The sequence below is a fragment of the Scomber japonicus genome, chromosome 12 (assembly GCF_027409825.1).
Source record: "Scomber japonicus isolate fScoJap1 chromosome 12, fScoJap1.pri, whole genome shotgun sequence".
NCBI classification, from domain to species: Eukaryota; Metazoa; Chordata; class Actinopteri; order Scombriformes; family Scombridae; genus Scomber; species Scomber japonicus.
Genome location: NC_070589.1, coordinates 27,280,256 through 27,424,434, shown reverse-complemented (window position 1 = coordinate 27,424,434; position 144,179 = coordinate 27,280,256). Strand labels below are relative to the sequence as shown.

At 39.7% G+C, this 144,179-nt stretch overlaps 1 protein-coding gene across 1 annotated transcript; it reads right to left on the bottom strand.

Annotated features, from left to right (window-relative positions):
• Nucleotides 1-29,868: 29,868 nt before the first annotated feature.
• Nucleotides 29,869-105,735, bottom strand: LOC128369102 (zinc finger E-box-binding homeobox 1-like). The gene is made up of 8 exons (XM_053330068.1): nucleotides 105,669-105,735; nucleotides 53,138-53,317; nucleotides 40,394-40,585; nucleotides 39,757-39,959; nucleotides 38,930-39,041; nucleotides 34,751-36,567; nucleotides 33,321-33,492; nucleotides 29,869-31,636 (listed from the first exon to the last, which is right to left on the bottom strand). Exons 1-8 carry the CDS (start codon nucleotides 105,724-105,726, stop codon nucleotides 30,531-30,533), a joined length of 3,840 nt encoding a protein of 1,279 aa, XP_053186043.1. The 5' UTR covers nucleotides 105,727-105,735; the 3' UTR covers nucleotides 29,869-30,530.
• Nucleotides 105,736-144,179: the final 38,444 nt, after the last annotated feature.

Here is a 144,179-nt window from a genome sequence, read left to right as displayed (position 1 = left end):
TTTTTGTTTTTTTTACATTCTTTGCCTTCTTCTTCTTGTCTTTGACTCCCTTTTACTATCTCTCCCTTTTTTCCCTCCTTTCCCACAGCAGTCTGCAGCCGGCTGATAGCGAGCCTTCAGCCAGAGAGAACAGAGCTGTGATGTTTCTATCGGCAGACAAACGAATGAATGAACTTCCAACTCTGTCTTCCAAGCCTCTGAAGCCACATCAGCCTTCCTCCTCCTCCTCTTCACCACAGTGCCCTCTCACCTTCTCATCCCTTCCTCTGTCACCTCTTCCCTTTGTCTGGTTTTGTCTTCTCATCTCGCTGTGTGACTCCTTCCTGCTCTTATATAAACGGCTGTCAGTCACAGAGCGTTTCTTTCCGTTTACAGCGCTGTGAAACATTTCCATGTGAGAACAGCAGCGTCGCATCAGTCATGTCAGAGTCGATCGTCCTGTTCTGGTATCAGTTTTTAAACTCTGGTGATGTTTGGGTGGTTGGTTTCTGCTCTGTGAGAGTCCATCCAGAGCTCCTGCTGTTCAACAGCCTGAAGCAGTTTGTCTGATCATTAGTTTTACTGCACATACATAACACTGCCAGACAAGAAGCTTTTTTTTTTTAGCATTTTGGCTCAATCTCAAGCAACATGTAACCCAATATAAGAGAATTTAATGGTATAAGTTAGCAGTATCTGTGACTTAGGGTTAAATTTGAATCTGATAGCTACTCAATAAACAAGCCCCTTATTATTTGTAATGAGCGACTTGGTGTTCTCATCACAGGATGCTCAGCAGTCATCAGAGGTGAAAAGGGTGAACTATTATGAAATAGAGGTGTTTAAAAGTGTCTGAAAGAGAAATTGAGGTATTTTCATCTCTGTGGCTTAAACTATTGCAAAGAATCTGAAAAAACATGTCAAAGAATATCTGGTAGAGTCCTCTACAGCAAACTAACTATTATTATTAACCCTCCTGTTGTCCTCAGGTCAAAGAAGGGATGAAAGAGGGAAGGAAGAAAGGAAGCAAGGAAGGAAGGAAAGGAGTAAGGAGAGAAGGAAGGGAGGAAGGAAGGAAAGGAGTAAGGAGGGAGGGAGGAAGGAAGGAAGGAGGGAGGGAGGAAAGGATGAAGGAAGGTAGGGAGTAAGGAAGGAAGGGAGGAAGGAAGGAAAGGAGTAAGGATGGAGGGAGGAAGGAAGGAAGGAAGGAAGGAACTAAGGAAAGAAGGAAAGGAGTAAGGAAGAGAGGAAAGGAGTAAGGAGGGAGGAAGGGAGGACAGAAGGAAAGGAGTAAGGAAGAGAGGAAAGGAGTAAGGAGGGAGGGAGGGAGGAAGGAAGTAAGGATGGAAGGAAGTGAGGAAAGAAGTATAGAAGGAGGGGAAGAACGAAGGAATAATTAAAGAAAGAGGGAGGAAAGAAGGAACAGTCAAAAGAGAGGTGGGGTCAATTTGACCCGGGAGGATGACAGGAGGGTTAAGAAAGGCTCCATTTCGTTAGTGTATAGATCATCTGGAGGAAGACTAACTGGAAACTTTATTAGTACTTCAGACTGTATGATATCAGTTTGAGGCATGTCATATTATAAAGTAAGAACACTTTTATCCTTTTTTCTACAAATAGTTTTTGCTCTGCTTCAGTTCTTTTAGTTTAATCTTAAACAGCTGTCATGACTGGTATTCATTTATTTTACATTACAGGATTTTGCACTCTTAAGGGAATAATCACTGCTCACTTGTCTCTGTTAGCCCTGGCAGGGAAGCTAAGTGGACCGTGTAGAGGAGAGAGGGGCCGCGGGGCAAGGACACGAGAAGAAGAAAAGAAAACACAAAGAAAGTGTTTGATGCAAGTGCAGAAGATGAGTGGACTTAGGGATTCGGATGAAGGAAAGAAAGGAACTAATGATGAGAAAGCCAGTGAAAGGCACTCAAGGTGAAATAATCTTAACTCATACTTTGTCTTCCTGAAGTATCTCTGCATCCATCTCATCTTCACTTCCCCACACTTTTGATTTTTTCTGCAATTTGTGCAACTTTTGTTTTATGCCCAAGGACTTAAAAGTTTGTAAGTGCACTTATCCTTTTTTGTCCTCTATAATAACATCACACTTTGCATCTTTCTTTTTCTTCTGGCTATTCCTCTTCTCTTTTTTTCCATTTCACTCACTTGATGTAGAACCTAATCAAAGCTCCCACTCTGTATCCGCTTCAGACTGACAAAAACTCCATTTGTTTGTGTAGGTGTTGAAACTTATAGTAAGTGGGTATCACATTATGAATACTCTGACACTGACAGAGATTTCATTTAATTACTGCATCTTGAAACAATTCGAGGGGTGTTGACAAAATAATTCAAAGCAAAAACAATGCTGTCATAATTACTTATTGGAGATTAAATACATTGTCACATTGCTTTGCTAGAAGAAACATTTCCATAAACTCTTCCAATGCCAAATGGAATCAAAAGTGGAAATGTGTGTTTTTCATAATGCCACAGAGCTGAATGTCTCATCAGAGAACAATGAAACCCATTTCATATGCAAATAAAACAGACACATGCTGCTAAAGCAAATTAGCAGTTTCAAAAGGGTCATTTGTGTCTGGTCTCATCTCAATTTAGGATGCTCACATAAACTCTGCTGGTAATTTTTGCTGTGATTGTTACATCCTCTCTGGGTTTTTCTTCAGTGTGAAAAGTAAGTCTGAATATGCAAAAATTACTCTCAGGGTGAAGATGAATCACATGAGAGACTCCAAACAGCCCCTCTGGAAACACAAACAAGGACGATCACGATCTGATTTGGGCAGTCGGAGGACAAATGAACCACAGCAACACTGAGGTATCCTGCAGCGTCTCCTCCCTGCCTGACCTGAGCTGACACGGGTCAATGGACGAGATTGTTTTGTGGTCACGGGGAGAAGAAAATAAAAAAACAGAGTTTGAAAACTCGAACGGGAGCTCTGCAGCCGACTGTCGGAGACACTAATTGGTTTTGCAGCCTGAGGTGAAAAACAGAGGGACCGGTCTGCTGGATCCACAAACTGCAGCGGCAGGTGATTGACAGTTTAGGGGTAAAGAGACGGAGCTCAGACTGAAGGAGAAGGCCGGGCAGAAGGTGAGGACCAGGGAGGAGGTTTGTTTGGTGACCGGGAAAGCTTAGGGGTCTGAGGCCAGGGATCAGGCATGAAAGTCAGCCAGAGTATTGGATCTGGAGACAGGAAGGCCAGGATGAGGTTTTGGGTGGAGGCTTCACTCTCTCAATGAACTCAAAATCTCTCAGAAGTCTGATTCACTGATGAGTTTTTATCTCAGCTCTGATTTGGCTCTGGACAGTTAACTAAATTTACTTTTTTTCAGATTAATCTCATTTGATCTGATTTAGAGTAGCTGAAAATGATCAAAGTCCCTCTGCTATTAAACTATGAAATATTACTTCCACACAATATCTCTTTCTAAATAGCAGCTTATTGGAGTAGCTGATACTATGTGCTTATTCAAGTTATTGCTACGATAAGAAGATGGATCATATCTGTCTGTTAAATATGAAATTATAGCGAGCAGCTGGTTAGCTCAGCTTAAAGACTGGAAACAGAGGAAAGCAGCTCTTTTTTTAATAGATTAAACAAACTAGATATAAGATAAGATATTTCTTCCTTTATTAGTCCCACAATGAGGAAATTTGCATTATTACAGCAGCTAAGTGGACAGTAAAAATAAAAGAGCGTCAATACAAAGAAAAAGAACAATAAATAATTAGTACAAAAGCAATAAAAAACCATAGTAGTAAAAAAATACAAAATAATAAAAGCATATACAACACATAAGATTTTAATTGGTGAGCTTTAGCAGATTTTGTTGGACAGAGCCAGAGTGAATGTTTCCCTGCTTCCACTCTTTATTATCTTTTTTTTAGCTAAGATAACCTTTGCTGCTGTAGCTTCCTGTTTAAATGGTCTCAATCTTCTCATCTTCTCACCTTTGCAAGAAAGTGTATTTCCCAAAAAAGTAGAACTGAACACAAAGTATTTTTTTTCAACTTTACTTTTTTCTCTCGTAGAGCCACACGGAGGAGAACGGCACATTTTCTTTCGGTGTTCCTTGACAGTCCAACTTTCTCCTCGGAGCTGATTCTCTATTACCGCGGCTACTTTTTGTTACCTCGACTGTGTGCGGAAACGTTTTCATCACCGCTTCAGGCTGCATATGTTTTCTGACCAAACTCTGGCCCATTTTTCACACCTAGATTGCAAAGTCTGGAAATATTACGTCCGTCACGGGTTCTCATAAATCATACACAACAGCCAACTGGAGGCAGAAGGAACATATTGGGAGTGCACAACATTAACAAAAAAAATGTGTAAAGGATCAAATGCCAATTATGTACTTTAATTATAAGAGGAATTTTATCTCCAAGGTCATTTTCACTCCACAGCCTCTTTAATTTGTAACTCTTGGAGTGCGGCTCGTAATCAGTCATGTTTGGCATGATGACGTTGGGGAATAGATGGGAACACTGACACTGATGAGTGAAGGGGGAATGGACAGAGGTTGTAGCCTGGAGCTGGCTGTAAAGGTCAGAAGACAAATGTAGCCCCAGGCCAAGAATGGTTTGATGAAATCTAAAGAAAAAGACAGAAAATAACTTTTAATTCACTGCACATTCTCAACTTTTAGAATGACCTTTAGCTTTTGTTTGGGGACTTTCGCTTTCCCTTTTTGTTTGAACTGCTGAAGGACTTTCTGTCAGGTTCCTGTTTAAGCTGTAGAGAAGTCTAAACTAGTGAAGTGCTGCAAGCTCTGCCTGCTTTTCTTCAAGCTTCAACAGCTCTGCACATTTGCTATCTTTCCACTGGAAGGGATCGAAGAATGGCAGCTGCTGTGAACTGAAACATGTTGGCGGTATAATAAACAGGGTCTCCCTGGGTGAAGAACAGGGGTCAGATTCGCTGAGAGGGGAGAGCTACAAACCAATTCTGGACCCACCATGATGCTTTTACACAGAGACTGACTTATTCTTATTTTTTAGACTCAGACTGAGGATGAAGCATAGACTGTATAAAAGAAATGGACGTAACATCTGTGATGTCTCCCATTGGTTTGTGGACTGCTGCTCGGAAGCCAATAGTTTCAAATGTAGGCAGCGCCATCTTGAAAATTTCAGGTGCATGCTGGGAAAAATAAAAACACAGATTCTACTTATATGGGCATGAGGCGGGAAGAGTTCACCACCAGGTGGCCACAAAAACGGTCGCCCCCTGGTGGCCTTTTGATAAAATGCAGTTCTAAGTTACTTCTGCGTTGGCCTCATTTCAGAGGACCAGAACTCCCCGCCTACGATGAAGCCTACACTTGATAATCTTCTGACACGTTATATAGCATCACAATGAAATGTAATTTCATTTTTAAATGGATTATCAGCAAAATAATGATTTATCTAACAGTTTGGTTTCATCTATAGTGTTGCTGTAGACTCTCAGTCTTTTTTACTATTTAATAAAGCAGACACACAAACACATTCTATCTTATCTACAAAGGAAAAAGATGAACAAGTTAGTCACATAATCAATCAATCAAACTTTATTTATGTAGCACCTTTCATAAAGGCTAGTGCAGTTCAAAGTGCTTTACACTTAGCTGATTGACAAGCTGGTAATAAGACAGAACAAGTGACAACATAAAGACAAGTAATTAAAAAAAACAAAAAACGAATTAAAAGACCAATGCACGCAAGATAAAATAAGAAGTACAAAATAAGTAAATAAATAAAATAATTAAATAAATAATAAGTAAAATAAGAGAGAAAAGATAAAATAGATTAAAAAGACAAAATAAAAGATTAAGTTAAATAAAAGATGGACATAAGATTTGTTAAACTTATTAAAAGAACATCAAAGCCCAACTTATTTCATTATTAAATTATTCAGCAACACATCAGGGAGGTTTAACTTGTAATAATCTATTTCTTTCATTTAAACCATCATTGTCAACGTCAGCTTTAAATCTGTCTCAGGCTCTCAGCCAACTTTCCGTCTTTTCTTTAAAGGCAGGATACAACACTTCTAGTTTTCCAACAACCAAAAATAACCTTCAGTTATATACAGATACATAAATCACCCTCCACCGAAACATGAGAAGAAACAGAGTTTAAAGTGAGGCATTGGCATTTATATTCTTTTCCTCTCCTGACCCTCACTCCATTTACGTGACAGATTGAGACAGCAAACACTTATTTAACTCCTCTTCTACAATAAAAAAAATGAACTCTTCTCCTGGTTATAAGACAAACTGTGACAGCAAACACTTCGAGCAGAGATTAGACTGTGACACCCAACTGCTTCACAGGACTGACTTACTGCCTGAAGACTGCAGGATGTGGAAGAAAAAAGAGAGAGAAAGACAGAGAGAGAGAGAGAGAGAGAGAGAGAGAGAGAGAAATGGAGCAGAGCCAACTCATCATCATTCTGTAGGAGAAAATACAAGTCTCCCATCACAGAGGAAAGGATGAAGGAAGGAAGGAAGCAATGAAGAGAGGAGATGATAGAGGGTTAAATGTCCGTCTGATGAAGAATGGTTATAGAGGGAAGTAGTTGAGGAATAAAAAGAGGTTTGAAAGGATGGAGAGCGTCGTGGAGGAGAGAAGAAGAGGCTAATGAGCTTCAGCGTCACAACATCTCCTTCTCCTCACTCTGCTAATGACTTCTACTAAAGAATGACATGGTAAGTTTCTAAAAAAGATGCAACTTTCACTAAAGGTCTTCATTATTGACTCCTGCCAGAGACTCGCGGACATTTAACTAATGACTTCTGTGAGGACTTTCACTGACTGTACCTAATTACTTTTTAATGATGTTTACTGAACAGAATCTATAAAGTAAGTCCGAAAACACTGTAGTTCAACTACTTAATACAGTCGTGAACAGCTGCCTCAGAGTCGTGTGAAAACTATGAAGGGTTAAAAATATTTTCCTTCAAATAACTAATGTGAGACTACTAAAGACTTGTGAAAAAAGTCTAGCATTTACAAAATAAAAAAAAAACAACACAATTTAAAACTTACATAATGTATCAATCAAACAAAATTACCAGTAAAAGCTCTCCTATAATAAAATCTTAATTTTTACCGTTTTTTATGTATAACCTAATGTCATATTTATCTGGGTCCCATATTTATGTTATCAATACCAGTGCTTGTTCGGCCTCTGAAAAATGTCTGGCTACTGGGTGTTTTATGTCTTAGCAATAATTGTTTATTAACTTAACCCTTAGATACTGTTCATATACTGACTCATAATTAGTCTCCACACTAATTAACATTCATATAGTCCCCAATTCCCCACCAGTCATTAAGTAATGTTCGACTAATCTTGTGGAATCAATCAAAATTTTATGGTCCAGGAGAAAATGTAATCTAATATGATGAATACAACATGTTTAATGATTTTTTTTTAATAAACACATGTTAACCATGTACATTAGCATTTATAACAATGTCTATCAGCTGCACAAAAATAAAAAATGATGCATATTTTTGTAAACTGTGGGTCATATTTGAAAAAGTCCAGTTAAAATAAATGTATATATGGTGTTTTTACAGCTCTCAAATAAAACAAATGGGTCAAATTTGACTCTGAACAGTACGTACTGGTTATTCATTGGAAAGGGCAGACATATCTGGATCAGCAAGTGTTAAGAAGCAGCTCATCAAAAATCATGCTTACATGTGTTTCCTGTCATACCTGAATTGAAGCGGGTTGACATGTTCGGTGCCATTTCTCAGTGTCTGGGGGTTTTAAACCTGTCAGTGTGACATTTACAGCTAGAACAGGTATCATTACTACAGTATGTCTTGTCAAATCTCATATCTCTGTTCTCTTAAAGGGCACATATCAGGTGCAGTTCCTGATCTGTATTTTCATTCTGGGGCTCTACTGGTAAATCTTTATATGACTTACAGTTCAGGCTCTTAATGCAGCTCAGTTCAGCCTCTGTCTGAAACAAGTCGTTTTAGCTCCTGTCTCTTTAAGCCCCCGTCCCATAGACTGTGTAAAAGAAATGGACGTAACATCCATGACATCACTGCTGCTCGGAAGCCAATAGTTTCGAATCTGGGCAGCGCCTTCATGAAAATTTCAGGTGCATGCTGGGAAAAATATATTGTCAAATATAAAATCAGGGAGGGCAAAATTTCATACTATCATACTACATTGAAGAGGGCTTTAAACTAGCGATTGAGACCATAAACATATTTTGAAAACGTTTACTGAGGTTAGAAATCAAGTGAGAAGTTGGTGAATTCTCCATTGACTTGTATGGAGACATCAAAACGGTCGCCCCCTGGTGGCCTTTTGCTAGAATGCAGTTCTAAGTTACTTCCGCGTTGGCCTCATTTCAGAGGACCGGAACTCCCCGCCTGCCCGTCCCCCCTGCCCTGTGACAGAGTTCAACAGGCTACATAAACATACAGTAGGAGTAAGATTTCACTTCTTTTTCTAATTCTTGCCAGCTTCTCAAATACATGCATACATGTTTAAGCTAAAATCCAATTTGAAGTATGCAAGTAGACAATGCAAACAACCCCTGAAACAACCTTAGCAACAAAACCTATAGAAGAGACATTCATACAGATTTTCATATGTGCAAATGAAAAGTTTAACCTGTGTTTATTAAACAAATTTAAAATCAGCATTCAAACATGTTTTATTCATCATATTCTATAAAATATTCTCCTGAATCATAAAATAGTGATTGTGAATGTCCTTTTTTCCCATAAGATTACTTGAACATTTATTAATGACTGATGGAGAATTTATGAATGTGAATTGGTGTAGAGACTAAATATGAGTCAGAATATGAACCAAAATAACTTCTATCTGTGTGTCCACCACAAAACAAAATGAACATTAAATCCTCACTTATACTGACGAAAATTAAGTTATCACAACTAGATTAGCAAATTAGGCCTTTCCTCTCTGGGGAAATAAAGTTCAAAGTATCCCTGCACCATGTCTAATAACACAAGCTGTTAAACTGCTCTCTTTCTTTGTTTCAGCGGGCCACTAGACCAAAGCCCAATGTGAAGAATGTGTTCTCTTTAATTAGATTTCTCTACTTGACTCTCTGGGGTGTTGGAATATTTCAGTGTGTCTGCATAATGTATCATGAACACACAAGGCTGTGCTCATCCACCTGACTTGTAGATGAACATTGATTCTGCCTGATTTGTTAAGGCTGCAGGTACTCTCTTTTTCTCTTTTATTTTCTCTTTGACACTATTTTCAGGATTTGATTCTTCATCAGTCTATATGTCTGTTTCTCTCTGACAGGAGTGAAGCCATCGAGCCTCACAGGATCAATGATGCTATTCTAATCTCTGACAATCTTGAAAAAAATGTGTCATTATTAGATAATGTGTTTGTTACCTTATATTGCTTTTGGTACTATAAGCATTTTTACTTTCGAAGGATCACAAATACTCAGAAAACAGCAATAAATATCAACCAAAACCTGGTCCAACCTCCCCAAATGTAATGATCTTTTGTATCCCTCCTTGTCTTCTTTCCCTGCTTCTTACACCCAAACATTCTAGCTTGCTTATAGTTTCCTGCTACCTCAGCTAATCGTTCCTCTTGTTTATATTACCCTCAAATGATCTTAAAGCATGAAACTTTCTGAATCCTCATCCTTTGAGCTGATAGATGGCTCAAATATGTTTTACACACCTCATCAATGTAACCAAAAGTAAGCAAACCTGCAACTTTTATTTGGCCAAACAAATTCTTTTCTGCAAATATTGACTCTCTCAAGAAATGTTGCAATAAAATACAATTTTTGTTCATGAGACAAACACATCTTTTATTTTATATTATTTTGTATAGATATCTACCTCATTTGGGAGAAGGATCATCGTATTGTCCCCTTTAGAACACGTCAATACCATATTTTGTGTCCAAGTTATAATTCACCAGGCCTATCCACAGAAGCGAGTTACACACAGAAGTGCTTTAAAAATGTATTATTGATTTTATTCTACTTTATTTTATTTATTCATTTGGCCTCATGGGTCCACAGGAACAAACTGAAAAACACAACACGTCTGACATAGATCACATTCATAAAGTTGTTCTTGCCCATGTGTTAGCAAACAACAATTTTATAAGTTTTCATTTGGAGTTGTGTTTCTACAAAACAAATTTCCATGCTCCTCATTTGCTGTTTTTGGCTTCCACCAACCTCTGTGAAAAATATCTTTAACTCCTAAATGCCTAGCAGCTACCTTTATCTGTGTCTTTGATTACTAGATTATTGATTGTAGATTGATTGTTAGAGCTTCAAGAGTCATAAGAATCAGCAGTAAAAGACAAATGCACAAAGAGACAGTTACATAAGCTTCATACTAGAGTAGACAGGGTTCCCAGATCTCATCTGTAAAAATGACCAAAATGACCAATTCATTGGAAATATACGGGAGATTAGTTGCACCACATTTGTACCTCATAGCTGCAGCTCTGGGATTATCCAGAGAGATGGGTAGTAAGAAACAGGTTTAATATAGTCTGCCCTGGAAGACAATCATCCATATATACTGTAAATGAAATCTCAGGAGAGCTGGGAGGTTCTGATAAAGACTCATAACACACATATATACTCATTCACTCTGATACTCACATCATGCACACCAATATGCACCCTATCACAGACTGTGGGCAGACCAGAGTCTTTCTGTTTAAATAATGACTCAGCTGGGCACCATGTTGATACAGTATATATTGGTAGAGCAGCATTAGAAACAGTGTTTGTAGACTTAACACAACACATCACAACACAATGCAAAAGGTGTATTTGTATTTTCAGTGTAGACATACCAATATTGAACACTATGTACTGTAATAATAATGAAAATACAAAGCAATATCATTGGTCGAGTTGACAAGAGCTAATTCTGCGTGTAGCAGCCGATAACGTAATAACGACCAATAATGTAATGATGGTCAAGAACATAATACATTTGCCCATTTCTTAATGTAATAAGCCAATGGCATAATAGCTTATTATGTTATTGGTTCAGGACTTTTAAAAAATTGGTAAATTTATTACGTTACTGGTCATTATTACGTTATCGGCTGCTACACTGCATTTCAATGACCTTGGATGTTGGGAGTCATAGCTGAGAATGACGTCACACCTGACTTTGTTGTCTGTTGATGTGCGGGGCAGTCTTCATGGATTTTGAGGTCGAGGTTGGTGAGGTTCTGCCTGAAGTTGGAAATCTGACTTCAGGGGGCATTTGAGTTGAAATTCCCAACTAGGAACTCAGAAATATAGACTTCCAAGTACAAATTTAATGCACCATGATGGCAGATAAACTTTCATAATTAAACTGTTTTCTATGGGATAACAAGCTGGAGGGACATTTTATTGACTCATTGTACATTCAGTTACGCTTTAATTGTATGCAATTTTAACTGATGGACTATGCTGCAGGACGCTGTGCAAACAGACACTTAAAGGAGAAATCTTTGCCAAGATTCTTGGGTAACATCTAAGCTAATTAGTCTAAACATAAAACTGTAGGATGGATGAATTTTGCATATATTAGCTTTAAGTTTTTATTATTAGGGATCTACATGATAATTACTTAACACACACTTCTGCACACACGTACCAGCAATAAGTGTAAGAGCCTAAATTTCTCAGTAGACTGGTTTCGTTAATTAATTTTAAAAATCCTTTTTAAAGAAGCGTTTACTCTCTTTGCCCTGTGTGTCCCTTCATCTTGCAAAATCCATCCATTCAGCCCCCCCCCATTTCAGCACTCTGTAGATACTCCCGAGACTTTACAGAATGCATAAACATTAGATCACCACATGCTGTCCAAGTCTGATTAAGGATTAAGGTAGCAGCCTTGTAAATACTAAAACTTGTTTCCTTTTTTATAAACTGCACATTTGGATACATCCAGTATGTCTCAGCTGTTCCTCTCAACCTGAAAGATCTGTGGTCACACTATTCATGTGGGAGGTTATAAAATAATTTATGGAATGTATAAACAATGTCTACATTTATATTATACTCATAATGTTGCTGAGAAATACATTTTATTTGTAGAGATAATAAGCTATAAAGCCTGTTTCCGAGCCCTTGTGCTTGTCCTTGTTCTGTTTTTGGTCTCTGTGCCCTATTGGTTGTTTGCTTGTTACTTGGAGATTTATTTAAGGTCTTTGTTTTACTGTTCCACTTGAGTGAGTTGCTTTGCATAAGAGCATCGATTAGATGCCTAGATTTAAATGTAGAGATAGTGCATGCAGTATAGGGAGAGATTCAGCTATATATAGACGGAGGCAGAGAGAGAACAAGTCAGGAGGGTGGGGTGGGGGGTGGGCTGAACTCAGCGCAGCCACAGAGGGGTTTGTAAGAGACACACTTCAAGTATCTACAAACAAGTCCAGTTGCCCTCGATTCAACCCGCCTTGGATAAGAGACACACTGTTTCTTCCTGCTTGACTGCTTTAATGACAGGCAGCAAACTCATCCAGCAGGACAAACAAATCACTGGGACAAACCTCAGCAAGCATCTGCCATCACACACACACATGAACACTGCTCCCTGCTGGAAAATCTATAACTCTGCCGGGATCTTCAAATGGGGTAAAAACCTACATACGGATACAAACTGAAGGGTTCATCTGTGCAGAGACAGAAAATCAACTTCTATGAGTTGTGGATGCTCATAATGAAGGGAAGAGGTAGGACACAAACACACTCATAGAGAATATATAAGCTAACTTTCTATCTTGTTTTTCCCCCTCTTGATGACTTTTCAGGTATCTCACTCAGGGATGAAATTCTGCTTTTATGGTTTATTGGACTGAATGAGTTTTTCACCAGCAAATCAAATGAAGCCACACAGCAGCAACAATAAAAGCAGTCAGCCCTACTAACATGTGGTCTGTACAAATTGACTTTTATATGTTCTGCCTTTCGTAATAAATATAGATGCTATTTTATTGGCAGACCCGTCAGACCTCAGCAATTCCACATGAATCATTTGTCCCTTTAAATTAATTCCAGCAGGTGACAATCTCACCCTTCCTCAAATTAATTAACTATTCTGATAGCTCAGCCTTACTGGCTAAGCTATCAGGGTTTAAAGAAGTTGGATAACAGAGAGGTTGTTGGTTATAAATAATAAATAAACACTGCCCTTCATACTCTCCCTGCCTGCTACACACCTTTAAATATCAACCCAACTGAGATGGAGCATGTAGTGGGGGCTTTCTAACACTATGGAGAGGAGGCACCACCTTAAAATCTTCAGTATACTAGCATCCAACAGGTGAGGGTGTTTAATTTTGGAAAACCTTTATTGCTAACTGTTATTATGACCTGCTAAAACATTTTTGTGAGTTTAATATTTTCTGGATGGTTGAATGTATAACATGTGTCTTGGAATGGCAGCTCAAGAATGAACCTAAACTTTTGATCCAACGTTGAAGAGAAGTCCTTAAAGCGCGCAGACAAAAATGGAAATTGGACCAACTCCATGAAGATCTTGTTATGTGATTGAAAGCTCCAGAACAGCTACTTAAGGAACTCAAGGTAACCGTCACAGAAATAAAAAAGAAATGGTTTGACATGAAGTTGGATGGACCTCTCACTAGGCTATTCATCAGCCAGGGACCCAAACCATAACCTCAATCACCTACATTTCAATGAAATTAATAAAAGTAATTAATAAATAGTCAGTTTGCATTGGGAAAATTTACAGTGGACATGTCGCTTTGTAGTTTCAGCCGTTAATATTGATATTGTAGGTCGACAAAGTAATACTTCTTCAAACAGGGTAACGTCACCCATGATTATGGATTCTGAAGTGAAATGTATTACAACTCAAAATGTCTTCAAAGTAATGAATGGGACACAATCCATTAGTCAACAACAAAGTTATTAGAAATTAAGTATTTTTAAACAATTATCATTTAATAATGTAAACTACATGACCACTACTGCTGTGTAAATATCAAACGGGGAGTTCCGGTCCTCTGAAATGAGGCCAACGCAGAAGTAACTTAGAACTGCATTCTATCAAAAGGCCACCAGGGGGTGACCGTTCTGAAATTTTCAAGATGGCGCTGCCTAGATCCGAAACTATTGACTTCCGAGCAGCAGTCCACAAACCAATGGGTGACGTCATGGATGTTACGTCCATTTCTTCTATACAGTCTATGGTAAATATAGTTAATGAATGCTGGCCCATTACTAACACTTCACATTTGGTGGTGAAGATATTTATTGCTACCAAAGTCCTCAGTAAATGTCCCTGACCTATCAAACACTGTGCTATCAGTTTGTGTTTCCCATAAAGTTGCCAACATCTACTGTATTTTTTGTGTAAATTCCGAGTTTAGTTCCATTCTTCATGATCTGTGGATCTCTTCTTGACGGATGAGGACACACTGAGTTTGACACATGAAGAGCTTTCATTCACCTCCGATGGATCTGACACCATCTGTCTGTCTGATGTCAGCCAGTCGTCACTGCCGTCACCTCCAGAGACTGAGACAACATTTACATCCATCACCATGACTGATTTTAGACATTTAAAGCAGTTCATTTCATCATTACGCAGGATGATCAGTCACATTTCACCATGTGTCCTTCTGTGAGACATGAGATATGTTTTGCAGATCAATATCAAGTTTGACATTAGAAAAAGTGTTCTCTTTGAAATTTAATTGGGAGAAAATTCAGCTTCAAAAAGTTCAAAAGTGGCTTCTTTAAAAAAAAATCCTACAACATTCATTACTATATCCTAAACCTAATAAATCTATTATATCATATTTGTAAGTGACCATTGTGATTTATGATACTCATTGATGCAATACTAACTCCTTGAATTTTGTATACTGAGATGAAGATATGAAATGACTTTAAACATAATTTGTTTAACAGCAATCAGTACTTTCCATTTTGTTGTGAATGTGGTAATTTTTAAAAATAATTTCAAACCAGCCTGCATGTGGAAACTGTCTAATTACCATTTTATTTGTTTTTAATGTTTTACAGCTGGATGGAAACATGACTGCATCACATTAGTTTAAAGGGGCATGTCCTGGTCTCAACCCCGACTCCGTAGACTTCAGTGCTTTGCCGAAGGACATTTTAACACATTAAATTTGCATAACAGACTCAGAGACTCTCTAGTGTTAAACAGTCTATACTTCTTTCCCTGCTGCCCCAACACTAAAGCAATGAGTGCACAACAACCTCATAAATCATTGCAGTCCTTCTAACTCAGTGGTTTCATGCAACGTGAAGCCCGCTGTTGATCAGGCTGCTCAAGAGACAGGAGCAGTGGATGAAACATTAAAGCAAGTCAGGTTGTGAATAGAAGCTTTAAATATTTCTGTTCAATAGGAAAACCTAACAAAGGAATGCATAAATACATTTCTCCTCTCCAACAACACCTGCCATTGATCTGCGTCTGAGCATGGCGGTTAACCTCCAACTGCAGCTGTTTCACTGTTCAGCTTTCAGAGGAGCTCCACATATTGCCACAAACCCCAGCGCATCCTTACTTCTCACAGAGCATTTTTTCATATTTTATTTAGTCTGTTTAACTATTCAAATGTACTTCTTCAGAATTTTAGTTCTCACAGGTAACAAGTACAACAAAACCTCTTGCACGCCAGAAAGTCTTATGGGCAAGTGTGCAGTCGTGGCCACGACGAGTCAAACCATGCTGTGTTGTTTTGCATTTCTGTTACCGTTTTAAAACATTTTTAAACGAGTTTAAAACGACGTAGCCACGCCCTAATGCATACCCTGCTTTATCGTCAAATATAAAATCACAAATGAACATCAAAGTGGTGGCGTCATGTCTGTAATTAGTGCAGGAGACATTGGTTTGAATCTTTGCAGCAGCAGTTATATATTGATAATGTTTTCAGCGGAAAAACTCTGTTGCATTTTCATAATTTTGTTAAGTAAATGCATACAACCCGAAAGTTTGTTATATGATGGAAATCAAATCTTGAAATGGATACCAAATACATTTCAGACTTCTCATGTCTCAGTCATTGCCGGTGAGACACATGCATTTCAAGCTGCTCTCACACTCACACCTGACACTTTTTCACACCGGGAAGTGATGGGTGCAAATAGAACACTTTGCTATATATACCAGGGTACAAATAGTATCCACTTCTTAATTGTACTGGGGTGCAAATAGCATTAACTGCAAATAGCCTTTGCCAATTAAAAATGCATACCAAACAAAAGCTTGGGTCTCAGCAGGTTTGTTATTGCCACATTTGCCAGTTATGTTATTGCCAGTTTGTCACATTTCTAAAATAACAAATGGATCTGTGGGAGAAAATCAGTCCATCAAATCAAACTGAAATCTAACTAGTGAGAGAAAAACAGCTGCAGTTATGTGTGTGTGCTGAGGCGTTTGTGTGTCAGGTTAGCAAATCCATCACAGATGTGTTACATTAACTCCAGCCTTCAGAGCCTGATAGCTTTGAAGGGCTTCATCGTTCAGATCATCGAACAGGTGGACGTTTGGAGTTTGGTGCCAGAGGCTTAACTTATCAGGTAGAGCACCGCACACACACACACACACACACACACACACACAGAGAACTGAAATAACAGCACTAACAGCAGAAGTTCTCTCTCTCATTTTTTCTTCACCCTCTGCAGAGGATTCATGAACATTGTGACTCTCCACCGCTCTATGGACGTTGACAGTAAACAACAGGTGCTCTACGTATTGAAGTGCAACATTTCAATGCAAAATCCTGAGTTTGAAGACTACAATCAGAAAGTGAGTCAGCTGCTTTGTTTCTGTTGTGTCACCATTATGACCATCCTGGATCAGTTCAGGAATATAGCTTCACTGTTGCAACAGGAGGCTGCCCTGGTGGGGGAAATATACAGAGGTCCCATTAAAGAAAACTTTGTCTTCCCAATACAGCACACCAGGAACTGCAAGGGATAAAAGCACACAAAGAAATACATGACACACAATCACACAGCTCAGCACACTTTGAGACTCTTCATACAGTCTTTTTTACGTATATATGCCACGTCAAATCACATATCTTTAATGAAATATAAATACAAAAACATTGCCAAAGGTTTCCACATTAAGAATTAATGTGAGATTTTTAATTTAAAGCACTGCTAAGTCTTTACAACAGAACAGAATGTGCAGATGTGGAGCCAAGTCTTCCAGAGAAGAGGACTTTACTAACCTCTCGCTTAACCTGGTATCTGGAGCATCAGTCCAGAAGATGCTGCGGGATTACCTGATGGTAAGATGCACCTGTCCTGCTTCAGTGACATCATTATTGTTGTTTTATTGTGCAGTACATCTGTTGTTTAGGAGGAGTTGGAATTCAGATGTGACTGCAGCGCTAAAACATCTGGCCAGCGGTCCACTTTTACGACACTGCCACATTGAGTGATATCATATCCAGCTGTGGTCCACTGAGCTTAAAGGGCCTGCTGAACTACACACACACACTTCTTCTCTTCTTCTTGTGTTTACTTCCTGTCTACTGGGTTCCGGTATGCTCAATACATGCAGCTGGAAAAGCTACGGTATTCAGTCCAACACTATTCAGAGAGCTGATGGTGACCTCTAGCCAGGTAACACAAACTCACCTGATTTGACTCACTGACCTCGATGACTCCATGGACAGATGGCTGTATTACAACGATGCACAGGTAACAGAGCTACCGGGGGACTCTGTGTGTTAGCGCCGTCAATATAGCGCCTACATTCTTATTTATGAAAGGCGGGAAAGAGAACAAAACTGTCTCCTCCTTAAGTCTAACTGACTCTGATGTTTGATTTGAACTGTTTCTCTAGATAGACACACACCCATGACTCTATACTGACTGCAAGTGTTTTTTCTCTCTTCTCAGATGTAGGAAGGGTGGAAGGTGGGACTGTGAGGACGACACCTGCAGGTAAGTGGTTTGTTTCCCTCCCTGGTGTCATTCTGCAGGCGGTGAAGGGAAGATGGAGATTCAGGGACAGACCCACAGGAGGAGGAGCTGTCACTATCCAAAAGCTCTGTTTTAGTAATTTTCATACTGTTTTTCAGACTAATTGTTTGTGAAAAGCTCCCAGTAAACGTTAACTAACTGTTGCTGCTTCTGATGTACGGAAACGTATTTCTGTCACGCCAGAAAAAGAAGAACGATTAGAGCTGACGATCTAATCACGTTATAACGTGAAAGTCATAGTTTGTCTAAGAGGTGGACTCTGTGATGTACTACTACACATTGGTATCCCACAGCAACAGTAAGCTAACGTTACTTGCAGGTGGGAGCTTCTTGCAGGATTTTGAAGTATTGTGTGTTATTTTTAAGATTATTATAAAAATTAAAAGTGCTGGGAAAAAATACTAAGTGGTTGGTCAGTAACAGCATGTCTCCCAATCCACTGAGGCACTCCCGTGAAGGCAGTAAGGGTGTGACGATACACTTAACTCACGAGACTACACGATATTGGGTTCATGAGATCAAGACGAGATTTTAACTATATTTTTAAGACAATTTCAATGTTCTTTTATTTGAAAGTCACAAAATGGAAATTGAATTTAAATGTTTTAACTTATCAGCTTGTAATGAATCACTTCAATTCTTTCTAAATATACAGTTATCATATGCAGTATGCAGCACTGTAAAAGGTTTCCCTCTATAGATATTTCATAGATGGAATTTTGGTATTTATGGAAATAACAACCATAAATACAAAAGTTAAATACAATCACAAATACTAAAAAGTAAATTATAAAGAGTAGAAACAATTCTAATATATAAATATAAATTAAATAAAGAATCCAATTATCACAAATTATATCATATTGCTAATAGAAAAAACATAGAAATAAAAGTAAATTGCACAAATCCTGTATCACATAAATACAACATATAAATTGTGTTATAATTTGGTAGTGTGACTCATTTTACTTTTTGCATCCCCTGCTCCTCCTACAGTACCTCTCAGTGTAGAGACCTGAGGTCAACTTACTGCTGCTCTCCTCATCTCATACTTCTGACTGAGATCTTCTCAGCAGGTAGAAGCTGTAACAAGGTTAATGATCCACACATGACATCATAAAAAGAAGACATGACGTGTGAATGAGCGATAGAAAACCGATCGTCTTTTTTCTCTTTTTTTTTGTGCGCCCCTTAATTATAGCTTCGCAAGCCAAAATTCACTTCGACGAGAAATATCGTTGCGTTCTCCGTCTCACTCTGTGGAGTAGCAAAGAACTCCGTTCCCATTGTTCGTGTTAATGAGCCGGTCAATAGATCACAACTCTAGCAGACGTACATTCATCTAGCCAGTACAGGAAAGAGGAAAGATAATGTGAACTGCAGAGATTTATATAGTGGTGATAATCGGTATTGTGTAAACTCGTTTGGCAAAGGACTTAAATGTTATTTATTATCATTGATATGTAAAAATCCCGCACTGCAGTGTGAAGAGCTGGCAAGGCATAAAGTCACATTGATCGTGTGCAGTTGTGGCCCTAAACAACCGCATAGACTGTTTTATGCCAGGGGCCGGCCCTGCTTATGACATCAGTTAACATCGTCAGCGTTCATGCTCTGTTAAAAGTGCAGAGACTAAAGTCAGCTACTCTCCAAATCACGAAACAACAACAAACCAAAAGTTCAAATATGCTTCCTCTGCAAAGGCTCATTACCCTGAACTCATTTCAACCGCTCAGCCTTCGTCAGCATCAATGTTGCCGATCAGCACTGTCATAAAGTTTGTGTGATGATTGACAGGTGCGATGTGCTTCTCAGCATCCCAACTAATTTTGACAAATAGCTCCGTGTGTGTAGCATCACAAACCGCAGCGGCGTGAAATGAGCTTTAATTACCCGCAGTTATTACAGCTCTGACGTTGTTTGTGCTTTGTTTCGCTCCAGCGGACACACGACTCGTTTGGTTTGTAGATGAGCCGAATATGTTGTTGTTGTCATCATTGAAGGTGAGCAGCTCCAAACATCTGTGTAGGAATAGATGCATCACTTACTATAAAATAAATGCTTAGTGGCATATTTGACCATCTGTGCTCTGTATTACTTCATCTATAGATTATAATGTTGACTAATCTACAGATGGAAGACACCAGACTGATTCGTCATTATCAGATTCAGACATGTCTGTTGTGTGAATTCAGAGGCTTTCATTGGACATGTTCATTGTGAAGTACTTCTCTGTGATGGTTTATTAGTTGCTAATTGAAACTCTTAGACACTTCAAGGGAATAAAAGTCCTAGAGCTTGAAGGACAATCATCAAACAAACTTTTTAGTTTAGAAAGAGGGGGCAAAAACACCAAAATTGCAGTGATGTGGAGGTAGTGATGATAAACACCACCTTTCTTGGCTCACAAATGAAAGAAAAATCTATACAGCGTTTTTGTAATATGATGTTGCACCAACTGCTTCAATGTGCCTTAGTTTAGATTCTGCAAGTTGCTTCAAAGTTATGTTCTGTGGTATGATGATGATGATGGTGAAGCATGCTGTCGAACATGTCAATCGAAAATATCCCAGAGGTTTTCATTTGAGTTAAGATTTGATGACTGTGAAGGTCATTGTGTATGATTGACACCATTTTCATACTAATCAAATCATTCAGTGACCCACCGTGTCCTTTATGGGATCATCTGCATTTGTCACTTGGCTTTGCATGGTTCATATAAACTCAGAGACTAAGCTTTATTGTAGACAGAAGGATTTCTAAAGGAATCTAAATGCAGACTTGAGATGGACCACCATGACTGTCTGTTTCTCTCACTGTGTTTATGAATTTGATAAAAAAATTAAGACTGCTGTATTTTGTCCTTGTACAGCATAATGCATCTAATGTAATGCATTAAACGTATGTAATATTTAGTTAATCAGATTCTAACAGATTTATTTTAGCCCTTGAGACTTCATCAATGTCCAAATCTGACATGAGATTAAACATTAACACGGACTCAGGCTCATGAGATTAGTGTGTGTGTTAGTAAGAAAAAAATCAATATGGATTGTCATGAGCAAACAGTATTTGGTCTTCAATACTTTAATACCTTTATGAACCTTGGTAGTGTTGGAAATTTATTTTTACTTTAGGAAATACTCCTTCGGACAGGACATAACATGCACATTTCCCGGTCTATATATATATTTTTTGGAATATGATTTTGAGTTAAAAACTCCATATTTATCTTTACTGGCCCTTTTTGCAGCCCCTCAGTTCAGCGTCAGTCTGAAATTAACCATTTTAGCTCCTGTCTCTTTAAGGGCGCACGCACACTAGGCAATCGTACCGTGCCCAAGCATGTTTGCCCCCTCGTCCGGATTATTTGGCTAGTGTGAGTGCAAGTGTACCGTGCTTGAGTACGGTACACTTCCCTGGCCCAGTACACTTGGTCACGCATGCGCACTAGGGATTCGTATTTTTCCCGAAAATAAGACGTTTTAAATCCCGGGAAAAGAAGCCAATTTTCCAGGGAATTCCGGGAAATCTACGATTTTTAAAAGGCAACACTAGCTGAGCCCTGGTCATTTCAAGCAACACTAAATGTAACACGGAGACATTATATATATATGTTTCCCAATCTGACCATTTTTTGTGTATTTTACTAGTCTTTTTTACACGTATCTGTTGTACTGCAGACTACACAGCTTGCCCTTTTTAAGTATAGTGCGTTGTGTTAGTTGATCGGCTGTGTTGTGTTTTACTGGTACACAGCACACAAACACAACACCTGTGCATGTTTTATGAGAGTAAACTGTCTATATGTTTTTACACAACGTATGTGTCAGAGGCAACCGTGCTTGAGTACACCTGGGTTTGAGGTAATGTGAGTGCGGGCCAGCGGGGGACAGGGGAGGGGGGATATTCATGATTCAGCACCACGGTACAGAACAACTGGACCTAGTGTGAGTGCACCCTAAGTCCCACTGCACTCCCATCTCAATGATACCACTCTGTTCTGATTGGACAGCTCCCAGAAGATTCCCAATCTTTTCACAAAATGGGAACGTCTTAGATGCATTTGTAAATGTTAAAGCCCAAATCTGATCCAAAATATGCAAGTGGACAATATGAACAACCTTAGCAACTAAGATTACAAAACAGAATGCAGCAATGTAACGCCAGCTCGATGGAGAAGTAATGAGAGCAGGTTGAATCCCTGGCTCTAACTTGGAGGTGGCATTTTTACAAATGTTCAACTCATGTTTCAGAACTCTAGTTGTGTTAAACATAGACATCCATCATTTATAATAGTACATGAATGATAGTTTTTTAAAAAGCATGTTGTGTCCCCTTTAACATCGACCATTTTAATATAACAGCTTCACTCTGAACCCTCACCATCAACCTTCAAGAGACTAGGAAATGAATGCTATTATTATTATGTACATTTCAAAGCCAATATTTCATGTTTTAACTAAAGCATCACTGCTGACTGAGGGACATTCACTGCTTGTGCAGGAATATTACTTAAATTTTAAATATCTGAGCACTTCTTCCAGACCACATAAAACATGCAGCCAACAAAGCTATAATCAAAGTCAAGCACACAGATCAGACCTCCACTGCCACCCACTGGATGTATTCACAGCAATTCAATTCAATCAACACTGAAACTGTCAGGCATAAGATGTCACAGCAGGTGTTTTTTTTTTACCTTCCATAGTGAATACAAAACCCCTTATTTGACATCATGATTGGGAAAGTGGCCAGAAATTAATTTTTGAAGCTTTCACATGGTAAGTGCAGCAGCAGTTCTCTGCATGTTTTTAGGTAGTTCAGAGATATGAAAGGTGTTATATAAACCCATAATGGTTGGACTGACTCCATCACACACTTGACAGTAATATGCAAACATTTTATAAATAACCTCACAGACAAAGCAACAGAGGTAATAAAATTAGATAAAGGTCCACATTGAGAAGGTCATTGTTCAGTGCTTTGACCAAAACAACACACAGGCTACTGAAGGCATCAGACCTGCAGGCTCTGTTCAGACTCTTCAACATAAACACGGCAATTCTGTATCCACAGTTAGTGGTTTTATGTCTTTACTTTGCACACACAGCAGTTGGCCCACAGCAAACAAAACATCAGCATCAGGTGCATCAAAAGTCAATTTACACTGAAACCACTCACACTACACATTTGTATTTTTTATTGTGCTGCAGTTTGCTTTGAGTAGAAGTGCATTACAAGCATACATTTTCATTACCTTGAGTTTTCTCCCATAAAAAAAACATTTATGTTTTTTCTTATCACCTCAGGGAATACTCAAACAAATGAAAATGTAACTTTTGTATTCTCTTGGACCTCAAAAATGCTTTTAAAAATCACTACTGGTTGTTTTGTCTGTCACCCATCTCGCTGTCATGGCATTGACATTTCCTGTAATTGCACATTGAGAAATTAATTTTGAAATTAATAATTATGGCTCATAATTAAATTACTTCTGAATGATTACCACTGATTTCTGCTCTCAGGGATGAATATGGCCTGCAAGCTGTATTTCTTACTAGAATTGTAAAGCTGTGTTTGATGGTCTTTTAGCACCATCTAGTGATATCTTTATTTTATTTAAAAATAAATAAATAAAAAGGTACAATATGAACTTCACTTTTATTTTTCTCCAGTGTGAAGTTTTCTATTTATCAAAACAAACCTGATTCAAGTTCCTATATCTCTTCATCAATGACCACAAAGTAATAGATTGGTTTGCATTCTTGACCAGTGTTGACTAATGAAAAATGTAGCCTGATTAAAAATTGAATTTCTTTTTTTAAGTAACTTACTTAAAAAAAGAAATTCCCCTGTGGGGAAAAAACAGATCCCACTACTGTTGATATATCTCTGAGGTCTCTTACTTTTATCCTGTGTAATGGTTGAGATTAAAATAATAAAAATCTGAATCAATATGGAAAGACGGTATAGTATGATGTACATCGAAAAGTCCTCTGAGAAAAAAATCTGTGATTAGTGAATATAAATGAAGTTTAGCGAATGTTCAGGAAAGACAATCTTCATGCTATTCAGTTTTCGGGATCAATATGGCATGAGAGGAAAGCGTATAGGAAGGTTTTTGGAGCATTAAACTGTAATCTAGTTCAGAGTCAGAGTTACAGGGTTGAGAGTAAACTGTATGGTCCTTGGCTTTGATCTTACAGGTCTGTTTTATAGCATCAACCTGCTCAAGTGTGTTGAGTCTCTGACAAGGTCTCAACTCCACCCATCAATGTCCTGGAAGAAAGGGAATAAAACCAAAAAAAAGGACAAGACAACCCAACCCTGGGTTCCCTCACACTTCCCCCATAAAACAGGGTCCCTACTCTGGGTTTTAATATAACAACTTTAACCCTTACATACTGTTTGTTTGAAAGCAATTAAAAACAACCTAAACTAAATTCTTGAAGCCTGAAATTGTATGACCTTTACTAAAGTGGCTCAGAAGGTTCAAAAATGGAAATATTTTTAAATGTATTTTTGTGCAGCTGGTATACATTCTTGTAGAGGGTGTTAAAGGCTATTGTTAAACCTGTAATTCAAATGTTGTTGCATCGTTCACTTTCCGTAAATGAAATAATTATGGCTGTTATATTCTCATTTTAGATAACATAAGATCATGATATAGTGTGATTGTGGGTGTATTTTCACTATAATAGTGTCAAATCTAAAGAAAACATGAATGCAAAGTACATCTGTGGTTCAAAATGTGGTATATGAAGGAATATGAACAGTGTAAGGGTTAACTTTACAGTGTTTAAAGCAAAATGTCAAACACTTTTACACAACTTGCAGGCATTAACCTGTGGACATGAAAATCCAGGCTCAGTGAATCAGACAGGTAGGGAGATCACACAAGACTTATAGTATTTTAAATCATATTTTATGCAGAATTAAGGCAAAAGTAACTTTAAAAATCAATCTGTAAGTCGATGGAGTATGTGATGCTGGGCAGGAAAAACAAAGAAAGCAAAAGGGTAGGTGATGGTGAGGAGGAGAGGCAGAATGGAGAGAGCCAACCTAAACAATGAAGGCTCAGTACTGCCCAGGTGAACAACATCAGATTAAATTGCTCCACCCATCTCAGCTTGCAGGCAAGAAGCAAAAGGGGGAAAAACAGGATATGAATAGGAGCATGGAAAGTGACGGGGGCTGTACCTCCAGAACAGAGCACTCCTGATGTTAGTATCAGCTTCTCCCCTCAGAAACCTGGATCAACTCCTAGGAGCACTTCAAGAGCAGGAAAGATACAGAACAAATAGCATGAACAGGGCACATCAGAGAGTGACATAACTGATGGAGGGAAACCAATGATAAACATGAAACCAATTGATAAAAGCTATAAAATATTGTCAAATACAAGCAATGAGACCACACCTCCACAAAACATACGTGTCATTATGTTTTAATAATCAGGGTTTCTTTCTCAATGAGTGGACAGTTGGTACAAGTTGAACCTCTTAAAGAAATGGCTGACTTTACATTTTCAAAAGTTTGAGCAGAATTTGGAGACAAACTAAATTCAGCTAAAGTCTTAAAGAAAAGAAAGCAGCACTTTGGAGTTTTCTTGACAAACTTCAAAAATGGCATTCCCAAGTGCTCAATTCGTCCTCCCTCGCACAGTGCAGCTTCAAACTTGCATCTGAGAGGTCAGGAGATCTTCAGGAAGTCACTCTGGAACAACTACAAGTTCCTGCAAGACAGCGTCAGCTTTGTTACGGCCTTTGGCATCAACCAGGACCTGGTCCACATCCAGGTCATCGCCTGAGATTATGTCCACTCCATTCACAGGTAGTTGAGGGTAAACTCTCATACAGCCCTGCTGAGGCAAAACAAGGACTTTGGAGGAGAGTATATGGACAAAACACTTGGTCCTAAGCATTTTAAAAACAAAACCTTTATTGAAATCATTGTAATGTGAGTTTTGTGTCCTATTTGGCTCCATCTAGTGGTAGCTTCAAATAGCAGCATTCAGGAGGAAATCACAATAAATACATTCAGAAAGAGAGCATCACAGTGCAGCTTTCTGTTTAATCTTGTGCTTTAAAGTCCATAAAATTCTGTTTTCAGTGATATTAACACCTTTATATGTCTAGTGTTGGGTTTAGGTTCAATATTTTTGATAATTAGTTTATTGTGGAGTGTATGTGTTAGAGGTCATACTTTTTAATTGTTTACATTTGTTTTTCTATTATCCTTATTTCACTTATTTATTACTGCTGCTATTTACTGATGAGGACTCATTGTTTTGTATTTGTGCTTTTTCACAGTTTTACAATATTTTCTTCTGCCAAACACAACCTGCCTGTTACTTAGAGGATGAATTGAAGAGATATATTTGTGTTAAGTTAGCTGTAGAACTACAAACCACGTTGCCTGCAACCACTTTTAGTGAAGACAGCATAAAACCAAATGTCTTAGAGGAATTGCTTCCAACATGAGGATCAGGAAACCCTTCAATGGTCACAAGATGTATCTGAAGGGTCATGAGACGATCAGCAAGATGGGAAAGAGGAAAAATGAAATCTTTCTGCAACACTGTCTGGCTTTTTATGATGAATTGCTGATTTATTGAGAAATAAAGTTTTACTTGTAAGGAGGCATCCAGAGTTTTAAAATAAGTTGATATGAGACTCACAGACAGACAGAAAGGGTGATTTATTCTGACCAGCAGAGCTTACATTGTTGTAAACTTACTAGCCAACTTGGCTAGTGATGAATCAAGCTTTAAATATTATTATCTGTTTGAAGCAGGCTGCAGAGAAAGTAAGAGATTTCCCATGAACACTAGTGGGGGCTACACACGTGGATACCTTTTTACTGAGCTGTCGGCAGCCTGACAGGAAAATTAAATGAAAACTTTGATTATTTAGTTTTCCTTTTTTGTCCATAAATGTCCATGAGTCCCTCCACTGAGTTCATCTCCACATCTCATCAATGTTTTCTTTCTTTGTTTCTGTTGAGACAGTATTACAGACTGAAATGCAATTGAAAATGTAATAACCCACCTTTTATGTCTATCTTACTTCATTACTTTTACTCTTTTACTCCTAACATCTCTGGTCTGGTTTTACTCACTTTATTTCGAGATTTTGAGAGAGCACCTGTGGTGACTTTATTTTATTCTTTCCTTTTATATATTTTTAATATTTTATTAATATTTTATTAGCTTTATTTAATTAATTAATTATATTATGAGTTCCTTTTTTTTAATGATTTATTTTTTTGTTTGTTTGTTCTGACTATGTACAGCACTTTGTGTTACTTCGCAATGTATGAAATGTGCTATACAAATAAAGTAAATCTAACAATATCTACACTAGATGGTCTAACTGTTAAACCAACTAGCTAATAGATAATCTTACATTTATCTACTGTACGACATCCAAATAGAGTTTTAATCACTTGAATGATGCAGCATGAAATTAAAAAGTAAAAGTCATCACTCAGAAATGCTTTCTTATATTTTATTGTGATGGGGAGTCATAAAAATGGATCAAAACTAAAATAAAAACAATACAAAAAAAAAGACAGTGGATTTACAAAGGGTGTGTAGAGGACAAACAATATGCAGCCTTCGACAGTACAATGGAACAAGTTGGCACAGAACAGAAAGAACAGGGTTTGCGAGACAACGACCTAAATTTGGCTTTTTCGAAATAAGGGAGGAGTAACGACTTCATAACAGGATCCTTCATTAAAACGGCGACGACTCATGCTTTTAAAATCACAGAGTTTTAGAATTCAGTAGCTTCATAACGACGCAAAGAGCGGATGCACATGTAACAGTTTCTATTTCTCACTTCATTCTTTTTTTTCTTTTAGCTTAAAACAGAAGTCATGTTTACAGAATACATGTTTTATAATTTTTTTTAATGTTTTTTTTCTTTTTATTTTATTTTATTGATTTTTTTTGTTAAAACAAACGTCAGCTCCCAGAACCACATTTTGGGATTTTTTTTTTTCGTGTTTGTCTCAAGATTATTTTTCATACTAAAATATATTATTGTATCAATTCAAACTACAGTAATGTACACTACAATGTGTAATAAATAACCATAAAAGAAAATATAAAAATAAGACACATAAATATAAAAAAGTTTTCTAAAAACTAACAGGTACATTTTTTTTTTTAAATCTGTGAACAGGGTTCTAATACTGCCATTGTTGAAAAAACATACAGAGGACACACACACGAACAAAAAGAATTAAAACAGACTAATAAAATAAAAACACTGTTTGGTAAAAACCAACTGAAAACACTTCAACCGAGACCACATTCACTAACGTTTGTTTCCTGAAGTGCGGGACAGCTCGCCACTTTTATCCTTTTTTTTAATTTAAGCATATTTTCACAATCTGAAACAAGAAGTGCACAAGTCTGACAAAATGTATCAAGTTAGTGTAAAGTCCTCTATTTGATTTTTAACTATATTTTTTTGGCTTCTTCCTGAACTAAACTGGTGGAGAAAGTTGGAGAGACAACATTCCCTGTGTGTGTGTAATCACATTTTCTGTTTTTAAGCACTTGTGTAAACATTTCTTTTAAAACTTTGACTTATGGCGTTAAGTCCCTATCATAAAATCCCTATTCATGATTCATTTTCACACATTTCAAACATCTCGAGTGAAAACTGATCATTTTAAGGTCACAAGGCATTTTTATATCCACAGGTAAGGTCAGTGTGCAATGTCATTCTGATTGGTTGTAACGCATTAATAAGCGTCAGATGTTATTATTTCTGAGTGGGTTTTAGATGTTGTTGGACTATTAATAAGTCTATAACTGATAATTATTGTTCTACAGTAAATATACTAAAATATAACATGAGTGTAAAGACCCAAAAGCCTCATTTTATACAGATGAACTGTAAAAGGCTGAATTTATTAGTTGATCAACAGCAAAATCGGTCTGCAATAATTATATTATGTCAAGTTATCATTTCAGTATTTAAGGAAAAATGAAAAAAATTACAATTCTCTGGTTTTAAGCTTCTTCTGTTTTATATGATTGTACATAAATTATCTTTATATTTTGGACAGCTGGTTGTGTAAAAACAGAAATGCCACCTTGAGCTCTGGAAAATCATCATGGGGCCTTTTTCACCACTTTCTGATATTTTATAGACAAAACTATTAGTTGAACAATTGAGAAAGTTTAAGATTAATTAAGAATACTTATAACAGATTAATTGATCATTAAGATAATTGTTTCCCAACTTTTTCACGTGCGGTTCAAAGGCCTCAAAAATATTCTAATTAATTTCTCATGAGGTAAAAATTGTGGCATAACGCTGCTGTTCTGAGCAAGTCAACAAACATTAGTCAATATGGGTCTTTGTGTAAGTAACAGAGGAACATAATACTGGCTACATGTGTGAAAAAATAAAATGATAACACTGTTCAATGGCACTTTTAACAGCACACAGGTCTTGCATAAGGCTGGAGGCATTGGGGTGGAGCAGGGTAACAGCCCTGTTCCTTCATGTATGACTTCATATGTAAGCTGACAACACTGAAACACTGACTGAGAACTAAAAATCAAACCCAAAAAAGAAACAAAAAAAAGGAGAAGCTTGGTAAGAATGGACACGTGTGTTTTGGAGCCACAGCGGAGCCGGAGGGGGCGGAGCTTTCCACCTGTAGGCTTCACCGGGTTGCAAAACACCAGCGCCCCGATGCTGGCTTTGAGGTTGTGACTTTACTTCCCTGATAGGACAAATTTGGTTATGGCGTAACAGAAGCCACGTTCATATCCCGGACTCCCCCCATCCCGCCCACAACCCCCCTTTCCCTCCCTCCCTCCCCCAAGAATACTTTGTTTTCCTTAAGGCTAACAGTCAAACTGAAAACAAACGTAATGCTAGCTAGCAAAAGACTTAACATAACACTAACACAGACAACATCTTGCTAGCTAGTGTATGTATATAACACTGAAGGGCATACGATGCATGAGGCATGTATCCATAGGTAAACCAGGAATACTGTAGTGCAGAGGTTTTTGTTCGTAGAACTCAATAAAATACTGATTTAGGAAACTTCATTGGCAATAAAAAGGTATAGAAATCTTTCTCATCTTTACAGGTTAAAATGTTTTCAAACAAGAACAAGATTAGTAACACTGATCAAATGAAAACAGACGAACAAACAAAACAATCAATCAATAAAACAACCTGGGATGTCTCAGTAACAAGTTCTAACAAGTTGGTGGGAGAGTTCGGCTTTAAAATCTGTACTTCTATAAACAATTTTTAACACTGATATTTCCACAAGAAAGAAAAGAAAAAAAAAGTCACTGTTTTCTTGTTTTTTTTTTCTTTTTTCAAGTTCAGGCACACCTGGGTTTTTGTACACAGTAGTGGACCGTTAAGATCAGGCAACCGCCGCCATGACTTCCTTCTGATGGCAAGATGCGGTTTTGTCTTCATTTAACTCGACGCGGATGATCGACACTTTTTCGAACTGTCCCGAAGAAATGTTCTTTTCCTCTTTTTTTATTTGGCGTCTGTCACCGCTTCCTCTGTGGGGTCGCCGCCGCCGCTGTCCGCGTCCTCCCTGATGCTTTTGTCCGTATCTGCTTCACAGTCTGCCGTCTCCTCTGTCTCTTCACTTGCTGTGTCCTCCTTTTCTTCGGTAATTTCCTCCTTTTCTTCTGTTATTTCCTCCATTTCTTCGGTTATTTCCTCCATTTCTTCGGTTATTTCCTCCTTTTCTTCGGTTATTTCCTCCTTCTCTTCAGTTATTTCCTCCTTCTCTTCAGTTATTTCCTCCTTTTCTTCAGTTATTTCCTCCTTCTCTTCAGTTATTTCGTCCTTCTCTTCAGTTATTTCCTCTTTTTCGTCAGTTATTTCCTCCTTCTCTTCGGTTATTTCCTCCATGTCTTCGGTGATTTCCTCCATCTCTTCGGTTATTTCCTCCATCTCTTCGGTTATTTCCTCCATCTCTTCGGTTATTTCCTCCATCTCTTCGGTTATTTCCTCCATCTCTTCAGTTATTTCCTCCATCTCTTCCTCATCCTCTCGCTGGTCGTCCACCAGTTTGACTTTCACCACCTCAGAAACGACCTCTTCCTCTTCCTCTTCCTCATCCGCCTTCTCTCCCTCTGCTGCCTCTTCTTCTTCTTCTTCTCCTTCTCCTGTTGGCTCATTCTCTACCACCACCTCTTCCTCGCCAGCGAATTCCTCAAAATTACCCTCGTAGATCTCGCACTCGCCGTCGTCCACCTGCACCACCCGGATGTCGTCCATGCACATGGCCTCGTCGTCGTCGTCCTCTTCCTCCTCGCTCTCCCTCTCGTCTGAGTCCAGTTGGGAGGGCGGGGTCGTGGTCCGGCTGTCCGACTGCGGTCCAGCTCCGGGGCTGCTGAGCTCCGACTGGAAAAGGCCAGGACCCGAGCCGGAGCCCGCGCTCATCCCGTCCTTCTTGCAGTAGGAGTAACGGTGGTTCATGTGCTGGGAGTAAGAGCCGGAGTGAGAGAAACGCTTCCCGCACTTGTCGCACTGGTACGGTTTTTCACCCGAGTGCAGCCTCGAGTGTTCGATCAGGTGATGCTTGTGTTTGAAGGCCTTCTTGCAGATGTTGCACTCGTGGGGGCGTTTTCCTGCAGATTATATAAAAAAAACAAGTCAGAGAGGAACATAATACTGAGAGTAATGTAGTACAGGGAGATATTAATGATAACTGATCATTTTAGCAAAGAAAAGGTATTAAATAAACTCCTCTTAATCCTCTTAATAACTGTTCTTTGATTGTATCACAATATCACATTACCAATATCAAGATCATGTGATATGATTGAAAGCTCCTACTCAATAGATCTAAGTAATGATTGTTAAAAGCAGCTGTTTCCAATTTTGAGGGTCTGATTCGGCCCACCGAGTCACAAAAAACAAAACATTATTAGAACAGCAACAATTAATTGATCAACAGAAAATTAATAATCAACAATTTTGATGATCGATAAGTCGTTTTGCAAGAATTTGAAATTAAAAACACCCAACTGGTTAAAAAAATGTGACGAGGAGGTACTGCTTTGGTTTTAACACATCATAAGCAATAAGCCACTGCTGTAAGATAACATGGTCATAGTTTTATATAATGTGAAAAGATGCAATTCTCTTTTATAGCACAGATCTCCAGATTTACTGTCAAAAAATGGATGAGAAGTTGTTCACAGTGGAGATAAAGAAGCGAGTTCTGGCATTTAGAAATCTATTCACCTGCCCGAGTCATTGCTGACCAATCAATATTAAAATCAGCAGCCTTGAAATCCACAGAAATGGTAATGTGTGTGTGTGTGTGTGTGTAGGTGGATGATGTCATGGCTGAACAGTAGTGCAGTGCACATATTGCAAACAGACTTTACGGGCCATCTTCCAATCTGGAGGGTAGCTGGAGCTTCGGGGGAAAATATTCACTTAATTCATCTCAAGAGCCTCATCTATAAATACTGATGTAGAATCCCTTGGAGTGGATACATTTACAGTCCAGGTGTCCTATAAATGTTACAATCAAGTCAAGTGTAACACGTTTAACAAGATATGATGTAATATGTAAAGTCAGAGCTTTGAAAACTAGAAACCTGCTTCAGGCTACACAAAGAAAAAACACAAAGGCTGCTGAATAGAATAAACCTGACAAACAAATTAACGTATTAGTGTTGTGCACAGACGGGGAGTTCTGGTCCCCTGAAATGAGGCCAACGCGGAGGTAACTTAAAACTGCATTCTATCAAAAGGCCACCAGGGGGCGACCGTTTTGGTGTCAAAAGGACTTCCGTCTCTATACAAGTCAATGGAGAAATCACCAACTTCTCACTTGATTTCTAACCTCAGTAAACGTTTTCAAAATGTGTTTATGGTCTCAATCGCTAGTTTAAAGCCTCCTTCAATGCAGTATGATGTTCATTTGTGAAGTTTTGGCCTCCCTGATTTTATATTTGACGATAAAGCAGGGTATACATTAGGGCGTGGCTACGTCATGATTGACAGGTTGATTACCCAATGTCCTCGAGATCCAGCCCTCACAACCTATCGCAACCTTCCCACTCCGCCCACGGCCCCGCCTCATGCCCATATAAGTAGAATCCATGTTTTTATTTTTCCCAGCATGCACCTGAAATTTTCAAGATGGCGCTGCCTAGATTCGAAACTATTGGCTTCCGAGCAACAGTGCACAAACCAATGGGTGATGTCACGGATGTTATGTCCATTTCTTTTATACAGTCTATGGTTGTGCATGAGGTCATGTTTTTTAAAATGTTTCCATGTTCATCCTTATCGTACCTGTGTGTTCATATTTGTGCCTGAGCAGGGAGCTGCCCTTCTGGAAGACCTTAGAGCAAAGATCACAGGGGTACACGCCGTTTTCCAGCCGCCGCTTCTTGATAATAGCCAACTCGTGCTGCTCCTCCACCGTGGAATTGCCATCAGAGCTGCTGTCCGGTCTCTTCTCCGGCTGTAAATGGAAGGAAATTTAATGCCACATTGTGAAGTGGAGGCAATAACTAAAAAGGTGAAGAAAATGAGCTTCTAATGAAATGAGGCATGGTTTTAATGCCTAGATGGTGATTGTTAATGTTTAAAGCTCTTTCCGTCAGCTTCTGCAGTCAAAAACTAGAAATGCTTTCAAGTGTAAAGATATGAAACTCAATGAGGATAAAGCAGAGTGTTCTTAAAAATAAGATTTCATTCCCTGCAGAAAAGTAGTTGCTTTGGATTTGTGGTTTTTAATTTTGAAACGTTTAATGTAGCAATCCAAAGAAACCAGAATGTGAAAAATGTGCTGAACACTGATTTGTTATCTGAGAAAACACAATCAGGTGAAGGAGGATTGCCAAAGGTTTCAGACACTTATGATGAGATTCACTCAGAGAGGTTTAAAGTTTGTCTGTATCACTCTCTGATATTTGGAAGACTCTCATCTACTGATGTAATATGTGTCGCAGTTTTGTCAGCCTCACCCGCATCTTCCCAGAGAAAGTCACTGCAAGCATGTCAACATTCATTATTCAAGGTACGTGGGTACAGGGTCTTTTATACAGTAGAAGACGGCAGAAGGCACTATGAATGCAAGTTTATCTAACCACATGCTGAATGAAAAGATGACTCCCACTCCCCTGGCTGGCAGGAGAGGACTTCATGATCCCAAACACATTACAAAAATCACATAGGAGTTTTTAAAAGAAGAAGAGGAAGGAGGAGAAGTAAAAACCATAACCGGTTCTTAATCCAACACAGCACCTTTATAATATTCTAAGAATGAAGTAGAGCAACTCAACCTCTTCCAGCAAAGAGTTGTTGAAAATAACAATCTCTACACATGTATCTGTTTGATGGCATTGCTACTTTGATCACATACTGTTGTAATTGTCCTTCCTTGTTAAAAATCAATTTTAATGGAATATAAAACTGCTTGTTTATGGTACTGAAGGCCCTGAAACATATAATCAGTTTGCAGGTGAATATTTAGATGAATGGAGTTAAAATACATAACTTGGATATAAAATGTTTTTTCCTTCCTATTACAAGAGTGCATGCATTCAATAGAAGTGCACAACTTTCACAATTTCTAGACAGTCTACTGCATATTTTTGAGTAGTTTTGGATTAACCCGACTAGCCAGGAAAACCGGCCTCATACTTAAAATCAATCAAAATGTCTAAAACCCACAGAGGAAATAGTGTTTGGATAACATCATTTTCCAGACTACCAACCTTATGTCCGTTAAGTACGACAGTCTTTGCTTCAGTGGTGCTGCCGGCCGTAGTAGCGTAGGTGTAAGTGAGCTGGGGGATGAGGATGGTTCGCTTCGTTGTGGTGTTGATGGCGCTGAGACAGCCCACCGTGCCCTGACCAGCGATGGCCACCAGGGTGGGCAGCTGTGCGGCGGTGACGATGTTGACAGGTCTTCCGGTCTGAGGTGTGTTCACAAAGATGGTTTGACCCTCGAGCTGCTCCTTCCTCAGGCAGGTCAGGTTCAGAGGGTGTTCCTGTTGTTTGAGGGGGGGTGTTGTCCTCGTAGTTGCCAATGCTGCAAGGTGTTTAGGAAGGGAGAGGTCTAGGGGCTCTGCCTGGGAGTCCAGAGCCTCTGGGTCTTCTGGTTCGCTTTTAACGATGACGAGGTCACCGGTGTTGAGGCTTAGTGGCGATGAAGGGGAAGCACTTCCAGATTCTGTTGAGACTTTGGCAGATTCCTCTAGTTTGGTGTCCTGCATCGTCTCTCCATTCTGATTTGAAGCATCCTCTGAATTGGAATTTGTGATTTCAGTCTTTTTGGAAAGCGCTGCTTCTTTGCGATATTTTCTCGCATTTTTCCCAGAGTTCATCTTAACAAACCACTTTCTGACCACCTCCACGGGAATACTGACAGACTCTGAGATCTTCCTCAGCTCCTCCTGGCTGGGGTTGGCGTTGGAGGCGAAATACGTCTTGAGGAGTGAGACGAGGTCTTCCACAGGCGGTTCTTCCAGCGTCACCCCCGCTTCGCTTAGCAGAGCGGCGAATGAGGGGTCGAGGGCGGCGGAGTCGACAGCCTCCCCGTTGGCTGCTTTGCGATGCTGGAGCAGGTGCAATGCCTCCAGGTTGTCAGGACAGTCATCACATAGTAAACACGTACTGGAGCTGTTGGGTTTTGGCATCTGAGCTTTTTCAGTGTGTGAAGTCTTTGAAGTCTTAACAGTTCCTTTTCCTGTCTGTGTGGATGCCTCCGACTCCGTCACCGTGACAGGTTCTGGCTCTGGCTCTGCCTTGACAATGGTGAGGTCAGCCACCTCAGGGGTTTGGGGTCTATCTGTTTTGGTGGGGGTGGGGGCTGCAGCGCTGGTAACCGTAGGAGGGGGAAGAGGATTGTTTTTAACGATAAAAGGTGCAGGGTGGGTAGTGGCAGTGGTGGCAGCTGCAGGGCTGATGCTGTAGTTGATGATGATCTTTGTGGTGCCATCGTGATCCACAAAGGCCGGCAGGCTGATGATCTGCTGCTGGGGCTGCTGGACTACGATTCCCTGCTTCCCCTGCGTCACCACCCTGTTGGCTGTACCCATCACCTGCCTGAGCACATTCCCATCCATGGCCACCTTCAACACATTCTGCAAGTCATTCAGATTGATACTGATGGGTGACATCAGGCCGACTGTGGGTACGACCATAGCCACGCCCTGAGGCAGCGTTGCAGCCTGAACCGCAGCAGGCGTCGCCGTCCCTCCGTTTACCACTCCGTTGGCACCAGTTGACGTTGCCGGTGCTGCCGTCGCTGGCTTGCACTCGTATTCCACAGGTTCAGATTTGATCTGGGTGACGGGGAGCTGCTCTTGAAGGGGTTTGCTTTCAGTCTTCTCTTTCAATATCACGCGAGCTGGAGCGATCATCACAGGTGTGGTCGCCGTGGTGGGAGGGGACTTGATCTTGATCGATGTCCGGGTGACGCCGTTCGTGGGTGCCGCACTCACACACTTCTTACTACTGATGTGAGAGCTGTAGGAGCCTGAGTGGGAGAATCGCTTCTTGCAGTTTGAGCATTCGTATGGTTTCTCACCTAAAAAGGGGGGCACAGAGAAAATACACAAGAGTGTTAAAAAGAGAAGCTCGCTGTTCTTTTTTAGTTTTCGTCTACCACACCACTTTTTTTTTAGTTCATCTGTCTGCAATATTTTGAAAAGTCATCCAGTGTCCGATTAATCCATAATCTTGATAACTTTTTATATGATCAAATTTAGCTATAACTATTTTATTAAACTGTAGAGATCATGCATCATTTAAAAAGAGCATTTAGATTAAATGTGGTAATCAGAAATAATTATTATTGATCAGATCTAATTAAAAGCATTTAACTTACATTAAATCAGAGCTCTACCCTGAAAGACAGGTCAAACTGATTATACTATACTTCTCATAAATCTGCAACTCTAATGAACTACAATCAAAATGACCGTTTAGCCAGTGCAGGTTGAAGGATTTTTGGAGTTCTTTGCAGAGGTTGGCAGTTTTCACTTTTATATAACATTAAACAGACAGCTGTGTTAATTGGGACAAAGGAAAACTACAAAAATGGCTGACAAAAAACAACACCAGAGCCACATGGCATGAGGAGGGCTTATCAGAAATCTTGCAGACTTACACAACACACCCAATTTACTACATGACACCTTTAGCCCCACCCACCCCCGAATGCTGTCACCTTAATGGCATCTTATGTGACCACCCCATCTCCGCCCCACCTCTCACTGCCTCACTGCTCATGCAAGTGGGTGTGTCTTGTAAACACTGAGTGTGCAGATAGACCTGTGTGCACGGCATGAGAGGGGACAAAAGAATATAGATCTTCTTCTTCGCTCTGCCGGTTAGAGCACAAACAAAAAGTTTGCATGCAAGTCTAAGTACCTCCAGTGCTGCAGATATGTAACATCAGCTTAATGCAATAACCTGATTAAGAACAGACATCATAACAATAGAGCTCAATTAACAACTATAAACTAAATCAGTCTTGCTTAGCCCTGTGCTGTTATGCTATACTATGCTTAATACATTACCAAATTCGTGAGGAGAGAGGTTTTCGGCTGGTCAGTCAGGCTGAGAAGAGCTGTGTCTCCGAGACTGAACAGTACAAGCTTTACTGTGCAGTCAGTGATCCAGTCTGGGGGCCCAGATGGCTCTTTTGTTCTGCCCTTGCAGAAATAGAATCAAGCTAAATCTGCTTCAGGGCTCCTGTGCTTATAAAACTCAGCTGTGTCCTAGCCACTGGTGCTAGATCATTTTTGTTTACTGAATGTTGGCTAATCAGAAACAGGCTCTGGTGTCTTGCTGTTAAGGACAGGGTTAAGTGTGTCCTCTCTGTAGAGGAGAGACTCTAGTTGACCTGCATGCTGCATTCCAGGAGCAGAGATCAGTTTTCTGCAGCAATGCTAAGGAGGAAAAGGAGGAGCAGAGGAGGGAGTTCTGGTTTTGTTTACCTGGTGACATCATGAGTCACACTGACCAATGTTGAATGGGGGAGGGTCCATAGGGTGGAGTTTAGGTCAGGTGTGAAAACCTGAATACTCTGGGAAATTGAGTTTGTTCATGGGCAGACTTCAGTTGAACTCATTTCACTTGTGGACTTCTCATTCAAAACTAGTTTATGTGAGGAGGCAAAGTTTCCCTACAACTGTTAGTTCTGGTTGTTTTAACTTGGTGACATCATGAGTCTTACTGACCAACGGTGACTGGGGGAGGGTCAGTGGGGGGATTTAGGTCTAGGTGTGAAAACCTGAGGACTCAAGGAAATTGAGTTCATTCATAGGCAAAGTTCAGTTGAAATCCCACAAAAGAATAAATTATTCTGTAGAGTTCCAGCCGTGCCTACAGAACAGTTTTATTTAGGCCAAAGTTTTAGTTTTCACACAATATGTATCATGAGATCTTTGCTTTCTTTTGCTAAATAAAAAAAAGGATTTGGTAGAAAAGCATGGTATAAAAAATGCCCTTTTGGTATCAGAACTAAAGCTCAGCTACTATTGGGACTAGTATTGACTTGGCTGTCTGTGTCACTTTTTACAGTCACTTATTTTATATTTTAAAGTGTAACTCCCAACTTTATGTCTCTTTTTCTTAAGGCCGATATTTTTATATTTGTATGAACAATTTTTTTTAAAGTCCAGAAATCACCTAAAACACCTGAACATAGACTGAATAATAATTAAAATCCTCATATCTACATTAACAGAGTAACCATAACTGGAGATGAGCGTATAGGTTAATTAATAATCAACTTCTACTAAACCAGACATTGAGTGGCCTGAAGGTGTGAACGGCAGCTTCTGATAGTGCTGCACTGTGGACTGTGAGTGTGTGTGTGTCTGTTTTGTCTTTTTTTGACGTGAAAGACAGACAGTGACGGTTGCCGGAGCAACAGCTCTCACCGCTGTGAATGCGCAGGTGCTCCTTCAGGTGATGCTTGTATTTGAAGGCCTTGGAACATTCAGTACACTTGAATTTTCGGGTTCCACCTGTTCCTCCTGTCGTCTGGGAAACCTGATGATTAGACCCCCCCCCAAAAAAAAGCAGAAGAAGAGGAAGGTGATGAGAAGCTGATGTAAGAGATGTGTCCAGATGATAGAAATAAGTGGTTTGAGTTGATTAGCATTCATAGGGATAAAAAATAAATAAATGAGTGGAATTAAATCAATAGATATAACACTGAGGAAAAGCTTTTAACCAGCACACTAAAGATTTACATTTACTGCAGTTTAACATTTAGTCAAAGGTTTTTAAACAGGAACATTGATTTTCTATGCAGAGGTTGTTTTTTTCCCCCCCATGTTTGCCTGGACCTGCAGACTGTGAAGGTGCATGTTAATTTTGAAGACAGGAATAATAAATCACGGCGCATGAAAGGAGAGCCAAAGGTCAATGAATTCACTTCACAAAACCAAAAGACCTGCAAGCACTTAAAAAAAAAAAGAAGAAGAAGAAAGCAACGATAAAAAGCTGCCAAAAAGTAGCCAGTCACAGCTTTAAAAAGAAGAAAATTAACTGTTGCTTGCTTTTATATATATGTTTTAATGAATCACTAGTAATAATAGTCTGAAGTAAGCTAAGCCATGATAGAAGAGTTAAATTAAATAAATAATTGAGACATATTTAAGTTAATCAACAAAAATAGTTGTCAGCACAGTTTCAGGATTTAATTTGACCTCTTATAGTAAATCAGTCTCCATCTTTAAAGGCCTTCAGGCTGTGACGTTACCTGCTCCCTGGTGCCCCTGTGGTGGCTCATGTGCCTCTCCAGCTGCGAGCGGTACGTGAAGGTGTAGCTGCAGTGCGAGCAGCTGTAGTTGTCCTCGCTGGTCTCGTGGCGATACTTGATGTGCTCCTTCAGCGAGGCGTTGCGCTTGTAGCCCCGGGAGCAGTAGGGGCAAGTGTGCAACTGGGAGAAGGAATCTGGGGTGCCTGGAAGAGGTACAATGTTGGATTTACTTTCATGTGAGCTATACAGTGACCATTTGAATTTCATTAGGAATTATATTTATTCAGAGCTGCTTTTAATGTTCAGCTTTCGTCTCTTTCTTATCCATAAGAATGTTCCATTCAGCCTCAAGGGGAGTTTATCACACTGTTTTTCAACAGTCTCGATGCAGCCAAAGTGAACAGCAAGATAAACTCTTTCCATAATTTAATTAATGGCTTTTAGGAATTAAATTCAAGCTCTTCTCTCAAAGCTTTACTTTGTACATTTACTGACAAATAATCCAATTTGTGTTAACATGGCAGAGCTACAACATTTAAATTAAAGGTGATTTCTTCATAATTAATCATATTTTTATTTTTACATTAAAGACTTATTACAGCTTGAAGGAGTGTGCGGCGGTGAGTTCGTGTGTTACCGTTTTCATCAGCGCCTCCCGTCTCCGCTGGACTCTGCTCGTCCTCGGGAGCTTCGGGATAGATGACGGCTGTGTCTCCCTGCTGGAGAATCTCCTCTACTAGGGCATCCTTCACCACCTCCTCCTCTTCTCCTTCTTCTTCTCCCTCTACTCCTTCTCCTTCTTCTTCTTCTGACACGCACTCCTCCTTCACTGAAACACAACAGACATACAAATAAAGTTAAGGATCATGTTAGCAGGTGGAGAGAGGTGGACATTTTATCCCTCCGAAGACTTAAAAAACTCGACTATCCTCTGATGACTGAATAATCAGCTGTGTGTGATGTTATTCTGCAGCACCACCACTAGAGAGCGCCAGAGGGCTTCTTAATAATTCCCTATGTAAGGAGTATGTCATATCTGTGGAGGACAGATTTACAATATAATTAAAGACATTTAGATTTTTTTTTAAATTAACCAAATGGCTTATAACTCCAAACTCTCTGCTTGTGCTTTGAAAGTTCAGAGCAAAAAAGCCTTACTATCTTGCATGTTTGTTGATATTTGCAAACTGTATATTTATGTGTAATCACCTGTCAGTGTTAGTAATCTTCTGTACTGCTTTGGTAATACACATTTTCTCCATACACCTTCATGAGAGGCTGAAATCTTTCTAAAAGGTACAAACAGCCACTAAACCAGCATCAACTGACAGCGCTCAAATATCCTTTATAGCTTTCAAAATGTGACTCCTCGACTTTTCCGAGGCCCCCGTTGCTATACAAACCGAAGTGTTACCATTTTCAAAAAAACACACATAAATACATCCTTTTAAAATCGCAGCTTGTTCGACTGACCTTTATAAAGTACAAAATGACTTAGCAGGAAGGTTAAAAGAAAAAAAACAACCCCACCAACATTCATGCAGTTTCGTGCAACAGCTGAAAACCTTCCTTCCAAACCTCTCAAGGCAAAGAGCCAGCGCTGAGATATATACTCACATTACAATGTCACATTTTAGGAATAAAAACATGTTTAATTTATAACTGATCTGATAGCGCTGCAGCAGCTGAACTGTCCCGATTACATCTGTCAGCGAAGTTTGAGTTCGTGTGGAACAACTGGCTTTTCTGTGAAAGAGAAAGAATGTATGTCCCTGTAATCACACTGAGCTCTACGAGGAACAATTCAACTGATGAGCTTAATACTAATGTGGCACTTCAGGGGGAAAATGACAGATGGTATGACAATGCCGCTGCACGTTATCCATCCAACACTTCATCGATTTGTATAAATTGAGTAATCGTTTATGTGCATTTCCAAACATTCTCTAGAATAACAAACATACTATACATGTGGTTAAAGGAGGAGGAGGAGGAACAGGAGGAGAAGGAGGCCGTGGTTATGTGATGTACTATTCCTTATCTGGGAGCAGTTACATCCCAGAGTCACGGCCGGCTGCAAGGAAGTAGCTGAGTTTGATAGAATCAGATTGGCTAACTCTCAGAAAACACATTTTTCAGAAGTCAGGCTAGAGCCCATGCATCATACATAATCACATCGGCTGCAATTACATGGATGGACCCTAATGTTACACTAATAAGCAGAGTAATAACCCAATCAGAATAAAAATGCCTCATATGTAACCACCTCAATTGGAAGAGACTGGCTCCATCTAACCTCAATCGGAGATAACCCATTCAATACTAACCATGTAAAGCCTCGATCCTATCACTTCTTTATTGTTGGATATACTCTTTCTGCAAGTTTGGGGGGGGAGAGGGTAACAGGTGATGTGACAGTTGAGAGCATGTGTGTGTGTGTGTGTGTGTGTTTGTGTGTGTGTAACAGAGTATGAAGCTAGCAGCTGTCAATGAAGCAGCGCAGTGTGTGTGTGTGTGTGTGTGTGTGTGTGTGTGTGTTCAGTTTAAACTATTTGTCAGTGAATAAATGCTACGACTCCTCGAGACCTGAGCCAAGTTCCTGCGTTCCAAGCTGATTAAAGTGAAGCACCGAAGTTAGCGACACTGAGTTAGCGACACTGAGTTAGCCTCAATAGCACATAAACTGCACTTATATAGCACTTTTCTAGTCTTTTTGACCACTCAAAGCGCTTTTACACTGCATTCACACACATTCATACACTGACTGGAGGAGGACTGACTTAAGATGAATCAGACATTGTCATTCTAGTGACAATAAAACCTGGTTTTCCTGTGTACAGCTCTTTGTAACATTGTTTTGAAACACTCATTTCCGTTTCTTCTCATTAGTCACACTATTTGTCACTCATAGGATTTCAAACAATGATCGAGGAACTGGGGGTGGGTGGGGGGGCAAAGAAGTTGCTTCATTTTCTGTCTATAAAAAGATTACTAAGAACAAGCAGTAAAGTGAAACTGTTACCCACGTTGCCATGGAGATCAAGCATTTTTCTAGATGGAGGCAGGACCGGTGCCAAAGAAGGCCACGCCTCTTCCTGCTGGGCCTTGTCAGGGACAGGTGCAGCTGTGTGTGTGTGTGTGTGTGTGTGTGCGTGTGTGCGTGTGTGAGTGTGTGTCTGTGTGTGTGTGTGTGTGTTTCTTCATAAAGGAGAGGCGGACCCAGGCCGAGCCCCGTTAAGCCTCCTTTTAAACACACAGATCTCTGCTTCCCATGATCTCACCCAAAAGCTTTCCAAATCTCTCTTCCCCCCACTGAGAAACCCTCCTCCTTCCTTTCTACCTTGCCTGTTTCTTTCTGCATCTTTCCCTTCACTCATCCCTTTCTCTTTTTCTTTTTCTCACCTTCTTTTGCACCCTTTACGACTTTTCCCCACTGTCGTCACTAACATCTTTCTCTCCGGCTCTCTCCTGTCTGACTCTCCTGTCATCCCCCCTCTCTCCCTTTCTCTACTTCTCAACAACTTTAAAACGTTAAAAAAGCATCTTTATTTTCCCTCTCCGTTTTGGCCCCTGTCGTCCACCCCTGACAGCATCTTTGACATGTGAAAACAGAGCTTTTCAACAGTGGATTAATCTAGAAATTGAGCTCTTGAAAAACAATGAAGCTCGGTTGCTAGTTGTGTGGCAGTGAAGTTAATGTGCTAGACTGTAACCCTCTCTGTAATCACTCCTTTTAAATGTCAGTATAGCTGATGATCACACACACACACATACACACACACACACACACACACACGCGCACACACTTACAGGTGTTGTCGTTAGCCTGGGTTTCGTCAGACAACTTGGCGATCATAAAGCTGACAGATTGAGGTGAAGCAGCGCAGGAGCTCTCTGGTTAAAAAAGTTGAATTCATGAGCTGCGATCAAACCGGCTTTATGCTTGTTGGGTTTTTCTGACAACAGACACACGAGCTGGTAAATCAGGAGTTTGGCTGTATTTAACAACGGTGCAGGTGATGATGGAGAGCAGCAGGGGGAATGAACGTAGGTTTAACCAGCTGAGTCTGTCTCAGCAGAGTAACCAGACAGTCTGTCACACTCTGTACCAGATGTTGGCTTCGAGGCACACTTTTTTTTTTTCAAACTTGGATGAAGAGGTTTTTGCTGTTTTACGACTGCGCAGGCATTTTTCGATTGCGGATGGAGATTGTTACGGAAAGAAACTGCAAACGCAATTGATTTCATGAGTAAACAATGTTTTATAAATAGCCGTCCTCTCAATCTCTGTCACTTCTTTCTACATCCATCCTCCCAGTCCTGCTCGAGTTTAACCTCAACAAGTGCTTGCTTTTAGGGGGAATGTTGGTTTTCTGTAAATCAAAGAGTCTAGACCTGCTCTCTGTGAAAAGTCCCTATAAGATCATTTCTGTTATGATAAATAATAAGGACTCAACTATCTAACTTCTTACTCTTTGTGTTTCTCCCTCTCTCTCTCTCTGTCACTTGCTTGCTTCACTTCCCTCCATCACTCCTTCGCCTGACCCTCCTCCCTCCCTCCCCCTCCCTCAACTGATACACCTCTCTGCATATTTTCCCACCACACTCTACAATTACACTTAATGCTTTACAAAAAAGGCCACGTTGTAATGACGACCAGAACCTTGCAACACACAGATGTGGAATATCAGAAAGGAATGAAAACAGGAAATCATGTGGTGCACACGCACAGACACACACACACACACACACAGATACTTGCACGCACACACACACACACACACACACACATGGACCAGTAGCACTGCACTCATATACCTTGCCAGAACCTGTCACTCTGTGTCCATGGTAAATTTATAAGGCAGGATGGATTGGCGCTGCAGTGCGGCCCAGACTGCAGGGGGAGTAGCAGACACTAATCTCTCACCAGAGGACCAATTCAACACCAGCTGCTCTCCCTGCCTTCTCTTCTCACCTCAGACGGGGAGTAAAGGCAGGAGTGAAAGGCAGACAATTCCAAAAATATCACACGAAGCCTTTGAAGGGTTCCCACTGTGGCTCTGCAACGCTGCAACAATTCGTAAGTTTTCCATGACTTTCCTCCAACACAGCCGGAGAGCTTCCACACACACACACACACATACATACACACACACGCACACACACTGAAAAACGTTACTCCTTCCTGGTTTGTTAATGTTTTTCTAAAGGAGAGAGCAGGCTGCTTTCTGCTACAGGTGCAGGAGAAAAACAACAGGTAAGGCCATGAACCCGTGACTCAAGTCAAAAACATTAGTTACCCTCCTTTACTCAGAACTAATCACATTTCCTGACATTGCCTTGTCCAAACAACACTTATCTTCAGTATTAATCCAGAAGCATGTGTCAGTGTCAACATTGGTAGCACTTACATTTGCATGTTAGGCACTTTAGGTTCATGATCCCACATTACGACAACGGAAATCAGCTGATAGTACAGGTCAAGGGTTGAAAACAATGCTCAGATTTCTCTCTCAGCTCAACAGAGCACACTCCTCTCAAACTCTTCTCATTATGAATGTTAGAAGTTATAAGAAATAAGCCATAATCTTGACACTAAGACACCTTTTCTACACTGGAAATAAAGTCTATGTGACTGATGAGTGACAATCATGGACACATCTCTGGCAGGTTTAACAGGAGTATTTCATAGCATTGCATTTTCACTAAGCAGAGCCGAGATCCAAAGTAAACCTATGATGTAATATGTGACAATGCACTAACCCAATTCAGAAAACACATTGCAGTACTGGTGAGTCAGCAGCCTTTTCTTTTATATGTTATCATATTTACTGAATGAAAAATCTTACCGCACTTTAAAGAAGTCTCACATTTTTATCAGCAGTGTTTGACTTCCTGTCATTCAAGATGTTGTGCTGGTGGATGATGGTAATTCACAACAAATTTTAACAGTATAATACATTAAAATATAGTATGCACAGCACTTAGACTTATCTAAAGAATTCAAAAAAGTGCTTTAAAGAAAGAATATCAAATATTGATTTTGATAAAGATCCATTGAGCTTTGTTATTAAAGAATTGTGACCAAGATATGTACTAAGTGAGTGAGGTGTTATCATTTCTTTACTGTAGTTTCTTGGTATTTGGCAGCCCATAAATATGCCTTTATTAATATATCTGATCTGAAAGTGAAACTGGATGATAATAGGAGCTATGTGAATGTATTCTGGGACACTAGAATGGGCTTTTTTCTCTCCACAAAGTTAATCAAGGAGGTCTAAATTGTTTGAGAAGTGAGCTCGTCCAAAAGGAGCCTATTATACGATGCTACTGTGGAAGTTTACCGCATAACAAGGAGCTCAATAAGCTTTCCGTGGATAATTAATGGCTAATAATATCCAAAGAGGGAGCACCACCACCTATCATTTCAAACGCTGAGGAGAAGCTTTCATGTAATATCTGTGCGCTTGGATTCTTAGCAAGAAGAAGGAGACATTGAGAAGGTGAAAGTAAAAAGGGAGGAAACAAATGCAAAGTAGACAAGAGGCAAGCCTGGCAAAAAGAATACAAAGAGATGAAAAGGGATCACTGACTGTAGGAAAATAAAAAGGTATACAGATGAAACAGGAGAGAGCTCAGAGAGGGAGGGGAAGAGAGGGGGGGGAAACAAAGTGAAAGAGAGTGAGCAGGCAGAGCACTGCTCACACCATGTAAGGCTTTATTCAGCAACAATGAAACAAGCCTTGAGAGCAATATCTCTGAGTGTCACATTCTCGCCGTCTCCATGGTTTTAGTATTTCCTGCTTGGCTGTAACTTACTGCTGTTGAGATGAAGGCAGATGCTTGCGTAGGCTGAGCTGTTTGCAGGGAATCAGGGATTAAAAGGACATTGAGAAGCGGTGTAAACACAAGCCAATCAACCCCTGCTGTTGAATGCAGACTCGGTTCTGCCTCTGCTTATTAAATCTTTGCGGTACTTCTTGCTGTTTTGTTTGCACGCTCGAGTGTGTCACCTTTTTTTTTTTTTTTTTTACGAATAACATCTGCTCGTATGGGTGAGCGCTGATCCTGCAAACTCACTTGAGGAGGGTATCTAGAGGGGTTTAAATTTAAAAGAGTTTTCGAGCTGTCAAGAAGTGAAATGAAAACCAATTTAAAAAACAGAAAAAAAGACACGAAGCTGACAAAAGGCCTTTGTTATGTTTGCGCTCGCTGCAGCTGGTAAAACTTTTGAAACTGAAAATGGGCAGAATAAGAGCAAGGACAGCAGAAAATTGATTGATAAGCAGCATGAAGGTCAATAAAAAATAATAGGGTTGTCACTTTTTCACAAAATCAAGTTCAAACTAAATCGAAGTGAGCCGCAATTCGTTCAAATTTATAAGGATGTGCACAGACAGTCAAACAAGGTTGTAGATTGAGCGCTGCTAAGCTAGCAGGTCAGTCTGCAGATGTCAACAAACAGCCTTATCATTATTTGTGACTTTTCAATGGTGTGGAAACCAAAAATACTTTGACACCTGGCTTCTCAGATGTTTTAGTGTTGTGACTGTTAGCTTAGGATGGCTCAGCTTGTTATTGTCCTCTATTTTAACAAAAGCAACACTACATTAACGTTAGCTTAACTTACTGATGTACGCACCCTCTGCTGGATCACAAGAACTGGATACTTCAAAGCCGACACATATCGAACAGGTGTTTACAATCCAAATATGGACTTTTCACCCCATGTTTGAAAATGTTAAAATTTCAAATTAAAAGTGACAGCCCTAATAAATACATGTTCTGTGTCCTTCACACCACAAAAAAATGTGTTATTAGTAGCCAAATTTGAAAGATTAAAAAAAAGTTGCCATCCATCCTGCTTCATCTGCCGAGTTGCATCATCAGGCAAGTAATGTAACCAGACATCCTTCTCCCCAGCAACGCTCCTCAGTTCCTCCTGGGGGATCCCGAGGCGTTCCCAGGCCAGAAGAGATATAAAACCCCCCCAGCGTGTCCTGGGTCTATCCCTGGGTCTCCTCCCAGTTGAATGTGCCTGGAACATCTCTAAAGGGAGGTGTCCAGGAGGCATCCTGACCAGGCACCTAGACCACCTCAACTGGCTCCTTTCAATGCAGAGGAGCAGCATCTCTACTCCGAGCCTCCCCCTGGTGTCCAAGCTCCTGACCCTGTCTCTAAGGCTGAGTTTCAGCTGCTTGTATCCACAATCTCATTCTTTTGGTCATTAACCAAAGCTCGTGACCATAGGTGAGGGTTGGAACGTAGACTGGCCGGTAAATCAAGAGCTTCAACTTCAGGCTCAGCTCCTTCTTCACCAGGACAGTCCGGTACAACACTGCTGACGCTGCAGTGATTCGCCTGTCGATCTCTCGCTCCTTGTAAACAAGAACCCAAGATACTTAAACTCCTCCACTTGGGCCAGCAACTCCCTCCCAACACTGAGGGGGCAACCCACCTTTTTCTGGCAGAGCACCATGGCCTTCGATTTGGAGATGCTGACTCGCAAAAAAAATTGCCAAGTATATAAAATTAGGTTTCAAAATCATGGAAAAATATGCAGTATTGTGAGCTCTGAAATGCTGGGTGCATGTCTGCTGAAGGCAATGAAACTGCACCAGCGGGACATGGATATATCCTTTGGGGTGGAGCGGAGCTTTAACACAACTCTACCCGTCAACGGAGGCTTCAGCTGGGGTTGAAATAACACCTTGAGCACCACTGTTCACCCATTCACCATTAACAGCTAATACCAATACCAAGCCTTCTAACAGCACAGTTCAGTACTACATAGTTCACAGTATTTTCTCTCATTTTCCTTTACATGGATTAAAAAAAAAATAGATATGAGGCACCTGGCATGACTAAACCTGCTCTGTATTTATCTACAAGTAGACATGAAGTGCGAAGAAAACCTGCCTGCACAGAAAATCAAGAAGCGGTTTGGCTGACTCAAATCCCTGAAGTCACACACAGGCCCAGCAGTGCTAATGAGGGAGCCCATTAAAACAGAACTCCACTAATATCTCAGTCAACTGTCTTGTCTTTGTGTGGTATAATAAATTAATAAAAAACTCACTCAAACGTAGAGTTGAACTATCTTGACAATTGATCAATATCAAAGTCCTTTTCTCTTGTTCCAGCTTCTCAATTGTGAAGAATTGATGATTTTTTTTATTTTGTGTGATAGAGAACTGAATATTTTGGGGGTTTCGGATAAATCAAGACACCTGAAGTCTTCATCTTTAGGTTTTAGAAAACTTAGATGGGTATTTTTCACTATTTACAATTTCTCAATTTCAATTTCTAGAGCAAATAATGAATTGATTAATTAATTAAGAAAATACCAGGCAGATTAAACAACTGTGACATAATTGTTAGTTGCAGCCCTGCTAAATGAATAAGATATACAGATGCAAGTATATGTTGTATGTATATGTTGTATGTATATCACTGATGTGTAAATTTATGCAGCAAACAACTTCAAAATCTAGACTGCCTACAATGTAGCACCTTTAAAAAACAGCTTTTAGGATATCATCATGAGTTAATGTCAGATTTAGCACCCTGAGAGTTTGTCAGCCGGAGAACCGAGCCATTCATTTTGAAGCAGAGAAGCAGTTTGACACCAAACTGAGGACAAACATGACAAGGAATGATGATGTAGCTCGACACTAAGTTTGATCAGGCGACTGAACAGAGGGAGGCTCGGATCATTAGGCAGGAGAGAATGCAGAAATGTGTGTGTTCTGCACGCAGGTTAGCCTTTAGGATGTGGTGTTATACAGGCAGGGAGAGATGAGGCGAGAGAGTGAGAGAGAGAGTGAGAGAGAGAGAGAGAGAGAGAGAGGGAGAGAGAGAGAGAGAGAGAGAGAGAGAGAGAGAGAGAGAGAGAGAGAGAGAGCAAGAAAGCAAAACATCTGGCCTCGCAGGTGAGCGGATGTTCCCTAAGGCTGAGAGCAGGATGGAAGAAGTAATCTGATCAAAGAGAGCAGGTAGATGTACACAGAAACACTCTTACACTCACATGCCGGGCTCTAATTCATCAACAGCAATGCCAACTGCATCTAAGAAAAGCTTGGCTGCAAGCTGTGTCACACTGCATAATCTCAATTTTAAGGCATGTCAGATTGTGTGATAAATACCTACAGTACATGAATACCTAACTCAGGCACCAAGATGTACACAGAAGAAAAACACAAGTAGGTCTACACTGCAGCTCCATCACACAGTCTATCCTGCATCTTTACATACTGATGATTGGTTGTTTGGGTATACTTCTGTCCTTCCTCCCTCCGTCCTTCTCTCTTTCTTTCCTTCCATCCTTCTTTCCTTCCTCCATCCCCCTTTCTTCCTTCCTTCTGCCCTTCTTTCCTCCCCCCTACCCTCCTCCCTTCTTCCCCCCTACCCTCCTCCCTTCCTCCTACCTTCTTTCCTCCCTCCTCCTACCTTTCTCCCTTCCTTCTTTCCTTTCCTTTCCTTCCTTCCCTCCCTTCCTTCCCTCCTTCCTGCCTTCTTTCCTCTGTCCTTCTTTCCTTCCTTCCTCTTCCTTCTTTCCTTTCCTCCTTTCCTTTTTCCCTTCCTTGACTCGAGGACAACAGGAGGGTTAAAAAAGAAAGATTTCAGTGTACAGGAGCCTTTAATCTGATGCAAGTGTGTTTCGAGAGGTTAAAAGAAGATAAAAATATAACAATGTTGACCTGTAGAGGTTGCAGGTTGTGCAAAATATGATGACTTAACATAAATATGTCCATCATAACATTACATCAATAATATAACATAACAACTGTCTATTCTTATTCAGGCACTACAGACATTACTTTTATTTTGTTTTTTACATCTGACCTGTAAATATACACTAACCCCAACCGGTCAGGGCAGATGGCCGCCCACTTACAGCTCGGTTCTGCTTGAGGTTTCTTCCCGTTAGAAGGGAGTTTTTTTTTCCTTGCCGCTGTTGCCAAGTGCTTGCTCATGTGGGAATGTTGAGTCTCTTTAAATTAAATTAAAAGAGTACAGTCTAGACCTGCTCTCTGTGCAAAGTGCCTCGAGATGACTTTTGTTGTGATTTGGCGCTATATAAATAAAGACTGATTAATTGATTGACTGTAGCTCAGTAATCTCTGTGCTGCATGCTGTGAAAAAAAAAATCTTTAAATTGTTTTTTGGTGCATTATTTTCTGTCCTGAGAGTAAAAACTGAACCATACAGAGCTTGTGTTTACACAGCTCTTCATATCTACTGATAACACAATGAATGATTTCTGATTTTAAGCAAAAAAAAAAAAAGCCAGATTAAATTACTAGTGAGGAAATACACGTGTCATATCAGTGTTGTGAATGGTGCTGTCAGGGATATGAAGTATGAAAAGCCTGTAGAGAAATGACCCAGGGGGGAGGGAAGGAGGGGGGAGGGCAGGGTACTGTATTATTAAAAGGCATGTTAGCCTGTTAGGAAGCGTATGGGATTTATTCAAGTTTGTTGGATCAGAGAGCTTGAGATGATACAGGAAAACCTCTTCATGACTGCCGGCGAGATTATACATTATTTAAGACGTGCTTACTTTCCCCCCTCGCCTCTGTCTCTCTTTGGGTTTCTCCAGCTGCCTACCTCACATTTTCCATCTTCTCTCGTTCCTCAAATTCTCTTTTTATTTTTTTTCCTGTTGATCTGTGTGACAAATGTTTTACCCCGTTACTTGTCATTTGTGTCTTTAGCCAGTATGTGTAGCATTGCTTTCACACATATTATCCCAGGTTTAGCACACATTATTACACCTGCATTTACAGTTTAATCAAGATAGACGAGTATTTAAGTCCATTAATAGTTTTATATTAAAGTTCTAAGTGTCTTAATTATAGAGTATATTGTGTTTGTTTCTTACTCACCATGCTTTCAAGGTTAGATCAAGTATGGGGGATTTCTTTTAATTGGTTAAATGTTTGGTTTAGTACCCATATTAATTGTACTTATTTTGAGGATTATGCTGCGGATGATGTGTTTTATTGTAAATGTTGTTGACTGATACAAGCACAGCATTGTTATTAGTTAATATAATAAGAAAGGAAAAGGACACCAAGTAAATTGGAGGGCCTATTTATGGGAAGAGATTTGGGTTTAATGAAAGCAGACACAGAGAGAGAGAGAGAGAGAGAGAGAGAGAGAGAGAGAGAGAGAGAGAGAGAGAGAGAGGGACAGAGGGAGAGAGAGAGAGAGAGAGAGAGAGAGAGAGAGAGAGAGAGAGAGAGAGAGGGGGACAGAGGGAGAGAGGGAGAAAGAGAGAGAGAGGGAGAGGGAGAAAGAGACAGGGTGACATCATGCCTTAGTTTGACTTACCCTGAGTTAAGCCACTTACATTTGATTGATTTCTCTTTTTTTGAGACATTTGTTTTGTTACACTGGGCATAATTAATCTCCCTTTTTTTTTTTTTTTTTACTCATTCAACAAGTCTGAGTCTGCTTCCCACCACCCTTCTAGCCACTCTGGTCAGACGTCCTCACAATTTAAAAATACCTGAGCTGTGACTGTGTTCAGCTGACTCATGGCTCCCAGATTCTCTTGCACACCAACACTGGCAGCAGAACTCTTAATTTATTAATGCACCTTTTGTGTACTGCATGTGTACAATGCTTTTTTTTTTCTTCCTATCTTGGAGTCACCTTGACATCACTTTATACAATTAAGTAGTTTGGATTTGTTTTTAATGCACAGTGCTCTAGCCGGTGTGTTACACAGAATAATGAACAAGTGAACATGAGCTTGCTTCTGTTCTGATCTGCTTCGGCTTGATAACGGCTGCATGGATAATCTCACCATTTATTCTAACGTACCTACTGTAACACATGACCATATAAAGAGAAGAGTACAACTACACACTGAGCTGACTTTCTCCAATATTAACACAACTCTAAAGGTTTATTTAGGGGACTGAAACATGTAAGCTTCGTGGACATTTTGTGCAAATGAGTGATTATCGTTGTGCAGACAGGCTGGAAAATGATATGCAACAGACGTGAATAACAATCCAACCTCCCTGAACTACGACTACTAAGGTGTAGCTGAGAAAAAGTAACACTGGTCTCATATCCGCCGCTACAGAGTCATGTGGAGACAGCTTGTGTAAACCTGTGGGTGTACTGGGCAGCTCCCAGTTGAGGATCTGTATTACTGTGTGAGTCTGAAAGAGGGAACTGCTGACAGAGAGCAAACATGCTCAGCAAACTTAACAGATATTATGAGGATCAATCTTAAAAGTCCAGTTTAAAGCAGGAAATAACTTTACTGTAATGAAAGTCTACATAGTGACAGCTCTCCAATCTCATCTTTTTCTCCCCACTGTGATAAACACATAATCTTCACGTTTCCATGGCGGCATCTCACCTCCGTTCCAGGAGCCGTTGAAGGGTAATACTGTTTTGGCGTCGTCATGGCTGTCCTTCGGTGTGGTCCCATCAGCGGCGGCGACCTCGGGCTCCTGCAGACTGTCCTCCTCCACGATGTGTAGCTTGTCCTCGTCATCAGAGTCTGAGCTGGCCTCCAAGCCATTGTTGAATTCTGTCACTGCGGAAGAAGAGAAAAGAAAAGATGCGAGATGACCTAATGTTTAGCACTCTTTTCTTCTTTTTTTAAGGATTGAGCACCCTGCTGCTGTAATCAGTGTTTGGTTTACATCTGGGACGCAGAATAAAGGCAATTATCTGCAATTACTGATTGCCAGAAATTACATCAGTGTGATCAGCATCTAAACTAAGGGAGGAAAAATCACTGAAAAGTGCTTTGATAGGCGATTGCCCCCCTTACAAGCATCTCCTTCATATATTTCCAGCACAAATAGCACCTCTGGAATCCTAAAAATGTTTTGTCTAAACCTTTGACGCTCCATAACAACAATGGAAATGGTGCAAAAGTACCGAACACTGGCTAAACTGAAGTCTTTACTGTACAAACATGTTAGATATGGCAGCCATAATGATGTATTTATCATTAAGGTAGTTTCTTCATGTGCTCCTAGGGTTGCAAAATGCTGGGAATTTTGGATTAGCCTATAACAGGAAACTTAAATGTAGTTAGAAAAAATATATATTGCAGAATGATATTAGCTAAAACAACCATATTTAAGGTAAATACAGTTGAATATCTCCCCTATTCCTCAATCACATGCACATAGCTCATTACCTACTGCAGGGCCTCAACTCCTACATGCACTGTGCATTCCTCCATCACATGCACACATGATTTATACAACCCTGGACTACTGAAGACACACTTTTGAACCCAAGGAAGGACTACAGTACATAAAGCCAAGTAGGTTCTGATGATATCAGTGGGGTAAATATTTTTGAGCTATGTAAATTTAACTTGTAAATATTAAATTAAAATGTGTTTGTACAGTAGCTAGCTAGCTGGTAAATCAGATATGCTAAATGTAAGCTAGCTAAAACCATTTCATTGACCATTTAGGAGGCTAGCTTAACACGGTACAGTTGATACAGTTTGTATAAATTACGCTACATTTTCAGTTCATTCCCATATATTCCCATGTATTCCCCAACTTGGAATATTTCCAGCTTAACTTCCCATGGAAAGTTTCTGTAAATTTAACAGAAATTTATCGGAAACTGTTCGCCCCATTGCAACCCTATGTGCTCCAGTGTATATGTAGCCCTGCTAACCTAAAGACAGAAAAACGTTGTTACATGAAAAGCAGCACAGCTAACCTTCACTGAGGTGGACTGCAGGCCACCAAAGCCTGTAAAATACATTACATCACAGTAATTGAACCTTGTGTGTTTTCATAGTAAAAACAAATGAAGTCAACTGAAGTAAGAGAGGGTAAAGAAACTGTAGCCTTGCATAGTCACACAGAAATACAGAGAATTAATATACCAGTCAGATATGTTCCCAAGCATTGACTTTGTTTCATATTTCTAGATACAAAACAAATAACCAATCACTCTTGTTCAGCATACAAAGGCAGGATATGCTCATGATGACTTGTGGACAGTCAAAAAAGAACAAAAAACAACAAAAATGTTCCTTCAGTGTAATATTTTGACATTTAATTCACATTTTCTCTAACCTTAACATCATAAACTCAATAAACTACAGTAAACTAAACCTACTTCAAAGCATTGCTATCTACACCAGTCTGAACATTGTACACCAGCTTCACATCCACTTCCTTCGTTTACTCCAATCATCACATCAATCAATACGGACTCAGAGGTACACACACACACACACACATTTTTTCCTCTCCTCATATACACAGAGAAGACATAAAATGGGACAAACGGCAGCTGGGGGCTAAAATAATCACTTGTTTATCAGCCTGAAAAAAAGCAAATCTATTTTACAGAGTGCTGCAGTCAGTGAGTTTGTCTGTGGGGTACTGCTTCTTAATGGAGGCTCAGGGTGAAAAATACATCAACTGGACTGGTCTGAATGAGTTTAGAGGTGTGTGTGTGTGTGTGTGTGAGACCCCTAAGCTCAAAAATCATACATGGTGGAGACACAGGGGTATAAGTGATGATAAGTACTGTGCTGTAAGTGTTTAATTGCTTTTTCACTGTCAGCATGTGTGCACTCATGACTATGTGAACATAAATGAGTCGTACACTGTATGTGAATGTGTGTGTGAATGTGTGTGTGTGTGTGTGTGTGTGTGTGTGCTCTCTCTGCAGGGTAAGCTGTACATCCTGGTGGAGGTGCTGAAGACGCTTAATGAGGAGGAAAGCTCTGGCTGTTTGTTCACAGGTGACAGGTGCACACACACATATATAAACACACACACACAAACACAGGTCCCAAACCACAGAAGAAGCTATATGAGTGTGTGCAGTAGTTCTGCCGCTCTACATGAAATACGAAGCTTGTTCAGGTGGTGCCGCTAACCGCTCACACGCCATTGCATGCGCACACCTAACACATTTATATTTGAACACACACACACACACACACACACACACACACACTACATAGGCAGGGTTACTGCGTCTTCACCTCTGCAGGGGTGATGCTGCTTTCCGGAGATGATTCTGTCACTGCTTCAAACAGACGAGTGGAGTTGAGAATGCAAAGGAGTGTGTGTGTGAGTGTGTGTGTGTGTGTGTGTGTGTGTGTGTGTGTTGGGCTGAGATCGATGCACGTCTGGATCAATACGAAGACTCTGGGCGAGTCATGGAGTGGAGCATTAAGAGAGGAGCATGTGTACGTATGCAGGAGCTCTGGTTGGTGATGTTATATAAGCTGAATGATGAATGACAGAAATATAACATGAGTGCCATTGTGAGCCATTTCACATCATTGGACGTGACAAGACAACACCACGGCTGCCTGCTCACTACAGACATTTTTGTTTGTAATGCCACATAGACAGTGATACTATCCTACATATTTCTACTGTGACAGAACTGCAGTCACTGACAATAAGGTCCAACTGATACTGGATGTTTGGGGCCAAATAGACTATATGTACAGAATATATACATAAAAACACATTATGTTGCAATGATCCCTCAAATGTGATTGTCAAATACTTGTGATAAAGATGGAGGCTTTAATATTTTACAGTTCAAGAATAAACAACATTATATAAAATGACATCAGTGCACTGAAACTGGGAATTTAATAATTATAAATAACTATAAATCAAAACCAACAATATAAAGTATATATTGAACTTGGATTAAGAAAAAGGATTAAATCTACATAAAATGCTGCCTATATATTGGTGCATACCAGACAACACATATGCTGATACCGATATATCTGTAATAGGCCAATATCAGCTGATAATATCAGATGATCGATACATCAGTCAGGCTCTAAATTAAGGCTGGGCCATATAGATGAAGATATATATAATACAAGTATCACAATATTTTTGACCAAATACCTTAATATCGCAACAACATTGTAGGGATGACTATCGGTGCTTTCACAAAATATCTACATGATGAGGTTTTTGATAAATAATCATCAGTAATGTGGATTTAATGACTAAGTTGGTAAAAGGCAAATAATAGAACAGCTAGATTAGTCTAAGTTCAGAAAATTACATTATTGTACTGTAATGCAGCCTTTAAAAGCAGGAAAAGACATTTACGCCACATCACGATATCCAAATTCTAAGATGATATATTGTCCTAATCTCATCTCATAATATAATACGGACATACTGCTCAGCCCTACTCTAAATCACACTCAATTAAAATGTAAACTTTGTCCAGACAAGTCAAACACATGCTCACACACATTTTGCTCTGCACCACAAGCTCAATTAGTTTTTCAAATGTTCAGCTACTCCCATTATCATACAGATTAAAATTACAAAAAGTGCCGATATTACAGCCATCACTAACATGAGCGTATTATTGAATGTATTGAAGCCAGCCACGACTCTTTTGAATAACAGATCCTAACCCTGGAATCCATCCTAGATAAATACAGGCAAAAAATACTATTAGATGACACAATGGACATGTTGAAGAGGATTTTGAAGAGTCACTTGACTATTTTCTGCTGCGTTAGCGTGACCCTGAGCCAGACTTTGACTGAGTTAAACACTTGAAGGTACGATGAGCATCAGCATTTGACTCTCCCGGAGCACCACCGTCGTGTGAACACAAAACCTAACGGGTAACTTGAATGAAGCGCTGTGGTTGAGGCAGATGCAGATCATCACAGCCAGCCAAAACACACCCCTACTGCGAGGCGGCTAAGAGTTCCTAAAAGTCAACAAACTGTGTCTGTCTTCATTCAGACAAAAACACACATTATTAACCAGACAGGCTTGTGGCGATTCCAATAATAGAAAGGTCTATACTTTCAGATAAACAGCCTGTGTCTGTCGTACACACCAGAGGCTGCCTGTTGCAAACTACTGAGTTATTTTAACAGTTGCTGTCTGCAGGGAACAGCAACCAGCTGAGCTCTAGATAACCCAGAATACTGAAGGAAGGCAAAAAATAAAAGCTTAGGCATCATCCACAACTGCTCCGAGCAAGATTTTAAAGTACACACACACAACCCGTCAGCCTAAATCACACACAGCAGATGTGAGATACAACAGATGTGAGTATCTTTATATTCTGTAAATTAAAGACTGAAATCAGCAGCACTAGATCTATTTCCTCTCTTGTTACTATGTGTTTGATTACAGGCCGTCTAATAGTTGTCATGCTTTATTATGGAGTCACATATTAAGTCTAGTTAATGCACATACTGGTAACACAAACACGATGACAGCAGCACATCCTAATTCCTGCTAACTCTGTGCTTCCTTCTGCTCTCACAGCGAGACTGTGGTTACCATAACAACAGACAGGTGGAAGCACTGAGCAAAGTATTGTGAAAGTGTGTGAGTGAGAGAGAAAGGAAGAGAAACCTGTCCACATCATCATAACAATGTGTCAAGTGAACTGTTAATTCTCCATCTGGAGGTCTGCTAACAAAAAAAAAAAAAAAAAAAAAAAGAAGAGGGGGGAGGAAAGCTACGAGAGGAAGAGGGAAGTCTAGACGATCGTGTTCCTCCCTTCCTGCCATCCATCTCTACGATTAAGATTCTGGATGATTTTCATTATGCTTCCTCACGTCTTCTCTCCTCCGTCACCCGGTCGTGACCCGGAAACCGATCTCGGGGATCTTCCAGTCTCTTAAGTGTACTTCAGAGGAGACGAGGAGAGAGGAGTGAGGAGTTTAGAGTGAGGAACAACAGGTGTATGTACGGGGACGAACGGTGGAAGAGGAATGAGAACAGCAAAAATAAAATAAAACGACTGAATCATGAGTCAATCATACAAAACACTCGTATGTTTCAGCTCCTTCGGGAACATAGTCTTCAGGCTGCAGCTGTTTTCATTTCTCCCGTGTTCTTTCTCTAATTAACAGATTGAAATCGTCTAGTTGTATCTTACTCTGTGACAGATCCTGCTACAGATAATCAAATAATGAAAAATTGGGAGTAGTTATCAGGTGTTTTCCTTCCAGTTATCAATCTGTAGGAATTATTAAGTGACAGTGTGAAGTGTTCATTAAGTATATGAATAGTTTAGCTGCATATTAATGGCTGAATTCTTCATATTTGGCAGGTGAGGTGCTGTGTGTCATGAGTAGTGATAGTGCCGTCTCCTCAAAAATGATGCTGGATTGAGTGAGGTCGTCCTCTCGTCTCTCTCCCATCCTCGCTGGATGGATGGAGGAGCAGAGACGTGAGCGAGGGAAGCGAAGGAACAAATGAAAAGCAGCCTCTATTTCATTACAGCCTCCTTCATTATGACTCCCAACTAATGTTTATTCTTTTTTTTTCTTTTTTCCCCCGCTCGTTGGAAGTTTGAAACATGTCCAATATCATCTCCTGTTTGTTGAGTGAAACCATGTTTCATGGTTGGCCCTGCATCTCATATGATTGAAAAAACATAAAACATAAATAAACTCTATTTATATTACACTTCTAAAACCAGAAGCTACAAAAGAGGCAATAAAACAGCAAAGGATTGAGTCAGAACTTCTAAAACTCCTTATATGCACTTCATTTCAGGGTGAATACTAATCTTAATCTTAATATTTAGTATAAAAAAAAGGGTTGGTAACATAAAACATACACCACCAAATAATAAAACTCTGATTCAACTGCAAGGTGCACTGCCAAAAGCACTTTGCCAGAAGGGTGAAATTCCCTTCTAACTTATCTCTTAATTAAAACAAGGGGAACATTACAGGGAGGGTGTAGAGCAATAAGTCTGAGGATGGAATTCATAATATCCTGTTTGTCTAATCCTGCTTTGTTTGAGCTAACCGTCCTTTAATCAGGTAGTCCCACTGAAATTTAAACACACAGCAATGAGACCTGAACAAAAAAGCAGACAGCCCAAATCACCCAAGTAAACACTTTTGACAATAAAATAAAAATATCACTACTGTGAATGAGCGCTACCCCTCTGTGCTTCCTCTATTCTCCACTGATTACAACTCTATCTACTAATTTGTTGCTTCTCCATGTCTTTATTTTACCTTTCAGAGGCTGAGAAAGGAAACAAATAACTAATTTCTCCAGATACTCCCTCTGGGGAATACAGACAGAATAAAACAGCGGCTGTTCACTGAGCGGGCGGCAGCAGCAGCAGCAGCGTCTGACTCCCTCAGTGTTTGGCATCAGTCAGTCAGCCGGACCCACATGGAGACACGTGACCTTGGAGGGGAAATCATGTGCGTCTGACACACCATAACACAACCCTGACTGGACCACATGGCCTGCTATTTGGGTCAAAGGTCAGCAGCCTGAGCAGTGAGGTGTGGGAATGGAAGAGAATGGGAATGTGTGTGTGACTGTGTGTGTCTGTGTGTGTGTGTGTGTGTGTGTGTGTGGGTGGGGGCAGTCTACCATCAGACGGCCTTGTGCTGGCCTTAATAACAAGGCTAAGAGTATGCAGTTAATGCTAGCAGCTCTGTGTGGCTGTATTATATCATGCTTAGCAATGTTAACCATAAACACCACCTTAGTTTAGCATGTTAGCATACTTGGACGTAGCACAGCTGAGGATAAGCTTAGACTTGCTGGTATTTGATCATAAAACAAAGTATTGGACGAATTAACAACAACAGTTAAAGCATCAGCAAAGTTATTACAAATGAATGTCTGTACAATCCATCCGATAGTTGTGGGGACATTTCACCCAACACCTCAGGGCGCTACTAGAGGAAAAAGTCACAAGATCACCAAAAAGAAATCACACATGTAGCTCATTAGCTTATAGAAATGTTAAAGACATTGGGCTCAAGTTTTTGAGTGCAGGTGTAAACAGTAAATAAAGGCTGAAAAAAATATTTATAGAAAATAAGTTGTAAAAAATATGCCTTAGTCTTGCTCCATCAGGATTCATTGTCAAGGAACTTCAAATGTTTGTGCCAAATTTCCAATCCAATCCATCCAACAGTAGTTGTAATATTTCAGTCTGAGCCAACTATCTACTAGCACGGCTAAAAACACGTTAGCTTACATGTTTTTTAGGTGTAACTGTACAACATAACTAATTAACAGTGACTAAGTAAAGACGTGATGATAATCGGCCCACAGCTGAGCAAACACTCATCAAATCTGTGTGTTATACTATACGTGACATTTCTTTATGCTGCGTTATTTGAAAAGTCCTGATCAAACAAAGACGTTTGAATAGTGTACAACAGTGATGAACTACCACCTGCGGGTCGGCCCGGGTTTGGCTGAGCTTACTATAGCAGGATGTAAACTATACCATGGCTTTCAGTGTAATGCGAGTAATTTCTCTTTTGGAAATATTTGACATATCTGTACGCTGATTACAAAACAGAGAAATGAGTAATGGTAGTTTAGATAAATGCGGATTGTGGTGCAGAGTGAGTGAATGAGACTGAAGCCTCACGTATGAATCATATATCAACAATAGCCCAATTTCATGCAAGATGACGATACAGAGGAATAGAAAAGCATGGCAAAAGTAGCGTATTGTCAAAATTTTAGAAACCGCCCTAAAGTTTCATAAATCATGTTTTCAGAGGAGTTCATGCTGTATTAAGAGGAGCTCCCTGCTTATTAGGAAATATGTTAGTAATATATTAGGTAAGATGGGTCAAAAAGGGACAAATGCAAAAGGCTAAGCTGTGAATAACTTCCACCTTCATTTCCTCTCCCCCTCTCTCTCTCAAAAACCCACACACACACATACACACACACACACATACACACACACACACACACAGCTCTATCATCAATTAGCAATTGTGGTTTTGTTCATGTGTTTTACAGTGTTGACTTTTGTTTTCCTGAAGTGGTATCAGTATCCTTTGATAACACCTCCAAAACTCAGAGAGAAGAAGCTACCGCCCACGACGGGGGGGGGGGGGGGGGGGGGGGACTCAATGTGAGAAAATGAAGAGACGGGCGGTTGGTTTGTGGTGGGTTTACGGCTCGGGTCGTCTTCGGGGTGGTTGATGAATGCATATTTCTGCTGGTAGGCTCTTCTTTGGCTCTCATGACAGGTCGGGTGGGTGCGGGTATTAAAAAACCCCTGACAGCTAATTTGTGTGTTGCTGTGTGTGTGTTTGTGTGTGTGTGTGCGCATGTGTGTACTGTATGTGTGTGTGTGTGTATTGACCCAGTGCAGCTGTGCAGCACGGGACGTCTGCCAAGCCCCTAACAGACAATTACCCTACTGTGTGTGTGTGTGTGTGTGTGTGTGTGTGTGTGTGTGTGTGTGTGTGTGTGTGTGTGTGTGTGACAGCCAAACAGAAGAGTGCACATCACTAACGCTGTGTGTCTGCTACTAGATGTGACCAGACTTTAACATGGTGAGCAGCTGCAGAGAGTTGGCCAACTTAAAGGGACAGTCACACATTTTCTAGTCGAATATAGTCAATCTCATTTTAAATAGACAATTGACATAAACTTAATTACAAACTCTTCTAAAATGTGAATATTTTCTGGTACTGTCTTCTATGACAGTAAACTGACTTTTGGACTGATGGTCGGGACAAAACTAGAAATTTTAGGTTGCATCTTGCGCTTTGGAAAGCAGCGATATACTTTTTTTTCATTATTTTCTGACATTTCTGATAGATGAACTGATAATGATAGTAAATGTTAGTTGCAGTCCTAGTTGCAACCAAAGAATATTTAAATTTTTCACCTTTTTAAAAAATATTTCTTTGATTAATCAACATTTTTAATCTGTAAAATTTCACGAAAATACTGGAAATTAACATCTTGAAATTGCTTTTTCTGTCCGATATTACATTTGCAATGATATAAAACAGGAAATCTTCACATCTGGGAATCGAGCACCTAGAATATATTTGGCATGAATCCTTTATAACCTTAGTAAATATTTAACTACACCTCCACAGCAAATAAACAAGATCACAATTGAGAAAAATGGTTTAAAGCCGGCGTTTGCTATCTCTTTTAATTTCCCATAAATCACAATACTTCCTGCTAGAAAAGGAAATGTTATTTGCTCTATTTCCTGAAGAGGATGACCAAGTTTAAAGGGATATTTCAAGCAGATTTTTGAAAGTTTTAGCTTATAGTAACAGTGAAAGAAGAGCATCCTAATCAACCATCAAACTGACCAAATGTAAAACGCAGCACAGACACCAGAAAGCAACTCTTCTCTGCACTGGTATTGTTTGTTTAGAGTGTGATGTAAAAAAACCGGCCACATCAGAGGAAGAGCAGCCCCCTCGTCGCAAGACTGAAAGTTAACCATGAAGCACTGAGTCATATTCCTGAGGTGTCTTGCTGAAAGCAGACATCATGAGGTAAGACTGAGGCTGCGTCATGCACACAGACAGGAGAGAAAGAGAGGAGGAGGAGGAGGAAGAGGAGGAGGAGGAGAGGTGTGGTCGCTTATTTCTTTGGCACACCACACCGGGTTTCCATGCCCACCTTGCTTTTAAACAACCTCTGACAACCTCTGGACGAGCACACACACACACACACACACACACACACACACACTGCAGAGCTATAAATGCACTAGCTCCACTCACACACTCACACACACACACACACACAGGAAAGCCCCTCTATTTGCAGCCAGTAATGTAAGGCAGAGGCCAGGGACTCCCCCTCTTCCTCCTCCTCCTCCTCCTCCTACAGAGATACAGCATCTGCCATATGTATGTTCATATATATATGTGTGTGTGTGTGTGTGTGTGTTACAATGAGACAATCTTTATGTGCACGTGTGTGATTAATAAGTGTAGAGTGAATCTTTATAATTCACACTGGGAACTCACTGAAGCCTAACATGTTTCAGGAATTATGTGTGTGTCTTTGTGTGCATGTGTGTGTGTATGTGTGTGTGTGTGTGTGTGCGTGCGTCTACAGAGTAATCAGGACTCTCCAGCTGCTTCCTGCTCAGCCCAGGTGCTCAATCAGACCTCATCAGACCTTTCTATTTCTCTCTGTTTGCTGGGACTAGCGCAACGTCAGAATGAGTCGATAGCTTGGCCTCCGGTGCTGCTGCTGCTGCTGAACACTGTCCATCTTTTCTCGTTTAGGGTATGAAGAGGACTGTATTTATAATAAAATGCATCCTGAAATAATGTGGATTGATCATACGGTGTTCTTAGATTGTTTATTTTTAGTGGCTTCATTTCGGATCATTTCCGTGGGTATATTTGCTCAAACTACTTGTGCTTATATGAGACGTACTGCTTCTGAACAGCTCGTGGGAAGTAGCCTATAATAGTCCGTCCATTCTTGATTAAAATCTTTGTTTTTTCTGTGTCTACTTTTCTCTTTTTTTGGGAGTGCGCCATGTGAAAGAAGTTTTTTTCTGACTCACTATACAGCTCTGATCGCCAGCTGTGTTCATGCTTATGGTTTTATTATGATGGAGTACAAAAACAAAAAATCCACAAAGTAAATATTTTTTCGGTGAAAACAACTCACGCAAGCACTCGAGGGTTTAATGGACACTGACACTCAATATTTTAAATCCTTTTTTTTATGTTATTTGACTTATCACACACGTCATTCAGCCATTTCCAGTTAGGACTTCTGGGATATCCTGAGAAAGATTATCCAATCACATTAATCCAAATTCACCTCTAGATTCAAGGAAATGCTTCCGTCCAGCAGCGAGGGACGGTCACAACTTCAACACTGCGTTCTTTTTACTCCTGGACAACATCTAACCCTCCACGCTCAGACACAGAGCTGAGCAGCTCGCTGTTTGCTTGTATATTCAAAGTTTATTAATACTGAACGTGTCATATGTCCAAGTACACCATGTGAAAGTAACAATTTCTACATAGTGACCAAAATATACTGACATGCAGCTACAGTACAAAGCCCTGAAGCCCTGCCCTGCTGCTGCTCAGCGTGATGTTCCCGTGTTTATTAAATGTATTCATATTTAACGTGCCTCATGACCAAATTGCACTAAATTCCACACTGCATGTCTTTGAGTCCACAGCAATAATAACCCCAAGTGTGACGTAGATCGGATGAACGGTTCTCGAAGTATGCGAAGGACATACATACAGACAGTCAGAGAGTCCTTGCTTTACAGCTACATGGCCCGTTAGCAGAGAATAGTTGCAGCTATACAAAATCATTCTGCATCAGGACAATCTGAGATAAATGACTTTATTTTGGGGTGTGGGATGGACTAGATTTTAGAGGATTTGTCATGCAGCTTAAACAGTTAAATGAGAAGATTGGCATCTCTATCATGTCTAAATATGAAGCTGGAGCCAGCCGGCAATTAGCTTAGCATATTAGCTTTTACCTTGCGCCTTTCCCCATGCTTCTAGCCTGTATGCTATGCTAAGCTAATCATGGCCTGGCTCTAGTGGAAGATATAGAGTGTATCTTTCTTTTCTTTTGTAACACCATATTGCTAAAATAAAGTACATAACTACATGGCCCCTTAGCAGAGGATAGTTGGAACTATACAAAATCCTTCTGCATCAGGACAATCTGAGATAAAAAAACTTTATTTTGGGGTGTGGGATGGACTAGATTTTAGAGGATTTGTCATGCAGCTTAAACAGTTTTTGTAAGAGTTAAATGAGAAGATTGGCACCTCTATCACGTCTAAATATGAAGCTGGAGCCAGCAGGCAATTAGTTTAGCAGATTAGCTTTGCTCCTTTCCCCATGCTTCTAGTCTGTATGCTATGCTAAGCTAATCATGGCCTGGCTCTGGTGGAAGACATAGAGTGAATCTTTCTTTTCTTTTGTTACACCATATTGCTAAAATAAAGTACACAATTTACATGATCATATAAAAAATATGAAAGCAATGAAATATACCCTAAAATAACCCTAACCCTAACCATAATTGGCCAGTCTATACAGAGCAATGTGAGCAACAGCTACTAAACCAGAAAAATTTAAAGGTTAAAATCAACAAATTAATAAACATACTATTTCTTCTTTATCTTTATCCTAAATATTTTACACAATATCTGATCATTTAAGACAAGCAGCTGGATGGATGCATGAAAAAAACAAAAACAAACAAACAGGGCTATATTCTTGGCATTTCATCTATTATTTACCCATTCCAGCTTGGCAGGTTACCACAGGGGTTAATTTGAGAGGCCGACTACCTGCTTCTCCCCACTTCAAGTGACTCTTTGAGAGAATAACGGTGAATCTAGGTTAGTCCCTCTGAGATCAAGGATCCTCTTCTACAGGGTAAACCTTTTAGCACGCTGCCATGAGTGTGAAGTGTGAGTGATTGAGTCTAAAAGTTTCTTTTGCTTTTGGAGGGAAAAAAGAAAAAAAAGAGATACCTGATATTCACATTTCAATGTCAGCACAGAGGTCTGTTTAGGTTTCTTTCTTTTTTTTTAAATTTAAATACACGTTTATGACGATGCCCGTGGTTGTGGATTGAATAATAAAGTGAATTGAGGGTGGTAGTTTCAATCACATACTAATAACGTGCTTTTGTTAATATTTTAGTAAGAGGAGCCAGTCAGACCATCTCTCGTCTTGTTTAACGCTATCGGCAGCACAAATCATTCTTACAAGTAAAAATCGTCAAGCTAATAAAAAATAAATGAAAAAAAAAGATGCTCCCTCAAGATCAGTAAGCTTTCTTTCATTAGCCTCTCCTCAAAATTAATTACACTGAAGTAAGAATACAGCTCAGTATTTTACAGAGGAAGCACTGCGTCCAAGGCTTTTATTGTCCGTCTATTGATGACACTGCACATTGAGCCACGGCTCTGTTTATTTAGACTGTTTCCCTTTTACACTGTTTAGACCTTACTGTTGCACCTCTGAATAATGTCCTATATTCTGTCCTTTTACTGCATAGTCGCAAACTTTATTTCACTGTATTAATACAATGACAATACAGATATCTAATCTAATGCCTCTTTTATACAGAGATCCTGCTTTATATCTGTAAAGAAGATCCATCATCAACCCCTTTACGTCAATCCTGCCCTGTGACTACCTCCATGGAGCAACTCTACCCCCCTAACTCCAAGGCCGTGCCCTTTTATTAAGAACAACGAGGATGGAATAACGTCGCAGCATTGCCACCTTGAACATATTGTGTAAAAGCAGCTTCATATATTGATATAACAGAAGTGAAAACCAGGACTGATTTGTTATCAGATGAATGCACCAGCTACTTATGTAATATTTGAAAAAGCAATAACCTTAAAGCCAACCACTCGAACCAAATCTAATTTTAATGCCTACATTAAACATACAAGCGGCGGAGAGGAATACATTGCAATATAACACGGTCTCTTTAAAATGATTTCTAACTTTATTAGTCACCATAAACATGTTTTGTTTTTTTTTTCTTTCCGTGCCCGCACTCATTTTCTCAGAGCATATTTTTTAAGTATCTAAATGGAGGGTTATCACATTTGGAAATGACAAGCTGCTCTTAAAAGCAACGTGCACAGAAAGGCAAGTTTATTTATACAGCAGCACATTTCAGCAACAAAGGCAATTCAGAGTGCTTTACATAAAACATTAAAAGCATTGAGACAAAGTGCAAAAAAGCTCGCCATAAAAATGACACTTAAATACATTAAAAAAACTGCCATTAAAGAGCTATGAGAATAATAAACAACAATAAGCAAAAACAGAATAAGGCCGGTGTAAAATACAAAATTGGGATTTAAAGCGCGGTGTGAGTCATTAATATTTATTTCATTAAATAAAAGGAAGCAGCAAACAGTAACCTTTTTCAGTCTCCAATTAAAAGAACTGAGAGTTGCAGCAGTTTTCTGGGGAGCTTGTTCCACATTAAAACCCAACGCTGCTTCTCCCATGTTTGGTCGTCAGGGGAAACGTCTGCTTTTTTTCCCCCAGAGTCAAAACTAGGGAGGTTTGGATGCTTCATATAATGTAGCAGCGGATCAAAAAAATATACCTTTGAAGAGCTTTAAAAACCAACAGTGGTATTTTTTTTTTTAATCAATTATCTAACAAACAGGAAGCCGTGGGGGGGGGGGGGGGTAAAAGAAGAACTGAGAACTGGAGTGATAATATCTACTTTCTTGGTTTCAGTAAGGGACGAAAGGGCCTGTAATGACTCTTATATCATTTCTAAAGTTTCCAGACGTTATTAACGAACTCACAGGTGATAGGTCAGTGCGACACCGTGGCTGATGTCATTTACCCAAAGCTCCCATTTACTAGAAGTTTAGCTGACTGTGCGATGACTCACCAGGCAACACTTACACCTGGCAAACCGCTAACATCACTGCTAAAGCCTGTGTGTGTGTGTGTGTGGGTAAATGTGTTAAAAGAGACATTTCAATAGAAGTGTGGTGTTTAAAATGTATTGGGAAAGGCTTTAACATTTAGTACTTTAATAACACATTGTATTCATCTCTATACTGCAATTGGTAGGATGCAATCTATTTATTAGGGTTTGATCTTTAACTAAAGTAGCAGCTATGTCCAAATCATGCAGTGATTTTCTAACTAAATAAATATTTGACTCAAGTTTTCTGAGTAAGATGTGTAAGAAAGTCCATTTTTTAACGCATCAAGTTAATAATATACACACTGGTACATGCTATGTTTGTGTATATGTGTGTGTGTGTGTGTGTGTGTGTGTGTGTGTGTGTGTGTGTGTGTGTGAGTGTACTGTATGTGTAATGAGTCACTCAGTACAGGGGGTGGCAGTACGCTGGGGCATTACATAACATTCTCCGCTCTGATCTCAGTCCTGTTACAGCTGCCGGGGGGGGGGGGGGGGGGGGGGGGGGGGCAAACACTGATTTTGAGACTGCACCTCTGAGCTACATCACAATCTGTCCAATCAACTGGAGTTCATCATCAGTGAGTTATGGAAACACTGATAGGTGAGGATGGAAGGTACGGTTTGAAGCCGCCCCCCGAGCAGGATTTTCATAATTTAAAAAAAAAAAACTCCACCGGTCTCATTAGTCTCCTTAAAAGTGGAGTTTCAACATGAAGAGGTGACGGCTACGAAAACCCTTCATGAAACATTAAGAAAGAAATGAATAGTGCTTTCTAAACAGCAGCGAGCGCTCTGAGAAGGACGGACTCGCCAGCTTGGAATCATTTCCTCTCATATCCTTTTTTAATAGAAAGCTTCACAGACCGGCCAGAGAGGGGGATACATCATTAACACCACTGATGTGAGAAGACTCATGACTTTGATTGACATGTATTCAGCCTCACATGAACTACAGTAGATTACAATGAGGAAACATAAATGAAGATTAGGGGTGTAAATCACAAGTTTCTTCTCAATATGATATTATATCGACTCGATGTTGATGATATCACAAAGTCTGCCACGATACGATATCGATACGATATCGTTTCGATGCGATTCAGGAGCCAGCCGTCCATATGAAACGATCACATGTTGATTTAACACTTTTAAAAATATCTACACTGTCTGCTTAAATGATGTTTTCATTTTGCTCATTAAAGCTGCAGTTGGTAACTTTGAGGAGAGAGAGGACTTAGCATCAAATTTGAAGAAGTACAACTTTCAGATCCCTCCCCCTCCCTCTCCGCTGCACTCCTGCCCTGCCTCCAAAGTCCCTCCCCCAGAGGAGGCTGACGTGCGCGCGACGGCACGCGATCACATGCACGCGATCGGTAATACATGAACTACACTCCACACAGCTAGATATAAAACGCTTTACAGTGACTTTCACATGGCTATACCTTACTTAGAAACTCAGAGATATGAGCTTGACCGAGATGAGGAGGAAGGGGGAGGGGCCTGTGTCAGTGATTGACAGCTGTCAGACACTCCATCAGACACAATCCAGGCTCTGATTGGTTCTTTTTGTCCGGTCGCGGTGGATTCTGGCAATTTGCAGTAGGAGCAGTAGGCGGGGTTAAATGAACCTATTTTTTTTTTTTTTTTTTTTTTTTTACAGATTACTAGTTAGTCTTAGCAAATATGACAAAAAGTTACTTTTATAAGACTTACCAACTGCAGCCTACCAACAATCCTAAACAAGATATTACGTAACTGCACTGCTTCACTCTGATAAACACATAAAAAGCTAAAGAACTTGCCTCTATAGTGTCGACTAAAGTGGGAAACGTAGTCTCAGTTGAACCAATACACAAACTACCAGCTGTTTCCATTCAAATCCTTCTCAGTATGCCAGATGGAGATCAATACTCAGGTATACATATAAAGAAAGGCAAATACTGAAAATGATCTTTTATCAGATGGCTGAACAAAGAAAAAAAAACCCCATGTGACTTACAAATATAAAGCCTACAGGTAAAGAAATGGAGTTTCTGCTCACCTGAGCTTCTCAGTTTCTTTTCAGCGTAACGGTGAGTCAAAGTGAAACCAGCTTATATTTTCTAGATAACACATTTCCAGAAAGCTGCTATTTCTCAGATGCAAACACCCCTCCCTCCCTCCTCCTCCTCCCCCCCCCCCCTTAAGAGACGTGACAATGAGCAAAGTTTTTTCACCACGGAGTTTCTACTCATTTCACAGATTTTAAAGCGGCTGTTCCTGTTTGAACGCACACACACATGCAGCTATGAGCTTAACACACACACTTAAGAAAGAAGAGGAGGTATACTGGACTTTATGATACTCTCATGTGTTAACGTTGGGGTGAAATGATTCATCGATCGAGTTAAATCCAAAGAAAAATAATCAGCAACTATTTTGAGAATCGATTAATTAGGTCCAGATTTTAAAAAAAAAATTAAAAAATTGTCTTGTTCCAGCTTCTCAAATGTGATATTATTCACTTTTTCTCTGTTTTATACAATTTTAAACTTAAAAAACTGACCAAAAAAAGATAGTTGAAGATGTCGACTTGGGCTCTGGAAAAGTATTGGCAGCTTTTCACTACTCTTTGGTATTTGATAGGCTAAACAATTAATAGATTTGCATTAATAATTGGGAGATGAATCAGTAATGAAAGTTTATCATGAGTTGCAGGTTTATATTAAAGTGAGTGAGCAGCTTTATACGCCTGTTTAAAGCCATCATCTGTGCTATAAATGTAAACAAAAAGGTTGCTGAGTTGCAACTAAAAGATTGAATCCTGCTGCTGTTTCCGCCTCCAGTCACAGTACATCACTCTACATGTGATCCTGCACTCTGACCTTTGACCTCCATGGAGAGAGACAAGACAAAAGAAACTGTGCTTTTGTAAAACGGGGGCTCTATAGTGAGAAGCTGTGTTATTCTGCAGTTTGTCCAAGTCCCACTGATCTATTGTCAGTAAAATAGCGATCTGCCGACTAGATGCATCTTCCGCCACACTGACTTACTGCTGTCTACCTGAACAAAACACACACACACATACACACACACACACATACGCTTCACTGTGTGTGACAAATGTAGGATCAGCAGGATTTAACTCTCTCTGACAGCAACTGGGTCAGACATGCACACACACACTGAGTGCTGTTAAGAATTTACCTTCACACGTATATATATACAGACATAAAGTACACATAGCTTTGACCTACATATCAACATATCACAGGCAAACCTTGTCATGTATAATAAAACATGGCATGTCTCTCTCTCTCTTCGCTGACACACACACACACACACACACACACACACACACACACACACACACACGCACGCACGCACGCACGCACGCACGCACGCACGCACGCACGCACACACGCACACACACCTAGGGTTCAGTAAGGTGATAAACACAACCTGAACTTCTTTCAGTAAGCACACTTCCACATACAGGAAGTGACATATAGGGAAGTGAGGGGTTTAAAGCGGTAAGTGGTCACTTCCTGTTTACCTTAGCACCTTCCCTCCACCCCTCCACCCCTCCTCCCCTCTTAACCCTTTAGCCCTTTTAGTCTCCGCTCTACTGCAGCTTAAAAAAAGAAGCCAACTTCAGATAAAAGAGCAGCGTGACGGAAGTTAAACGAGCAGGTTTCCATGGTTATATTTAGCTGATATTCTGACATTATGATGCTGTGATCTGCAGTAAAGATTGCACTAAAAAATAAGGTTTGGCATTATGATTGTACACACTGTCAGATATCATTTCTGACTCTTAACAGCGTGAAAATTCAAATCAAATTGACTGAAATGGCTTTGAATATATCATCAACATAGCTGTCAACATCACACAGTTGATGCCAATTAAAGGAAAATGACACTAAAGAGATGCATTTTATAATATTACAGTTACATTGTATTGCAGGCAGCTGGAAAACACAGCAAACGTATGAACAACAGTTGTAAAACATGCATCATCTACCAGTGATTTTAAAGGGTTTTTTAGGGGGTGGAGGGGGTGGAAGGGGCATTTCTGATTTTATTTTGACACTTTATTGGATTGAAGAGGCCGACAGGAAACAAGGGGAGAGAGAGGGATAGGTATGATATGTAACAAAGGTCGAATCAAACCAGTAAATGCTGTGATTATGTGTCATGTTCAGTACATACTAGAGCCCCAACCATATAACAGTCAGCCTATATGATCGGCTGTTATTGACCTATCACATATATATCGGTATCTGCGAATATGTTGTCCAATATATGCCGATACTCTTAATTTTAACATTTCTTTATTCAAGTTTAATATATGCATGGATTCTTTATTTTGTTTTTTATTCATAGCACATTTATAATGATTAAATTCCCAGTGATGTTACAATAAAGTTTATTGTTAAACTGTAAAATATCACAGCCTCCATTACATATCTTATAACAAGTGTTTGATAACCAGATTTCGAGAGATCATTGTAAAAAAAAAAGGGTTTATGTATATATTATGTACGTAAAACATAGCGGGACAATATATCAATATATGTATTCTTTTTTTCCCCTAACATCACTATCGGCCCCAAAAATCCAGTATATTAAAGAGTTTTATTTAAAAGTTTAGTATCATCTATACAAAAATGACTCATAAATGAATCTATAATCAAAATAGAATTGATAGTATGGAAGTAAATCTGTGCCATCTGTTTTGAATTTGAATTTTTAGCACTGAATTTTTTTGCATCGAATTTCAAACACTGAATTTTTTTTTTCATTGAAATCAGACTTTGAATTTTAAAAGCCGTTGAATTTCAAGAACTGATTTTTTTTTTCCTCTGAATTTTTTCTAATGTTTAAAAAAATTCAGTGTAAAAAAATTCAATGCCTTCAAAAATTCAGTTGATTGATTTCAAGAAATTAATCAATTAGAAATTTTGTTTGGGTTTGTAGTGCAGTAGCTTTTATTTTGAAACTGAAACTCAGCATAACTATTGAAAGATTACAGGTAATAACCAGCTACACTACAATGTCAATAAGAGAATACTAAAAGTCATAGTTGTAGCTCCACATATGAACCTGCCAGGTATTACAGAGAGAGAGAAAGTAGCGGTAGGTCTGCAAAACTGCTTTCTGGACTAATGCACTGATTCCTTTCTCGCTCATCACCTCGCTCACTTCAGATTCCCGTCCGCAGTAGGAAATGAAAAAAAAAGAACATGGCTAATAGTACCGAGGGCAGCTGGTGGAAACTCCCCGCTGCCAGCCCAGTTCTTTTAAATGCACGAGAGGAGAAACAGAAGTACTCACTTCAAAACAATGAGTACCTAACAGCCCGCAGCCTGAGAGTATGTATGTGTGTGTGTGTGTGTGTGTGTGAGTGAAAGAGAGAGAGAGGTGAGTGTGTGAGAGGTGTGTGAGGGATGAGGCGAGCAAGCAGTTGATCACATAACCTGCACTGTCATACTCACTCATATACTCCCTCCCACTCACATGCGCATATAGTCTCTCTCTCTTTCTCTCTCTCTCTCTGTATCTCTGTGTCTCTCTCTCTCTCTCTCTACCTCTCTCTCTCTCGCACATAGTCTCTCTCTCACTACCTCTCTCTCTTTCTCTCTCTCTCTGTGTCTCTCCCTCTCTCTCTCTCTCTCTCCCTCTCTCTCTCTCTCTCAAACACACACTTGTCCTCACCCAAACAACCACTCTGGCAGGGCGTTTCCCATCTTCCCTCACCGCTCACCGTTGTGGCTGCAGAGGACAGCACAGCACATACTGTGACTTCAATCTAATTTAATACTACAGAACAAACATTAATCTGCTGCATCAGGAGGCATAAACGCACTAATCTCCTCTGCCAAAAGGCCATCCATACCAGCTCTACACCTGGATTAAAAGGGTTTTATATGATAATCTATCATGGATGATATATTGTGTATGGCTACTGTTTGTACTGTAGAGTCCAGGGCTCCTCCTATGTGTCAATTAAAGCAGTGATCAGAGCGGAGCTGCATATAAAGGCTGACAAGGTCACGCTTAATGAGGTAGCTGCAGACAGCATCACATATAGATAAATATATATATAGAGAAAGATATATTAAAGAAAGCATCAGTCTGCTACTAATCTATTAGGTTATTTTCCCAAGTAATCAACTAACTGTTTAGTAGAAAATGCCCCAGGAGGAAACCAGCACTGCAAAATATCCAAAATATATTCACTTTACTAAATGAAGTAGATATGAAATACAGAAAAAAAACTGTTGCTGTTATGTAATGACTCTCTGCTTAATTTATCATGGTTACAGCAAAGAGAATATCTTACAGGTTACACCGACTGACAGCAGCATAAAAACAAGAGCTGGACGGAAATAAAAACAACAGCAAAGGCAAAATGTTGAGATTTTATATCATAGAGGCAAAAAAGGGGGGGAGGGGATCACTTTTTTTATAATATATCTTTCATGAAATATACTACTAGCTGCAAAAAGGTACTACTTTTATTATCAATGATTCTACGGATTATTTTCTCAGTTAATCAGTTAATTATTTTATCTGTAAAATGTCAGAAAAAAGTGACAAAATGCCTTAAATAGATACTCAGTTTACTGTCAAGCACAACAATAAGAGCTTTAAATTCAAGAAGGTACAACCAGCAAATATTTGGCATTTTTGCTTGAAGTCCCCCCACCCCCCAACCCTCCAAAAAACAATTAATAGCCCAATTATTGCAGCTACAATACCATACATGATACCATATACAGTATGTACATGTATGTATGTGTATGTGTTTCTAATCTATATAAACAGTACTATGCAAATGTTTTAGCCACTGAAAGTAAAATGAGGAGTTAGTTAGTTTTTATTTATCAATTAACTTCTAATAAAGTCAGTATTTGCTGTCAGGTCTCCTCACACACCTACACACAGTCTTTCAGCTATAGGTTGGATGTTCGTGTCGCCACAGTTCTTCTTCTGTGGATTTCGTCTCAGCTGTGTCTGTCTCTTCATATAATCCCAGACTGACTCAAATGATGTTGAGGTGTGTTCTCTGTGGAGGCCGAACCATCTCCTGCAGGACTCCTGCTTCTATAGTTTTTATAACTATATATACTCTGACTGTATGTTTGGGGTTATTGTCAATCTGCAGAATAAATGTGGGCCTTATTAAACACCTCCCTGATGGTATTACATTATAGATAATCCAACAGCTGTATCTCATCACCTAGAGAGGGAACAGGGAGGTACCATGTCTTCTGTCTTTCTGTCTTTATCTGTCTCTATCTCTTGTTTTTCTTGTTAAAAATAATCCAAATTTCATGAAGACAAATGAACAGAAACACTATATTTGAGAGGATAGAACCAATGAGTGTGTGCCCTACTTTCTCCTTCATTTAGTGATTCCCTACATCAAAATGATTCTATAATGAGCCAAAGAAGATGTATGAACATAATATATGTGATACTGGGATGTCTATGACTTAGCTGCTGCAGACCCCTGCTTGTCTCAATGAGTCCATCTCATCAGTTCATCATTAATGGTGCATAAAAAAAATGCTCTTTCTGCCTCTACCAGGATGGATGTCTCCCTTGTTTAATAGGCTTTCTTCACAGGAGACATTTTGACTTGTCATAGTAAGAAAAGCACAGGTATTACCATTCACAACAGCTCAGTGCTATTCCAGTACGCCGTGACAGTGTGACGGTGAAGCAGGAAGCACAAAACTAATCTGAACTCTCATTAATTTCCTTATTTACACCTGTGCTTTTCCTGTCTGTGACATGTCAGAATGTGCTCTGTGAAAAAAGGCTTTTAGTGAAACCACCGGTGAAAAATGACATATGGAGAAAGAAGAATTTACACTTTGATTCAGAAAGAAACACTGACATTAAAATCATGTTTGTAGTTAGCGGAGGTATTTTGTCCTAGCTTAACTTGACTGTATAACACTGCTTCATCTGCATATAGCCAAATACACACAGCAGAGAGAAAGAAAAAAAAGGTCCAGGATACTATTTTAACCTTTATGTCATCCTCCCGGGTCAAATTGACCCGTCTGTCCTTCCTTCCTTCCTTCCTTCCTTCCTTCCTCCCCCTTCTTTCCCTCTTTCCTTCCTTCATCCCTCCTTCTCTCTTTCTTTCTGTCCACCCTCCCTCCTTTCCTTCCCTCCTTCTTTCCTCCCTTGTTCTTTTCCTTTCTCCCTCCCTCCCTCCTACCTTCCTTCCTTCTTCTTTCGTCCTCCCTTCCATCCTTCTTCCTCCCTTCTGCTTTCTTCCTCCCTCCCTTCCTTCCTTCCTTCCTTCTCCCTTCCTTCCTTGGCTCGAGGACAACAGGAGTGTTAACTGTTTTAGGTGAGACATTATATTTTAAAAGAATCCTGATTCAACAGAAAAACACACATTTAGGGCTTTAACTACTGTAATGCTTATTTCTATTATCTTATCAATTAATCAATTATTCATTTATATTGTGTAATATGAGCAGATTTTAGAGTCCATCCACACTCTTCAAAATGTCTTTTTTTTAGTCCAAAACTCAAAGATAATCAGTTTATTATCGTTCATTAGCATAAAAACTGAAACTATTCACATTTGGGAAGGTGGAACTCGTCAATTTCTGCCATTCCTGCTCAAATAAATCATCATAATCACTGCCAATTCATTTCCTGTCAGTCAATTAATCTAGACACATTCATTTTATGTTGTTAAATCGCATCAGCACCAATAACAACGCACTTCAGATCCCATCAACTTCTACACACTGCACCTTTAAAAAACACTCAGAGTCTGGGTGAGAGCAGGTGCATTATTATTATAGTCCTCTCCCATTCACTGATGCTGTACTTAAGTCCCAGGATACCTTTAAAACACTATTTAGGACAAACGGTGTAGCTGATGGGGCTCTTTGCTAGTGTAACGTCAGTCACCCGTGAGTAAGAGGCGAGCGGCCTAATCACAGTGATGCAGTCTGCCTGTCTGTCTGACCCGCCTCCCCGCCGTTTGACAAACAGCCCGGGGAACAAGAGGCTGGGATTTTGGTGAAATATCTCTTTAATAGCCTTCTGAGTCTGAAGGCTTAGATGGAGGACAGGTTTGAGGGCAAGACCTGAAGTCAGGCAGAAAATAGCTCAAGGAGATATGTGTGTGTGTCTGTGTGTGTGTGTCTCTGTGTGTGTGTGTGTGTGTGTGTGTGTGTGTTGTGTCAATGCTCTCCTCGCCAGGAATAAGCGATTAAGAGGAGCAGGACTGACCCCGTTTTTCTACTAGTCTCAGAAGCAGCCCCGTGGGGATAAAAGACTACAGAGGTTACATAAGCTCTACTCCCACAAGGCGCTCGCATATACAGTGTAACGTCCGCTGTCATCGTCACGCGGAGACGAGACTGACAAGACTGCACAGAGACTACACTACACGCACTGCTGCTGACAGGATTCATGCATAAGCCAAGTGAGATAAATCAAAGGAGGGGAGGACGTGTGTGTGTGTGGGGGGGTTAGCTCTGGTGGGTCCAAGCAAGCAAGCAAGCAAGCAGGCAGACAGCAAGCCAGTAACCTGCCTCCCCAGGGCTCTCGACTCAGCTGGCTCCAGTCGACTAGTCAAGATCGTCCCCGAAACGCCGAGAAGAACGAGAGAGAGAGAGAGGAAGAGAGAGAGAGAGGCCGACTGCACGAGAGGGAAAATCAATGTGATGGTTTGAGTTTCTGTGCCAGGGGCCACACAAGAGTCCGACCGGGGAGCGACTGATTCAATTTACCTAAGAAGCTCGGCTATTACTCTGAGGGGAAAGAGAGAGAGAGACAGAGAGTGTGCGTATGTGTGTGTGTTTGTGTGAGTGTGAGTTTGTGTGTATGTGTGTGTGCTCACGTCAAGTAAAACTGCTATCCAAGCACTTTCCTTTCTACTTTCTTTCTTTTTGCAATTCCATTTTTATGCAGGTCTCCACTTTGGCAAGACGTGAGATCTGAGAGTAAGACATTAAATCTTGTTGGCTAGCTAAATGACTGCTGGTGTGTGTGTGTGTGTGTGTGTGTGTGTGTGTGTATGTGTGTGTGTGTATGTGCTTAGTCTTTCAGTGTTCAGGGTCTTGACAGGCTGTATACTATCCATACATCACCTGCATGTGACTCTTTGATTTGATTATGTGCACAAATAGGCTGCAGTGCACAGGCAGCATGACCTGCAGTAAACAGGTTGCTTTTACAAAAGCTACTCAACACTCATTTCCCTGTTCCTGCTTCTTGCTATAATATCAGTATTATAGCTCGCTTGCATGTAGGTCACAATTTGCAGCAGTTGAGGTCTAGTGTGATGTAGTTCAGCTTAGAAAAATCTTTTTTTAGACACAACATGCCCACTACAAGTTATTACACAGCTCATAACTTCTTGAACTTGTCAATAAAGAATGTCCCAATACAAATATTCATACATTTTGGAGCCACTTTCATCTTTTATACAACTTATTTTAGTGTAGTAGTAATAAATGATGAATGCATTAACCGTTACATATTAATCAAGATCAAATTTGACCCATTTTTACATATGAAAGCTGTAAAAACACCATATACACATTTCTTTTAGTCGGTCTTTTCAAAATAAAATGCATCTTTTTATTTAATTTTTTGCAGCTGATACACATTTTTATAGATGCAAATGTACAAGTTTGACCTGCGTATATAAAAAAAATAAAAAAATAAAAATCAGCATTCAAACATGCTATAAAATGTTCTCGTGGATCATAAAACAGTGATTATGAATGTCTTTTTTCTCCATAAGATTAATCAAACAGAAGGATTAAGCAAACCAATATGAGGAATTTATGAATGTGAACTGGTAAAGAGACTAGTTATGAGTCAGAATATGAACAGTAGTTCATAGAAGTTTGGAGCCACTTTCAACCTTTCATACAACTTATTTTATATAACAGCTTTCTGTGCTAGAGGGCTTCAGCAAAAACAGCAAATAGATGATGAATGCATTCAATCATATGACAAATGTGTTGTTTTTATTTTGCTTATCTATCAATGCAAAAATGCCACTCTGTTTACCTCATATTGTTTTACTTCTTATCTGCTATCACAAAAAAAAGGTTATTAAAAATGTCTTTGTCTGAATTCAAATTTGACTCTAGCTTCCAAAATAAAAAGGATTCAGTTTTTTTTTTTTTCAGAATAAAAGCAGGAAACTGGTCATATTAAAACCTGTGCTCGGAAAAAATGTGACAATATTTACATTTTTATTCTAATTTCTACCACACACTCTTTCACTTTCTGCTCCCTAGAGAGCAGCTGTGAGTCTAACCTCGGTGCCCTTTTACTCGCGATAGTTTCACTACACAGCTCGACTTACTGGAAAACCTGACTCACCCAGACGTCGAAGTGTGCATCTCTGAAAAATACACAAGCAAACAGGCAGAGAGAGAGAGGATGCACACTCAGCCACAGTCATACAGATAATACAGCACGGGGGACGGCCTGATCAGATATACATGTTAACAGTCTGCAACGTTCACCTGCTTTTACTGTTCAGTTTAACTGCTCTCTGGACTAGGACGTCCCCTTTTCACACATTTACTGAAACTACTGTTTCAGGAGCTCAGGCTAATTATGCTTCAGAGCAGATGAGAGCTGGTATCTATAGAGCAGACGCAGGGTCAGGGAATACAGAGTCCAACATCTGTTTTATGCTGCTAAAACAACTGAAATGGTGCAGAGAAAAAGCCTCTGATCACAAAACATTAGTGAGGTAGGATTCAAGTTTCATTGGAGTGAATCAGCAATTTAAATCCACTTCAGGTTCTGGTGTTTTTATGGTAACAGTAGTAACATCAGATCAATACATGTGATTAATGAGATTCTATCTTCTGTTTTTTTCTATTCGGCTCAATGTGCTCTCAAGTTTGAAGGTAATTAGGTCAATTCTTTCCAAAAAAAACTTCAGTTTCCAAGGAAGTTTGTCTGTAGCAGAGAAGAATTTATGAGTGTACATTTCCATTAAGATCTTACAGCATGTATAAGTCTGGATTTCTATAGTTAGAACAAACACAGAGACTACTTCCAGTGTTTTGATGCATTTTTCAGGCAGTTTCAAAATCGTGCTGCTTGTCCCTCGGCAAGTTTTGTTAATAATATTCATGATATACTATCCACATTGTTTGTGGTTGGTAGTTTTAAAGCCTTCAGACTCAGAATCAGGTGTATTGTATTGAAAATAGGAAGCACAGCAGTCTTTAATTATGCTCCAAAATGATGGAATAGTCTACCCAACGCTATAAGAGATGTGAGCTCTGTGAACATTTGGCTTTTAATTAATGTCATTTTAACTTATCTTTACTATATGTCTTATTTAATTGTCTAAATGTACTATTTTTTCTAATTCTGTTGTATTGACTGTTGTTTTATTGTATTTTTTTTTATCTGCAAAGCACTTTGAGCTACATGCCTTTTATGAAAGATGCTCTATAAATCAAGATTAAAGCAAGTTTGCCTGGTGCTGAGACATACAACAATCAAAATATACAAAGTAAGAGAAAATACCAAGAGTCAAGTAAAACTTTCCAAAGGCAAAATATATTCCAAACTAAGTAGTTCAGCTTAACTTTAGTTAATTAGCAGTTCAATCTGAGAATGTCCTACTGTACATCAAACGCCACATTTATTATTCAAAACCAAAGTTTCCAAATTGCTAGATAACTTCTCAACTTGTGGTAATTACCTACTATAACTCTGTGGCTTGAAGCTGAGTGCTATTCATGCACATCTAAGCGGACTGAGTTCACAGTGCTGATGGTTACCAACAGCCTCCGTCAACCCCCGATAAGCAGCCATGTCTCAGTGTAAGACCAGCGGCCAGAGAGGAGAGAATGGAGAAAGAGCAGCCGGGAGCCGAGATGAACCGAGCGGCGCTAAGGAGGTCAGAAAGGTCGCTAACCAGCCACTGGCGCCCACTGACTGGGAACGAGCAACGACAAGCATGGAGAGGCCACTGCATGAGGGGAGGAGGGGGAGGAAGAGGAGGAGGAGGAGGAGAGGTCACTGAGAGGAGGGGGAGGAGGAGAAACTCTGACCACATGACAAAGTGGAAGAGAGAAGAAAAAGCAGAGCAGCTAGCTTGTGGAAGTCGGAGCTGCTCCTGAATACATTCATTTGAATATAAATCAGTTCATCTATCAACAGATGCAGAGGAGTCTTCCCTGGTGGCTTCAGCACAGAGAAATTAACACGGCAACATTACATCAGATTTTATATTACAGCATGAGAAGCAAAGCTGCAGATCAAAAATGTGATTGCAATGATGGCACAAATCCCAAAACACTGTGTCAAAAAGTTTTTAAGGAGGAAATGAAATGAAACTTTTTGAGTATTTAGCAGCGAGCAGGTTGTTTCTCCACATGTTTGACACCGACTATAACAGGCATTTAGTTCCTGGCTGCCTCTTGTATACTAGTACAACATTACCCGTGTTGCTTAAATCAACTGTGGTTTCTTGAAGGGATGATGTCACTGGTTTACTTCTCCCACCACACTCACCAACATCCATACCAACAACCACCTCATGAGTCAGCGAGCACAAGTGCCTCAAAAACAAAACACAAATCAGGCCTCATCACAGCCTTTAATGGAAAATCAACCAATTTTACACAGTACAACAAAATAACATGTACGCTGTAAAGCATCAAGAGTAGCTGCATCTCACTTTACCATAGACTGTATAAAAGAAATGGACGTAACATCTGTGACGTCACCCATTGGTTTGTGGATTGCTGCTCGGAAGCCAATAGTTTAAAATCTGGGCAGTGCCATCTTGAAAATTTCAGGTGCATGCTGGGAAAAATAGAAACATAGATTCTACTTATATAGGCATGAGGCGGGGCCATGGGCGGAGCGATAGGTTGCGAGGGCTGGATCTCGAGGACATTGTGCAATCAACCTGTCAATCACGACGTAGCCACGCCCTAATGCATACCCTGCTTCATCGTCAAATATAAAATCAGGGAGGCCAAAATTTCACAACTGAACATCATACTGCATTGAAGAAGGATTTAAACTAGCGATTGAGACCATAAACACATTTTGAAAACGTTTACTGAGGTTAGAAATCAAGTGAGAAGTTGGTGAATTCTCCATTGACTTGTATAGAGACGGAAGTCCTTTTGACACCAAAAAGGTCACCCCCTGGTGGCCTTTTGCTAGAATGCAGCTCTAAGTTACTTCCGCATTGGCTTCATTTCAGAGGACCGGAACTCCCCGCCTGCACTTTAAATGCTGCTGTGTGACTTTATTAAACTATGTGCAGAGACGCCGTTTCTCTAACCGTCTTCATGTTCCAGCTGGAGTCATACTAATATGTCCGGCTTGTATTTCAAAACCAGCTATAAGCTTCATTTCTATGCATAATTAACTCTGTATTAATGGGATCGCTCTATGACATTCTGGTTGGACTTCCTAATTGAACGGTCTTGTTTAATTTAGTTACCTCATCGATAATTTAGCGAGCATGTCAGTGAGTGAGTGTTTTTACAGGTGCTGAGGAGTATTACTGCATATGCTGCACAAAGTCTGATGAGTTGGTGTAAGCGATGTGCTGAGTCAGCGTTATTTGGAGCCAAAGACGGCGAGTTAGAGGATGAAAAGTATCTGGTGAGTAGGGCTGGGCGATATGGGCAGAATCAAATATCACAATATGTTTTACGGAATATCTTGATATCGATATTTTGACAATATTATAGGGATGACTATTGGTGCTTTGTATTTTGATAAATAATCATCAGTAATGTGGATATAATGACTAAATGGATAAAGGCAGATAATATAAGCCTGTTAAGCTCAGAAATGTACTTTTTTACTGTAATGCAGCCTTTCAAAACAGGAAATATCACTATATTACGATATCTGTTAAATATCACAATACCAATATATCGATTTATTGCCCAGCCTTATTTTTAGTATGAAATAAATCATAATTTTTGTAACCCTCTCTGCCAGTACTACCCGAAGAAAAAACAGATTTTGCAGTAAAATGATCAGATGTAATAATATTGATTATCAGCTATTTGGATTGAAACATATCTGTATCATTGCCGTGCCACAAATACAGTTTTTCAGTCAATCCCTCTAAAAATAGACAAATAACACAATAATCTGTATCTGTGGACAACAAACTGCTTTTGTCTCCCATAAGAGAAAAATCCATGTAGGTTTGTTCTACTTTCAAAAAGGCTGCTTTTCTATATTTGTTGATTCATGAATACTGATTTATTCTCTTCTTTTAACTTAACCCAAATCAATCAGGATGGGAACATTAGCTAAATGTTTAACATGCCAACATAAACACACACACACACACACACACACACACACACACACACACACACACACGGAGCTCTTGAGTCTCTGTTGTCTGTCAGACCTGCTGCACATCTGGAGCAGGAAGTCCTCTAACCAAGCTTATTATCCCGGTCCCTGATTCCTGTCAAATGTGCCTACTCGACAGTTTCCCCGTCACACGCAGACACCCTCCGCGCCCGTGTGCCTTACCATCAACAAAATAAACAACAAACAGGCAGACATGCGGTGGATGACACTTTCATAAAGCGCAGCAGGTTCTGTGGGATTGGTTATTTATTTTGCAGGCCCTCTCAGGATCCTCTGTCGTTGTTCTGCTGGGGTGACAAGCGATCGGAGGGTGCAAATCTAGGTCATCGCTGTGTTTTTTGGATGCTCAGCATTAGTATTTGACCCAGTAGTGTCACAGCACGCTGTTTTTTTTCCCCCAAAATTTCTGTGGGATCTGAGAGTCTCACTCCAGCGTTCACATTCCCAATGACAGATTCTACAAAGTCCTCTCTCATGTCGAGCTTGTCGGAGGGGAACTTTAAAGTCGCTGGCTGTCAACAGGTGTAATCACATTTCACTGCTTTATTATTTCTATAAGCAGAGAGATTTTATATCAGACATCCAAAAGAAGAGTCAAAGACTAGCTCAATATTGAAGTGGAAGGCAAGTTTTCGAATCTGATTATAATAAATCACATGCATGACAGAAAAAATGCAGGATTCTGCTGTTTTATATGGCTGTGGACCACTGACCAGATGACACCGTTTTGAAATAGTATATATGATATACTGCTTTCTACATCACTGCCAAGCTTCCAAAAAAAAAAAAAATCCTCAAGTTGTCCATTGAGTGGAAAAAGCTGTGATTATATTGGGCGGCGTCCAGGTTTGAATGTGTCCATATGTATGTCGGATGTGAAGAGCGACTGAGCTTTACATGCTGAGAAAAAAACCTTCCTGAGATTAAAAGAAATGTGACAAAATACCTAGTGGATGTATAACGATGAGGAAAAAAATCAAAGCCCCCTGGTGGCCTTTCGCTAGAATGCAAGTCCGAGAACGATCGTGTAATTTAGACGGCGAATAATAAGTGTTGTTTGAGCAGAATCTCAAGGGGGGGGGGGCAAGCCCAGCTCCAGGGTAAAACCAAACGCACTGATTTCTACTATAATCACTGCTGCATTTTTTTTTTAATTACAGATATTTCCTATTCACTTGAGACTGTTTTTTTTTTGTGCTGAGCCTGTTTGCATGCAGTGTGTCAGCTGTGCATACACTTCAAGTGTCTCTCAGACTAATTAGCTTCCAACTCATTGTTCTTAGTGATTCAAGGGATTGTGATTCTGATGATACTGCGGCTGAAAATGTGACAGATGTGCTCGCAGACGCTATTAAACATTAAAAAAACAACCCAGAGAAAGACAAGATGACAGCACATTAATTATCTTTTACATGTTAACTTGATTAATTGAAGACGATTGAGAGTCAGTCTCTCTGCCCCCTTAAATATGAGAATTTGCTGGGTTTTTTTGCTTCTATAACAGCTACCTGAATATATTTGTGTTTAGGACTGCTAGCCAAACAAAAATAGACAATTTAAATATGTCAGCATGGGTTTAATATTTTCTGGCATCTTATGGATCAAGTGATAAGCTTAATATCTTCTCAGTGAAGCCTGAACACTGTGAGTAGATCCTCTGAAAGAAGCTAGCTGGGAAAAAAAAAAAAAGGTTACCATGACCTGATCTGCTGGTTGGTGCTCTGCGTGTTAATAACGTTTCCTCTGCTGAAGTGTCATTCACCCATTAAGTCTTTAATCACACCTAACACTCCGTCCACTCCCTGAGCTTCACCCCTGCTAGCCACAACCTTCAAAAACCATTTACAATATAATGATTATTATAAAATATACAAATGGGGAGAGACGGGAGCTCTGACGCATCTCGCGTTTCTCCATCCGCGCCCCGATTTTTTCCAGACTCGCGAGATGATGATGATGTGTTTTCAACTTGTATGAAGACTTCATGTAATATCCTTGCAGTCTCCTTCCTCCCTGATGCCAAACAAATAACGTCCTATAAGCGATCAGGTAATGTAGAAGCATTCAGCTAAATCCTATCATCCGATCAGTAAACTACAGTCAGTGAATTTGGCACCTTTTCTGTCTCTGTGGATGTTATTTAATGCCAGAATGTTTAAGCATTGGTTTCTAAAATGTTTCCCCGCTTTTGGAAGAAGATTTCCCAGATGTTCATTCCTTACATATACATATGTATTCTTTGGTTTGGCAGTTTTTTTAGGCAGTTGAATAAGTTTCACATTTTGGCATGAAACCCCTCGTCTTGGTCACGAGGCTTGACAACATGAGTTTCAACACCTCCATCTTATCAATAATCATCCCTGTGAGTCTGATTTATATCCCAGCATGCACTGCTTTGGTCATGATCTTATACTCAACTCACTACCAGCTACTCCTAAAATCTCCTCTTATTCTTACCTGCTCAGTATTCAGCTCACACCTCTCTCTCTCTCTCCCTCTCTCTCTCTCCCTCTCTCTCTCTCTCTCTCTCTCTCTCTCTCTCTCTCTCTCTCTCCCTCTGGCAGAAAACTCCTTGGGAAATAGGTCGAATAACTGTAGACTTCCACCGGGTTACAAAGAGCTGCTTGGCATTAGTAAACTCTGAACGTTTGGATGTGTGCGAAAACATGACGTCTGTGTGTGTGTGTGTGTGTGTGTTTACTTGTGTCTTCTGCAACACGAGCTATCCCTGTGGGCTGAAGTGTGTATCGCTCGGAGCATTTCATGTATCTGTGCTATGTGCTTCTCTAGGCTACGCTAAACTAAACTAAGCACTTACCTTACCACCCAGCCAGGCAAACCCTCATGTGTGTCTGCCCTTAGCCTTTGAACATGCCAGAACGCACACACATACACACACAAACACACACAAGCTGCTGCTGCTGCTCTCCCGTTAGAAATGCTGTTGGATAACACTCAGCTGTCTGGGCACACTGAGGTCAACTGTAATGTAACATCAATCTAAACACATGCCTTACTGTTAAAAGTGCAGAAATCACAGCCAGCAAACAAACATGATGCCAAATTAGCTGCTGAAATACTCTACAGGTTCATCTGAGGCTTGAGCATAGTGTCAAATAGCACATGTATCTTTAAGTTCTTATTATGTCACCTTTCTCACATCATATGGGGTTCTTTCCCATGATAACACACTGTACTTCATTAGATTGTAGGTGGGAGCTGGGACAGTTTGATCACTTAAAAGTCACATGATAACTTTTCCTATCTCAATCTCAGGATTACACGACGCCCCAGTCACATTACAGAAGATAAAGATGCTCTCACTGACAGTTCACACCATCTTTAAAAGTACCAGCAGCAGAATGAGACTTCCAATACACACACATGGGATTGAATTTAACTTTCAAATCTTCTACTTTCACTTAAAAAAAGTCTGAATAAAACTAAGTCCAAATACATTAATCCACCTGCATAACTGCAAATCCCAACTTCTTCACTTCATATTGACGTTGACTAATTACGTCTTGCCCCCTGATTAACACATAAATAAAGTCATGTTTGCTCACCACAGATTAAGCCTTTATGAATGGGTCTGTGTATCCAGTCATCTGCCTCACTTCACAATCCGAACACAGATGGAGAGCGGACAGCGCTGCGGCTCCCCCCTGCCCCCCCTCCCTCCCCTCCTTCCCTCCCCCTCCTTCCCCCACCAACGACATCTCCATCTCCATCTCCAAATCCAGCAGGCTGCTTCACACCATCTCACCATCTTACATCATATTACTTAATCAGACCACTGTACTTTTGGCACAGAAAAAAAAAAAAAAAACCCACCCATCTACTGTATGTCAGAGAGTTGGCAGCAGCCTCTCTGAGCTCTGCAGGCAAGATCTCTGGCACCGAGCCTCGTCTGGCACGGCGGTAACTGTGTCCCCGCTTAAATGAAGACCCCATCCGTCGCCGTCTGGACGCAGGACGGCTAGCTAACTCGCGCTTTTGAACGGCTGTCGGCGAGGGGTGGGGGGGGGGGCGTCAAGCTGTGGGGATGAGACTCTGTTGCGGGGCATCAGAGGAGAGCTGGCGATGAGGTTGTGGCACTGAATCAGGAACAGGAACAGAGGGGAAGAGGACGATCTCCATATGCTTTGCAGCCGTTGGATTAAAAGTTGAACCGAACCTCTGGGTGGGGGGGGGGTGGGGTTTGTCGGAGCAGAGCGATGGGCATGTTGGGTAAATTTAAAGGTTCGCCGGCCCAAGTATTATCTGGGAATGTTTCCGACAAAGTCTATTAACCTTTCATTTTCTAAGTGAATGGATCAAACAGTCCTGTTTTGGTGCATTAAAACGCTTATTCCAGCTTTTTTTTTTATGTCTCTGCAAAGGCAAAGGAAAGATAACGCAGGCACGTGTACAGACTGTAAAAACACCGGCCTGTTTAGAGAGGATACTGAAACACTAGCCTACTTTTCCTTTACAGGTGTATTTAAGGGAAACATTAAAAAAAAAAAGAAAGAAACAATTCAAGGCCTTTCTGTGCTTGGTAGGCTCTAAAAGACAAAAGGCATAATCCTAAGCCTGCAGGCGTACAAAGCAAACTCCCCAGATGTATAGGCAGCGTGTGTGTGTGTGTGTGTGTGTGTGTGTGTGTGTGAGTGCCTGTTTACCCAGTCACACAATACAGGGAGGAGGGGAAGGGAAACACAGGGATAGGCAGGACCCTTCCGAACGCAGTTTAGCAAAATGTCAAGCACGTTCGGATCGCCGGTCGAGTGAAATGTCATCCAGGAGAGGCGGCGAAGGGACTAAACTGCAAAACACTGCCGAGAGGTCCATCTGTACAAAGTGAATGTCAGACAAATATTTATAATTAGAACGCAAATGGGCCCAATTTGGCGTAACACTTAAAAAGGATACAGCAGGGTTAGACTACTTTCTGCACTAGTTTTGTCCCATTAAGCACCATTAAATTTGATGTACACTTTAATGCTTCCGAAAACGGGTGTGTGCTTGGAGCGACCGTGTGTGTGTTTTGGCCGAGGTTACACTTTCAAATGAACATGTGTGGCAATTATAAATTATAGCAGCGAAAGAAGGATCCACTTTATTAAAAAAAACATGTAAAAAACGGAGCAGTAGCCAGCTACAGTAGGATGGAGTCAGATGAATTCAGGAGGAGCTTTTAAGAAAACAGACTTGATACAAAGTGCTTTGAATATAGAAGTAAAAACAGCTCAGATTTATAGTCTGGAGACGCAGCGTGAGAGTAGAAAGTATGTGTGCTGGGTCTGTCTGTACAGGAGGTACCGGGGCAGGGGTATAGCTTTCCTCCCCCTGAAGTGTAGTATAATATGATTTTGCTGAAGGGCTGCATGCTCACGCCACGGGAGGAGAGTTTTTATATCGAAGCCTGCCTGCTGTAACGGTGTCAGGTGGTATTTATGAGACTTGTAATGGGGCTGAAGCCTAGACACACCTGCTACACTATGAAGGGTACACACACACACACACACACCACCAACCCATCCACACATACTAACACTTGGCAGCAAATTCCAGACTGTGCTTCTTTCTGCTTGTCTTCAGTCGTTTTTAAGTGTGTTTAAGTGCTGATGAGGGTACAACATAAATAAACTGGACTTTCCCAGACGTGAACCGAGTGGGAGCAATAGAGGGGGGGGGGGGGGGGTCGACAGGAGCTCGACAACGACCTTAAATTTAAGGACCAAAAACGGAAGAAAATTCCAGGTCACGTCCAATAAACATATTTTCATGTACTTATCATTGCCCCTTATTTATTTATATTTTAGCCCATATATTAAAGTTTTATGGGTATGTGTATGAATGTGTATGTGGTCATGGGTATGGGTGAGATGTGCCTGTGCGTTAGTATCTTATTTTAGTGTTTTATGCTGCATTGGACTGCCCAATAAAGAAAAGAGCTTAATCCTCTTCTACTTCGGAAGGAACTTAGAACTGCATTCTATCAAAAGGCCACCAGGGGGCGACCGTTTCGGTGTCAAAAGGACTTCCGTCTCAATACAAGTCAATGGAGAATTCACCAACTTCTCACTTGATTTCTAACCTCAGTAAACGTTTTCAAAATGTGTTTATGGTCTCAATCGCTAGTTTAATCCGTGAATCCGTGTTTTAATTTTTCCCAGCATGCACCTGAAATTTTCAAGATGGTGCTGCCCAGATTTGAAACTATTGGCTTCCGAGCAGCAGTCCACAAACCAATGGGTGACGTCACGGATGTTACGTCCATTTCTTTTATACAGTCTATGGTTTCAACAAGTAAAATAGAGTAGAGATTACTTTTGTTGTTCTATTCTATTCTATTTGGATTAACATGTTTCATATATGCACAGTTTTCCGATTCCAAATTGGCATGAGTTCATTTCATGTCAAGAACACACTGATTGAAGACAAAAGTGTGCAGGAGTTAGGTTTGGTGACACTGGTGCAGAAATAGTTAACAAGTAAAGATAGTGCACACACCTATAAATAAAAATTGAGGATCTTTAGCTGTGCCACACTCAAACACACCGTTGACTGGCAACTATGGAGCCTCTGCGGTCTGGAGCAGTGTGAGCTGGTGAGATTAACTGCGAGCATCTCTGAGCTCACATTAACATTAACATGCCTGCTGCATGAGACCAGAGGGGGAAAACAAACAGCCGTGATGAAACCCAGTTGAGCTGCACCTGTGCCAATTCTCTTATAACCGATAACCCAAAAAGGGAAAAAACTGCAGCTTAGTCAGACTTCTGCTTAGGTTACTTTACTTTGATGAAGGCAGGAAATCAAAAACTTTTTTCTTTTTTTTTTTGGAGGTCTCGCTAGTTGACTGTATCCAAAAGTCGACGGCTAATTTCGAAAGTAAGAGGTGGTTAGAAACATTTTTAAGATTGAGGTCACTGTCTAAATCATGTCTCATTTTAAAGCCAAGAGTAGAGTCAGTGTGTTGTTGTTGTTGTTGTTGTGGATGGTGTCACTTTTCTACGCTGTCAATAAACTGTGAAGATCAACTGTAACTTCTCCAAGCTGACTGTGTGGTTTGACATCTGATGTTTACACTTCACAGCACACAAGCACAGAGATGACAGTTTACCTAGGCAGGTGTACAGATAACACAGAGATTCCCCCTACGTTCGCTCCGCAGCAGCCAGCAGCACCAGCTCTGATAAAACCTGCTGCAAGGGTTAACGTGAAAATTATGAAATCCATATTGTCGGCTGGTGAGTACACACACTGAGCAAACTGTAAGGTCGCCACGAGGCCAGACGATGACCCTGGCCGACACTGCTGCAGCACTATTAGAGAGGAAACTCTGTCAGGACGTACAGTGAGCTGCGTCCCTCACATCCTGCCATAACAAGCTACACAATCACACACACACACACACACACACACATACATAGAGGACAAGGGGCTCTGATCTTTGGTAGAGGGAGCCAAAATCTCACCGAGGTAAGCGTCACGAACACACGAGCAAAACAATGAAGAAGCCGGCTGTGTTGTTTCTACGCGTCGCTCGTAGACTGAACAGCTGACACCTCGGAGATCGACAAAAACTGCTTTGATCGACAAAAACTTGCAAAAGTGGGTTCATGAGCACGTTGGCTACAGAGAAGAGAAGAGAAGAGAAAGGTGTGTGTGGTGGTGATGGAGGGGAAGCAACAAAAAAAAGAAGGGAGGAATATGGTGCAGATTTGAAGATTGTAGGAAGCTAGTGGAGTGGAGTCTGACTTTCAGGGCCCCTGCCAAGAACCACAGTGGGGTGAAGGTGAAGGTTGATGGCGGTGGATGATGGGAGGGGTTGGAGTGATGTAGTTATTGTCACATCTCTGGCCCGAACGTGTTTCTTCTTGCCTACAGCTCATCAAAAAACTGAGTACTCCCTCTCACTCAGCGGGGCCGCTTCAATTACAGCAGCATCACAACCCCCCCTCTCTCCTCCCAGCCCCCTCCTGGCTCAATCGTCCCTCCATCTATCCGGGGGCTTGGGTGTGTAATTCATCAGGGCTGGGTGGCCTCCATTAGCGCTCCTCCGCAGGGACAGGACGGCCTCTAAAGCACAGCACTCAGGGAGCACGCTGGGGGCCCCCGCACTTTACCCTAACAGCTTCATCAAGCCTGCATCCCCAGAGCCAGACACACACACACACACACACACACACACACACATACACACACACACACAATCTCTGGAGGGCCCAATTAGCAGCCATCACCTGTAATTCAATAACAACACTGCCTTTCTTTCAGCCTCTCCAGCTCTCTCTCTTTCATTCGAGCGTAAATTTGCTTCCATGATTTTAAAAAGGACGACTCTTAATGTTCTCCTCTGTCAACAAACACATTTAAATCTACGCTGACAGTTTATTACAGGATTTGAATAGACCTGCATATTTTTGTTTGCATGCAAGAAGAGATGTGTGTTTCACCTCCTCTCTCTCTCTGTCTCTGTCTCTCTATCTCTCTCTGTCTCTCTTCTTTCTTCCTCCACTTTTACGGCGTCATATATCATCCCACTTGCTCCATGCACTGCAAATCAAGCCCACAGGACACAGGATGGAGGAGAGACACAAAGAGAGAATCCACATTGCGCATCTCTACTCAGCTTCTAATCAAATCCTCTGTTCCATCCCATTGTGTTCACTCAATATCCATCCGTCATGATGGGAGAGGAGAAGCAGAGAGAGAGAGAGAGAGAGAGAGAGAGAGAGAGAGAGAGAGAGAGAGAGAGAGAGAGAGAGAGAGAGAGAGAGAGAGAGAGAGAGAGACACCTGCTCTGACTCCATCCAAGTAAGAAATACATTTATGCAGTGAAAATCATCACTATTGCAAGAAAAAATTAATTTAGGTGAAAATAGTGAAAGATATCCATTGCTATTTCCCAGAGCTGAAGTTTACATCTTCAGAAACACAAAGATGAAATGATTAAACAAGAGAAAAATGCAACTCATCACACCTGAGAACCAGGAAGCAGAGACTGTGAAGCATTGTTTTTTAATAAATGATAATGAATTGATTAAAAGAATAGTTCTCCATTCATTTCTCACCAGTTGACAGATATTAACCAGGGCTTCATTTAATCTGCAGAATATTGTCTGAATCAATCATTTATAATCATTACATTCATTCATTCCTTCCTTCCTTCTGTCCTTCTTTCCTTCCTTCCTTCCTTCCATCCCTCCCTCCTTCTCTCTTTCCTTCCTTCCTTCCTTCTCTTTCCTTCCTTCCTTCCCTACCTCGTTCCTCCTTCCTTTTTTCCTCCCTCCCTCCTACCTTCCTTCCTCCCTTCTTTCCTTCCTTCCCTCTGTCCCTCCTTCCCTTTTTCCTCCCTCCCTCCTACCTTCCTTCCTTCCTTCCTTCTTCCTTCCTCCTACCTTCCTTCTTCCTTTCTCCCTTCCTTCCTTCTTCCTCATTCCCTCCTACCTTCCTTTCTCCCTCCCTTCCTCCCTTCCTTCCTTGACTCGAGGACAACAGGAGGGTTAAAGAATGACTAAAACAATGAATCACATATCAAAATATTTCTCTGACAATCAAATAATCTCTACTCTGCATCACACCCAGAGAGCACAGCTGTGTTAGCATGATGCTTACAAACATATTAAAAGCAGGCCAGTTCATAAAATACATAAAAAGATGTTCAAATACTAATAATTATCAGGTTTTTTTTGCAATAAGACTTGAATGAACTACTGGGACGTGAATGAGAAAAAAAACGAAGTGTGGAAATGAACTTCCTCTGAGAAAATAATTGCCCAATCAGAATTGAGCATGTATTTTACCTCGTTAGGAGGCAAGAAGGAGCCTGCAACTTTTCGTCGGAGCGGTACGTGTGAACAGGAGGTTAATGAGCACAGACATTTCCCAAAATGTCTTGGAACAACGCCTCAGAGAGGGGGCATTAACACGCCTGATTTTACTTGCCAATTATTATTTTTTTGCATAGTGAGGTGTGTGATCGCTGTTACGCCGTTTGACTTACTCTACGCTCCAGTTTTCTGCATCAATTTTTTGCCGTTTCTTTCTCTTCTGCTCTGCTCAATCACGAAAGACTTGAATGGAAAGCTGAACTACAGCGTGGAGGAGAAGAAATAAATCACTCTACTGTGCTCCTAATCTAATTCTCTATCCCACTCCCACCTATCCTGCTGCTGCTGTACCCTTTGAGGTCTCCAGGGGGTCTTTAGCGAGCTCAGACCCCTCCTAACCCACCTGTCCACCGCTTATGATTTATATCTCCTGAGACCAGTGAGGCTTGCTGGTAGGTCGACTGCCCCGCTCTGAGCTTTTTTTTTAACTTTTTTTCTTCTTTCTGAAGCTTTATTTAATCTGCTACTTTGAAATAAGTTGAAATAACTCATTGGTTTTTGGGGGTAGTGGTTTTTTATAAAGCTTTGGTTTGTTAGAGTCATAAAAATGTGGAATCAGAATAAATAACCCGCTGTGGTTCTTACAGTGAAATCTTCCTCATCTGGTTCCTATGAGAAAGCATCTGAGCATGGCAAAACCTTAAAAAACGGATATGCCATGGTACATTCCTTAAAAAAAGAAAAAAAAATGTTTTCCATGACTATATAGTGTTTAACTTTAGTAAGCGTGCTGTGCTATTTGAGGTTAAAAAAATTGTGGCCTGGTCAAGAAATCATTGAGTATTAAATCCTTCTTTTTCCCTTAAAACTTTTCCTCCTATGATTTGCACTAAAAAAAAATCACCAAACATGGCTTTTCTTCAATAAAGTGTCAGTCATTTCAACTTGTGGCAGATTTATTCCACATCCCTTTAAAAAGAAAATCACCTGCATTAGAAATAAGTTAAAGGTAAATTTCACCTGTTTTAAGCTAATTAGAATATAAGGGTCTCATATTATTATCTCATATTAACATGGGCTTTAACTTTGTGCTGTTTTATATTCATTTACTCATTTCATTGCTCTCTTCTTGTGTTTTTTCACCTCAGTTTTCCTCAGGTTACCTTTGAGATGCGTCCCAATTTAAATGGAAGCGAATCAAAGCGAGTGGCCTGTCACAGACGAGCGATATTCCACTTCAATACTTCAATGACCAACACGTACAGGATTACAGCTCCACTCCGTCCCCTACTGTAACGCCACCCTCGTACCCTCGCCCGCGGCTCGCTGTTGTGCCTGGAGGCAAGCACACAGACAGGGCAGGCAGGCAGGCAGGCAGGCAGCAGCTTTGGGTTGGGTTCTCACTGATTTCCCTCTGAGCTCCGGGGAGCCGACAGCCTCTGTTCTGCTTCTCAGGCGGCAGGAGAGTAAAAAAAAGAAAGAAAGAAAGAAGGGAGAATAGAGGATGGCGAGATATGCAAATGTTCACCACCACCACCACCAAAAAGAGAGGGAGAGGAGTTTCCCACCGGGTGAGTGTGAAAGGCTTGCTATCCCCCCCTCTCTTCTCCCTCCACACACACACACACACACCCACAAGCAACACTTTGAATGGGACTCTTTCTTTTGACACACACTGGTCTGCATGCACACTTTAGCCCAGAATATACTCCAAAGCAAGCGGACGAGTACACACAGGCAGCTGCGGATGTGTAGCAGTTCAGTTTAAAACACTTTCTTGAGTGCACTTAAAAGGACTTGTTCCACTAACGGGAGGTAAATTAGTGTCCATTGGTCGTACCGTAGTGATCACAGCGAACTGGAGCTGGTGGGTGAACGTGCACAGAGCCTACATGTATACCCTCTGATGACCAAATTAACACCACAGAGACTTTAGCGGACTCTTTCGTACTCAAGACAAGGAGAGTACAACACCGACTTTAATCTACACGACCACACAAACTCACAAAACTCAAAAATACACATATAGACTAATTTAACTCTCATCCAACTGCACACACTAAGGCTGCTCAATTAATCAAAATATGATCGTGATTACGATTTAGGGACCAAACGATGTCAAAACTAATAAAATCGGGGGGGAAACGATTTTTAATAATAATGAGATAACAAAAGGTTTTATTTTGAAAAGCTTAGACAGGAAGCTGCCGCAGAAGAAGCTGAAACACATGGCGAAATGTTTTAACTGTAAATAAAAGTGCAGAGTTTCCAGCCTGCGTCAGACGATGCTGAGTTTACTGACTAATTATTAAAAACCAGGAAGTGTTATGTGAACTATCGTCATGGTAACCAGCTCAGCTCTAATATCTCTGCACATTTTCTGCTGTGTGTTGCGTTAAGCGGCAGATAAAAGGCTGCTGCTGGGAGAGAAAATTAATTAAGCCGAATGGACAATAAATGCAGCATGTTTCTAAAGTTTAAAAAATCATTTTAATAATCGTGATTTCAATTTTGACCCAAATAATCGTGATTATGATTTCTTCCATAATCGAGCAGCCCTAGGTAGGATACTGTTCAGCAGCAGCAGAAGAAGAAGAAGATGATGATGAAGAAGAAGAAACTGTGTCCCTTCCCTGTCCCTCTACAGGCAGTCCTTCACAGTTAGCAGCAAAGCACAGATTAAAGTTGAGCCCCTTAAACACATGAATATTCAAAGCGGTTGAATGGGGGGGGGGGGGGGGGGGGGATGGCGAAAGGCATGGGTAAAGCGGGTTAGACGTGGAAATGAGTTGGGCCACCTTGAAGAGAAAGTGCTAAGATGAGTTTGGCATTTCCGCTGTGATTTTATGCACCGGTGGCGCTTAAGGTACAAAATTTCACTTCTGGTTCCACATTTGGGTTTTTTTTGTTTTTTGAAGCGTAGGAGGCACATCCATTTTTTTTTTTTTTTTAAATGGCACTGTAAGTTTATAGGAGGACATGGATATGGACTATAATCATATTTGAATTTAACAAGCCGAATAAAATCCCCTTTTAAACCTTAGCACATCACTTCCTGTCATGTTTGAGTGTCTTTCATGACATTACAGCCATATAAAAGGACATATCTTGGGTGGTTTTCTTCTTGATCCCTCTTAATTTTAGACATATGAGATAACCTGACTTCTTCCTCACAGTCCAGCTGTCCTGCAGGTCGAGTCTTGCACAGCTGATATAATTACAAGTGCAGTTTATCCCTAAAATTGAGTCAGATGAGCATGACCTGGTACAAGAAAGAGCCAAATATTATATATAGAAGTTAGCGTCATTATTCAATATATTCAATGTTTTGTGTCTATGGTTATGATTTCATTGTGCGTCAATACTGAAACATAGTGAGCATCCTTACTTTGGTTTTATTATCATCACACGATCATGGCCTACTGATGATTTTCACTCCTAACACCTTTCCACTACAGTAAGATCGTTTTGAGTCAGCAACTAGTTCCTAAATATTTCACTTAATAGGCACAACGCATCCAGATCTGGACTGAGACTCCATCCTATCCAGACTCGGACTTATACCTGATTAACTATTGAGTATTATTAAATTTTGATGGAGCGTTTCGTTTCTTTTCTAGTCTTTACAGCTCTGGTCTAGCAGTCCAGGAAACGCAGAGCACAGACCAATTGCATGCCTTCTTAATCATATCACGTGATGCTGCTCGGCCAATCAAAAGAGGCTCAAGTCCAATGCGTGAGACACACACACACACACACACACTCTCACGATGAACAGACAGCAGTCAGAACAGAAATAAATGAGTCAGAGAAAAGTAATTTCACATGACGGTCTCTAAAAAGAGAAAAGTCGAGTTTTTAATCAGGAGTGGACAAACTCATAGGTTCATTCTTCCCTCGGGCAGTTCAAACACAGTGTGTCTCATATGCCCCTCCACACACACTCACACACACACACACCACCGCCACCCACCCCCCATGTGTCCTGTGATGTAACACAGCTCTGTGTGGCGGCTAGATTTGACCTCTGACCTCTCTGAGGAGGATCGGGAGGGTTAGGGTGAGTGGCTGCATCTGTGAGTGTGTGTGAATGAGGAAGGGGTGTGGAAGGGGTGGGGAAGAAGGGGGGGGGGGGCTTTCTCTTCTTAAGATCTGTGTTGTCAACAGTGGAGAAAGAGACAAGTTAGAAGACTCCAGTTTCAAATGCCACACAATTAAGTTTGCTCTCAGTTTCGTGTTCGATCGGAGAGAGGGCCAGAGCACCGTTTCCCTTTCACGAGACTAAAAATAGGTTTCGTGTTGAGTGTTACACCTGCATGGCAACAGGCACGACATTACTCATTCGTCATGTGACCGAGGCCGCTTTCACAATGTGTCGTTTAAGCATTTTAGGGGGGTTCGGAAAAACACCGGAGTAGCACGGACGCTCGATATCCTGAACACGAGCTGTGGATATCACCATCGCCGCTGCTGCTGCTGCTGCTGTGTGACAAACTTATTTCTATGGTAACAAACTCTGCCACCTTTGGCTTATGATGCCGTTAGAAACCCATCAGATAAACCGCAAAAGGTCATAGTTGATATTTTGAAAGGTTTGAGCCTCTCACTGGATGGAAATGAGGTGTTAAGTGACTGTTTATATATCTGTGTTGTAGCGTCTCCACGAGTATCACATTCATGTCTGTTTAATGCTTTAGCTAACGTTAAAGACTCTGACTCCGTTATCTGATTTAATGCTGAAAGTCAGATGCGGGGGAGTGTGCTATTTAGCCTTGTTTAAAAACCATGTGTGTGTGTGTGTGTGTGTGTGCGTGTGTGTATTTCTTGAGTCATCTGCCTCTGACTTCACCATGCCTGATCTGTCAAGGTGCCTTTATCGGCCGTCGCCATCTAATTGAAACGCAACAGCATCAGCAGGAACGCCGGCTTCTCTCTCTCTCTCACACACACACAGACGCTGTGCTAATGCATGTAAATCCAAACAAGCAGGCCCTGTGTTGTTATGCAAAGCCTGGAGGAAAAGTAGCTGTTTCCCACCTTGATGCTAACACACACACACACACACACAAACACACTCTCACTCCCTGCATACATGCTAACACACACAATTAGTCACAGCAGCAGCAGCACCACCAGCAGCATCAGTAACCCTAATGCACCTCCCCCTCTGGACCGTAAAAGGCGATGGGAGGGGTTAATGCTGACTTGCTAAAGACATCCTGTAGTGCTTTGTCATTTCACAGGCCCATTTGTGCAGGGGAAGACAGCGCACACACACACACACACACACACACACACACACACACACACACACAGAGAGAAAGCTCCAGGCTCTTTAGCACAAGGAGAGAGTAACACGACTGACCGACGATCATGGATCAATTAACAGCTGTCCACCACACCGCTCCTATCACCATATCACCACTCAGGACCACTTCCCAAACACACCGCAGGGATGAAGTGTGTGTAAATATTCACATTACATCCAGGTTAACATAAATGAATGCTAAAACTTCACAATAAAAGAACACGCCGCCTCCTTTTAAAATGAGTTTGGCTGTATAGCAGATTAAAGCCACAAGTTGGATTTTTGTCTAATTGCATTGATTGAATGTAATTGCGCGACATTATAACGTCCATTATTTGATATCACGCTAATCTAATGAGAATGCCCGGATAAAGGCGGTTGATGACGCGGCATATTAGCTGTAAACAAATGGTCGGTATGAGCTCAGCAGCAGCAGCAGCAGCAGCACGCTCACATGACTCCTCTCTGCTCTGTAGGACAGCTGGAACTGGAGCACCTCAGGATGACTGAGAGAAAAACGCCTCATTCATACATAAAGACAAAAGAAGCCCTATAAACATGATGCAACCCTTTTTTTTATATTTAACCCTTTTTGCTTGAGGTGAGTGTGACTGAGCTTGTGAGTCACGGTGTGTTACAGTCTAAAAACACTTATGAACTGAGTATAGTCCTGCTCAGTTTAAGCCTTTGTAGGTGTGCTCAGGTCATTGTGTGTCATGATATCTGATCAAAAACTAAATCTATTTAACCCATTTAACTTTTTGGGCAATCTTTACCACTTCTATGAGGTATGTAATGCACAAAAAGACCACCAGATTGCGTTATGGTTGCTATAGATACAGGTTGTGCTAGTGTTAAACGAAGAATAACACAAATCACTGCTGACATAAGAGATCCTGCTGGAGACATTTTTGAAGTGAACGAACAGGATGAGTCTCTAATTTTTTAACAAATGAGGTCTGAATGAGGTCTGTAAAACATAAGATGTAGGTTCAATGAGAAAAAAATCCATGTTTTATGTTGTCATGGCCTCAAAGAGGTAAGAAAAGCAAAGAAAATATTTTTTTTGGTGTGACCAACAAAGGGTTAAAGGTCATGACCCTTGACAATGATGCACATCTGGCTTGTAAGACATGCAAGGCATTACAGCTTTCAGCATCTACAGAAGAGAGCCGAGTAAATACTAGACATTCAAAAAATGTTGCAGGGCGGAAAATGTTACTCATCTACACATCAAACGATAACAAGCTGATCCAATCACCAAAAACACAGACTATCCCTTTACAAGAGTAATTCAAAGCACTTCTATAATCAACAAACATCTACTGAATTTCCTGACCTGATACAGCTGAACAGCCAGTGAACAGAGATATTGAAAGCTTTAATAAACATGTAAATAAATAAAAGTTTAAACCCTAAACTTTGTACCTTTACTCCACAAAACTTCCAGAGGTCAGGCGAGACAGACGCTGGTGAAGGCCGGAGCTGACTGGAGCTCTGGCTGGAGCTCTGGCTGGAGCTCTGGCCGGAGTTCTGGCCTTAGCTCTGGCCGGAGCTCTGACCGGAGCTCTGGCCGGAGCTCTGACCGGAGCTCAGACTGGAGCTCTGACTGGAGCTTAATACGTATGAAACGTCCAAGCCTTGGGAGTAGGCTGCTGTGTTTATCCTTTCAAGGTATGTTAACACCAGGCCGCATTCCTGTAGTGTCTAAATTGCAGTGTGTTAGATTACAGTCCAGCTGAGAGAGCGCACTCGTACACACACATACACATATACACACACAAACACGCAGAGGTTGAAAGCGAGCGGACTAGAGACGCAGTAGTTGCATGACGAACCCGTGACCAAAGCGGCAGCATGGCGGACACCTGCCATCTACAGTAGGAGCTCAGCATGTGGCCCAGCTAAAAAAACAAGTGTGTGAAGGCTGCCGTTAAGTTAAGGTAAATAAATACTCTGCATTTATTTGTGTACGAGGATGCAACTTCCAGCGTGTAATGTAATGTGTGTTTAATTTAAAGACGTGTACGGAGGGGGAAAGTCTCCAGTTAGATTCCACTCATTACTCGCTGTGCTTTTATAACGCTGTGTTTACAGCAGCTGCAGAGTGGGAAGTCACTTATGTAGAGGAGAAGAAGAAGAGCAAGGCCAACAGTTCCAACTACCTTAACAACATGCAGATCTGGAGTATTTACTCTTTAAGTTCAGCTCTCTGTAGAAGGAAACTAAAGTATAGATGAGAATAATATAATCTTGGATGACACATTGTAAAAACAGCACTGGTGCATTAAAATGAGTATTATCCCTTTATTTTAAAACAAACTGTTTTTAAAGGGCTCCTGAAAAGGGTCATATAGTGGAGAGATGCAAGTTTTCAGACATTGTGGATAAATACAAGACAGTGCTTTTTTTATTATCTAGTATCTTTTGCTATTATTATTGCTCTTTATTTATTTATTATTTTATTATTTGCTAACTAATTATCTCCTGCCTTAGTATTTACTTTATTTAGTTGTTGTACTGATCTTGTCTGGAGTCATTTTCTGTGTCTATTTTCTACTTATTTATTTATTTTGTATTTATTTATTAATTTTTTTTAATCATTATTTGATGTTTTGGCTATATCGATGCAGTTATGGTAGCTGTAATAGCTGTACATGAATGAAGAGAAAGAAAGGGATCAGTGTGGATGGTGATGACTGGGGAGGGGTTTGACTGTTGGGTGTGGGGTGTTATTGTTTCATTGTTATAGTGAATAATGAAAATAAAAAATATTAATCACAAAAAAAAGAGAAACTGGGTGGCTTACTATGACTAAGACTATAAATACACACTTATCTCATTATATTAAGGTTTAAAAGTGAAGAGATGAAGGTTAAAAGCTGACACAGCAATTTTGCTTTTGCATTAAAAAAAATGAATCAAGGACAAATCAAAGTCTAAACTGTTGCTCACTTCTTTAAAAAAGTTCAGTTTAAGTTAGAAGGACTGGAATCAGATTTGACTCTCATCTCTGACCAGTCCTTAATAAACAATACAAACTTAATAAACAATCACATATCACTGATTAACAAGTTGCTGCTCACTCATAGTTCAGCTTGGCGATGTGGAAGTAAAACCACAAACAACAAAACAACAAATACACCCTGCTAATATCTGCACTGTAGGTGTGAAATCAGCCTTAACACATATTTTAAGATGCAAAGTTATTGTTAACCATGTGCACCACACTCATAACCAGTCATAACCACCCTGTGTCTAACATGATGCCATTTGTCTTATAATGTCCTCAGGCTGTATCCCATAATGGTTCATAAACAGGAAAGTACAGACAGAAGGTGGCACATGTGAGGTATTTAGAGAAACCAGTGAGAGTGGGTTCAATTTTTAATATATGCATCTGAAAAGCATCCCAGCTCCTCCCTTCAGGCCTCCATCCAAAGCCCCCCCCCCCAAAAAACACTAACTTTACCTGTCATCATGTTACATGTACGGCCATTACTACATAAGTTCTTCCTGTGGGGGCGTCTTTTCTCTGACCACCAGCTTACGTGATTGGCCGCTGCAGTATTAGAGTATTAGCAGGTAGACAGACAGGTGGACCATCCAATTGATTCACGGGGGCTAAATGTAATGACTGATGATTGGATGGGTTATTACAGGCCTGTGACAGCCACTGATACCAGATATCAGATACTTCGATATTCGATGTTAAGAGAAATACAACAAATATAACCTGAAAAGCTTCTAGAATAAACTCTCTTCATTTGCTTTAATAGGACAACTAGAATGATTAGTCAGGTAATGAATGACTGGAGCGATAGATAGACAGCATTAGTACAGTCTGTCAGACACAACAAGTGATTTGAATATGTTGCTTAATACAACTATTATATGACTCAAACAAGAGATCATTCATGACCATAATCATCATCATCCAAGGCTTTCCTTCTATAATGCCTCAAACATTAAGGTGTGTAAAGTGAATCTCCAGTCACCTGAGTAGTATGGGTTATTATCAGGTTTGGATCCAGTTTCAGGTAAACCAATCAACAATCCTTTTTACTGACTTAGATGACATCGATGGGAGAGAGTGCATCCCCCCATTAGGCTGACACTCACACTAAAAAGTCAGCGTTGGTGGTATCAAATGATGAGGAGCATATGAACTATTTAAGGACATAACAAGCACTGAATAATGAATGCTTTTATGAACTGTATTGTATCTGCAGCTGTTTGCCTCATCACGCTGATGACAGGCTGGAGGTCATGCTACATTAGTGTTTGGCTCATCAGCTCTTTGGATATGCAAAAAAGGCTGTGAACGAGCATGGAGGATGCAACAGACTCCTAAAATAAAATCAAAATAATAATACATCTTTTTTTTTTTTTTTTTTTGCTGATGCATGGAGGAAATAATGTGGTGTGGGGAAATTAGAAGCATTTGAGTTTTCACCTGCGGCAGATAAAAGCAGTGCGCACTGAAATCACAGCCACCTTTTTTGCCATCTTGATTGTGCGCCTCTCCGTTATACGCTCTCTCATCCTCATAATAAAAGAGAGCATTTAACGTTATATTACTGGAAAGTTCAACTAAATGAAACGCTAAGGGATGTTTCTATTATAAGTATGTGTGCCATAAACTCTGAGGATATCACGGTTCAAAAAAATACACCTTTATATAGGTGTTGCATCACCTTGCGTACCTGGCTGTCTCCGGTCCAGCAAAAAAGAAAAAAAAAAAGAAAAAAAAAGCACACAGCAACCCCGCCTTCACTGCAGTAATGGTACTGACCGCCATTCCCTTCCGCACACTGCTCAGGAAATTGTATAACGAATTACCTCAACACAATAGATGGAAACGAGAGGTTTGACGGTGAGCCCTAAAGCAATGTTATTACACAAGGTGAGGGGGAATAACAAGAGGAATAACCACCTTATGCACCGCTCGGGTTGATTTTTACGCACACGGACATAGAGAGAGAGATGGAGAGATGCAGTCTGCACTCGATCAAAGCGAGCCACACACAAAAATATAAGAGGAAAAAAAAAGAAGGGGGGGGGGAAGATAAAAACATGCTCAAGTGGGTCAGAAAATGCGTGTCGATGGGGGGGAAGATATAAATCCCGCGAGAAATTAAGGGAAGGCGAGCACCCATGCGAAGCCGTGGCATGGGAAAGGGGGCACACGGTGAAAACTACAAATACAAAAAAAAAAAAGAATTAATTAATTAATAAATCATCTCTACCTGCACAAGTTGACATTTGGAGCGGTTTTCCAGGCTCCTTTAGAGACGCAGAGCCTTTTAAAAAAAGGGGACAACGACGCAGATCCCCGATCCGTCTACGGTGGAGAGCCGCAGGTGTTTATTTCTGTCTATTTCTAGGCCATTTGTCAGCCCCCCGTTATCCGCGCGTTCAGGTAAACATGATGATGATGATGATGATGATGGCTCCTGTACGGACGCACCGAGTCACCGTCGTGTCGTCAGCAGCAGGAGGAGGGAGAAGAAAAAAAGGTGCTTTCCAGCCCCTTTGGCTCATACACACACACATATACACACACACCGAGCTTCATAACCCAAAATATATATATATATTTTCATGGGTTTACTTTTTTTATTGGCTGATACGATGAAAGAAGGGGGGGGGGGGGGTACAGGTGAGAAATCATCCAATGAGGTACACCGACACCTAGGAGCCGTCTATATTTAAAGTTAAAGCAACAGCTTCGGTTTAAATTCCACTTTTTAGAGCATTTAATTCATAATTTAGACTCACTATGAAAAGATAAACTCTATTCAGGTGATATTACAGGCTTTTTGCACTAGGCAGACACCACTAAGTAAACAATGACAAACCAAAAATACACTAGAAAGTGACTCAAACCCTTCAAATATGTCCTTATATGTCCAAACTGCGGCGAGCATTGCTATAACAAAAGCTTTACAGGTGCAAAAAGTTATAGTCGAAATTATGTAAGACGAGCAATTTCCATGATAATCAACAATATATATTTTTCTACAGCTTAATTAATGGAGCCAGGTTTATTTCGGTGATATCACAAACAGATATATGAAACCACTAAACAATGACAAACCACCGAAACACGACAAATTGGGTCAAAACCTGCGCTTTGCCAAATTGAGAATATGTCCTTATATGTCCAAACTGCAGCCAAGCAATTGCTGCAAAAAAGAAAAAAAGTATCCCAAAAAAAAATCTTAATGAATGAAGCTAAACTGATGCATGCAATAAAGAAAAAAATGCATTAATTAAGATATCTACTTCTGTAAAGATCATCAATTTCAACTCCTTACCTTAAAACAAGGAAACATGTGCAGCTGTATCAAGGAGGAGGAGGAGGAGGAGGAGGAGGGGTTGAGGTGGAGATAAAATAAACATCCAATGTCTTTTTGCCATCAGTGGACCCGACCAAAGCCCCATGCACACACACACACACACACATACACACACATACATAAAGAGAGACAGAGAGAGAGAGAGACAAGAGTAGAGGAGGGGGCAAAAAAAAAAGAGAGAGAAAGGGAGAGAAACCCCGCATGCATTCACCGCAACATCCGGCCGTCAAACAAACCCCTTTAAAAAGTTGAATTAATCTGGAGACAAACTGCACCGAGTGAGCAGCAAGTTTAGCACGAAACTAAAAAACCCCGCAACCTCGCCCTAAAAAAAAAAGTCAGACAGTCAGACAGTCAACTACAAACTGCGCTCAAAACGGGCCACGTTGTTATGTGAAAGCAGCGCAACCTGCCGCCAAGTGTTGCTACTTGTAGAAAAAAGTAGCACACAAGTCCAACAAACAAACCAGAAGTGACAGTGTAATTAAGTAGAATAACATCATAAACACACGCGTTAAACATTAAAAGTGTGCAGCAGCGTGACTTGTTATAATAGCCGGATAACGGTGCACCACTAGGCGGAGAAAGAGAGAGAGAGGCAGAGAGAGAGAGAGGGAGAGAGAGAGGAGGCAGCCAGGTATAACGGTACACCACTCTACCACCACTACACTGGGATATATGCACTAATACTCCCAGAAAACTACGCTAACTCACTCCCAACAAGTCCCCAAAAGGAGTTTAACCTTGTGGAAAGAGGTGCAGCAAGCGCGCACGGAGCGCACGGAGGACGCACATAGAGGAGTTTTGGACTTACCACTGCTCCTCTTCGGGTTCGCCTGTTTTCTGCGCTTACACCTGGGGCCATCCGCCATGATCCTCTCGCTGAGTCTGAAACGCAGCCGCTCGCGAGTCACCTCCTCCCTCCTCCCTCCCTCCTGTCTCTCCTCCTCCTCCTCCTCCTCCCCTCCTGCAAAACACCTGGTTTGCGACACACTAGCCGCTTTTACGGCATCACCTTCTAAAACACCTCAGCACATGGCCCCTCCTACTGGCCGCACATGGGCGTGTGTGTATGTGTGTGTGTGTGTGCTCAGGGAGATGTTTCCAAGCGGTGGTCCTACAGCCCTGTCCGGGTCGGCCCGAGACTCACACTCCCTCTGCTGCTCGGTCTGATTAGAAAACGGACAGATATGACACAGCAAGGTGCTCCCCCACAGGTGAATGTTAAACAGCTGTGGTTAGGAGGGAAATAAATGTTTGCTGAGGTATTTTAGCTACTTAAAAGCAGTAATACTACAAAGTAAACTATATTACAAGTAAAACATTTTGCATGAAAAGTCCTAAAAGTACATAAATATTACCAGAAATGTACCAAAAGTGTAAAAGTAAAGGTAGTTAATCCTCTTACAAGTGGTGGAAGAAGTAAAACGTACCAATACAGCAGTAGTATCAGTAGTATTAGTTGTGAGAGTATTACAGTAAAAGTACAAAAGTATTAAAGTATTGCAGTAAAAGTACATAATATTATGAGCTTCATGTAATTAAAGTATTACAGTAAAAGTACTTCATGTAGTTAAAGTATTGCAGTAAAAGTACTTCATGTAATTAAAGTATTACAGTAAAAGTACTTCATGTAGTTAAAGTATTGCAGTAAAAGTACTTCATGTAATTAAAGTATTACAGTAAAAGTACTTCATGTAGTTAAAGTATTGCAGTAAAAGTACATATTATGAGCTTCATGTAGTTAAAGTATTACAGTAAAAGTACTTCATGTAGTTAAAGTATTGCAGTAAAAGTACTTCATGTAGTTAAAGTATTGCAGTAAAAGTACAAAAGTATTAAAGTATTGCAGTAAAAGTACATAATATGAGCTTCATGTAGTTAAAGTATTGCAGTAAAAGTACTTCATGTAGTTAAAGTATTGCAGTAAAAGTACTTCATGTAGTTAAAGTATTGCAGTAAAAGTACAAAAGTATTAAAGTATTGCAGTAAAAGTACATAATATGAGCTTCATGTAGTTAAAGTATTGCAGTAAAAGTACTTCATGTAGTTAAAGTATTGCAGTAAAAGTACAAAAGTATTAAAGTATTGCAGTAAAAGTACATAATATGAGCTTCATGTAGTTAAAGTATTATAGTAAAAGTACTTCATGTAGTTAAAGTATTACAGTAAAAGTACTTCATGTAGTTAAAGAATTGCAGTAAAAGTACATATTATGAGCTTCATGTAGTTAAAGTATTATAGTAATAGTACTTCATGTAGTTAAAGTATTACAGTAAAAGTACTTCATGTAGTTAAAGAATTGCAGTAAAAGTACATATTATGAGCTTCATGTAGTTAAAGTATTATAGTAAAAGTACTTCATGTAGTTAAAGTATTACAGTAAAAGTACTTCATGTAGTTAAAGTATTGCAGTAAAAGTACAAAAGTATTAAAGTATTGCAGTAAAAATAATTATTATGAGCTTCATGTAATTAAAGTATTACAGTAAAAGTACTTCATGTAGTTAAAGTATTACAGTAAAAGTACTTCATGTAATTAAAGTATTGCAGTAAAAGTACAAAAGTATTAAAGTATTGCAGTAAAAGTACATAAGTGTAGTGTAGTGGAAGTATAAAGTAGCATCAAATAGAAATACTCAAGTACTTCAAATGTGTACTTAAGTACAGTACTTGAGTAAATATGGTGACTTACTTTTTTATAAATAATACATAATAACCTCCTCTACACAAATACTCAGGGCTTGATTACTGTCTCTCCAAACATTCATAGAAAACGTTCCAGTTTCCTTTGATTTGTCCAATTTAGACTCAGATTCAGTCTTTATAAAGATAGTAAAGAGGAAATCTCATATAGTCACATTTCCACAACAACAAAACACATTTCTTGGACAAGAAGAGAAGGAAGCATAACACCTGTCCTCATCAGTAATGTAGTATAATACATAAAACAACTGACAAAGTGATTCTCAATGATGTCTTGAATTACAGGGTGTATTAGTTTTCAGTGTGTTTTGAATAACATCACAGGACCCAAACACATGAATAACACTGCTTTTATGTAATTTACACTTCTAACACAAATCTGAAGTACTCAGGGACATCACATCACTCTGTGGACTAAAGCTCACCTCCACATGATGCTCCCACACTGATTTCACTGAGTCACATGATGAAGGAAACACATGGAATAAAAAAAAGAAGCTTTAACAGTTCACTTCTTTTTTTAAAAAAAACACTCAACAATTTGAAACTAAAAAACAGCAAAGGTTTAATTTTTGAAAGTAAAATTTGTCAATGCAGAAAAATGGCTGCTGTGAGTGTTATATATTGGATTATTAAGATTGATGCATTAATGTGTAAGTAGTAGTATTTAAATAATAGTATAATTATATTACAGCATCATACTGTTATAGTTGGTCAACATGGATCTAATTGTAACTACTGTAACACACTGCTGGGTAGTTTAATCTGTAATGATGCATCTTATTTTATGACCTCATCATCATATGTTTTTATATTTATGACTTAAATGTGGCTGTCAAATAAATGGAGTGGAGCAAAAAAGGGAAACTAATTCCTATGAAACGTTGTAAGTATTAAGTAGGATCAAATGGAAACACTTAAGTACAAGTTCATCCAATTTGTACTCAATTAGGAGTACATTAATGATGACATCAGTGTTCAAAGTACATGAATATGTAGCTTGCAGTCTCTTTTCCATTAGGTAATAAAGTCCAAATTGAATCTAAAAAAAACCTCTTTATATGTTTCATTATGCTGCTAATTTCAGTTTTAGACACTATGGTCTTTTATATTGGTGTGTTGAATCTCAGTTTTATTATAACTATCCCAAATCTATCTTTTGTTTATATATTTTACTAATAAGTCTTTGTCTGTGATCAATTATTTAAAAGGTGCTCTTGTAAGTGCTGCATGTAAATCTTCTCGTGTTATGATCAGCAAATCTAATCCAGTCATACACAATGGAAAATAAAAGTGACTATAACATGTGATTACCTTCAACCAATCAATCAAACTGTATTAATATAGCAGCTTTCATACAGGCTAGCGTAGTTCAAAGTGCTTTATGATTAGTTGATTGACAAGCTGATAATGAGACAGAATAAGAGACAGCTTAAAGAAAAGGAATAAAAAATAAAGGGCAAATTAAAAAGACCATAATTGGGCATTCAAGAGAAAATAAGAATGATGGAAAAAATGTTTAGAAAATATAAATAAAGTAAGAGAGAAATAAGTAATAAGAGAGAAAAAAGAAAGGGTTTGTTAAAAGTTAAATATTAGGTTAAAATAGACAAAAAAGACAAAATAAAAGATTAAGTTAAATAAAAGCTGGACTAAAACTCAGCTAAAAAAGGAGACTAAAAGACAGAAGAAACTGACAAATAAGATAAGAAGATAAAAATATAGAATGATAATAAAACAATGTAAAATAAAACCTTTAGATTTATTGATAAAAATACAGTATGCAACACCTTTAAAGGTAAACAATTATCAAAAATGTGCTTATGAGCCGTGCGTTGAGACATAGGTTACAATTTTGTCCTCGTCAGGGACAGAAGTTCAATGTCAGTTCACATCAGGTCAGGGGAGTGGCCTTTACACTCTCGTCAAGCTATTCTTGTACCTGCCGATGATCGGGTTTCCAGCTCAGACAGGTGCTGCTCAACTCCGCAAGCCGAGCTTCCTTTGGGGGGGAATCACACCGCTGTGTTTGAGGACGAGGGATGAAATTAGACTGGAGAGGCTCAGCAGAGGGGACGCAAAGGTGGAGATAATATGCACGCTTCATTGTCGGTGAGATGCATTCAGCATTCACTCAACAATGCCCTGATGAATGAGCTGGGATTGTGTAGGTTTTTATCCAGAAGGAAAACATGTGGAGCAAAAAAAAACACTTTATTGTTAATGTGCTGCTGCAGTGAGCCACTTATCACTTCAGCAGTTTAAAGTCTTAACTGTCAATGCTCGTATAGTCTAATGTTCTCATATTATTCCAGCTTGAAAGAAGTTAAAGTTTGTTATTTACACCTGAGTGTTTGTCAGCTGATACATGCCCCAAAAAAAGCATCAGTAATTGGTTGGTAGCACAAAAAAAAAAAAAAAAAAAATCTTGTGTTGTTGCATGTTTTTTTTTTTTTTTACTTGTTGAATGTGTTGGAGTTGTTTTTGTACATGTGACAGAGGTCTACATGTTTCCTGAATAGTAGCAGTTAGTGGTAATAAGCCAATTAGGCAACAGCCAATTACATAGGGAGGTAATTGTTAACTGCAGTGACAGCTCACAGTTACAGGCTCAGATTGGAGAGTGTCAGAGATTGGTTACCCACATATTTTGAGTTTTAATTATCTTGTGGGAACATGAAGACTTTGGTTAAAGGGGGTATATCATGATTTTTAGGGTTACTTGTCATTTATATGCTGTTATAATGTTGGATGTCAATGTTAAACATGGTCAACGTTCCAAAACCTGAGGGGAAAATGTGTAAAGATGCTGCAAAAAAACATTTAAAGTCAGTGTAAAGTAAGAATAAATATGTTCTGAGTTTGACATACCACAGAAAAGTGTGTTGTTAAGCACCCTGCCAAATTTGAGTGATTAAAAAAATCCAAATATATGAAATTAGGCTTCAAAGTTGTGTAAAAATCAGCCTCTTTCTCTGCTCCCAAACGCTGTGGGAGTGTCCGCCGAGTTCGCTGAAGCACCGCCCCCTACCAAGTGTCACCTGTCAATCAAAGTCACCACCTCTACCAGAAACATGGACGCTACTTCTGAGAGCTTTCTGCTGCTAACTCAGCGGTTAGCTCAACGGCTAACTCGGCTGCCAGCTCGGGGGCTAACACAGCGGCTAGCTTGGCGGCTAGCTCAGCTAACTGGCTAACTGTAGACTGTAGTATTAGTAGTAGTGTGTGCTGAATGTATTTATACCTCTACACCAGCAGGGGCAGGTTTATTCCAAATTAGCTTTTCAGACCCACCCACTAAATCCTGAACACAGAAATCTTGAAACACAGTTTGTGAAGCCTAGCTCAACAATTCAAATTTAAATGGCTGAAATGCTTTTTACACCTTTTTTAGAAATACATTTATGACCTATTTAATGTGTTTAGAAGAAAAGTCTGAATTCACTTCACACAGTCTTTAAAGATCTCCAGACTTTATTAGGTGGAGATCTCTGATGTCTTGTATTGCCAGACTAGTCAAGGGGTCGCTTCCTGAATCTGGCCAATCAGAACAGAGGTAACTCAATCAGGAAGAGGGTCTTAAAGAGACAGGAGCTAAAACTTGCCTGTTTCAGACATTAGCTTTGTGTGGAAGAAACGCAGTCTTCTCATTCATTTGAATTGAGGTAGTCTGTTGACGCAGCAGGGGTGCCACCACAGAGTGCTCGGCAAAAAAAACAAACAGCTGTCATCCTGTAAAAAACTTGAATGGGGCTCAACTTGTGCTTCAACCCGACCTCATGTGGCCTGGTCCTACATACACACAGGCGATAAAACAGTTGCTGATAATTTTACAATGATGTAAAATCCACTCCATGAGAAGCAAAGATATTCTAGTAGAGGCCCCAAATAAATATTATAGACCTGAAAATGTGCATGATATGTCCCTGTGAATGTGCATGCATCTAAGGAACCTAAGGAACTACACGTGCACACAAACTAATACTACTAATACTAAATATATCTAAAAATAAAGATGAATCTGTGGAGTTGAAGCCATGTTTGTGTGTATTCTCACCGATACCTCACAGCGATCACAATCTGACTACACAGCTATCCCAGATGTAAACCCCCCCCTCCCTCTCCCCACACACACACACCACAACAGTAATGCTTTAATTGAATCTCACACTGGCAGGATATGAAGGGCTATAGAGTCCTTCTCCTATCTGGGAGTCCTGCCCCACTACATCACAACGTCTCTACAGGCAACTGCTGTCCTGCTGCCTGTGAAGTGAAAGAGGAAATGGATGCCATTATTCAATGCTAATCTGGTATTGAAATGAATATTGGGCTGAGAGGGCTTTTGGGGCTTTTACTCTCTCTCTCTCTCTCTCTCTCTCTTTAGTAAATTCATTTGTATTTCTGCAGGAAAATCCTCCCTAATGTAGCTAGCCAACAGACTATATGCATTGTTCTTTTGAAGAAGAGGCAGACCCTCGGGCTAAATGTCTTTTTATTCCTTCCTCAGCAGTTTCCTTTGTCATGCGTCAGGTAGGGGGTTCTAACTCAGGAGTAAAGCTGTGGATCTGACTGAGCTATACAGCCAATTTAACCTCTAAACCCATTTACTGACAATTTCTGCACTGAGGTAAACAGAATAAAGATAAATAATGGATGCATTCCTGTGGCGGCTTTATTAAAAGTTGCGATGGGAAACTCTAAATGGATGAAAAAGTACATTACAGCTCATATTGTTTCTGTACTTTATGCAAAAATAATAGATCTGATCCTACAAAGTAAATGACAAAATATGTACTTTGTCAACGCCTCTATTATTGTTGTTTCTGAGCTGCCACAGCTATATTTAAAGGATAAGTCTTGCCATCTTTTTTTATTTCTTTTATATTGTCAACAAATCTCATGTGCAAAAGCGAAACCAACGATGAATTGATCTACTTTCAAGTATTGTGTGTTCTGAGCTTTACCAGCTTGTTGTGCTACAGTTTTAAAGTCTACCAAATCTCAAAATGTTAGAGCATGTGAGTTTATAAATAAATAAATAAAAAAAAATGTTGGCTGGTTCATTATAGACAGCTCTGTTTACAATTCTTATAGCTCTCTTATGTAGCATAAAAATTGGATTTGTGATTGCTTTGTGTGGGTTTCCCCCAAACCTCCACACAGTCGATGATGTATGAAACAATAAAAGAGTGGTACAATATACTGTATGTAATGAATTTAGATTGAGATTGTCTTTTGTTTGCATGCATTCAACAAAATGCCTATGAAAAGAGCCAAAGTGATCCAGGTCTCCATATTTGTGCTTCCTTTATGTTCTTATAGAGCAGTGAGTGTCAGATAAGATGGTACAAGTGAACAGAAATTCATCATAAGCTTTATCTGGATCATTATTTGAAAGAACGTCATTCCAGCTTTGCTTATTTAAGTCCTCCTTAAGAGCCCAGTTGGCTTTCACTCTTCTGTGTCAAATCAGTTTTTGAAGTATCATCAGTATTTCTGTGAGTTTTAATCTTTAAAAAACAGTTCAGGAAAGTGGTCATTAAGCAGTCCATCTACTACTCTATACTCCCAGTTTCATTGGTTAAAGGGTGTATCTATTAATATAGCACAGTCTCTCACAGTTATTCTCGGTTTTAAGATAGTATGAAATAGACTTATACTATAAATTGAGTCAATAAAGTCTCTTTATTTAGTCTCTTTGTGTTCATTTTGGTTTTCTTTGTTAAAATTCCCCTACACACAAAGACCTTGAATTTTCTTCTCATCAGTCATCAGTCAACTTATCAGTGAGTTAGTTTAGTTGAGTCTCTTTTAAATGTATGCAACTCAGATATACTCAGATGTTTACTTCATCTCCCTTAGAAACTTTATGACAAACTTTTTTTTAAAGGCCGCTCCTGAGTCAGGTGTAAGCTGTAGCATTAATATATAATATATAACCCTTTTTTAAAAATGTGTCTTTTGAATAGATCCCCATATACACATATACATAAAATACGCAAAATATTTATAATAAAAATATACTGAAAACATACACATATAACATATTTCCTCATGTGTATGGTTTAAATCCCCAAAAGTACCAAAGTTCATAAACATGATAAAATCCATTACAAAATGTGTATATACAATAATATTTACGCCTCAGTTTTGGGTCAAGACCAGATCCTTGTTCTCTATAATCACAGTTTATGATTATATTCTTAGATTTTTTTCCACATTTTTCTCTACAGTAACACGTTTCATGATATTTTCTATTGTTGATGACATTATTTGAAGTCATTATTCACAAACACAACTCCTCCTTCCTTTTTATTTGTACACTAAATAGCTCGTAGTCCTCAAGATTAACATCAGCTTCCTTCTCTTTACTGCAAGTCTGTGATACAACAATTACATTAAACATGGTGAATTGTCTCAAATAATCCTTCATATTGCTATAATGACTTAAGTGTTTTATTGCATTCATCTGTATGATACTCACAGTTGATGTTATTGAAGGAGGGATTCTCAGGATCAGTGTCGTTCCCAATTTCATACATTTTGTATTCTGTGTAGTGAAAAGTTTTAAAGTTCAGTTCTCACGTCCAAATAAATTGCTACCCACACAGTCTGATGATCCCATTTCTCCAAACTCATTATCATCCTTGTCTTTGAGTGGAAAGGAATAGTCTCATCGTAGCAGTCATATAGCAGTCTATTCAAGTATTTCCACACAGTTACAGTCTTATCGTGGCCATTCAAACAATCCCACACACAGTTCAAGCTGTATACGTTCAACAACATCACCGTCTATTGATGAGTCATGTTTCCTCAGGACAGAGCAATTTTTATGTCATCATCTGTACGGATCTCAATCTTTTATCTCTCTTACCATAACCGCTTTTAGAGTTTCAGGAGATCCACTCAGCCGAATCATCACTTTCCAGTTTCTTGTCCGAGTCAGTGGCTGTTGTGTTTTTGTTGTGCCTCTGTCGAGTGCGTGCTTGCCTGGCAGTGTCAGCGTTCTTTGTGTTGAGGTGTGCCTTCAGATACACTCCCGTCCCCGTCAGCCTCCTAATCTGTCTTAATCGCTCAATCTTGGTTTTGTTTTGTTTTTTTTACTCACAAATGGAATTAAAAGAGCAGGATTTACTGTGCTGTCCTTGTCATGAACCTAGCAGTAAGACTCGAGAACACCAGGTGTGTAAAGCATTTGTAATATATTTGTGGGGTTTAATTTCAATATAGTAAAACACAAAAAAATAGGGAACCAAGACAAAAGTAACTTCAAACCAAGGGGCCTTTAATTAAAGTCAAACACACAGCAAGCTATGCTAACTGATCAACCAAATGACCCAAAAGCAGGGTTTATATCCACAAAGACTAGCCTACACAGATATACAAGGGGTGCAGGAATATACAATTAACTCTATTATACAAATTAACCTTTATATTAACAATATTTAAATAAAGACAATATTTTTTACAACTAAACTCACAGTCAAACCAAGAAAAAAGAAAACTTTAAAGTCCCAAAATAATTAAAGTTAACTGGATCCCGCAAAGCAGACTCCCCTCTGGAATACTCCAGTTGGTCTCTTCCACTTCCTGGTTGCTACAGTATAAGAAGCCATATTTACTGGTGCTGCAATTTTGGCCAATCAAGGACTCACTGGATCCATGAAAAACAAAGGTAGAGTATAATTTAATGCTATGTAGCCACAGTCCTGAAGGGGAAGTGTATGATAAGCTGCAGTGTTGTTGTTGTTGTTGTTGTTGTTGTTGTTGTTGTTGTTGTTGTTGTTGTTGTTGTTGTTGTTGTTGTTGCTTTTAATTGACACATTTTTATCTTTCAAAACACTGTTGAGTCAACGACTATTGGAGACAGATATTTGATGTATTTTCCAAGATTTGTGGTCAGACTATAACACCTGACTATCAGATTCCTACTTTTTAACTGGAAATCAAACTTAGCCCCTTCATTTCTACAATGGTTGAGGGATGTTCTATCTTTTCTACCTTTGGAGAAACTGAGATACAAAATATGTAAAGCCCACAGAAACTTCACCCTTACCTCGAGTCCCTTTATAGAATTTGTAGAAGGCTTTCCCTTTCAATGATACAAGTTGTATTGGATAGTTAGAACCACTTTATAACATGCTCAAAACATTAATTGATTGAACTTAGAGGTCACTGTCTGACTATTTTTGTATTTGTTTTTGTATTTATTTTTGTATTTTTTATTTTTGTTTTAAAAGCCTTGGGGGAGGGAGGGGGTCTATGTTTGGAAGTTGCATGTCTGTTAATGGAAAACTGCAAAATAAAGTTTGAAAAAAAAAACAAACAAAAAAAAAACACTGTTGAGTAATTGTCCCAGTGTTTGCTAATCATATCCATAAGGGCATCTTCACCTGTTTGGTGCCTGGCCTCCAGTTTTAATTACATTTTTGTTTAGTTTAACACTTTATTCATACATTTTTGTCACATGAAAAATACAAAAATCCATATGCATGAGTATTAGTGACATGAATGTAATCCCCCCCTTCCCAAATTAGACTGGTCCCTTCTCTGCCTGTTTTTAAATCCCTTCTCCTTGACCTTTGACCCCATGTAACTTGACTTTATTTATTTGATTGTTTTTATTATATGGCTATGGCTGGTTATTTTTACTCATGTTTTACATCTTTTCATTTATTTTATTTGTATTTTATATGTATGTTATGCCTCATGTGAGCTGTTATGGGTTTTTTTTTAAATTCATTATGTCTTTTATTTACTCTTCTGTACAGCACTTTGGTCCACTGTGGTTGTTTTAAAGTGTTTATAAAGTTGGATTGGAAATTTCCAAAAATAACAGTAACACAATTTTATTTATTTTTTAAGGGTGGATATATAGCATCTGCTGGACAGCAAACACCAAACTCAGCACATGATAACACTTATGACATGATTAAGTCTTCTGCTTGTGTGTATTGCTCCATGTTATTGACTCTTTTTTTCAAGTCTTCAGTCTCCTTTTCCTTGATAAGCGAGTTAAGGTTTGTTTTTTTCATGACTTTACTTTTCTCCTTCGACCATAAAGCTCCAGAATTTCCTGATTTCCATTTTTCATTTTCTTCTTCCATTGCGGTGCTGTTTTCTTGTTTCATCTTTGGTGGCATTTTTCCATTGGAAGCTTTGATGCTTCTACTTTTAATGTATATTTTTTGTGATGTGTTTCTTGTTTTCATTCTTATGTCAGTGTAATGGCTCTAACAGGTCCGGCCTTTGAAGCAGCAGCTCTCCTGAGGCTTTTTTTTTTTTTTTAATGTGTGTCAGGTGGTGAGTTAGCACGACCCTTTCGAGTGAAAAGTAAGAACAAAAGGTACAGTATAGCTCTGCCTGTGATATGTTAATCTACCCAAACATGTAACATTTCCTCCGAGCAAATCAATTAACTTCAGTCGTACTCTTCTCTCCACAGCAACGTAAAGAGGCACTGTGACCAAAAGATGAATAATGTAATTTTGTGTCACGGTGAGTAATGTGGGCGCAAATCACTTGTCTAGATGAGTGGCTGGGGAGTTGATAATGGCAAGTCCTCACACTGGGTTTATAAGGCAGGAGGAGAGCGGGAGATAATTTATCCTCTCCCTCTCTCTCTCTCTCTCTTTCTCTCTCTCTGTTAATGATATGCTGTAAAGGCTGTGTTTCTGCATGACATTATGAATGAAAAGAAGGGCATGCACCTAGAATAAAGGAAATGATGTGCCGGGAAAAAGACAAGGTTAATTAAAAGATGGGTTTAAAGGTTCAGCATATAAACATACAGATGTGTGATTTTGTGTATTTGTTTACAGATTGTCCATTACAAATGTCATTATTCTTTGACATGACTCATTCATTTGTCTATTCTAGTAAAGCCAGATATTTCTAAAGTGTGTGCAGTGGGTTTCCTGTCATACAAAGCCCCGTTTTATTGATTATTTATTGATTGAGAGAGTTCGATCTGTGCCTCAGAGGTTGTTCTTTTTGGGTAATCTTGAGTTGCATCCTGGTACCTGAGATAAGAGCTGTGTTTGACAGGACAAAGTCTGGAGAGGTGTTGTGGTCGTAGACAGGTAAAGCCAAGGGTCAGATGGCTGACTACTCGCACAGGTGTGTGTGTGTGTGTGTGTGTGTGTGTGTGTGTGATAACAGTCTAAACACATCAGGAAAGCAGGTAATAGGTAAAGAGATGAGTTGGACTCTAGCACATGCATGTTACTTTGTTCACGTTAACACACATCGACTGGATTGTAATGTTGTTAAATGGTTTTAATATTATATTTAAATATTAGAAAAGTTAAGTAAGATTTGCCTACTCACCAGCAATGCTCATTTTGACATGTAATGAATTGTGTTTAATTCTGTAATGGTTTGCCAAAAATTGATGATTGTCATCATTTTGAGTCATTTTTTAAGTCAAACATTATAAGACTTGTCCGATTCCAGCTGATTCAGATGTGAATAATTAGTCATCAATGAAATATATTTGGGCTGTGGATGTTAAGTCGGGACGAAAGAAAACACTTAAGGATGTCAACTTAGGCTTTTTGGAAACAGTGATTGACATTTTTCATAATTTTCTGACATATTATGGACCAAATTAACTGATTAATTGAGAAAATAATTGATAATGAAAATAATCCTTAGTTTCAGCTCTACTTTATAATGTGAGACTGTTGTAATGCAGAAATTATGGACTCAATTTATACACACCAATCTCTGGAGACCTATAGAGCTTCTTGCCTTCATTATTTTAATATTACAGTCCGCACATTTACATTATGTTCTGTTTCTGCTGCTCTGAGTAACCTCACTGACAGCTACTCCTAGCTAAAAGCTCGGATAATACTTAATTTGTGTCATTTCAGACTGACTGAAATTGCAAGCTGCCAATCAAGAGAAAAAATATTCAGCCTCCCACTTCGAAGTCCAAATTGTACATTTCTGACAGCTACATCAGTACAGAACAATGGATATGTTAACAAACTAGTGACATAATGATTTCAGAGCTTCAATATTAATACAGTAAATTCAGCAAATAAAAAAAAGGGGGGATATAAATTGTTTGTATCTCGCTTCACTTCTTCGTATGGTAAAAATTCTAATTTGGAGAGAATCATTTCTAATTATCATAACATCTCATTATCATATGCTGAAACGTAATATATATAATAAATGTACTGTACACCACCTGCCCAGCAGCATATGACTGAATTATAAAATTAATGACCAGGTGGTGAACACAGAAGCATTTAGCAAATTAAAACCCAGATACATAATTCTGGAGACCAAAACATGGAGCGAATGTTTGACCTAAATTTGTCATATGAACAGAAATCTGACTCCAAACGAATGTTAATGTTGCTCAGTGTGTGCTGGATGTTCAAATAGGCAAATCAATACATTAACTATATTAAAAAATATATAGTAATATAGCTCGTGATATTTTTGCTTGTGTCCGTCAGCTTGTGGTTATGTTTTTCTGCCCCCTAGTGGGCAAAACTGGAGTAATGCAGCTTTAATGATACACACACAGCTGCAACTAAAATCTGCACACACACACACACACACACACACACTCAAAAACACCAACATATACACACACACAACCACTTTGCTCACACTCCAAATTAATCAACGCCCCATTCTGAAACACTCTCACCCCCGCTCTCTCTTACACAACATTCATTTCCTGTGCAGTGACCATCAGCCTCCTCTCATCATTGTGTGGCGATCAATAAACCCACGACCAGTTCAGGTGATGTTTGCAGTGATAACTCAGCCTGCTTGGTCACTCTCAGCAGTGATAACGTTGAGCCTTTTAGTGGCCAGTGTAATGAGTCACATGTTGTATGCAGAAACCGGAGCGACTGATGTCATTTTGCATCACTTCATCTCCGCTGGGACCAGACATACTGTGTGTGTGTGTGTGTGTGTGCATGTGTGTCTTTATTGCATGCCTGTGTGTGTAAGGCCGTGCTCTTCCTGGGGCACAGCCTGCTGTTCAAGCCCATACCTGGAGGCTGACCTCATTTGTTGCAACACTGCAGCTCCGGACACATGGAAGTCACATGACTTAAGCCCTCTGAACTCCATATGGAACAAAAGCCTCCTGCTACAACACCCAGTCAACCTTATTCTCATTCATTATTCACATATATTGTATAGTGTTGGGTGTAATACTTTCAATGTTGCATTCCTTGTTGAAATGAGTATTTATTGTATTTGTATTAATTGTATTAGCTTAGCGTCTGTGTCTACCTGCCCTGAGAGAGAGATGGAAATGAGCTGTCGTTGCTAAATCAGTTGCAATACATCTCTTCTCCTTGTATGAAATCCATGTTTTTTTTTATAGCTGGTTCAACAAGTGCAAAAAACTCAACTAATTGTCATAGTACTGGTGATAGCCAGTTATTACCTCTCATGTTTTAGTGTCTCTGCTGGCATTTCACTGCAGTGAAGTGAAACTCTCAGATTGTCACTCGATCAAAGAAAAGAATAACTGCGTTATCATTCTTGTTCGCTGATAAAATGGATCTGCACTGCAGAGTCACCTGCTGTGATCCTGACAGCAGAGCTGACGACTGTCACCTTTTATGTTCTGCTTCACAGTCTATTCAATACTTCACTTCTCGTACTCACGCTGGTTTTACATAAACTCATTCTGCTCACATAATACTTTCCAATCCAAAAGAATTAAGTTGTGAAGGTTTATTAGTAACTCAGGTTTGGGATATTTTAGAGATCTTTTTTATTCAGGTCCATACCTGTGTTACTTGTCTTTCCTGTTATGAAAAGTCAAACATCTGTGAAATCCAGTATTTTATGGACTAATATATAAGTATCAGTAAGTGAGAGACAGAGTACGATTGACATATTTATGGGTATGCTTACATAGCTGGCATAGTCATTAGCTACTGGTTAGATAGGCTCAGTGTCGGTACTGAATGAATGAATGAATGAATGAATGAATGAGGGTCATGTGATATGATGGAAGACAAATACACTTATTAAATTGCAACATACATGAAAAAAACACAGATCAATCAATTGCAATATGCTCACTCACAAATCTTCATTTTTCATATGTTGATTTTTGACATTTCAGGAATAAATTGTTTAACATTACAGGCTTGTTAAAACAAAAATGCAGATCCCAAACTGCCCGAGAAGCCTTTATTAGGGTTAGTCTTTTCCTCCACTAACATGTTGAAGTCAAGATGTTACACATTTAAATTTGTGTTAAAACTTTGACGACATCTTCTCTTTAACACCTGCGAGGCCTTAAACACAAACTATTTACTGATCATTTTTTTTCCAGCAACATCAATAGTCCTGAGCTTCCTGAGAATCCAATTTCCAGTCCTATTGTGTCCTTTTCATCCAGTTTAAATGCAGTGTGTGATGTTTAAATGGATGTACACACACACACACAAACGCCTGCGCCAAAGTTTTAATTACGCCCCTTCGTTAGACCTTATTTCAGCAGATTCACTACGGGAGTCTGTGTCACCTTTGAGTATAAACTCAGTAGGCATATGCGTGGGAGGATGAAATATTCTTTGCATGCCAGGATGCAAATCATATTGAATTAAACCACCCACTACGGGGAAAATGTACGCACACCTATGAATTTTCCATGCATATGTGTAGATGTGTATATAACAGGTGGCACTGTAGAGGTATTATTGCCCTACATCCTTTACAACTAAAGCATGTTTACTGCTGGTGCAATGTGAATGACACACATGATTTAGTGCTTTGTGTAACATTTTAGATGCACCTTAATGAGACATAGCTGTGTGGAATTGATTGGTATGTTTGTGTAGGTGTTTGTATACTACACATCTTAAATCCCTTTACTCTTTTCATTTCAGGATTCTGCAGGATAATATGAGATTTTTCCTTACCCATCCCCCATGGTCTCATGTCCCATCAGCGATGACCTCACCCTGCCTCAGCCCCAGTGTATGATGGGATAGGGAGCAGTGCTCTGTGTCAGAGTAGAGGGTAAGTCATTGTGAAGACGTCTCCGTGACTCATCCCAGTTGACATTATTCAAGATGAAAGTCAGACTTGCTGCTTGTCGTGCTTCCACTAATAACTGGAGGGAAAGGAAAAGAGAGTTTAAGGAAAAGGAAAGAAAAACCTCATATATTATTAATGCAGTGAGCAGTTAATAGAATTATTGGAAGTCACTTGAATGGTTCATACTCACATGGTGGAGGATGATGATGATGTCAGATGTCTCCAATTTTGCACACATCATTTAAAAGGCTAATCTATAAAGCTACATTATACAGCATTCGTTTCTCCTTATGAGTTGATTACACAGTTGTTACATAAGTAGCTGATTTCCAAAACTGTGTAAATCAATCCTGAACGAAGGGTTAGGGTAAATACTGGCCTGCTGGTGGCGCTGAAGGAAAAAGTAATTAGGATCTGTCAAGCTGAAACATTTCCAACTTATGAAGATGCATCTACTCGTGTCTTTCCACAGACTTTATATCCAATTATGCTGCCTCTATAATTGGCAGGCATATTGTTAATCATGCCAAAGGGATTGTCATTAGTTTTGCAGGTAAACAGGCGGACAATTTGACATTATAATATAACAATAAAAGTTAAGGGATCCCCTAAGTGATGAATATCTCAAATGTTGTGCAAATCGAGTAGATGTTCAGACATTTATTTGGTTGGATAAGTGACATGTCTGATCTGTGTGAAGCATAACAAAGTCTATAGGATTCATTCTCTGAGCACCATGAATGTCTGCACAATATTTCATGGCAATCCATCTAATAGATATATCTTCCAGGACCAAAGTGGTGAACTGTAGAGACAAACCTGTAGCATGACTGAAATGGTAATTTCCACAAGTAATCATATAGTACTGACAACAGAAATAACACAAGAACAAAGAACTGTTCATATTTGTCACTACAAAGAGACAATTTGTGGGATGCTTTGACAATGCATTCACCAGTTAGAGTTCAGGTCATTTTTATCTGCTGTATCCATTAGTCCTTTACAGGTGCATACACAAAAAGAAAAAACACTTAAATCGCTGTATTTCAGTTCATTGAGTACCATACATCATCATACAGGTAACACCCACCTTCAGCCTGTCATCATCCTCAGATCAGCAGACACCATCTACCCTCCACTCTTCAGTGTTTTGACACTAATTGCACTTTGTCAAGATCAAACTGCCTCTCAGTGTTTTCTCCACACATCCCAAAATTCACTCTGACACTTGACAGTCACTGAAAGGGGATTCATATCTCACACATCAGACAGGTATCTAGTGCGATGTGATAAAAGCCAAATTTAATATTCAAACCTTTTTTTTTTCTCTTCCCCGACCTGCCATCTTCAACCTCCGCTGCTCCTCTCAACTTCACAATCACACTTTAATCTGCCGACTCTGCTTCAGAATACGCAGCAGTGGAAATATACTGTCTGCACTGTTTGATGTACTCTTACTGGTGTGGCATATTGTGCATGGTGTTACTGATGAAGATCTCTCCACAAAACCAGTGCTGAACTTTAAAATAGAGAGGAACCACTCGTAACAAAGAGACAAGCAAAGAACGTTATGTTTTTAATACAGACAAAACAGATCCGTTGCATCAATCACTGTGAAAGAACCATTATCCTCTTAAAGTGGATATACAGTAGCATGCAAATTCCCAGGTCTGTATTCATATTCTGCAGCTTTACTGGAATATTTTTGCATGATTTACAGTAAAAAAAAACCAACTTATTTATCATAGACTGACCCTTTATTCAGCCCTTCAGTTTAGCATGTCTGACACATGCTGTTTTAGCTGCTGTTTCTTTAAGACTTCCCTCTCGATGAGCCCAATCTAGTCTGATTGTCCGTCTCCCGGAAACAGCGTCTCGGCTGACTTCGGGCTACATAAATAAACAGTAGTAGGATTTCACTTTTTTTTGTTGATCTTTACTGTAAATAGAAACTACTCAAATACATCCATATAAACATAATTACAAGCAATGCATTGAACAACCTTAGCAACAACTACCAATGGACTGCTGTCAGTTAGAGGAGAAAGTAGAAGTGATATACAGACAGAGCAGCCGAAGCATTCAGATCAGACTGAAGTGCAGGCTGTTGACTTTCAGGGAGAGATTTTGATGTCACAAATCATCCTCGTAGATACGACATTTCCTCCCTTCAGCAGATGAATGTGAGAGGAGCTTCCTAGTGTCAGCCTCTGCACATACATCATTCTGGACAGTGAAGCTCGAACATCGATCTAAAAGGAACAAGAGGAAAAGAGGAGGGGACTTCACTTTGTCTTTAAAACACTAGCAAGTTATGACCAAAAACCACTTCAGCTAATGGTTGATTGTTTTCATTATCTTAATCAACTGATATTTGAAGTGTACATATAAGTGTTAGCTGGCAAATTCAAGTCTTTACACGATACATATATATACCAAGTTTTGTTCATCTATGTCAATCTGGAGGGAGGGGCTCAATTTCCTTAATCTTCTAGTGTGTGCAGTACCCCCATTTGGCCAGCAGTTCCTGTGTAATGGCGAAACGGCAAAATTCCTCACATCGCCACGCCCAAACCAAATCCCTAATCAGAGAGATTTTGTCTTAAGATGTTTCTGAGTGAATTTGAAGTCGGTCAGATTAAATCTCTAGGAGGAGGAGTTCAAATACGATGAGTGGAAAACACCAAAATGGCACCAAAAACACAAATTCAATAAAAAATGGCCGACTTCCTGTTGGAGTGAGGGTATGGGTCCAAGAGACTTTTTTGTGCGTCTTGACATGTTGTACATGTGTACCAAATTTAATTTCTCTGTGTCAATCTGAGTCGAGGGGCTCAATTTATTAAATATTCTAGGGGGCGCTATTGAGCCATTTAGCCTTATGAGGGTATGGGTCCAAGAGACTTTTTTGTGTGTCTTTACACGATACATATTTGAAGTGTACATATAAGTGTTAGCTGGCAAATTCAAGTGATGACACACACAAGAGAACATCCTTTTGTGTGCAGGTAAGCATCTCTGTGTTTTTCAGTCCTGGTGTGAAGTGCGCTCAAATGGGTGCTTCACAAACAACTGTGTTTCAGAGATAAGAGAGGAGAGTTGACCATTTGTGTGTTTGTGTGATGTATTTTAGTGCAAGGAAAACTACTGGTGTATTTATTTCATTTAAAAAGATGTGGCTGGTGATTTTCTGTATACTTTTGTATTATTATCAATAAAATCTCAAGCAGAGCAAAACCAACAATTCTCAGCTTATCCAAAGCTCCATATATCTTATTCCTCTGTGCTGTAGACTTCTGATATTACCCAAAAACTATTAAAAACACATCGCTTCATTGGGTGACATGTTTCTTCACTACGAAGATCACAGGCACAGTGGTTTATTTAGAAATGGCTCCAAAGACACTGTAGCCCGAGACATGCAGACTCGACTTATATCATTCAGAATATTGAATAGGAACTACTGGACTCCTAGGCTGGGGATTAGGGAGAATGATAAGTGTTGGAGATGTGATAAGGAAAGGGGCACGCTGATACATATGCTGTATGAATGTGATATGGTACACGGCCTCTGGGGGGGCTGTCATCCAAAGTATCAATAAAGTACTGAAGGTAGTGTTTAGAGAGAGCCCAGCCCTATGTATACTGGGGAGGACTGGCCTATCCCAACAACTATGCAACTATGGGTGAAATTAGCACTCTTAACAGGTAACAGGGTAGTTTTAAGACACTGGAAGTCAAAAGAGAAGATTAGTTAAAGGAATGGAGAGATGAACTAACCAAGATAGCTTCTTTCGAACGACTCATTTATAAGATTAATAATAGCTTAGATCTCTTCATGAAGGTATGGTGGTCTCCTTAACTGGAAATGATTGGAATTGGGTGATTATGATGTCTAATATTTGTTCACTCCCTTCATGTACCTTTTTATCTGTATAAATCCAGGGAATGGACACGTCATGTAACATGGTTTGTGATGAACCTTATTGTCCAGAATGTGCATCTGATAGATAGATCGATCGATCAATCAGTTAAATAACAAAAAAGAAAAAGAAATGGCTCCAAAGACTAATAACGGAGCTCAAGAGTCCACCACACCTGTGTGATGATGTGGATCTGTTGTCACGGCTGGTTAAATTAAGCATAAATAAGGATGGGCGCAATATTAAGAAAATAAGAGTAAAGTATGAATATATCATATTGCTCTTAATTATAATATGACATTAGAGATTTAATACAGAAACAATTCTGGTGCTGGAGTTGTTAAGACTTCATTTAAAACGTGTTGAATTAAGACTAAAACTAAATGATGAGCTTCTACGCACACCTTTTTGTTTAGCCAGTTGTTTATTAGCATGTCTCTCTTTTAATTTTGTCTCCTAAAAACACCCTGCAGCTGCTCTCCAGCTACAGTCTTGACCCACATGTAAACAACACAATAAGAACAACCACTTTACCTGATAATTGACCCACAACAAGGCCAGCCGCTCGTCTGTGTGCCTGGAGGACGTCTCCTGCCTGATTGTCTCTGCCTACCTTGCCAGGAGCACCGGCAGCACCTAGAACAAGGGAAGTGCATAAAGGATTAAATTATGAATGGAGATCCAGCGAGGCAGAAGGAAATGGATGTGATAATAGCATGACAGCATATTTAATTTGTAGATAATTTGCACTTTGGGGGCTTTTAAGAGACTCGTCTCACACTGGCATTTTTAATGAAAAGGGCAAATCATGGCTGTTGTCACCTTACTACCTCTAAAGAAATTCAAGGTATTTTTTTTTTGTAAAGGCAGCAACATAAAAGAAAAGAGATTGAATGGCCTGTGTCAGCCATTTTGATGATTAAAATGAAACTAGCCCTTTACACAGTCACATGATAGCACTCTGACTTCAGCATTATGAGAGGTATGTGTGATTTTATCAATTTCTTGTTTTCAGAAAATATTCACTTGCATGTTTGCAGAGATTTAGGGTCACAGATGAAAGTGTTGGTGTTGTAAGCTTATAGAAATCTTTAATCTTGAGGTACAAACGCAACTGCAGAGTTATAGCTTTTTTAAATCTGGCAGCCTGTCAAATCCTGTCCTACATACTGTACATCATAAAATGTAATTCTCACATCTTTGCTTCAGTTGCTTTCAGAAACATGGGGCAAATCTTACGAATGTCAAGAAATGTGCATTCAAAAGCAATATTTGCAGGCCCGTTTTGTGAATCTATGCAACAAGAGTAGCAGAAATGTGTTTTTTTTTAACAAAATAAAAGTTTCTTGAAAATGTTTTGTACAAGCTACCTATTACTATCACTTAAATCTGCAGATACAAGCAAAACAATGCCATGATCCATAAATAATGGATAAAATTTAATGTGAAAGGTGTCCATAATGAATCTACAGAGTTGAGTTGAATTGGGGCATTCCCAGTATTCCCAGTTAGAAAGTGCATTATTTAATATGTGATAATGATGACATTTTAAACTACTTGCATTAGTCATGTCAATCATTTTAGATAAAAAAATTAAAAAAAAAAATCTGACAGTGGATATATACTGTATGTAGATGATGTGACGTTATTTGGCTAATTCAAATGCAGCACAGCACAGAGCCACAGCAACAGATGGGTGCTTTAAAGAAGATCAGCTGATCACATCATCTGTCCACAAAGAAAACAAGTCCACCCCCGAGCTCACAGTACTGCTAAGCCGGATCTTAGTGTTCCCAACTGCCAAATCCCACTTTAACACCTCGTAATTTGAATAATATAATTTAAGAATTATCAGTCAAAATTAACATAATATTTACATTACATTACCAATACATACATTTTGTAATTTTTTATTCACAGATCTGACTAGAAAGGCTTCAACAGGCTGTGGGAGTGGACTGTTAGACTAGCACTGATTGCAGTACTGCAGACAACCTGATGGAGGCGCTTTACAGTAGCGAGTCACTACATATCGTGGTTGTGGGCCACCTGGTTATGGATTGCGATGGCTGTGGACCCCGTGCTGCCGTGGTCCTGCTTGACGCTGCTTGATGGCCACGTCTGCTAATATTTTTATTATTATTACTCATATTTCTATTATTATTATTGTTGGTATTGCTGCTTGTCTGAGTCTTGTCCCCAGTATTCGTGCCTTTTGAGGTTTCTTCCTTTCTTTCCTTGCAGCTGTCACCAAGTGCTTGCTCATAGGGTAATTTTGGATCCCTATAAATTATTGTCTAGACCTGCTCAATCTGAAAAGTGCCTCTAGATAACTTCTGCTGTGAGCTGATGTCACTTTCCTGCATTCACTGGATGTCATAAAATATCCTCAGCAAACAACCACTTTACACTCAGAATAGATGTAACATAATATTCTTGTAAGACACCCAACACCCCTCTACCTTCTGCATCAGTCGGCCTGTAAACTGCCCACATTTGTAATCTCTTTAAAAAAAAAAAGGTGTAAAAAGTTAATCTGCGTCTCAGGAACAGGTGTGCACGCTCGAAGGCTCACAAGGATTGACACAAACTGAGATTGGAGATTCTCATTTTTGCCATTTACTCAGGTAATTTGTGTAAATGGTTTCATTTTTCATTAGCATACCGTAATGAGGTGAGCAGCTTACTTCAGTCACAGCCCTCCACTCGGTCTTATGCCTCAGCACTGGAGTGATACGCTGGCATTTACAGGCAAATTAATACAAAGAGACAGCCATGAACTCCTGAGGAGAGATGTTGTGCTGCTGAGCTCACCAGCTGTTTCATTCAGCCATCTGCCATCTTCAGATGTTTGTAAGGATGCTGGAAGTTTCTCAACCTGCTGTGACAAGCACAAGGGCATGTTTTGAGCATTATTTGGCACACATGAATGCACATACTGTACATCTCACTCGCTCATACACCATCTTCCATGCCATTTCTACAATATACACAAAGTAATTTATTTGGTTTGATGGTTAGATGATTGAGGGTCAAAGGGAGGAATGAAGTGCGAGGGGATGATTATGGGGTCGTAATGTGTCTGGAACATCAAGGAACCTTTGGCTTCATCATCACTTTGTGGTTCCTGTATTGAGATAGAAGAAGAAGGGGCTTGGGGGCAAGTGTCCTGAGAACTGAGGCAATCAGGACAGACTATATAGATAGACACAGGGGATTGATTTGGAGAGAGTTGTGTGGTTTTGTTGCTGGACCTTAGATTTATCTTCATTTATTACAACATGGGGTTTTTACTTTCATAGCTTTGGCCACTATTTCTATCAGTTATAATAGTGTAGCAACAAGACTGAAACGGTCAAAAGATAGGGAGGATGACTAAAAACTACTGTATGAATGTATATTTTAAAAAGTCTTTCATAACTCTAATCCTCTTAATGCTGTGTTGGAACATAAGATTTAAACTACTTCTTTTAAAAATATGTGTTGAGATCAAGTTCCTTCAACACAGATATAATTAAATATGTACAGTTCTATTCTTATATTTATTCATTATTTTAATTTGTTTGTTGTACAAAACTTGAGATTAAAGTGTTTTCCCTTTCAAGTCTCAAGCCACTTCACGTCTTTTTTATACAGGAGGTAAAAAAAAGAAGTGCCACATGGGGGTTTTCTTTTAAATATAGAGAAAATCCCATTGTGTGTTTCACCAAAACTCATGTTGAATATCCTTGAGCTCTAACAAATATGTCGAGTGCCTTTTCCTCCTCAAACATATTTGTAACCATTATAAAAATTGTCCAGATTTTAGATCCACATTTGCTGATTTCAGTCCAGGCCACAGGAGAAAGGACCCAAAGACAGAAACCAAGGCAGAACCCGTAGTAGATCGATGCCAGGCAGGCCAGAAACAGGCAGCAGATATCAGGCAGAAGAAAAGTCGGTAACAGCAGAACAGGAACACAATCAGATATACAGGATCAGGTTTGCAGGAACAGGTAACAGGATCGGGATCAGGGTTAGGTGGTTGAAACGCAAAGGCACAGAAACACTGATGATCTGGAAGAGGACAATGGTCAGTGGGCAGGTATAGGTACACAACGGAGTGATTAGGGGAATGAGGGGCAGGTGTGCTGGCAGGTGACGATCAGGCCGTGAATGAGTTAGAAACAGGTGAGCGGGGAGTGGAGGTGGGAGATGGGAGGGGTAGGGATCACTTGACTGAGACAGGTGGGGAAAGTCCGGGGGCATCTGGTGGTCAGGTGATGAATGGCAGGAATGGAAAGTTCCATGGAAATACAGGAGCCTGAGGATGTGTGGAGGCAAAATGGGTTACGTTATCATTGCTGTTGCACAGTTTAAAAGCTCCATAAGACTCAAATAAATCTATGGTAGCCAGGATGTAAATAAAGGCTCTGGATTTTTGGATTTCTTGGGGAACCTCTGAACCCAGCGCACAAGTAAATAATAGTATAATGACAGTATAATTGCTTGATGATGGATGTTCACTCGATTACTAAAAGACTTTACGATCACAGGTTTTGAAAATGAGTCACACAAACATTTCGACTGTCTTTGGTTGCCAAAGCTCCAAATCGGTCATCGCTGGAAGGATTGGACTGGATCAGCGAGATCTAGGACACAGCTTTTTGCTTTAATTTCTAATTTTACCACGTTTCTCTCATGACCGTGAGTTTTTGTGTCACACAGTCCAAAATCACACATTGCAAAACCCAAAGGCCCTAAGGGGGGAGATGGTGACCTCTGTCTCTTTTCAAATGGACTTTGATGTCTGATGTGAATGTCCTTGCTCTCTCTCCGGCTGTCCACTGACTCTCGGTCAGTGATGCTGTTGCCAGTTTTAGTTTTAGTGTTCACAGGCAAGCTGACGTTGGTTCAATCTCTCGTACAGAGATGTCCCACAGCTGTTGCATGTGATGTCAAACATGTACACTATTCCAGTTTTCCTTTCCAGGCAGGTTATGTCCTTAGTGTTAAATTTACGACATTTTCAGCTGAATCCATCGTCCAACGTGTGGAAAAGTCATGTTCTTACCCCCAACCGTTTCAGTGACTGCACAGCAGAATATTATGTTTTACTGTCATGTGAATGAATGTGAAGCAGGGTGATTGTTATTTGACTGCCAGGACAAATAAAGGTAAAAAAAAGAAAACTCTGTTCTGTCTCAGTTGGACTCCGTCACATCTTGTCAAAAAACGACCCCATAAAGAAAACTGTTTCCCTTCAGCTGATAGTCCAGATGATCAGAGCCAACGCCAGGACACTGTAAAGAATTACAAAACTGATGTCTGAACTGAACAGCAGAGCAGAGAGCCGGTGAGATCCTTCCATGTACCTGTCAGCCTGAAATGATGGCTGACTTCCTGTGGGCTGGAGAAACACTAATAGTCTCCAGCTGGACAGGGAGAAATCCTCACTCCGTGTGCGTGTGTGTGTGTATGTGTGTGTTTGCTCCTAACAGCAGGAAACTTTACACCTACGTTAGGTCAGAGGATGACTTAAACATATGTGAATTTCTGTGTTCACCTGGTGTGGTACTTTCCCAGCAAAAGAATCAAGCCGGAGGTGACTTCATAAACACTGGACTTTCTCACATGCTGATGAGTCCTCTCCTGTCAGGTCAACAATACTGCGGAGGCTTGACAACACCGTATCTTATTTTCAGGAAACTTTGCAGCTGCAATGCAAATGTCCTGCCAACACTGCCTGTTATCATCACAGAGCTGCACTGAAGAATTTATATGTGCAAATAATGGCCAGATAGAGTGTATAATAACCATCACAGAGTTTGTGAGAAGCATGTACTTGGAAAGATTGTGGTGATGTGGCTGGAAGCTGATTTTAGCTACTTGAACTAACTCATTTGGTTCCAATGCTGAAATCAAGATAAATAGCTGGTGTACAAGTGCTAGTATTAACCATCACATACTGCTCATATTCTGACCCATAATTAGCATCTACCCCAATTCACATTCATTCACAAATATGAAGAATACAACCACATGTTTTAATGATGAGTCTTGACTATTTTTTAATAAATATATGTGTTTGTATACTGTGGGTCACATTAGGAAAAGTCTGGCTAAAAGGAAAAGGGGAAAAAAACTCAGTAGTTATCTTAAGTTGGGCCTTTATGCAGCTCCTCAGTACAGCCTCTGTCTGAAACAGGCCGTTTTAGCTCTTGCCTCTTTAAGGGCCCCCAGTGAGCCCACTCTGTTTTGATTGGTCAGATTTGGGAAGTTTCCACCTACGCTGGAAACAACGTAAATTTATAGTAGTAGGATTCCTCTTCATTTTCCCGTTCAATACACCTGTGTCCGAATCTGATCTGAGATATCCGAGTTCAACAACCTTAACAACAAAGGCTATGGCCATTTATGGGCATGCACAAAAAATCTGACATCATGGCGAGGAGGAAGTAGAGGTAACTTTGCAAACAAAGCATTCAGAGCAACTTAGAGGTATAATTTTTTTTACATATTTTACCCTCATGTTTTGGAATTTTGACCCTGTTTAACACAGACATCTGACGTAATAACTGTATAAAAATACCAGAAAACCACAGAAAGCATGTTCTGTACCCTTTTTAAGATTTTCAAATAGCTGTTGCTGCCTCATTTACTACCTCTTCAGCTGGAAAAATGACATTTGCAAGCACACTTTTCACCAGTTGACCTTTGCTAGTCAAGGTGCAAGACAAGAGATGTGTAAGTGTTTGTAGATAAGACTGAGACAGCAGAACTAAAGCTAGGGTTATAGTTCTGCAAAGATACATTTAAATATCTCTGCAGATACTCACAAAGAAAGGTGTTATGGTTAACTCTAGGTCACAGAGGAGCTGAAACATGAATCTCAACATCACGTCGCTGCAGTTCAAGACAGAAAAGAAAAAGATATGATAATGTTTGTAAAAGTATAAAAGAAAAAAGCTATGCAAATGTCTTCAAAAGACACTCAGGCACATTTCCTCTACATGCAGCCTGGAAAAACCAAATCTAGCCTTAGGAAAGCTTACACTACATTTCACAAGGTGTGGCTCTTGGCTGTTTTGTGTCTATTTCATTGAATGTATCGTATTATTTAGTAAGCAGCCACATCACTATAAAACGTTCATTTTAATTGCAGTTGCACTAAAAGTGTTTTGAATACTTAAAGGTTCTCTATGTAAGAATTGTGAAGAAATGTACACGTATTAATTGTTTTTCATTGCCAATGAGTGGACGAGTTGTAATGAAACTTAAATAATATAACAGTGCATTCTGCATTTAAATGTGTTTTTGTATCCATCACATTATATCAAATGTTCCCCCTGACCATATAAATGTGATGACTGATGGGGAATTTATAAATGTGAATTGGTGTACAGACTAATTAGCTGCAAAATACTAGAATCACCAGCACAAAAGTCTCTCACGGCCAGATCAGAATTTACACCCAGATTACAGTAACACACAGGAGAAAGAAAGTCTCGACACACTGACGAACTCTTCCTTTAAAAAGACACTGATAGTCCGCTGATTAGGCTGATTCAAGACAGCTGCAGCATGTGTGTCTAACGGCTCACCAGCAGACCCAGGAGGCAAAGGCAAAGAGAGAGAGAGAGAGAGAGAGAGAGAGAGCAAGTAATTAGTACAGGAACATTATTCCACTGTACTCCTTACAATTAGACATTCCCCAACTTTCTCTGTTGCCTGTAACAGCTTGTAGACTGATTTCTAGGTCTCAGGCTGGATGTGACATTTTGACACGCTGCATCTCTCCTGCCAGCATCAACAAACAACCAACAACAAAAACGTATCCAATTTGAAGCACTCTGAAGGTGTTGGCTCTTCAGCTCTGTTACCCACTATGCTAGCCACCTCACCATGTGAGCTATCACTGTTTCTGGCTATAGTCCCATTGTTTTTTGGGAGGTTAAGACAGTTAACTGCCTCCGTTGACCACCACACATTTCAATCACGACGTAGCCATGCCCTAATGCATACCCTGCTTTATCGGCAAATATAAAATCAGGGAGGCCAAAATGTCACAAATGAACATCATACTGCATTGAAGAAGGCTTTAAACTAGCGATTGAGACCACAAACACATTTTGAAAACGTTTACTGAGGTTAGAAATCAAGTGAGAAGTTGGTGAATTCTCCATTGACTTGTTTAGAGACGGAAGTCCTTTTGACACCAAAACGGTCGCCCCCTGGTGGCCTTTTGATAGAATGCAGTTCTAAGTTACTTCCGCGTTGGCCTCATTTCAGAGGACTCCCCGCCTGGGTGCAACACAATGTCAGAGATCTTTTATTGTTATTATGCGAGCAACATGATGCTGACTGCAGCTCACCTAATGGTCACTGGTGTCACTAATGAGAAGGATTTTATGATTCTTACATATAGAACCTTTAAGACAGAAAGAAAGAAAGAAAGAAAAAGATTTAAGAGGTAAAACACAGTGCATGTTGTAAAAGCTGAACAGAGGTTGTTAGTTTTATATGAGCAGTAATCCATATTCACCTGCAACCAACATTATCTTATGATCAGTTATCAAAGCTTAAAACCCGTTCAAACTTAGACACTTCTCTTTCTTCAAACTTCTGCTCATTTTGGTTGATTTGTCTGCACATTATTTCATTCAACTGTCTACATGCATCTATTTCTGCAATTAAAGCACAAACATCAAAGGAACGATGCTTTTAAAGTCTGCAGAAGTGTGATTCTTTTGATTTATTCCTGTAGCAAACAACCCAATCCTAACTTGGGTAGTGCTGGGGATAGAAAATGGTAAATATGTTAAAATGTTGCTGACTTTTGAGAGCATAACAGGTGGATGATACCTAGTTATTTTTTTCTTCAAGTGCCTCTGACTCTGACTGAACAATCTCGAGCTCATCTAACATGAGTGAAATGAAACATTATCAATTCATCTCTTCAACTCTGCCTAAAACATTTATTTTTTTTCCTACAGTCATCAAAATTTCCTTATAATTAGGCAAGACTTTCTCTTGTAATCCTGTCATGTATTTTTCATATTGCAGACATCCACTCAGTCCTGTCTTATCTCAAATTGCAGCTCAGTTGCTTTGATCTGATGGGTAATACTGCAGTGTCTCTATCTTGGTGGTGGGAGGGGAGCAAGACTCACAAGTCTCTAACATACATCCATGAGTTTCTTCAGAAGATAAACAACACTGCAATGAAATTTTTACACTTGCAAACAATTTTATATTCATCACTGAATAATCTCCTGTGACATTTTAGCTCTCTCTACAATACCCTAAAATGTATCCAAAACCAATTTAAACCAGGTCTGATCTACTCAAACAAAGGGATTGAAGCCATATTGAAATCATTATCCAACCTGCACGCTTTCGGCTCTGTTTCTCAGCCTCTTGCAGGTAAGCACTGAAGTCAAACCGCAGCGCATACTTGAGATAGCTGCCTGGAGGAATGTGTGTGTGCCATGCTGCTTTCCATCTCGGGGTGTGTTTTCAAGGTCTCCAGGCTGCGTGGAGGTCCCAGCTCCGGGCCTGCTCCACATTAAAGCCATATGTCTCTGTTTTTCTTTCCTATAGGCATGTCATACCTGCATGTCATACCTGCAGCTCTTACACCGACACGCATGCAAGCCGCCGTCTGAAGGTGAAAGCCTCACACTGCCGATTGTCATGGTTTCAATCAATGTGAAAGATTCATTTGCTCACAGAGGTTTTAGAAGTATTTATAGGCTTATGAAATCCTTCTTAAAACATGTATGATGATGACTCAGACGAGGGGTGAGGTAAGCAGTAATTGAAGGGGGGGGGGGGGAGTATGACTGGATACCAAGTCACATTTCATGTAGTTGGAACTCACCATGAAACACAAGGAAAGAAAAATCTTCAACACTGCAAATCAAATTACTTAAACCTTATTGATGAATTTCGAAAATAGTGTATAATAATCAATGAAAAAGGAATGATGACTTTTGTATCAACTGTTGCTAACACTGATCAAGCCTAAATTAAGACCAGCTGACTTAGTGATCACATGAGACGTACAGTATCTCGTAGAAAATGATATATGATGGTCTGGACTACATTTAATGTTAATCCGTCCAATAGTTGTTGAGATATTTTTGCTAAAAGAAACCACATGGTGGCACTGGAGGAAAAGTCAGGCAATCACTGTAGTTTATAGGGTTTATCCTCTGGGGAGCATGAATATCTGTACAAAATGTTATCAATCTATCAACTACACAGGACTGCAGACATAGTCATCCATTTCTGTATTGCTATATTGTTTATTTGAATGAATGTTGCTTCTTCATTAGATATATGGGTTGTTGTTCTTTTTTCCCTTTTTATCCTGATATGTATGGAAACGCCTAAATTTAAACAAAAAAGTGAAATACAGTGCTGTGCAAATGTCTTAGGCCACCATTAGATTTGTTGTTTTAGCAATGCTATAATGACAATATATAATTATTTCTCAGTCTCTTTATTAGAATACAACCAGAAAATACAGGAAATGTGTTTGCAGTATTAAAAAAACAGAAGAAAAACAGCTTCTATAGGCTGAAGTGGTGTAAAGTATTTAGTGTGACCTAACCCATTACACTTGAGCAATAGCAGGAAACCGGCTCCCTCCTTACCTAAATGGAATGGAACTTTAATTAATAAAAATAATAATAATTCATGTTACATTTTGTCCACATAATTCCTCTATTTTCCATTTGTGTAAAGGGACTGCAAAATAAATATGGATTAAATATGGATATAATAGTTTTATCCTGTGATGTATGTATTGTGTTGTTTGAGTTGTGCCCGCTTCCATCGAGGACCACTTTGGAAATAAGTGTTTTTTTAGTAATACTTTCAAGTGCTATCTTTAGGGATTTTTTGTGTGTCACGATACTCCTTTGAGTTGTTGTGTTTTTAAATTCCTTATAAAAATCAAATCCTACAAAATCAAGTCTGATGATGGTGCCTGTGGATCAAATAGTTAGTTGATGTGTTCATTCAGAAATCTGAACACGCAAAATCTCTTTTTCTCCAAGATGTTGAGCTCCCTCCTGATGCACCATCATAAGAAATACTGGATTATAACCCACTTTTGACTCTTCATCCTTCAACATGTAAGAGCCTTTATTACTGATTAATCCGCACTCTTTTTCATTGTATATTAACACTCTGGATGTGTGTGTGTGTGTGCAGAATGGAGACAAATATGCCATAAAACATAATGTAGCATGTAGATAAACAAACCTTTATCTACAACCCCTGGCAAAAAGTATGGAATCACCAGTCTTGAAAGAGCACTCATTCAGACATTTTATTCTGTAGAACAAACTCAGATCAAAAACATGATACAATAATAAGGTCATTCCAAAGTGCAACTTGTTGGCTTTCAGAAACACTCAAAGAAATGAAGAAAAAACATTGTGGAAGTCAGTAAATGTTACTTTTATTGACCAAGCACAGGGAAAAAAATATGGAATCACTCAATTCTGAGGAAAAAAATATGGAATCACTCAAATTGGAGGTAGAAAATAAGGACACACCCAGTCAATTTTCTTTCCCTAAATGGACACCTGCCTCAGATTGGATCTGCTCGTTAGTCTGCAGTTAAAAACAGTGCAGTCATCACACCTTGGAGAGCTGCTGGACCAAGTGGAGTGGCAAGAACCATGGCTCCAATAAGAGAAATGTCTCTTGAAACCAAAGAGAGGATTGTGAAACTTCTCGAAGAAGGTAACTCTTCACGCATGGTTGCTAAAGATGTGGGCTGTTCACAGTCAGCTGTATCCAAGATATGGACCAAATACAAACAGCATGGAATGGTTGTTAAAGCCAAGCGTACTGGTAGGCCAAGAAAGACATCAAAGCGTCAAGACAAAAAACTGAAGGCCATTTGTCTTGAAAACCGAAAAAGTACAACTAAACAGATGAAGCATAAATGGGAGGAAGCTGGAGCCAATGTGTGTGACCGAACCGTAAGAAATCGCCTGAAAGAAATGGGATTTTCTTACAGGAAAGCAAAAAGAAAACCATTATTGACACCTAAACAGAAAAGAACAAGACTGCAATGGGCTAAGGAGAGGCAATCATGGACTGTGGATGACTGGATGAAAGTAATCTTCAGTGATGAGTCAAGAATCTGCATTGGACACGGTGATGATGCTGGAACTTTTGTTTGGTGCCGTTCCAATGAGATTTATGAAGAGGACTGCCTGAAGAAAACAACCAAATTTCCACAGTCCTTGATGATATGGGGCTGCATGTCAGGCAAAGGCACTGGGGAGATCACTGTGGTTAAGTCTTCAATCAATGCACAAGTTTACATTGACATTTTGGACAGTTTTCTTATCCCTTCAATTGAACAGATATTTGGGGATGATGAAATCATTTTCCAAGATGACAATGCATCGTGCCATAGGGCAAAAACAGTGAAGGCATTCCTTGGAGAAAGACACATTCAGTCGATGTCATGGCCTGCAAATAGTCCAGATCTCAACCCAATTGAAAACCTGTGGTGGAAATTGAAAAAAATGGTCCACATGAAGGCTCCGACCTGCAAAGCTGATCTGGCAACTGCGATCAAAGAGAGTTGGCACCAAATTGATGAAGAATACTGTTTGTCACTCATCAAGTCCATGCCTCAGAGACTGCAAGCCGTTATAAAAGCCAAAGGTGGTGCAACTAAATACTAGTGATGTATTTTGAATGTTATTTTTTTGGTCTGTTTTTCATGATTCCATATTTTTTTCCTCAGAATTGAGTGATTCCATATTTTTTTCCCTGTGCTTGGTCAATAAAAGTAACATTTACTGACTTCCACAATGTTTTTCCTTAATTTCTTTGAGTGTTTCTGAAAGCCAACAAGTTGCACTTTGGAATGACCTTATTATTGTATCATGTTTTTGATCTGAGTTTGTTCTACAGAATAAAATGTCTGAATGAGTGCTCTTTCAAGACTGGTGATTCCATACTTTTTGCCAGGGGTTGTACATGCGCAAACACATGCCATTATCTCTCAAGTGTAGAGTTTCACCGTTAGCCCTGCGGTTTGCAACATGACATCATTTCCTCTCGCTTTAATTTTGACAATTTTCACTAATCAGAACAAACAGCATTGCTCACGACCCCGGCATGAGAATGTGAGTGTTTTGTGGGACTCACAAACGTCTCTGCATCATTTGAGAAGCGTGACTCTGCTGCCATGCGATCTGCGTATAGTGTAAGCATCGCTCACATATCACTTTTGTTAAATGGGCTCCAGCTTCACATCTGTACAGTTACACTCACACGCACAATCATGCAAACGTCATATGATATGATCTTGCTCGCACACTCACTCTCTCTCACTCGCTCTCTCTCTCTCTCTCACACACACACACACACACACACACTCTGAACTGAGCTGGACAGGAAGGGGTTGGGTTACATGTTTCCTGTGCTGCTGTCTTGATGTGATCCGTTCCCAGTTTCCTGCAGCTCCCAGGTGAGCTGTGGCTACAAACTGCTGTTTTTACTGGGAAATCAGAAATTGCCTACTTTCACCTCCAATCCAACACTTGTGTCTAATTTTTTTTTCTCTCCACCTTAGTCACACACACACAAAATCCCAGATATGAGAGTGTTTGATTCTTGATAAATGGACATATTTTTGGTTACTTGCAAATACAGCAGCTTTTTGTCCTTCTCTTTCATTTTCCCTCCCTACTTTCCCCTCTAGTCCATATGCACGACTGTCAGAAACAACTTCACTAGCAGTTAAACACATTTATAAGATTAGAGCAAACAGCAGAGTGTGAAAACTTCAGGTTATTTGTTGGGAAGAAATATAATGCTTCTTTTAAAACACAAAAACGAATGCATGCTTTTAAAACATAATGTAAACTAAAATGTTGGTTTAACCATGTTTGGTTTGCATTTTTAGTTTCTCGCATATATTTGGTATCAGTAGGACCTGAAAAGTAGAAAAACTAAAGATTATCTTTGAACAGGAAGTAGTTTTGAAATAAATAATGTCCTCATATGAGGACTACAGTATAGTATAGTGACACAGCTTCTTGCTAAAATTAGATCACCATATCAAACTACAAACATTATTAAGCATAAATAAACAAGTTTCAAGCATAAAATTAGATAAGGTTTTATACCTGATCCACTTTTGTCTCAGAATCTTGCCAAGATGCTGCAATCTAGTTTTTACACTGATTTTTTCATACCGAATTGTGCTTTTTCTGCCACTAGGTGGCACAAAAAAAGTGTGTACCAACGAGGTCAACAGGTCGGAGTTCAGCAGAATGAAGTTCAAAGTCGAGCAAACCCAAAATGTAATGATCCCATATGAGAATGCCGGGTCGCAGGAGGTTAAAATAAGTAAAATAGATATTCAAAGTTAATCCTGCATAATTTACTAACCTTTTGCAAGCGGAGTTGTGAACACTGATTCATGTTTCTGTCCACCTGGTGAACGTAGGGTTAGGGTTAGGGTTAGGTTAACCCAATAAGAACTCTCTTTTAGCTCTTTTAGATCTCTATTACTCCTGAGGGAAATATCTGACTTTTCTTCTTCTTTTATTTCTCTGCTAAATGCTCCACTATGTTCACCGGGTACAGCTAACTTGAGCGGGTAATGACTTTTTAGGGTTTCTTCTCTGATAACAGCTGCCCTGCTGCAGCCGAAAATGATGCTGTGAGAGCGCTGAGTGAACCAAAACGGGCTGAAATTCACTATAAAGCTTTGTAAAGATGAGAAGAGCTGCAGAGTCACTGATAACTCTCTGTAGGTTCATCACTATGAGCGACACCTCCTGCATTGCAACTGTGATTTGATAGATTCTTATTATAAAAATATAAATTATAGCTGCTTTAAAGGCCCATTAAAGGGTTTTTGCGTCAGGTAATATAGGTTATCTTTTAATGTGGGCAGCTGTAGCTCTGGTCGGATGCCAGAACGTGTCAGTTGTTAATTACTTGATTTCCTCCTGTTCACATCAAAGTATCCTTACGCAAAAACACTGAACTCCATATGCCTCCTGATGTGTATAAAAAATGTAAGCTGCTTTGAACAAAAGCGCCTGTCAAGTGAACGTGATGTAATGAGTGTCTTGTCTTCATTTTCTCTGTCAGAAGTTACATTATCTTTGCACGGTGAGACGTTTGAAAAGCACAAAGCGCTTCAAAGTCTGAACAACAATGCTACCATGGCACGGATAAAAGTACGTAAGAGTGTATGGATACTGATTCTAATACTGCAAACCTACTGAAATGGAAACTATCGTCTGCCTGGAAGGTAGGAAAACACTCATAAAACATCACACTAAAAATGCATCTATGGATTTGGGCCTAGAGCTGCAGTACGTCTAAAAAGTTTTACAGCTAAAACTTCCTTCATCTCTGTTTCTCTTTCTCCTCCACCCAACTGGAACATGTCTTTCACATATCTCCTCTCTTTTTCCTCCATCTTTCTCTTCGTTCTTTCTGTTTTTTCCTCTCTCTCTCTCTCCAGGTTTAATGCTGCTGAGGTGGAGTCTTCAATCTTTACGATGTGCTGGTTACGATGCCTCGGGGGGCGCACCGTCTCCATGTTAATCCTCTCCTCAAAACAGACGCAGAAGCATTTTGCCAAGCGTTATATCTAGAATTAAAAAGAAAAGAGTGTTACATATAGGCACAGTGAATGTAAGATACAAGACAGAAATTCATTCAGCAACTAATCAATTTTATTCACTGCTTCAATAAATGATTCAGGTGGAATAAAAGAAAACACTTTACAGTAGCTGTGTTGATTTTCATTGTAGCAGATTCAGTCTTTTCAGAGTCTTTCTTGTCTTTTAGTGTGTGGGAGAAAAAGGCTCGCCGGGGTTGACAGCTCTGCAGCAGCAACCGTGGTGTAGTACAATATTATGTGTTTTAATTGGAAGTGAGAATATTAAACCCTCAGAGTAAATGCAGTAATTATAAAAGCATTATGCAACATCAGTCTGTTATAGGCAATTTAATGTATTTAGTTTCGCTGTAGATTAATGTTCAGACTAATATCCGGTTGCCCTGTCCGCCTACTTACAATCTGTTTTCCACATTTTGTTCTGTGGAAAAAAAATGTATCTCAGGTACAGTTACGAACAGATACACACACGAAGAGAGAGAGAAATAGTAAAACAAAAAAAAAACAACCTCTGCAGAGGAATTGACCCGCCCTCTGAATACCTCACTCAGGCAGCTTCAGCTAAATATAGCCAGGAGATGCATGTCTGTCAGCCGCCCCCCCTTTCCTCCCCTTCACCGTCCCCTCAAGCCCTTATCTTAATTATTTCCAGACCTCTCAGTCTACATGCAAACACACACTCACACAAACACACACACACAGCTGACAAAAAACAGTGTTGTGTTTACAGTCCTTCCTGAGTTTTTTTTTTTCTTTTTTTTAAAGGACCATGCCAGTATGTTTTCAAGTGTTGGGCCTCTTATTACAGCTTGCTATTTGTGTTTATAATATTCATCTGTGTGCTGTACTGTTTTTGGATTTTTGGATGCATGTTTCCCACCATCAAAGGCAGCCATTTATTACCCATTAAATTACTTGAAAGATTAACTGGCATACTTTTACTTAATCCATGACACTACACAATTATCATATTTTTCCATCAATATCACATCATAATTGCTAGGTAATGCCATTTTTTTGTACTGCATGACTTCAAAACTATCCATCTTTGAGAAAAATCAAACAACCCCAAACATTGTTTCAACCTGAAATTACTTTATTATTAATTCTAGCCAAATATGTTGTGTGTAAAATGATTCACAAGACAGAATATTTTCGATTTGATGGGTTTAAATACTTACAGCAATACTACAGCATAAGTATTATATAGATTCAATGAAGAGCTCGAACAAGTGGTCTGAAAAAACAGCTTGTCGAGGAGTTTAAGACTTTAAAATTCATCTTGACTCATGCTAGTTTCAAGTAGAAAAAATATATAATCATACTTTTAAAGCACAGCAATTCATGGTAAATTGACTAAAACACACAAAAACACTTGTCTTGTCTTTTAAATGTTGAGGAAAAATAAGAAGTAGCTTGTACAAGACAGTGTCAAGGACTCGATATAAAGAGAACAGCTTCAATATGTTGCTCAGAAAATCTACTTTATGTGTAGTACTGTATATACAATGTGTGAGCACAGAGTGTGTAGAAATGGACGTGTGTGTTAGTAGTGATTAAATATGTCCATCCGCCTCCCTCTCCTGTGCAGAGCTCTGACCAGTGAGGTGTGAGATCCAAACTCGACTCTCAAAAACCACCCGAGGAAAACACACATAATGTTCCTGTGCAGACGCTGAGTTATGACTGCTGCTGGGTCCAAACCTCGTCGGTGCAATATGGAGAAAACCAAAGTGCCTCCAAGCAGCGGGGGTACATACTCAGGTTTGCAATTTCATATAATTGTCTGCTCATATTTTCTGAATACATGTTGATTTGGATTTGAATAGCTATCATCATCTCCACTCACATCTGTGTATGTCTTCAGTTCAAACAATAATATTAGATTAGACTTTAATGATCTCAGTGGGGAAATTGGGTTGCAGCAGCAGCAGCAGCAACAAAAAAAAACCCAACACAGACAACACAGAATAGAGGTTTGATAAACATACCATGACTGGAAATGTGTTAAATGCCTCTGATATTGTTGTTAGTGAGCACTGCAGGCTTATTGTCTTTCCTACTTAGATGTGTCATATTGAGACAGGCACAGATATCCATCCATCAATAATTCATCAATTTATCTGGCTAATTAGCACAGACTTTCAAAACTGGTGCAACTGATTTGTCTTCATGGTAAGAAATGGACTTATGTAAAGTCCAGAACTCTGAAAATGAAAAGAAACTTTTCCATTAATCTCAATAATGAAACACTAACTGAAAAGCTAATATCTTTTACAGTTACAGTACATGCAACAGTGTGTAGTGACAAGGGAAAGAGTAAAGAATGTATCAGGAAGGACCTGATAATTGATGAATCGTTATAAATACTTCCCTTATAATGAGAACTATATAATAATTGGTTATTGTACTAGAGAACAGACTTTGAGAATCATTAGTTCATAATTATCTGTGAGTAACATTAGTTCCTGTTTTCATGTCTCCCCCAAGCACAGAGATAAATCATAAAAATACACTACTAGGTTTATTTAATCGTGACTTTTTTTGCCAATAAAGATTTTCCATACAGATATGAATTCCCCATTTTATTGAGTAGTTTTACTTTTTATACTTTGATACTTGATACTTTGGTCCAGTATTTAACTTCCAGTGCAGGCCTCCAGTGGACAAACACTGTGTAATATATTTGCATATTCATATGTTTTAATGAGGGAGAGGGAATTTAAGGATTTTATCATGGTAATTATAAACATATGAGACACACATTATTGCTATAATATGTTTCTGGAGGAGATCTGAATGCTTCCTCCACCACTGGAAACAATCAGGAATCATGACAGTATATTTCTGACTAGAGTTCAGTATAAAAAATAAAAAAAAGAAAGGGGGAAGAAAGTTGAAAAATTAATTACATGACATGACTTCCCTGTTGAGCTTGGCATCATATTATATTACATCGCCTGTTAAATAGTTACTGGTCTGACACTCAGTTG

Bases quoted from the DNA above. Each gene is read 5' to 3' on its own strand.
- LOC128369102 (XM_053330068.1), bottom strand. From the start codon at position 105,726: ATGGCGGATGGCCCCAGGTGTAAGCGCAGAAAACAGGCGAACCCGAAG. The intron at 53,318-105,668 runs GTAAGTCCAAAA...CTTCTTCCGCAG, and splicing joins GAACCCGAAGAGGAGCAGTG to TGACAGAATTCAACAATGGC. The intron at 40,586-53,137 runs GTGAGATGCCGC...GTTGTGTTTCAG, and splicing joins CAACGGCTCCTGGAACGGAG to TGAAGGAGGAGTGCGTGTCA.